Below are 144,179 nucleotides of genomic sequence, written 5' to 3' on the forward strand. Positions count from 1 at the left end.
TTTTTAAATTTATGCTTTAAATCTTCAAGCAAAAAAAAGCCTTTATGTACGTTTGATACAAGTCAGACATATACAAACTCTCTGCCTAGCTCAAACCCACATTATTTCAAGATGTGAGATGATGTGATGAAGTGACAGGGTTTCTGCATTCGCAGCAGCCCCACTGGTGCCAGAGTTCTTTTTCTATGTAGTCATTATTCTTGAATAGCACTTTTTTTTCTTTAAATAGTCATTCACATATTCACCATACATAGGAAAAGGGTGGGGGAAGAGCTGAAAATGTGTACTTTTTACTCCTTGTATAGGTAAATAAAGTCCTAAACCCTTCAGATTCGCCAAAATAGTCTTGTTAACAGTAGCATGATCTTCACACAGAATCCTCACTACTACTAGCATTAAAGAAACATGGAGATTAACCACAAAGAACAGTTGAGCTGGGTACTACATGCCTCGTGTTTTGCATACATAAACATTCCTCCAACTGTTAAGAATGTGAGAAATCAAGGGAAAGCTAGTGTAAGTATGAGCAAACTCTGTAAGAAAGCATTTGAGTAAGAAAGATCTTTAATACTGATATAAAACTTCATGTCTGCCAGTCAACTGCTCTTTCAAATAATAACATTTTGAAGAAAAGCTATTCAAATCGTTCCAGTGGAAAGATAGTTCTTCACTGCTGCAGGGAGATGGCTAGCTGCTCCACAGAAATAGAGCATAAAACAGTCCTAGACACACACGAGCGTTCATTACAAAGAAAAAAAAAAAAAAGAAAGAAAAAAGCAGTTTTCAGATTCCAGGTAGTGCTATGAGCCTCTGCCCTGCGAGCACTGGTAGTGACAACACTGAAGAGCTGGAAGACCAGTACCCCGAAATTCACTTGCCCAGTTTGATTGAGCTCTGTTACTGTGATCATGCTGAGCACCCGCTGAGACTTTTCATAAAAAGCAGCAACAGGCTGAGAAATGGGCTGTATCAACCACAAATTCACACTGAATCAGCTCACTCCACTCTGTACAACCTCCAATATAAGTACATTCACTCTCCGTATCAGGAATTCAGATTTTAAAACATGAAAAAAAATTTTAATGAGCTGCTTGACGTTCACAGTTCTTCCATATAAAGTCCTCTTCAGGTTATCACTTACAAGATTTTACCTAGGTTAACTTATGTCCAGAAAATTTTAAAGATTGGCTAATAAATATCTAGAGCCATTGTACATTTTCAGTTTTTCCGTCAGCAACTGTTTAACTGAGCAGAACCCATCCATAGAACAGACATCCATCCAACAGACACACACAATAAGAGCAGAGCAGTACAGAGATACAGCCGTGTCTGTAAATTCTGGCCCCGGTCCTTGCCAACCTTGACCTGGACTTTTTGGCAAGGGTCTCACAAAGCTGTATGCACTGTCTTTAATAAAAGGCATTCCATTAATTCTATCTGAAAATTTACTTTAAACCCTGAGGACCGTCAGATGGCATTCTAGCAAAGTACTAAGACTTTACTATTTTTATAGGCTACTTACTTCAAAAGCATAAGCATGAAGTTAACACCACACTAACGTACCATAGTGTACTTACTCAAAGTTTCATTTGCTTCCCAGCCTGCAACTATGAGAGCTGACAGTGCTTTTGACTTGACCTAAACCTTTAAGTGATCCTTAGCACTAATTAGTGATTTCAGTTAAGAGTTCAGATTCTAATATTGCCACAGTGAAATACATTTTAGTTATTTAGAAGTGGAAACTTACTTGTGCCTTCTCTGCACTCTAAATGTGGTCATCTTTTCTCCTGTTAAAAGTTTCTCTAAAAGAAGTTCTTAAAAAATGAAATCTTAGGTAGTTTAAAAAGCAGTATTCTCAATCTAGAAAATTATATCTACAAACTAGACTGACTCTAAAACTATATACACTTTCCATAAGATATCCCACACATAAGACTCCCACATATTGGAATAATAGTTTTGATTCCAGTTATTCAGTTCCATACATCTTGGTGTTCAAGTTCCCAGCCTAATAGCTGTTATTCCGGACTACAACTAACCGAGAAGGGGAAAAAAGGAAAGGTAAAATTCCTGACCAATAATGTTCATTAAATGTGAAGACACCGCTAAAGCTTAATAAATTATGATTGAGGATAAATAGCTAAGTAGTCAATAGTTTTTGCAACAGCTGCAGGAGACAATGTGCAATCACAATCTCTAAAGCTTAAACACATTAAAAGGTTTTCCAGTTCATAGGTTTTTATTTTAACCTCACTTCACTCTATCATCATTATGAGAAAAAAAAACCTACCAGCTCAATCACCCAGTGTTTAAATGACAGAGAAAACAAAGTGGTGTCACAGCTGTTTCTGTAACAAACCTCTGCCTCACCACAGCAGCAAAGCTAGTCCCTAATTATTTGCAAATAAGCAGATTCTTTATACTTAGATACCCGAGTAACTGACTGATAATGATAAAAACCTCAGTGGTCAGCGCAACTCTGACTTGTGCTATAGAGAGGTGTACAGCATAACCATTCACTATAAGGAAGTGGTACGGAGCAGCTGAGGAAAGTGTTTGCTATGACAAACATCCAGAGCCATTTGCGTTTTCCTCCTTTCAAAGTCATCATTTTGCTACAATGTTTTTCATCTGGTGAGGGCAGAAAGGCTCAGCCACACCAACCATTTTTTCTTTCTTGAAGACACAGTTTCCACTTTCCCCATACTGCAGTATTCCCCAGAGAATGGTCTTACTGCAGATAATCAACAATCCCAGCTCTCTTCACTCCAGGGGAGCTGTGACAGTTTACACCTACTCAAGACCTACCTCCCTATGTTTCCATGTTGAGGCTGACGTAAGATTGCTGCGCAGCATCGCTAACTGTTCAGAAGTCAGCACCAACCACACAATAAATCCATTCATCTGCTTCTAAGTGGGAGTTTAAACCTTTTGGATGGATTAAATCTCACATGTAGATGGCAAAATTGAAATTCTTGTTTCAGAATTAAGTAACATATGAATTGGATTTGAGATACCCCAGGAGTATCATAAAATGGCAGTTTCCTCATCTTTTGCATTCTTCTCTAAGCAGTGCCTAATATGCACATGGGGACCATTTCTTAGGTTCACTATTCTTCTTGCTTTCTTCAGCTCCCCACAAATTAATACAAAACTTGTCTTTACAGTAAGGACTCTACTGGACATTCCATCTCATGGAGTGACCAATCCTCCTTTGACCAAACAGGTTTGAAGAAAACAGGAGTAGATCAAACATAAATCCAGTTTGTCTTCAGTGCAAAGCCACTGATTCACCATTTGTTTTAATTAAGGCTTCACCAAAAAGAAATATATAGTACCGTCTTTAATAGCTGAAAATTAGCACACTCCTTTCAGAACAAAAGGTCCGGGAGTGACTTTTGTGTCTCTACCATCAATTGTTTTCCTGAACAAAGTAGTATCTCACTGGCGGCCCTGGCAAGTCTTCCTCTCCATCAGTCTCTGGAGCAAATGATACTGTCAAATCCACATACTTCTTATCAGCTGATGGTTTCACAAGCTTTTGCATCCTACAAGGAAATGAAGGACAGTTTGTTAACATACCACAAGGAGGACTGGCAGTGGGAGTTCAGGGGCAGACTAAGATGAATTTCATTGCCAGAAATGAAGCTGAACATACCAGAAACCAGATTAAAATGGAGAATGAGATGCCTTTTAATTTTGACACAAAAATGGTATTCCATTTTCTTGACAGACTTAGCCCATTAGTGAGCTATTACATTGTTCACTGACAAGTGCTCAGTACAAAAGAGAAGAGAAAATGGCCAGTTTCGGATGGGATTCCTCACTGATGTAATTCCTCTTCGGCATCCTACTCAGGCGCCGGGCAAAGTTGGCTTTCTGTGGCTGTAGATTCACATCTTAGTAAGCCAGGCGCTCTGAAGTGTGCACCAACTAAAGGCGCACCAACTAAAGGCACACCAACTCAGAGGCTCTTCTCTCCCTGCAAGTTTGAAGTAGCTTGCCCATACCATATACTACTTTGCCTGACGTCACCTACTGGCAGACCTTTGAAACTACACTGATCAATGCATCTACTTGGTCTAGCAAAGCCTGTGAGCACTGACCAGCGTACACTTCATAGGAGCTGTGAGGAACAAATTTTGAGCTAAAGAAGTTCAGCCAACATATAAAGTAGAACCAAACCTGCGTGAGATCTGGCTGTTACTTTGCAAAGGCCTGTCAGTCAAAAACCAATGCCCTGCCCTCACACCCTCCCAAACTTGCAGTTTGTTACACCCCAATTTCCTGCCAGTGAGCGGCACTGCAAAGCCTTGTGAATGTCTTCATTTTTGAAAGGGCTAAAGTGAGAAAGAATCTCAAGGGATTACTATGAACTGAAGAGACTTCCAGAAATCTCCATCAGCAACCAATACACTAACTCCTTCCCAAATAAATGTTCTCATTCTTTCAGAGCTAAGTTGATAAATCTCACCATTAGTTTTAAGCCAATTTAAAAAGGTTCAATTAGTCTTGTTCTGCTTGAACCATTCTTTCCCAAGAAACCCCAAAACCTTACTGTCAGACTTCTTTGGGTTTCTCATTCTGGCATTCATCTGCTAGAGCAGCATTTTGCAAGTCTCCTGTCCTCACCACAGAAGTTAATTAGCTTTTTTTTCCCCCCCCCTTTTTTTTTTTAACAAAAGGAAGAAATTACCTTTTTTCTTTCCCAAATATTAATGACTAGCAACCACTTTGAGAGAAAACACTGCCGTCAGACACATGTCCTTATGATGCAACCAGTGAACATAATTTGTACATGCACTTGCATCCCTCAACCCATTTTCCAGTTATACTTACGTCAGCTTTAATCTTTTAACATGACCTGGCATCACAGGAACATACAGCATTTTGACTCCCTGTACAACCATAGTTGGTTCAATTCCATATTTCTCCTGGAATTCACAAATTAAAACTTATTAAAGGACTAGGACAGCTGCACAAGCCAACAGGTACTACTACTGCTAATACTACAACTAATTATTTGAAACCATAGGATCCCAACCAGAAAGCTTGCTAATGCACGGACATTGACAGAAGTTTTATTAAGATACATTTGAGCCAATCAAATTAACAACGAATTTGAAAATAGGCTTGGACATATTTACTTAGAAACACTCCTATTGACCTTAATTCTCTCTAGAATTACTCTGGCTTAAACAATAACTCAATCAAAGAAAAATGAAAACAAACACCCCCCCCCCCCCAACCCCCACACCCAAACCAAGAAAACGCTTTCCTCTCATCTTATATTAACCCAGTACAGTAGGTAACTTACCCTGACAGCATTTATGAAGTCCAACAGAGTAAAATCCTCTTTCCCATAAATTGTCCACCTGTCCCAGATTGTAAATGATAGCCCATTTCTGTTTTAAAGAGAGATGGGTTGTTTGTTACTTTTCAATCTGAACTCAGGCACTTCCTTTAAACATGTATTGAAAAACTGCTATGTCTTCTAGTGACTTGTTGTTTTATCTAAAGCAAAAATCTCTTCCCTCTCCACTGCCATGTCTCCATCCCTTTGACCTGGCCAAGCACAAGACATAGTAAGGACTCTAAGTAAACATCGTATCTGGCAATGAACTTACTGAGTTTTCCGACCTACCGAAAAATAGCTCTTGCATTGACTAAAATGCAGAAGTGTATGCAGTCTGTGCAGACGGGATGTTTATTAATAACCACACCACACATCTAACTCATCTAGATTTTTAAAGCCTCACTAGCAACAGCTTTCACTGAAAACCAAAATAAGCCCTTAAAACCACTATTTTTAAAATTAGGACAGAAGAGTATATGCTGCATTTTCCAAACAGGAAGTTCTTGAGCAATGCTTTATGGGACACCCTTGGCAGTACTAAGAATATCACTCACATTTTTAGCAGTACGTAGTAAACGGATAATAGAGTTTGATAGCAAGTACCAAGTGATTCATGATCTTCCAAGCTTAAAGTACAACAGAAAAATAAGCTTGAATATCTGTAACATTTAACTGGAGTATGACCGTGAACTGTGGTTCCATCATAGTTCTGCTATGCGAGCACGTAATGCCTTAATCTGGTTAACTGGATTTAATAACTGTACAAACTTCACATTCTTGTAATGGTTCACCAAGTTCTAATCATCAATTACCAGGTTTCCAAATACCACCCCTCTGCCATTGTCCTTCCTACCTGATTTCCGTTCTTCTCACTTCAGCAGTTTCTGTAAAGACCATTATGGGAATGGCTAGGTTCAGAAAACAGTTCTTGTATGCATCAGCTGGGTAGCCACCCACAACTTTAATGAGTTCCAGCGCAACCTGCAGTAAATAGGAATCCCATACTTCCATGAGCCCAAACACAGGTTTTAGGTACTGTGTTACCAACACTAGTTCAGTTACGAGGCCAGCAACTACAGAGTAAGTTGTTAATGAGATCAGCCTTTGTCCAATCAGTAGAGTAAATCACATCTGGAATATGCAACACAATATGCCACAGAAATAAATTCTGTTTTTACTAAAGGAAATATTTAAAATGGTCAAAAGTGTTCCTGAATGTAGGACTCTTCCAAAATTGTTTAATTCAAGACACCTCCACAAAGTATGCAGTTCTGTTTAGGTGCGTAGATGTTAACAACTACAGAGCAGATCCTTTGCACTCTTGGGAGTGGCACTCTGATGGCAGTTAGTATTAATTGCAGAAAACAAACCAAAATCCTGATCTCCAACTCCTCTTTCTGGTCAGCAAATCATAAATAAAAGCACAAAGAGCTTACCACATCTAGAACCGAGCACGACCTTTTGTACTGGTGCACGAGAAAAAATGATTATTAAGTTTGAAATAAACCTATTTCTTTAAAGAGGCTCTGCCAGGGTAGTGTTAATCAATATCCAGACAACAGTGGTTTTAGGCAAGGAACAGTAAGAGAAAGAAATATGCATCTTAAGCATTTTAAGAAGCATACTCACCAGCCCTGATACTGCAGCAGTAGCTGTCGCAATTGCAGGAATAATCTTTCCAGCAATGCGCTTTGTTTTGAACCGATCTGCTGGCTCAATGTTGTACATCTTGGCTCTCAGGTTTGATGCTGCTGTTATGAAATCTATATGCCCATTACTATCATCATCTTTTTCAAAGGAGATGGGCTTCATTTGCAAGTCATCTGCTCATGAAAAAAAATTTAAAAGAGCAAAAATTATTATTAGAAAACTGAAGATGTCCTAAACATAAGTTATAGAGAACTAGAACCTTAGCAAATTAAAAATGTCACATTCTTGAGCTTGGTGCCTTACTTACAACTTGCTTTCCCATGCTAGAAGCAGAAATGCCCCTATCAGTACCAGCTGTTAAAAGTGAGTAATAAAAGAAATTATCAAGAGCTCCATAATTTTATTTTCCTTGCAACACCAAGAATATATTTTGGACAGTCCTGTGGATGTTTCTTATACACCCCACCTCACTACAGCTTGATCCTGTGAGAATTGCCTCTATAAGCTTTGTTTATCTGCAATCATTTCACTATGGACTCACCAGCATGGGAGAGAGGGGTTAGGACTGACACTCCATGGGATGGGTTAGAGCTAAGCTCATCTTGCTCCCCTGTGTTCACATGCTAAAAATACATGCATGTAGTTGTTGTCCAATGACCTCTTCATGTGGCCAGGCACAAAAATGAGATTCGAGCATCCTCATTTTAACATATCTAGAAGATGCTGAAGCAGTAGCTGTTGCAATTGCAGGAATAATCTTTCCAGCAATGTGTTTTGTTTTGAACTGATCTGCTGGCTCAGTGCTGGCCAAGATGCTCTAACAGTCTTCACAACCTAGGGTAATTTCATATTGATTCCTGTAAGCAGTAACTCTCAACCTTCTCATACCAGAATCACTTTTGGTCCATCTGGGTCTAGCCAGCACCCTTTCCCTCCTTAGGGTTCAATTCCCTGCTGCCTGCTCGCCATCATCAGTGTTGTACTTACATGCAAGTATAACAGAGAACCCTACAACTTGCAGGAATCTCAGAAATACAGAAGCACAAGGTAACATCAAGCAATAAGGGCAGTTACCTGCATGGCACTGCAGAAAGCTTTAGATATCAGCTATCTGCTTCTCACAGAATTACAGAACTGCTTTATCCCAAGACCTGAATGTCATACTACTGGCAGTGCAATTGCAAGATGTTACTAAACTATGAAGCTAGTTTGTTTGCACTACTCACTTTCCAGAGCTTCATTGGATAGTATAGACTTCTCCAGCTGGAAAATAGCATTTCTTTCATCCTCGCTGCTGACTGGAATATGATCTGGTTTTCTTGCAGTTTCATCAGTCTGTACAACCTGCAAGTGTGTGCAGTGCTTGAGTAATAAAATACATGAACTTTGTACAGCACAAGTGTGAAATGTACTAGATTTCCTGTCTTCCCTACAGTCCTCCCAAGTTCAAGAGAGACATAGACTTACTGGAGCAAGTCCAGCCAAGGGCCACAAAGATCATTAAAGGACTGGAGCATCTCTCATACAAGAAGCAGCTGAGAGAGCTGGGACACTTCAGCCTGGAGAAGAGAAGGGTCAGTGGGATCTCATCAGTGTCTCTAAATATCTGATGGGGGAAAAGTATAGAAGGCAGAGCCAGACTCTTTCCACTGTGCCCAGTGACAAGACAAGGGGGTGTGGGGGCACAACTTGAAGCATATAAAATTCCGTAAGAAACATAAGAAAATACTTGAAAGAAAAAAACAAAAAATCCAACCAAAACCGTGAGAGTGTTTGAACAGTAGCACAGGTAGCAGAGAGAGGCTGTAGAGTCTCCACCCTCGGAGATACTCAAAACCTGATGGGACACAGCCCTTGATGACCTTCTCTAGCTGCCCCTGCTTGAGCAAGGGATTAGACTAGGGTGGTCTCCAGAGGTCCCTTCCAACCTCAACCATTCTGTGATTCCGAGTCAAAGTATTGGTTTTGTCTCAAGGCAAGCATTCACGAGACAAATGTTAACACTGGGCAAGAAAATATGGAAACATCCTGGAATCTGCTGGTTTTCAATGATGACAAATGCTAGCCACTGCACAATAACGCTTAAGCTGTTCTGAAGTTAACACTTCAAAAATAAACATAAAAGTAATGACAATTCCTTTATATTACCTAGAAAGAAACAACAAATTGGCACTAGTCTTGGATTGCTTTGAAGTTGCTTACGAGTAAAATTTTACTACTTTTAATAAAATAGTATAGACTCCTATAAACTTTAAAAAAGCTTGCAAACTTACAATCACAGTCATGCACGGAAAATTATGCTACAACAAAGCATTTGCAAACAGCAAAAAAACCCCCACACCTTGCATTTAGCATCTGGTACATGGATACCTTAGCTATACCAAGTTAAAACAGTCCTCTATACTACATTCTTGTTTCCCCAAAACACATTTTAATTTGTGTTTATTTCTCATCAGCATCAATGCAAGAAGTAGTTTGAGATGTGGGACATTGGTTGTGGATATCACTTACTTTGTTTGAAGGTCTGAACTCTGGTACCTTCATAGCTGAAATAATCTTCAAAATAATCTCCTCTGACAAATCCTGTTGTAGTTTTGAACAATGGAAACATCAACTCAAAAGGTCCCCACAAAAAGACTGTATATCCAGTAGCATTTCAAAGAATAGCAAAACCACAAAATCCCACAAATATACAATGATGCTTTAGTGAAACATCATAATTGAAACACCAAATGACATTTCAGTTGCCACAGTGAACCAGAGTGGCATGAAGTGCTTAGCACTTGAAAACTGAACAGAACTGAAGTGTAAACATCACTTACAGAAAGATCCAATTAGAAAAGAAAAAGGGTAACAAGAAAAACAAAGGGTAAGCAAAACAAAGGCTGTGAGTAGTGAAAATATAGAACTCCCAGACCATAGCTAAGACAATTAAAAAAATGCCTTAAAAGGGTCTTCTTTCAGTTTGGTTATTATATTGCACAGGAAATAGGTCCATCAAAATACGAATTCCCAAGTTCAGTGCTTACTGAAAATACCTAATACACTACTCACTTCTCCAGGTTAGGGATTTAAGACTAAATGTTAAGCAGTTGCTGAACAGCCAGTGCTGAAAGATAGATTACTTTAAGAATTACTTTAATCAGTTCTTGGGAAGAATTGACAACTGGCCATTAGGCCAAAACTGAACATGTACATCCAAATTATGCAATGGGAACACTGTTGCAGTATGGATTACCTTTTCTGTGAAAGGAACACAGTAGACTGTTGCGAAGAGTTTTGCTGCGCTCACAATGAAACCATAGTGCCTGAAGAAAAGGGGAAGATAATTATTTTTGTTTGGTTGGGTTTTTACTTCAGTTGCCCAAAGGTTTACAATCATGTTCAAAGAGGTCTTGAAAACACACACAGAGAAACAGAATTTCCACCCTTCCGTGCACGCAGTACAAAACAGATGACAGATTTTGAAGGACACAGAAGTCCTCCTCAAAACTAAGCAAACTTTGATAAATGAAGAGTTATCTAATGAAAGCCGTATTTCTTTAACCTCTGCAGTCAAGAAAACAACTCAAATGCTCACATGACACCAATATGACAATAAAAAAATATATACTTTGATATTTGCCATGATCTCAGTTTTCACCCAAACTAAAAATGGCAATCTGGACAGTTTCTCAGTGCAGCTAGAGATATGCAGCAGATAAAGGCTTTTCAATCCTTCAACCACATCAATTTTTTAAATTATTTGTAATTCCCAAGACATCTAGATCAGACCCAAATTGTGATGAAGAAGAAAAGGGGTCCCTCCACGAGGTCATTTTAGGTAGTCAATTTAATTTGGCACACCCTCTATTTCGTGAGGTAGGCCGACATGGGCAGGGGGGTACTACAGCAACAACTCAGTAATTCTGTAGTCACACGATACATGAAATGGGTTGGTCTAAGCAAATTCACATTAGATGTTGTCAGAAATTCCCACAGCACCCTCCAATCCCACGTCAGTGAAAGTTAAATTGCCTGCAGTGGAAGTATGAGACAGCTCACCGAATCCGCCACAGTGTACGACTACGCACTAGTACCTACCAAGTACCAGGCCAACTGCTCATGCTACAAAGCCATTGCCTTGCACTTTCTGCTGTAGGGTGAGTTCTATAGGATGCTACAAAACACATCAGTGGAAGTACCATACTTACAAAGGATCATTAAATTCAAACTTCACTGGGAAAGGTGGCCTCTTTGGTGATTGCCAAAACAAACCTGGTAAGAAGACAGAGTTAAGATGAAATACTAAGGAATCAGGAATAGCAACGCATGACATACGCCATGAATTCACAACAGGCACAAAGGGGCATTTGTACTTACTTCCGTCTTTTAACCGTGTATCAAGGGGAAATGAATGAAGGAGCTGAAGAGCCTAGAAGAAAAGCCAGAGTAGCTTTAGTAATTTGTCATAGGCAGATTGACAAGACCACACTAAATCAAGCCTTCTTTTTAGCAATAATGTGAAATCTTGATACAGCTTTTAAGACACTCCAATACTTACTTGAAGTGATTTAAAGAGTTAAGAAATTCCAAGATGCCTGTGTCAAGATGAAGAGCTTAAAGACACAAATACTACTGCCCAGTGACTTGCCCATTCATTCACAGGACACAAATGACAATGTCACCTCATCTCTCCAAAGTCCAAGCAAGACACTTAATCCAACAAGCAAAGCATTCCTGCACCCTGTTGTCACTTCAGGATTCTTGCATACCAATTCGCAATTGGGAATGCAATGTTTTCTCAATGTGACAACTACCACCAGGGCCTCCATATGCACAGATATGTTTATTAATACACAACATCATGACCACATCTTTCCTAGATAATTACACACACACACTTTAAGCAACAGTGTGGACCAGATTCTCAGAATGACTGGCTCTTATTTCAGCCAACCATCCTGTGACATCTTTGAGAAAGTCAAGAATATGAAGGTGAGTTCAGTCATAAAATTTTAGTGGGAGAAACAAAGAGCCACTGTCCTTTAGTAAAAGACATCTGATAATCCTGCTGCTCTGGAAAAACACAATACCTAGTCAACTGGAAAAATGCCATGAAAACCACATGGAGACTACTGAACAGGGCCACTAGGAGTGAGTTAATAAACCAGACTTAAAAGCACTACAAAAAGTAGAAAGAGGAAGGGATGCAGTATTTTTAAGTTTCAAGTACAGTTCGTTATTTATGAAGACATGGAAGTGAGTGCAAAGACTCGGAGACCTAGTTATTAGGGCTACCAAGTTTTCTGAAATTCTTATCAGTCCTAGTGTCACCTCATTTCCAGGTCTTAACCTACCTTATGGCTAAAATACTTCTCAAATTTTACTCTTGCTAGTTCCACACATTGAGTCCAGCTTCGGGGTCTTCTACTGAGTGTTTTAATAACATGAAAACAGCCTTCTAAGCTCTCCCCTGATTTTATTCTCTAGATAGAGAAGGAAATATGAAAATATTAAAACAGAAAAGATTCCTCTCAATCCAGTCAAAAAGTAGGTATCTTTTTAGTAAGTTATAGGCAAAAGGAAACAGAGGATCACTTTCACTTGTGAAGTACTATCCTTTATAAGATCCTCTCCACTGGGTTTCTCCCCAGGTGCTGCGATCTACTTGATTTATTTCCACCCAGCACTACAGATCATAGGTCATTATAGACTCGCAAGATAAGATATTAAGCAATTGAGTCTAATTTATTACATAGTTGAATTCACTTGAAACTAAGTCTTCCCTTCATTTTTCCCAGCTGGTTGCACATCAGTGTGACATCTCCTATACACTCACTAGCAGTGCCTCAGTATTTCTGATATTTCTACATCACGTACAGAGCACACATGAGCTAGAGAAGCAGCCCATGCATGAGACTCTAGCTCTTAATCATGAGACACACCAGAAATACTGTTCCCATGAAAGATCAACTAATGACTTGGCCAAATAAGTCTTCAGGTTTTCTGAATAAAGTCAGAAAATAACCCAAATCTCTGAACTTAAATAGAAACAAAATCCATAAGGCATTAGTTTAAACCCTGTATTTTACCCTGGCAACATTCCCCTACCTGTAAAACTTCTTCAGCAGATGGATAGGTTTGCCAGAATTTGTTAAACAATGAAGGCTTGTGAGAAAATGAACTTTCAAACTAGAAAATAAAAAGAATAAATATGGCATTTTGCAGGAAGTATATCAGATCCCCCACCTTTCCAAATACACATTAAGTTATGCTGAATGTCAGTAAGCTTATTCCCTTACCTTATCTCTTGCCCACTGTATCGTATGCTCAATGGCAGCTGGGAAAGACTTCAAAGTGCAAAAAGGTATTTCTTCTTCTGGTGGATCCCGCTGTAATTAAGGAGAGTTGCATGTAAATGCAGGGTTATTAAAGTTTATTGCCAATAATAGGACCAAGAATTTCTAGACTATAAAAGTTTAAAACTCCACTGTTATGAAATACAAGGTGGCTTATTTATGCTTAGAACAAAATTTGTGTTAGGAACACTAACATGTCACTTCCTGTTTATGAGCAACAGTCTAAAGGCAACATTGGAAAGCAAAACTGAACTCTGAAACACAACCAAAAGAAGAAACTGCCAGCCAGCTTTTCCAAGATATGCAGTTTGCATTCACATACACTCTCAACATGAGATACGCCCTTTCACTCAAGGCCAGAAAGTTATCTTTCTTTGTGGACCCTAGCAAGACCACTAGGATGCTCAAATTCCTGTCTGTGTGTCCACTGGTGTTCTCAACCAGTGAATTTCTACCTTGTAAAGGCTGTTTCACAAGAACTGAAACAGAGAGTTACTGAAAGCATTTGAAGGTTCATTTCCCCCTTCCCCATTCAAACAGAACTGTTATGTATGTTTGTAGAAACTGGCTGACTAACTCCTACTTACAGAGGCTTGTGTTTCTTGTACCTGCCTGCAGAAGCGATATTCACCAAGAACAGAATGTGCAGGCAGAAAGTAGTTCTAAGAAAGAAACCCTCAATTACAAAACCAGTTTGCCATGCTATTGTGGGATTAGATTCTTATTTAGAAGGGACGGTTCAGGGAAAAAAAAGTCAGTTCCTTGGAAATGCTTCAGAATTAGGACTTTTACCAAAGCTTGTGTTTCATGATTCATACAGTAGTTGCTTTTAATTATTGGCCTATGTGTAATCATCAGCTACGTAGCAGACATGATATCTCCAGTCTGCTCAAATTTTACTTCCTGTGAGCTTTTCTTTGGAAACCAAGGAAGTAATTATTTCCTAATAGTATGATCCTCAGCAACTCAAACAGGCCTCTTATTTTAGACAGATACATAAACGATTAAAGAATCTGAGGGCATTATGGGATCAGCTACAGAAGGTAAATGATGGTCTTAAAACACTTACGTGACTATTATAGGATTCAGTCAGATGGGGCACAATAACCTCCGTGTGTCCTTTCGTTCCCATAGTTCCAGAGTCTATAAGAGGACGCAGGTTTGCTACGGAACGACTGACATGGAAAGACACAGACTATCAGAATACAGCACAATCACTACACTCTTGCCTTGCAGACATTACCGGAGTGTAACCAGAATTGACTCTAGGCACTTTCAGAAGAGTGGAAAGCTTACACCACTCAGGAAAAGAATAGATTAAATAAGAGGAGCTCTTTTAAATTACATCAGGATACCGTAAATCTGAGCCTACCTGGATTAGGAGCATTAGTAATTCTTTTCAAATGTAAACATCCCTACTTATAAATTTAAATACATATTCTTATGCATAAATAATTCAACCTTAAGACTGCCACAGTATTCTCTCCATCATCAGACCCTGACAGCTATTCATTTCCAAGAACTCACTCCAAGGTCTCTGCCATGGGAACAGTGGAAGCCACATAATAGCAGAGTTGGCTTCCACCATGAGTATAACCCCCTTCCTCCCTGCAGCCAGCATCCCTATAAAGGCGCAAGATAAATCTGAGCAATTTGCTATCAGATCTTATAAGCAGTTGCAGATCAGGAAGATTAAGAATAGAAAAGCAGAGTTCACATGAGAAGGTGAAAAGCAGCCCTTGCTTCCTTTCCACAACCTACCTATCAATGTATCTCCTTGCCTCAACATTGTCCAAAGCAGTCACAATCACATCTTGCTTGGTGTAGAATTCATCACTGTAAGTGTTCTCAGTGGCCGGACAAACTTTATTAATATATGAATCAATCTTTAAGTAAGGATTAATGTTCAGAGTTGCTTCTGCTGCAGTATAGCTTTTAGGTTTCTGAAAGTATGAACACATACATGTATGTCTCAACAATACTCAGATAAAGAACATCTGAGACACAGAATTATCAACTTCATTTGCTGATCAGACAACAATTCACTGCAGAAATGTTAGTATGCAAAACACAGGAAATTGTTTAATCATATACCTCCCTCACTAATAAATATCTTACTAAATAAAAGTAAAAATAAAGCTAAAGTGATGCATCAGAGACCACAAGGTGAAAGTGCTTAAATGGTGCAGCAGAAGTGTATCAAGTAACTGAAACTGATGCCACGTACTGCCTCTCATGCTCCCAAAATGTCATAAGAAAGGAGCAGTTCATGACTGTCAGAGGATAAACCCATTAGTTATTGTGACTATGTCTATGCAGCACAGACATCAAACACCTGTGAATAATCACATTGCTGCAAGGCATTCCACACAAAGCCAATTTCAGAAGCTAAACTGAAATGGAGTTCTTAACCTACCTGGCACTTCTAGCCATAATACATTCAATTATCTAGGGATCAGCACTTAGAACAGTGGAACTCAAGACAGTGTGGCTTCTGAAAGCTTGCAGAGTTCACCTTCCATTTATCTATCCATCCAAAATGCAATCTGTTCCCAGATTTACTAGACATAAACAGGAGGCAGAAAATTCAGCTGCTGGGTTTTCGGCAGGGGAATCCTTTTCCCCCATTGCTGTCAAGATCTGAGCCACATTTTTTATTTTGTGCTGTGTTTGCAAGTACAGGAATATGCACTCTGCTTCTAACGAATCACCAGTTTCTGTATCACGCATTTACTGAATGCACGTTTTTTTGCCAAGCTGTTTACCAGCTTAATGAAGACTGAATTAAGTCAGAAGATAGCAACTTTGGTCAAGTTCCATTAGCAGTAGTTCTTCTATTTAGAACACTTCTGTCAGTGCTGTCTATTTTTTGTTGTTTCATTTTATTCTCCCCCAAATTCAATGGTATAGTTAAGCATTTCTGGCATATTAACCCATGACAGCTTCTGATGCAACACAGCATTCCTCATCTGAGTCTCCAGTTCGAGAGATTTCATTAGTCAAGACACCAGTACAAATGAAGATCAGACCAGTCAATTTTACTCAACTGACACTAGTGATAAGTGGGATGCCAACGTAGTTCTAGGTATTATTTTAAAAGACACTGTATTTCATTACAGTCTAAGTCTTTTCTGGACAGAATGACATATATTCACTCTTGGTGGGGACACAGAACAGGGAAACAGAACAATAGTTGAGAAAGGTTTTTGAACAAGAAAGCCTACCTGTATGTGATGAGGTCGAAAAAGAAACTGCCTGTTAAGGTTGGATTTCTCTATCAAGTCTGGATCTGTAATTGTAACCTAAGTCAGAAGGGGCAAAAGCAACAGCTGAAGTTACAATTTAAGTGTAGCACTGAGCAACAGTCTTGATGAAATCTCTACAGAAACTTGTCAAAACAAAGCACTCATGTTGGCATGCACTGTGGCTAACAGCTCTGCCTATACTGACTGATTAAGTTTTGTTTTAAAATCAAAATACAGCAAGACTGCTCCAAATATGTTCTGCTTCTAATGGCACACTACTTCCACTCTATGCTGAGGTCGTTTCATCCTCTGCACAGAGATCAACTTGAAATAAGGCTCAGACTTTCAACATTTTTAAGTAGTCTAATTATTTAATTATTCCATGTCACATTACTTTTTAAGAAGGAAAGTGAGGTTAACAGGTGACTTACCAATCCTTTGTCTTGCCCAGTACCGACACCAAGAAGTGCGAAGTTTTTTAGCATTTCACAACCTATCGCTCCACAGCCAACCTAAAGAAAAGGACATTTTTAGAGTCAGAAACATAAGTGAAAACCATGAAGACAAGTATAATAGACAAGTCCCATTACAATTTTGGACCATTTATTCTGCAGTGGCACACAGCATCAGGGTTGCTCTCATTATTTTGAAGACAGTGAACGTTAGCTATATTGACAAAGCATTAGCACAAAGTGTAACAGTGTCACTCATACTCACCAAGAAAACATTCAAATCATGCAGCTTCTGGCACAGACAGTCTCCAATACAAGCCCTTAAGGCATCATACCTATCACCCCTTTGCAGGCATAGGGGACAAAAATACAAGACTAGTAAATTGCCATTTATCATGGTAGTATCATAGATGCCAAACTGCACTTTGACATGAATTAAGAAAATCAGACTGAGTCCCCCATAGTTCCTATTCCTCCCATGCTCGAACAGGACACATATCCTCAACCCCAAACCTGTCCCTCCACCAAATGGCACTGAAATAACTTTGCAAAAAGACATCTTCTGTGCCTGCTTGAGACTCAGATGTGAGCAGTACATAAAACAGCAGATTGTAATTATATTTACCGTGGCAGAAATTCTTCAGAGCCCATCTTTTCTAGAGGTGTTACAATGTCTAACATGTCTATATATAGCTGTAAAAAAAAAAAAAAAAAACCCACACAAAAAAATGAAAAGCATTCATGTTATTTTTGGTTAAAAAACAAAGTAAATATTTCCTATGTACAACATAGTCTAGAAATGTGGAAGCACTAAGTTTTTATTGTCAGTGGAAGACTATACAGCATTCAGTTTCCTACAGTTCACTTCACAATTTTAGTGGACAGGAAAAAGTACCTGGACACAGAGGGGAAAGAAAGCTCACTGAAACTTGAGCTGCAAGCTTTTGACTTCTGACAGGCATGTTTCCCCCCGCAAAGTAGGCTGTAAAGTTTTTAAATCTAACTTTATTCTGACACTTATCCTGAGAGTCTGAAAGCACTGCTCTTGTGCTCTTGTACAGTAGCCTAAGCTGGCATCTGGACTGTATCACACCTTTGCAGCCATGCACTGACAGGCCAATGCTCTCCTTGCTTGGCGGAAAAAAGAATGTGATGTCTGAACCCCAAATACGAAAATTTTAACTAAAACTGGCTGCACTTTTATTGTACACATAAAAATACTATATTTTTTCCTAAATTCAGTCTCAAGTCTTCCCCCCTCCTTGTAGAAGTTGTTCAGGCTATCTTGATCATACAGCATTTACACACAACCATACATTTGTAACATCACTGTCAAAATAAAGATACAAAACCAGACAGCCTTACCCACTGCTGCAATGGAGAAAATTTTCCTGTTACTGCTTTCAAGACTTCCTGGCTAGCAACACCACCCACTGCTGCAGCCAGAGGGGCTAGAAATCCCTGAGCAGTCCTAGACAGCCATTTCACTACATCTCCATTCACCTGAGGCTGAAAAAAAGACATAACAACAGCAGATTCATCCTGTCAGTGGAGCAAGTCAGCGCTTGACAGTTTCATAGATTATTGTTCTTCAAGTAAAAGACAGACAAATTATTTCACTCTGACTAGCAAAATGGTTTCCAGCCAAGACAGATCCTCTGTATACCCTGTACTTAGATATGCATTTATCTAAAAACTGGATTCACGTAGCCACAGGATTCAACCTTCATGTCAGGTGAATGTTTGGTTGAACCCATGCTGAAACACCAGTCCGTTTCCTTTCGTGGCCTTCAGAAAGCCAGCCAATCCATCTAAAGATGGATACAAAGACCAGAACAAGGACCAACAACTAAAGCATGGCTTTTAGGAAAGTAAGTAAGTGCATAAAAAATGACTCATAATGACAAGGATTCCTTACTCACTTTGTTTTCCAGTGTTTCACTTATAGACATGGCTATTTTCAGCATTTCCTCGGCATCTTGAAGGCATCTAGACACCAGGGTAGAAACAATAATGATCACTTAAATACTCCAGAGTCCCTCTAGAAGCACAATCAACAGAGAAAAAAGCACTGGAAACAGTAGGAAGAGTTTGGAAATTTATATTAGCTTTAACAGTGAGCATTAAAGATACACTTTTAAATGTTACGGTTAGCTCAAGAACAGGGGTCTCAGTGGAGAAGCCCATGTGCAAGTCCAGTCTTAAGATTTATACTTTGTGAGTAGTTTTGCCTCGTTTAACTCAAAATTATGCACATCAAGAAATACAGCTTAAAAAAAATACTGAAAATGAAAAACAAATCTTTCAGGGTTTTGGGTTTTTTTTTTTTTTTTTTAAATCTATAAGCCACAGGATAATTAAGGGATCACTGAAACAGCTTTTCCATATTAACACCACACTGTGAAAAAACTGGAACAGAGAAGGACCTCCTCCAGAAGAATTTTCTATCTACCTGGGCCCAGGAAGTGCCATTGCTATATTATGAAAGCCCTGTTACAAACCCAGACATGCATTAGGTAACATTTTTCACCTAGATTTGAACTTTTCATTTCTATGTCATCCATTAAGTACTAGACAGACAAGGTACCCTGCTGCACATCAAGCCAGTAACTACAATAAAAGGAGAGATCTGTCTGATTCAAGGCTTAGGAAACACAGGACTGCTGCATTACCCGATGTTTGGTCCTCTACCAAAGTTCTCCTGGAAGTGGTTCAAGGCAAGCATGGCAACATGGATCTGCAAAGGTGCCTGTTAAGACGACAATAGCTGTTTATCAGTTACAAACTCAAGAAAACTGACAGAAACAAAAGCAACTATTTGAACTCTTCTGTTATCATTTCACTTCCTTGTCTCTTAACTGCATCACTCCAAAAAAGTTTTTAAATAGCATTAAAGTGAATTTACACTAATGTTTTTACAAACTGGGATTATAAAGTATTACTCAATAGTAATGCAATACCCTTCGCACACATTCAGCACTCACTTCAACTAAGCCCAAATAAAGAGTCCCAAAAAGGATTTAGTGCTGAAATTGGAAACTGCGGTAATCTTCTTTTAACTGGACATTAGAATGCATTGCATTTTGCCGAAGATCAATACCAAAGCCCAGCATTAAGGGTCAAATGTAGAAAATCTGAACACGCAAGTTAGACCTTACATTATCAAACAAACAAAAAAAATCATTAGATTGACATTTTTTAGTTTAAGATTTTAATGAGCCCAAGATTTACATGCCTTGCATGTCCATAATACTTAACTAAAACTGTGTTGAGGCAAATACTGCTAGCATCCTGTCAGATTTTAAAAATACCTCTGAATCACTTTTTCAATGAAAAAAAAAATTATTCTTACACTGTTAACTCCAGTTTCCAACCAATCTTTGATCACTTTTTTTCTGATTATTCCAGCTTTGATGCCAGTGTGATTTTTATCAACCAAACATCATTAAATACAGGAAAAATCATCGTGTCACTTGCAAAATTTATACTCCCAGGAATTAAAGACTTACCAAAACCTGAGATTTTAAACAGCAGAGGTGGCTGAGCTATGCATTTACAATATAATTGCCTCTATGGTGATCTAAGCCATAACGTGTATATTCTGTGTGACCACACAAACTGATACCTCCCTCTTATTTCACACTGTAAACTCATATTTAACTACTACAGAATGGAGTTAGAAATTACATTGTTTTACATATAAAGCTGCAGATTACATTCCATGTAGTTTTAACATTAAAGCACTTATGCCAAAATCTCCATATGCTAATTACCTCAGGCTTGCTAAAATCCGCAACAAGGCATAACGGATTTGTTATCTGCTTCTCCAACCGTTCCTGGAAAAATAGAATTCATGATAACAACACACCCACTTAAGGACAAGTCACTGCTACCTGACAAAACAATACTCTTCCTGGAGAGACTAAGAACCAAATACCCTTTCATACTAGCATTGCTATTACTTTCTCCATTATTAATGCCACAAAAGATGCATAAAATAATCATCTACTGCAAGTTTTGTCAATCAAAAATGGTCAGAGAGATGTTTCACATCCTAGTGGCAAGACCCTTCTCTTAAACTGCTCTGAGGTCGGCTATCAGAGATTTCATAGGAAACTGGCTGTTTGCTTGTAGAATGTCCCCACTCAGGAAGAACAGGAAGCTACTGCTTCACAGAGACAAGATACTGAGCTGTGCATTCTCCTATCAGAAGCAGCTGGTCCTTGCTCTCAACCTTCTAGAATAATGTTTGAGGGCAGTCAGGATCTACTTTCTGTAGGCCCAAAAAGGCACACAGCACCATGCAGCCTTGCAATCCCTCTTTACACAAACTCATCCCACTGTCTCTTCTTCTCAGAAGGCTGCTAAGAAACCATATATTCATAGACCTTCATGGAGTCCCCAGCAGTACAGGGATAGGCTGCCCATACTTTTTTTTTTTTTTCTCTACACTGGCAGTGTAGAGAAAGCATTTCCTATTATCTATGGTTTAGTAAATCAGTATCACTATTCTCATCCAATAAAATTAGGGTAAACCCAAATTGCAGGTAACCAAATCGTGTATCTGCTGAACTCTGCTTCCAGTGCTCAGACCTTTAACACTCAAGAACCTGGTTATGTTATGCACACACTTACAAAGTAAAATGTCTTGGGCGTCTTCACTTGGACAGCTATGCCTCCATGTAAGTAAGGCTCCATATCTGACGTATCACCAATGCTGAAGGAATAAGGTGATACCACTGAAAAAAGAAGAGAATAAACAGTGACTGATAAGTAAAGGTGTCATTGGATACTACAATTTTCTATACAATAAAGTGGGGTTTTGCCAACGCTTTTTATGCTGTGATTTTGTAGTGTGCAACCTTGCTTTGAAAGCATAAACACAGATGATCCTCCTAACAAACACCATTGTCCCTCTCTGCCTGTTTCTGGGCTAAAGTATTAGTTTCACATGATCTGTTAATGAAATAAGCTTTTTAAAGTGGCAGCAGATTTACCAAGAATTCTGATGACCACAGCTCTGTAACAAAAATGAAATCACTCAGTTTTATTGAGACTGTGCACAGCAGTGCCGAGTATACTGCTCAGAGTAGGATTTCAGCCCCATGACTAAAACATCAGGCAGTCAAAACGGGCAGTCACATCATTCCATTCCTCTTATGAGAGAAGCATCATTCAGATAAAGCAAGACGACACAAAAATTGTTAATTCATGGAAAACTGAAAACAAAAGCTAGGCCACGATTAAGAGGGAGGAACTGAACACAGCATCAGCACTAGCAGAACAAAAGGGTCCAGGGAAAACAGACTCAACCACGTGTTTCAAGGGGTTTTGTCTCAGACCACAAAACAGTTAAAAACAAACAACCCCCACCCACCCACTCTCTTTTCTGCTCCACACAAAGGCATTCAGATCTGGGAATTGGGCAATTCCCCAGTATCCAAAAGGAACAAAGTAATATGCCTTGAGAGATGCATGATGCAGATCAAAGCAGTGTAAACATAAATCATGAGAATCACTTCATAAGCATGCTTAGAAACAGTGATGTCAATGCATCCCTGTACGCTTAAATTGTCATCCAAAAAACTACAAGGCAAACAGTGACACACAAAGTGGTATTAATTTAGTACAAAACGATGAGAGAAGCACAGGCATTACAGGACCCTCCAAAAAACAGAACAGTTTCTCAGCAAACTAATGGCAGTAACCTCGGAGGCTGCTAACTAGTTTTCACTTAGCTGAGAGTTTCCACTGCTCCTTAAGCAGCAAGATGAGTTTGGCAAGACTTTACTAAATCGAAATGGAGTCAAGACAACACTAGGAAGACCTTTGCACCAGAAAGTAATTTTTTTGTGCAACCTCACTGGAGGTCTGCACAACCCAGCACTCCTCTGGCTACAGTAACTAACACAACAGTGAGCTAAAACAGGCCAGAACTATAAATACTTTGCAAATGAGTGAGCAAGTTTACCTGTTATTTGGTGTGTGGATCCATTTAAGCATGACATTCCATTAACTTCGCGAAAGGTTAAGAACTGTCCTGTTTCAAGCCTGTGTGGATGATTTTCAAGGCAAGTGACAATACCAGGATTTGACTGAAAGTGAAAATGGCAAAGTTAGCAAGGAGGAAAGTGTCTTGTGTAACGGAGTCACACTTTATCGTAGACACATACCTTTCTGCCTATTGCAACTGCAGCCTCTAATACTTTAAGCACCTCAGTTCTGCCATAACAAAGGAGTTACCTATGATAACTTTTTCAGTCCTGTTATTTTCAGTTTACCAGTGTTTTCCTAACACAGACTTTCTCATTTTTACCTTTTACAGTCCTCAGCATGTTAGCAAACTAAGTTATTTCTTAGCAGTCAAATTCATTGTTCTCTTCTGAAGTAGTATCAATTTTTTCCTCCTTTTTCCAAACAAAAAATAGACTATACATACAAAGAAATTTTCACAGACATTAAGAAATAAAGTCTTGTGAATGGTCCTTAATACTCCATGCTTCCTTTCCGTCTGATGTCCTTAAAAAGGACACACGAAACTCATTCTTGAAAGGTAAGACGCTTACAAAGCTGGGCATCCTTAAATACAGGAAAGCCACAGCCTCGGGTGGATCACAAACAAACAAGCTTACACTTGCAGGAATCTCGGACATCCGATCCTGTTACAGGATGCCATGCCAACCTCCCATGTACACAGAGACCCCTCTGCAGTCTGAGGACAGCTCATCAAAACCTTGTGGTGCAGCCCAGGCTGTAGCATAGTGAATCTGCAAGCAAGCCTGGCCTATAAAGTCTCCTGCCATCCCTTCCTGAGCTCTCAATATTACAAAGATTTCAGTTAAGTATCATAAAAGTTAATTACAGTGGACTACATTCTCTGTGGCATGGAGAATGGCAAATGAGTTGAGCAGAGAAAATTCTCCTCCGATTTGGGGACAGAACGCCACCTCGACCCTCTCCACAGGACTAGAAAGAACATCCACTTGATGGTGGTTTTGGTATTGAGTTGCAATTCTGGTCAATTTTACACTTCAGAGAGTAGAAGCAAGATACAACTAAACTCAAGTATCAGCTGATGTATCGCAGTACATATATACACAGATATATATTAATTCCTTGACTTGGCAGGTAATCAGCACAAGCTACGAAACATAACTGCGTACTCTTTATGTAATTAATGAGAACAATCAAGTCATCCATTCCCTTTTAAAGATACCAAAGAACAGTCTACCCAAATCATCATATCGTAAGCTTTAATTCAGATCAAACCCAACTTGCTAAACAACCCCTTCTAGTTTGGTTATTATTACATCTAGACTGGAGATATGACAAAAGACTTGCTACGGGATGAGTGAGGTTATAGTCTGGACCTCCAGAGTTGGGAGGAGCTAAAATAATTTCCATTTATAAAACAGTAATACAAGATCAAATGGGCACGCTCTCTAACATTCTGCACTGGAAGTATTAGCAATAATATCCTCTTCTCATCACCTCTGCTTTGGTAGGTTAAAACAAACCCTTAAATTTCTTTTCAAAACAGGCTCTCAATCCCCTTGATTATTCCAGTAGTCCTCCCCTATATGTGCTCTATTTTCTCATTAAAAAGGGCTATTTTCATGCCTATTTCAGGGCCTCCTTAGAAGACTTAACCTATTCCCACACCAAGGCTATGTCCTCTTCTCTCTAAATGTCCTAATTTCTTTTGCTTTCACTGAAAACAAAAACAAAAACAAAAAAACCTCAATATCGTGATGTTACATTGTAAGTAATGACCAGGAGGCATCAGTATGCTCTACAGTGTTAGCATGTTATCACTGTTTTTGATCCAGACACAAGAACAAAGTAACTCTGCCTCTATTATACTGCCAATTTTCAACTGCTTAGCAAGCTGCTGAAGTGAAATGCAGGTCACACAGCCTATAACAAGTCATTATTCAAAAAAATGAAAGCAGCACAATGACTTCTATCCCTTACTTGCGTTATATTTGAAATGAAGATCTCCTTTGGCTCCTCTCCCGTTGTATCCAGCACTTCAAATTCATCACCAAAGTCACAAAACAAACGTGAACATATTCCATATATATCTGCACTGATGAACTACAACAGAAAGTAAAAATCATGAGCATCCCTAAAACAGCATAGGCCAAAGGAATAAATTCTCACATTCAGCCTTGCTCAAGGATAGCAGATTTATCTCCTACAGTGGAAACCTGTCATGTGCTCCCAGGCCACTGACTATATAGTACAGCATTCATGACAGACTTTGAACCTGCATGAGTATTTCAGGACACCTGCACAAAGAACAAGAATCACACCAATACGCAGCGAAATATTGCCATTTCTACTACTGTTACATTCGGTCTCAGCATGTTCTTTCAGCACAGTTATGAGTTAACAGAGAGAACTATTTCTTTAACAGAACTTTTTTTTTTTCCTCTCTCCTCAAGAACCAAGCTGTCATTCTCTGGGTTGGTATCCAGGTAACACCAGATACATGTACAGAGTGGCAGCATCATACTCCCAAAACTCATACTGCTCCATCAACATGCTATCTGCATACAACTATATACCTCATAACCAGCTTTCTCCATTTCTGGATATAACATGTTGGAGGTCCAGAATGCTCACTGTATAGATTATTCATGCGTTTAATTTTTTCTATTACCTTAATAGGTGGCTGCTGAGCATGACAGAAGTCATTAATCTTCTTCTGCAGCAACAAACTTACTTCAGTCAATATGACACACTATGAACAAGAACAGAAATAAATCTAAGACACCAAAAGCAATCAACATTTTCAGGCTATGGAGAAAGTAGTACTAACAGTAAGTTACTCGTGTGTCCTGATTCCTTTCCCCCACACATAACAAAGGAAGCCGTCTTGAGTCAGTTTTCCCATTACACATTAGAACACATGGGTTACTGCTCCACAAGTTCTTGGAAACAAGATGAGTAAGAGCAGGAGTAGCAAATTCTCACTCTTCTTTTTTTACTGCAGCTGTGAAACTCAAAACCTAATTAGAATACTTATGAAAATAGTTATGGATAATCTCAAAGAAAATGTAGACATTGATTTTTAAGATTAAAGTTAGCAAAACAAACACAAATGATACTCATCAGTGTGTACCAAGAAGTCTGAACAAGCTTCAAGTACTGGTGCACATCAAATTGCAGATACACAATTCATGCAAGCATTCTTTTAAAGTTTAGGATAGTATTGGGTTACAAAGCATATGCACTTTGTCCTATTCAGTTATACATGGCTTATTATAGCTGGGACATTCAGAAACTTGGTGATCTTGGGTATAACCCATAGCCACACAGTAGAAGTTCCCAACTCGGACTGAGCCATGCACACAGGCAGGAGACAGCTGAGGGAACAACTGAAAACATCCTCATTCCACCACAGAGGAGCTTACGTTTCATTAGATACGTACACACATAAATGATCTTTCTAATTATATAGCCTAAATTTCTACTGCCTGGAATACAGCACACAAAATGTATGTAGAACATCTGTGCTATGTAGCTAAAAAAAAAAAAGTCAGTTTCACTTCAACACAAACAAAAAAAATTATATGGCAATCTCACTTAGATATTTATTGTCATTGTAAATTCCATAGTAAGTGTAGTAAGAAAGTGCTAGTAACACAAAACCACTGTTTCAGCATTGAAAAAACTAAGCACAACCACTTAATTAGTCCAAATACAAGACCTACTTCTTTCTACATCATCTCAAAATGTACTTTAAAGTTTGTTTTTATTTTATTTACTCATCTAAAGAAATTCAAGTTGTTTGCTCTGAGCAAAATACCATATACAAATACTTTAAGAGTGACATACCTGGTACTGCTTTAGAAAAGACAGATTTGTGGTTTCATCTAGTGGCACAGTTGAAGCTGCTACACAGACATATGGATTGAGTTCTGCTACACGATGAAGTGTGGCCTCAGCCCTGAAAGAACATCAACTTTCAAGTTTCTTACACATCTACAGAATTGTATTTTCAATACAGAATTTCATACCACACATGACCTAAAAGAGTCCCTCAGGAAGTCTCCCGGCAACAATCACCAACTCATTTATTCACACTTAAATTCCTAGCAGCTCTGAGGAAAACAGCTCTGCCCAATATACAACAGCACTCACTGATGGTCTGGTGTCATGGCTGTTGTCTAGTCTTGCACAGGTGTCCGAGAAAGCCCAAGGAAGAAATTCCCCCTGGCCCCCACTATTAAATTTACATTACAAGCTCCCAACTGCAGGAAGTGAGATGTTTGACTCGGGAAGAACTCCAGTCCCAATCTAGACTTCCGCTAATACCTACCTGGGCACTGTACTAAAAGCCAGTTAACTCCAGAGAAAGGGTTTAACAAGTATTTAATATGTATTAGCAGCTCTTGGACAATGAACTGTTATTTTTGCTGCTGATGAAACGGTTACTCCTACTCAAGTTCAGTCCTCCCTCACTCCAAAGGCTTCACCAACCTGTTCCTTTGACTGGTAATGTCATCTTCATGGATGAAGAAGTTGATCCCCAAATCCCATTTCGTGCACTGCTTGGTGTCATGAATGGTAAGAGCCTAAGAAAGTTCAGCAAAAAGCATTTACTGGAAGAAGTGTACATGCTCACAGCACCCAAAAGGATGGATTAAACCCCACGTAAAATGCTGGAGGACTAGCACTGCAGAAGATTTAGTCATACCACGTGTAAGAACAAGCTCCTCCAACCTCTTTTCCAAGAACACTCTTACTGTTTGAGACAGAAACACATCTGCAATATGTGTTTCATTAAGCATTTTCCTCCTAGCTTGCAGTGATGAGAGCATTTAAATACCTAGGTTGATTTTTGCCACACTGTGATTGAGGGGCAATTGTGATCTGTAAATTAATGGACTCCCAAAATTATAAACAAGTTTTTTTTGATTGAAAGAGTTTTAAAAGGCTTGTCTCTAATAAAATTAATCCCAGCAGCACAAAAGCAGTTGTTGGATTAAAACATCCAACCATTCTAATGTCTACACAAAAGGATTCTAATGGATGGCAGAATAGGATAACATATTTTGAATAGTTTGGCTTTTGAGTTTATACCATTCCGTTTAGGAGAGGCCACTTTGTACAAAAGGATTCAATGTCTGATCAGCAGCTGGCTGAAATATTACATAAGGTATTTCGGAGTGCAGCAGACATTAACGCGAGACTCAAACCATACCACTAGAACATCTAGATTATTAGAAGTTTTCGCCCCCAGGTCCTCAAATGTTTTGCAATCTTTCTACTGAAAGACAATTTCAGAAACTTAAGATTAGGTAGCTAGTAGTGTTGTCCCTTTTTCTCCTGCTCACCCAAGAATACCCAACAACAGAACTGTTTTACATACCTTTACCCCAGCCAGAGTTATATTTTTGGCTGAAAAAAACAAAAAAGATAGAGGGACTGTTGCACATTTCTTGCAAAGCTGTAAGTGAACAGTTATGTGGGTGGACATACAACACTATGTCATTGCTAAGAACTTCACAGCTTAAGGGTTTGTTCTCTTTTACATTTGGCTCAAGCATTCTACAGCACCACTGAAAGCAGAGTAACATGAGCAAGGTTAAAAAGGCTCTCTACATTTGTCATTTGTCAGCTGTTCATCCCACAAGCGTGATTACAGAGGCACTGATGACAATAAACTGCAAAGCCCCATGACTCTGTTCTGGCATCTGGTACAGAGTACCATTAAAGCCAACTGAAAGGGTAATAGCCCAGGTAAGAACCAGCCAAGACAAGTCTTGCTCATAAAAAGACTAAGGGAAATTGTTAAGGAGTCTCTTGCACCAGGGCAGTTATGCATTTTTCACTAAATTGTACCTGTTCTCCTACCACTCACGCCCCCATTTCCTATATGGGGATAATTCGGCCTATAGCTGTTCCTGTATTACATTCATTGATACTGATGCTTAAAGGAATAACTTGGATTATCCACCCTCAACCTTCACCCCAGACACAAGATTTTGGGTAAAGCGATATGGCTCCTGGAAGCACATTTTAAACTAAATTTTGAAATTTTGTTTCAGTAAAAAGCTTACTAGAGAAAAGTCCAGGAGCTTTCCTGCATCTGCAATGTTACTCACACATATCATGCACATAAAAATTCACTCAGATACTGCAGACATGCTTATTACTCTAAAATAAGCTTTACAAGTATTCTGGGTTAGTACGTTTACATACACTTGTGTCTGCTTAAACAAATGTTACCTAACTTACCAATCTCCACACCAAGACCACCTATACCACTCAGGAATACATGAGACTGAGCCATCTTCTGCATTGCCGTGTCTCCAAGAACATACCTCTGGCGACTACAGCAAAGATAAATTCAGATCAAAACAAGATAACAATAAAGTCAAGAGCATATGAAAGCAAGTCAAGAATCCCCAGTAATTTCGAAAAAAGTTCAAATATTTTCAGTTATTCCATCATCCCAATCAGTTTCTAATCTGCAATACCAAGTCCTGCAGATGAGCATGTGTCACTAGTGACACGTGCACAGTTCTGTCTAGCAGCCCTCCATTCAACAGGCAACTGAGGACATAACATGTGTGTATCTGAACTGCATGCTGGTTTAGGAAATAAATGTGTATCAAATGTAGTATTTGCACTCACAATTCAAATAGTATTTTCTGCATTTAGTACAGACCTTTTCAGTGTCAGGTTTTAGAGAAGAGAAATAACTTTTACTTTTAAAGCAGTGTAAAACTTATTCAGGGTAGTAGGTTTTTGGAATTAACTATTGAAGACACAAGCAAGCCAAAGAATTTCTTTGTTATCAGAAATCTTCAAACCAGAGGGTGCAGCAGCTTTTGTAGTCAGACCCTGAGCTCTGCAAGACTCTTAGTTTCCGACTATATAATCAAACTTAAAGCTTTCTAAATGCCACCTTTCCCACCAAGGAAAAGTATGACTTTCATAAGACTAGTGCCAAAAAGTAAAATGACACATGCAACACAGGAAGCATTGTGCTAAATAAGAAGAAGCCTCATTTGGTCAGCATACAGTTGGAGTTTTTTTAATTTTTTTTTTTTTTTAAGACATTAAAAAAATTTTTAATCCCACCACCGTTTTCCAGGGATACCATTTGTTCCAGTACAGGCTCTCTGAACTATTGCCATGGCAAGTGATCTCAAGCCACTCCCAGCTAACAAAACAAAACAAAACTAGTAATAAAAAAATAATTCTTTTTTTTTAATCTACCCCAAAAAACCCAAAACCCAACACCCTGTAGCCTGGAGGATAACAGAGATACTGATGATGCTCATGAGGACAGAGAAGTATAGCAAAGACTGAAGAATAAATGAAATTATGAAGGAGATAAATTACATAATGTCAAAAAGGAAGGCGAAAATAAGGTAGCGAAAGAAGGTGAGGAACAAGAAAGAGAGGAATATCTAGTCTGTCAAAGGGAGGAATATCTAGTCTGTCAAAGGGGAAACAAGTTAAAGGCAGAAAGAAAATCATTACAAATAGAAGTATTATTCCTGTCTTCCAAAAAGCACACATTATTGAACTATTGGAACTTTGTAAAACTTCATAGTATTTACCTATGCTTTTCACTGGTCAAATACTAATAATGGCCAGAAAACACCTGTTATGAGACCAATAAAGGAACAGTTTTACAGAAAGATGACTGCATCTTCAATTCAACCAGTTCTCACTGCTAACTTTGCAAGAACTGGGTTCTACTTCACTTGCGAACGCTTTGGGGTTTTGCCTTACAATAGGAGGGACACAGCAGCACAAGTACAGATTGTACACAAGTACATCTTTACCTAACTGGCAGTAGACACTGTTTTCAAGCCTTGTCTTTCACATTGCTGCATGTAAACCTAAGTCTTGCTGAAAAGTCAAGAACAATGTCTTACCTATACAAGGCATCATCAATTTCCATGGAGTCTGCCGCCATGATGCAATGAGATTTATTTACACTAAAAGGCTTACAAAAAGAAATAATCTGGTTACATTGGATGCAATTTCACAGATGGCCCTCCCTCCCCATCCCACTCAATTCTTCAGTAGAAGAACTGAAAAACACAAATGTGATGTTATATAGGAATCACTTTGCCATAAGAAGCCTATAGAACACCACAGTAGCTAGGTGACAGATGTTACATCTAGATAACACACAGAAGCCAGAAGACAAGAACCCCCAAACCTTCAATAAATTATGTCAAAATACAGACATATTAATTTCCCCATGGAGGAGGCGCAAGACTTACTTCTTGTATTTGCCACAGTTAGATTTACTAAAGGTACAATTTCATTTTATATTGACAGCTCTAAGCTGTTTAACTTGCATCTACATGATTGGTGAGGGTTTTCTTTTTCAGATAAGATAGGACAGCCCCCAATGACTAGGAACAGTTATTTATGCTGCATTATTTTCATGTTAATTGAAAATCCTTAGGAAACAAGTTACTGTTTTAGCTAACTGAAGAAATCAATACCCAAAGATCTGAATTAATGCAACATTTAACTAAGACATCAAGTTAAACAGTTCAATAGGATTTCAAGAAAAAACATAATTTGTGCTTTTAAGGCCTTCAGTCACTAGCAAAGACTTTTTCATTGTTAAGCTACCTTAGTGATAACTAAGCACTAGGATTAAGAACAAACTACCACTAGGCAGCTTGTTTCTTAGTTATGCAGGTTGGGAATTGGTGCTTCCCAGACCTGGCAGGTAACTGCCACCAACTACAGGACAAGCGAAACAGACCCCATGTTTGACCCAGAACACCAGTTCCCATCACTGCTAGGAAGATATGCATCTTATTTGAACTCCCTACAAACTGCCTTGGAAACTAGACGTGGCTGACAACCCCTACTCCTAAGAGATTGAAAAGTAAAGGTCCAGACATACTAAGGAGTTCTTTCTCTGAGAGCACAGATACACCCTAAAACAGCTTTCAAGGCAATCCTGCCCAAAGGTTAACTCCTATTTACTGTTCAGATGGGTTTGGCAAACACCTGATGCCTGTCACAACTTGGAGATCACCACATTCTGACCTGAAATTTCTTTCAGGCTAAGTCAGAAAGCACTGAAGTAGCGCAGCAAGGGACACAGTTAGACTGAAAGCAGGCCACAAATCTCACCAGCTAAGCTTTTCCACAGTGCAGATACTAACTCCTACACATCAGCAGGCACACAAGACAGTCAACGCGAGGCACCTCCATCGCAATCTACACCACCAGTCATACCACTGCAGTCCCATGCCCTTGCACAAGCCCTGAAGACAAGTAGTGCCAGTGTTGCTACATCATCCTAGGATCCCAGCTCTCAAGCCAGAGAGCAACACACCTCATCTGAGAGATATGGGCTTCAGTCCCTGCTTAGGTAAAAGCCTTCATTTCAGCCACTGCTTGGAACACAAGACTGGATGTTCCCCTCAGAGCAAGCCAGCACCATCTCATAACGGCCCAGAGCAACCATCCCCAAGCTGTTCTTCTCCTCCACGATCACCCTCCACAAAGGACAGACACTGTGGGATTGCCCAACATAAACAGATTGTGGTACTAAGGTGGGGAAGGTGATGCACCCCTGGATAAAAACATCCACCTTCCTCTGCTGTGGTTGCTGACAGCCATCTCAATCAGTATGCCCTCCCAAACAGCCTTGTGTAAACAACAAGAATGTGTGATCAACCCACATGAGAACCTTCTCCAGCTGTATCACACAGACTCATTTGACAGTGGCTCTTCCAATATATTTATCAATTCCCAGTTCTCCTGCTTTCTCCATTACAGCACTGAGCTGCTGCCAATGTACCTGTCAGGTACAGAAAAACACCTCCTTCCAAAAGAGGACTTAGTGGTACAATTGTCAGGTAGCTCTAGGATGAAGTTCTGTTAATGTATTCCTGCATTCATGCTGTATTTATCATTTCAGTTCAACTGGTATTGAATCTGTCTCAAAGCAAGGCATGTAATATTGGGGGGAGAAGCCTTTCTAACATTATGTCCCAGTTCTTATCTGATGCTCAACATGTATACACTCACCTGTTTTCTTTTAAAAGCCAACACTATCAGTTTTAATGCCAGGCTTCTACTTAAATGTATTAGTATTGTCCCTCATTTTTTAAAGCCTCAGCTGCTTGTGGGACATAACCCAGGGACAAACAAGAAGCTACATGTTACCATGAAGGACCAAGATGCTCTGAAGAGCAGCAAAGGCACAGGAACTGTAGCAGTGGGCCCATTTCACTGTGTTTCTTACCTCCAAGTCAGCGCAGGCTGAAGCAGTATTAATTACTTGCTGTTCAGCAGGCTGGGATGGCGGGGAGGCCTGGATTCATCCCACCTACCCACGGTTTCCAGAGGCGGATCCCAGTCGACGCAGGCTCCCTGTTCAGTCAGCGGAGAAGAGAGAGGACGCTCAGACCCACTGTTAACTGCCCAGCCGGGCTAATGGGGGAAAAACGACACCTCCGACCTACAGCGGGGAACCGAGACGGAGCCGACCGGCGTCGAAACCAACCCGACCCGAGTCCCAGCAGAACCAGACCGGCTGCAGCCCCCCAACCTCGTCGCCCCGGTTCTCGCGGCGCTCCTGAGGCGCTGAGAACCGGCAGGCCGGCCTAGCCCGGACTCGCCGCCTCCCCGGCCGCTCGCCTCAGGGGTTCCCCTCCTCGGCCCCGCCGCCGCCCGCCCTCACCACCGCGGCGGCCTGGTGTCGCGATCAAGGCCTAAGCGCTGCCGGCGGCGAAGGGAGAAAAAGGAGGAAGGGGGGGGTGGTGGAGGGGGAAACGGCAGCGCCGGTGCGGCGGCGCTTCCCCGCCTGCGCCGACCTGAGGGGCCGGGCTGAGGCCGCCCGCCGCGGCCCGCCTCGGAGGCGGGCCGCGGCGGGCGGCCTCAGCCCGGCCCCTCAGGTCGGCGCAGGCAGCGTCCCCTTCGCTAGTGCCCAGAGGGAGACGCGTAAGCCGTTAAAAAACCCACCACTTTCTGCCCAAAAAGTAACACACCGTGTTGTTTAAAAATAAAATAAAGTAAAATAATCCCCGTTAGTTTCAAGCGTTACCAGTTTAGACGATCAAGAGCGCGTCTGAGCCCTGCTCCTCAGGGTAACCGTCTCCACATCTCGCAGGAGAGCGCCAGCAAGATGTCGCCTACCACAAAAACAGACAAAATTTCATTAAAAGGTGCTAGGGAGCAAAGCTGCGAAATGCTAGAGAGCATCCAAGGCCGTAGAGGAGCAGAAATTTGGGAAAAAGTAGGCAAAACCAACATACCTCCCATGCCATATAGGCTTGTGGAAACGTTTTCCCCTTTTTTTTTTGGGTGGCATTTTACCAGGAGAAAGCAAGTAGCAGCAAACCGTCGCTCTGCCTCCACCACCAGCTCAGCATCACCTCCTATAAATATTTTCTCTACCATTTCCCAAATTCTGATTAAGATTCCAGCGCTGCCTGCCTTCCTATCAGGCCGTTTAATCTCCCTTCAACTTAAACCCTGCCTTCCCTTTCGTTACCCCTAATCATTGGGGAGTTTAAATCTTTCTTGATACCATTAGCACATCTGAGCTAGAATGGGAGGGATTTATGCTACTGCACGAGCAACAACTTAAAAATGTCATTGCATACAGTGTATACAGAACAGTCACCTTATATTTTAAAAATATTTGTAACTTTGGGAAGAAAAAACAAACCACCCAACTATCTGCATCCCACAGTACACCAAAAAAAAAAAACAACCACAACAAAAAAAAAATCAAAACCAAACAACAAGCCTTTTTTCTGTCTTGATTGGGTTTTGAGGAACTTCTAGGGGCAAGACGACACACATTTTGTCCTCTTTGTGAGCATCCCATGCATTATTTTAGCATTTATCTCTCACTAATGAACAAGAGCTCTACCAACCCTCCATGTCTTACTCAAGATTTATACCTCAGTCCAACACCACACATCGCTTTTGTACTGAATTAGTAACAAAGACTAAGAGCAGCTGGACAACACTATGCTCACTCAAACATAGGCTACGCTTTGGCAGGATCAGGGTGAAAGTACTTCTCTGCTACACAGCTTTTTGGTGACACAAATAATTGAAGAAAGATGTGGGCAAATTTGAAGGAACCACTAGAGGCCACTAGAAGTCTGAAATGCTAGACTGAAAGATGGAATCAAGGGAGAAAGCAGTTCAGTTCTTCAGGATGATGAATGCAATCCTTATCAGCAAAGGAATTGATATTTAGGACTGGTATTTGCTTTTTTAAGTTTTTCACATAATACATAAAAATCGGAAAATAAAAGAATAAAATTACTTCCATTACTTCCATAAAGTAATTTCAAAGAGTAGTACATATACCTGATGAACAGAATTAGCAGGAGTCCCAGCTATAAAGGGTGCAAAAAAGTGAAGGACAGTTTAAAGACAGCAAAAATGTCAGCTTCGTTTTTGCCACTTTGCTAATTTTTAATTGTCAGTGATTTTGACCTTTAATTTTGTGGTTTCTTTCCTGAAAAATGACCCTGTTTCTATTTTTTTTTTTAAGGTTAAACTAACAATTCTTATTTTTAAGAACTTACCAATCAAATGTGTCATGAAAAATAAAAATTAAAAAAAAATCTGCTACCTACCATCTTTCTGTCCTGGTCATTGTAATTTTTTAAGATACCAGTCACTTTGATATGCAGCCATCTCATATGAAACAGATTTTGCATAGTAACAGTGAATACTGACAAGCCTTTTGCGTAAATGGAGAAACAGCAACATCTAGTTAATTCTCGCCCAACAGTTTAGCGGTAATTCAGTGAAAATTAACCATCAGTGGAACCACAAATGTGGGCAACATATTGCCAAATAAATTGATTTGGCAAGATTCTGTTTACCCCAGAAGCCAAAGAAACTGTTTCCCAAATGCATCAATTAGTAGGTGTACTCAGGAGTCCTCTAGGTTGATGGTACCAAATAAAAAAAAACCCTATGTTTTTCACTTGTTTTCCAAGACTGCAAAATTTGAAATATCAGGAGCCATTTGAGTTTTCTTTCTGCCCCATAGCCTTCTCTTTTAAAAATACATATAATCATAAAATCTTAAGAAATTTTGTTAAATAAATTAATTTCAAAGGAAATCCCAACTACATATTTGTACCATGTTGAAGTCAGCTATAGCTTTTGAGATTGGCAAAAGGTAGGAAGCAAGGCTGTCAGTTTACTGACTTGCTGAAGCAATGAGTGGTACATGGCTGTGGTCAGGAGAATACCACCACCTCCAGACTCGAACCTATTCATGCCCAGAATCTCTGACGTCAGTTTATGTGCACTACCGTAGATTCATTCTGCACACAGGTATTGAATACATATTTAGAGTCAGTATTTTCAAAAGGAGTTGAAGCTGAAATAGCTGTAAATCTCCTTTTTACCTGCTGCAGAAATCTCAGGCAGTGGTATTTTGGGTTTTTTTTTTTTTCAGTCTTTTAATTTCCTGATTTCCAGACATGATTTCACATTCTTAATGGGACTCCAAGGTGGGGATTTGGGGAAGGTTGCATTTGTTTCCAAGATTCATGTAGTTATTAAGAAAATTAGCAGACAAAACTCTACGTAGTTTTCTCCCTAAAAATGTGTAACTTGAAAGTACTAAGGCTAACAATGTTCAGTTTAGCACACAGACCAGTGCAGAAATGACCATAAACCCACATCAACATCCTTTAGTGGGTTTCCAAACATCCTGCCATAGGCTATGGCTTGCCACCAGCTCTTGCAAAAGCAAGGTGCTGACTGGCAAGGCTTTGTCTCCTCTTTGTGGCACAAAGTGCAGTGTAGGAGTGCTTTGCTGGCATGTTTAGGACTCCAGCTTCCCAATGGGGTGGGCAAAGGATCTTGTCACTTAAGGCTGCTCTAGCAAGTGACACCTTCCTAGAAACGATGTTAACAATGTTGTTAAAATCCTGATCCAGATAAACAAGGGCACCAATTACCTAAGCTGATGCCACGCTGACATGTGTATGAATGCATTTCCAAAAGCAAGAGCCAGCTTTTCCATGCACGTGCATCTCTAACGCAAGGCTGAGAGTTGCCAGATAAATATACATTGGGTTAAATAATAACTTTTGGCTCTCAGCTCTTCTAATTTCTTAACAGGAACAGCAGATATGGAATTGGAGTTTCTACAAGCTTACTTACATAAGGGATTCCGGTGACAGATTGATGTCATTCAACCAGACCTACTCACGTGATCAGATCTTGTGCAATCAGCCTCTTATTTCTTTCCTACTTGTGCTCCAGGCTGAAAATTAGCATTGGGCAAGCCTCAAACAATCCAATTTGAATAACCAGAAGTTTGGAACACATTTCTTGATGCTCTAAATCTGCCTGGGAAATCTCAGGAGAATTGGTACGTCAGCTGCGTAGACCTCCCTACAGCCAATTTCCAGGAATGTCGTGTTACAAGAATAAGTCTTTCCAAGGCCAGAAGCAAGGTGGTGGAGTCTTGGATGAAGCCTCAGATCCATTCTCAAATTTGCACAGTGCTAGCTTAGCTGAAATTCACCCTGGAGTATTTTAGAAAAGCAGATGTCCCACCTTGTCTTTGCTGAAACATCTGTAAAGCTCCAATCACTGTTAAAGACAAACAATTCCTAGGATGGGGAATGAACAGAGCGTGCTGCAGTTTTAGAATAGTCTTATAACAAAATAAGGAACGTTAGTCTATTTTGCATGATATACAATTTTTAGCTTGGTTATTATTAGGCAAAAAAAAGGACCAAAAAAAGGAACAATTATTTTTAAATACATTTAATGTTATGAAACATATTACCTTTATATCATTTAAATCCTTGCTAAATCTTATCATCAACAATAATAAAAGTTTTTTAAAAATCTTTTCTTTAATCACACAATATTCTCTTGGTTTTATTCTAGAGCAGAAAATAAACAGAGTTTTCATAAATAAAACACTGACGTGGAGTATAAGACAAACCCAGGCCAGACAGTTTGCTAAAAAATTTGTGAAAAGTGCATCTGGCTGGCTCAGGACTCCCTGAGTAAGGTAGACATTCTCCCACACATCTCTTGGCTGTTTGGCCTCTCGCAAGAAAATCTGAAAGGCTGCCTTTCTAACTTTAAAGGTATTATATATACATGTCACTTGCAGAGTGAGGTAGGAACCAGTTTACAGGGGTTGTATCTAATCTTAGGCCTCATGTCCTTATTGTTGCCCCTCCATTTGCTAGGCAAAAAGATAGGTTTAAGTGCAAAACAAAGCCTTAGCTATCTGTGAATGCAAGCTACTGTTTGCTTTCAATTGCAATTCATCAGCTGATTATAAGGAAGGACACTTGTCATGATTTTCACCTTCAATGCAATAAGAGGCACAAAAAACTAGATGTAATTTTTTTCCAAAGGATGCCTTTGAAAAAAGGGAACCCAAACACTAGAAGAAAACAGTGTTTCCAGGTGACCTAATCCAAAACTCCATGAAGTTTCTATTTTGTAACTGAACCCAGCCCAGAATAAATTCTTGGTTGAAAAATAGCAGCAACTCAAAAGTGCATAAATTACAAGCTTCATCAATAAATTAAGGAAACAGATTTGCTGCATCCAACTATCCTCCTAACTGTCCCAAGATCCTTTTAATTTTATAATGGGCATGGAAAATCAGAATAAAGATACTACTATTTCAAAACCAAAACTAATCTAAAACCTTCAGTAGATTTCTTTCTGAAATAAGGCATCTTGTCTTTTACTGAAATTCAAAAAATATATAGAAAGACTGGAAGGAGCCTAATAATAATATAACCCCCTCCTCCAGCACCAATGTGTAAACATAAGCTTTTCCATCCATACGTAGACTTGTAATTCAGGGTGCAAGTTTTCAAGAAACGCCAAGCATCTCATTCCCAGGGGTGCTGATTGTTGGAGAACATGCACAGAAGGAAGGCTGAGGAGAGACCCAGTCCTGAGCAGAAGGGGAGACAGGATGCTTTGGAGAAATTTTCAGCTGTAGTAGGTTCAGCTGTAGGGCTTGCAGCTTCTTTCATGTCTCATACAGACTCCTGTGAGTCCTGCATTCACAGCCGAAGCAGTCTGGTGGCCAACGACTGCAGGAGACCATACTGGAGTGGCATTTTGGATCCTCATATTGAAGGCTTGGACTCAAGGGGACAGTAATAGTCACATCACTGGACTCCCTTCCACCAGCAATCCATTAGATGTCATGCACAGAGGTAGGAAAAGTGCTTTAAACAGTGTACAAGGATAGCATTTACTCTGAAGTTCTTAACAGGACTGTTCTTTAATATGAAATTTCTCTTCAGCCTCATAAGACAGGATCATATTAATTCATGGCAGAGATGGATCCATCAGTGAAGCAAGAGGCTGGCATGCCCTTAGAAAAGCACACTTCCTTGAACGAAAAGGGTAGTTCCCAGTTATTTGTGGTGAATAATTATTTTTCCCTTAGCATAAATTTAAATGCTGGGTTTCCTTCCAGGGAGGTTCTTCATGGAGACACACTTAGTAGAAATAAATTTGTGTAGAGTTTGTGTTTCTGTATCTTAAGCATATTGTGAGTGGAACAAAGTAGACCTAGAAGGCAATTGGTACAGACGTAGCAGCACAGTATTGTGATAAAGCACTTCCACAATAGCACTTTCAAGTACCTTGAACTTCACAGAATCCACAAAAAATTTCCTGTTAAAATCTTCTTTAAAAAGAAGAACATTAAGCTTTGCTCTTTTCCCTTCCAACTTACTGCAAGCATAGAAATACTTCTTTTCCTTAGCTAGGACCTACCCTCAGTCCTTGCTGATCCACTGTTAGCTATCAATCAAGGCCACTGAGCAGAGTGAGTATCCAGGGTCTCAGCTGCAGTCTGTGCAGATCACAGTCTCTAACAAGAATAATAATCATGGGTTCGCTTTGCTAGAAACACAGCTGTGACAGCATTTGCTTCACTGGAGGAAGGAGGTTCAGCTTCAGACCTTGGCCGTGGCTGAAGAAAAAAAATTTTTTTTCCGGCAAAATGTTTGGGTTTACAAAGCAGGTAAATTGGTAGCTTTAAAATGGTAGTTTAATGACATCAGTTCATAATTTCTGATAAGTGAGAATGTTTCAAGGCTCAGAAATGAGGCAGGCAATCTCATGTATTTAGCATAAATTCACAAGGGTTAGGATCTCTGACAGCAAAAATAGCACTTGCTGCGGCCATAGGTTGCTTCAAACAAAACTACATAGGAATATATATACTAAAAAAATAACCTTTCAGAATTATAGACAAATATGAGTTACATGTAGTCTATGTAGTTAAATCCATTTTTGATTTTGGAATTAGATGCCAGTTTTTGAGGTAATCCAGTCACGGAAATAAGTCACTCGTGTGTAAACTCCAGGTTTATTTGGTTTGGCACATTCATCTCCCCAGCTCACTATTCCCACGAGGTACCACATCAGTCTAGAGTCTGGAGTAACCAGTGGTCCCCCAGAGTCCCCCTAGAGAAAGAGGAGGGGAAAAAAAAAGATTTAATTGATCAGAAGGGAAAATAATTCTCTCCGTACACAGGAGGGTGTATCCAATAAGAGAAGCAAGCAAGCAGTATTTCAAGAGCTGCCATTTGTGAAGAATCCAGGTTGTTTCTGAAACTGAAGTTGGAAGTCTGTGGCTTTTTCTTGTTTGCCTTGGAACCTCCTGACCTGCCTCTGTGGTTTTACAGTAAAAAAAAAAACCCAAACAACTTCTCTTCTGTTTTGTGAAACACTGTTTCCCACCTGCCTTGTCTTCCTCCCCATACAAAGTAGGGAAACACAAAGTAGGTCCTGCTTGACCAACCCAATCTCCTTCTATGACAAGGTAACCGAGGCTAGAGGATGAGGGAAAGGCTGTGGATGTTGTCTACCTGGACTTTAGTAAAGCCTTTGACACCGTCTCCCACAGCATTCTCCTGGAGAAACTGGCTGCTCATGGCTTAGACAGGTGTACTCTTCGCTGGCTTAAAAACTGTCTGGATGGCCAGGCCCAACGAGCTGTGGCAAATGGTGTTAAATCCAGTTAGCGACCAGTCATAAATGGTGTTCCCCAAGGCTCAGTACTGGGGCCAGTTCTGTTTAATATCTTTATCAATGATCTGGATGAAGGGATCGAGTGCACCCTTAGTAAGTTTGCAGCCGACACCAAGCTGGGCTGTGAGTGTTGATCTGCTTGAGGGCAGGAAGGCTCTGCAGAGGGATCTGGACAAGCTGGATCGATGGGCCGAGGCTACAATGGGTTAAGTGCTGGGTCCTGCACTTTGGTCAAAACCCCATGCAACAATGCAGGCTTGGGGAAGAGTGGCTGGAGAGCTGCCTGGCAGAAAGGGACCCGGGGGTGCTGGTAGACAGCCGGCTGAACATGAACCAGCAATGTGCCCAGGTGGCCAAGAAGGCCAACAGCATCCTGGCCTATATCAGAAACAGTGTGGCCAGCAGGAGTAGGGAAGTGATTGTGCCCCTGTACTCGGCACTGGTGAGGCCGCACCTTGAATCCTGTGTTCAGTTTTGGGCCCCTCACTACAAGAAGGATGTTGAGGTGCTGGAGCATGTCCAGAGAAGGGCAACAAAGCTGGTGAAGGGCACAAGACTTATGAAGAGCAGCTGAGGGAACTGAGGTTGTTTAGTCTGGAGAAGAGGAGGCTGAGAGGAGACCTTATCGCTCTCTACAACTACCTGAAAGGGGGTTGTAGTGAGGTGAGTGTTGGTCTCTTCTCCCAAGTAACTAGCGATAGGACGAGAGAAAATGGCCTCAAGTTGCACCAGGGGAGGTTTAGACTGGATATCAGGAAAAAATTCTTCACAGAGAGTGGTCAAGCATTGGAACAGGCTGCCCAGGGAGGTGGTTGAGTCACCATCCATGGAGGTATTTAAAAGATGTATAGATGTGGTGCTTAGGGACATGGTTTTTTTAGTTGTGGACTTGTCAGTGTGAGGTTAGTGGCTGGTCTTTTCCAACCTAAACAATTCTATAATTCTACATATATACAGCAATCTAAGCCAACAGGAACTTTTTTTTTTCTTATGGTAATCACTATCCTTTCAACAAATTCTTTTAGACACTTGCAGCAATAACATTTCAAAAAGGATTTCATCAGGATCTTGGTCTTCTAATTAGAAGATATCGCCTTAAGATGTTAGCCACTTTCACAGGCTGAATTCAGATACTGTTAATAACATGACATGGTAATAATAGTTAAACTGGAAACCTTACAGGCTGAAAGGCAATCTTCACATAACAGAACAAATTCCGCATCTTCCACCAAAATGCTTTACTGAAATAAACAGCACTTGCACCCTTCTGTTCAGGTCTTTTCAGTGCTGAGCCACACAGGAACAGAGGAGTTGAGCCTCTCAGACTTACTATGCAGGGAGTTTTTCTTTGGGCATAAATACGTAGGACTGGGATTCTGGAAAGGGTCTGTTTTGAACCAGCACTTAGGAGTACATTCTTTGTAAATAACATAAATAGAAATTACCTTTTAAAAAGTTATCATTATGGAATTATTTTTGTTTGAACATAAGCATTTCCTTGCAACATTTGCAAACCTGCACCCCACATGGATCCTTACCATTCCATTTACACCTAGATTCCTTATAGTTATCTTTGTTTCAGACAGTTTTTCTTCCACTGATCCAAGACTGTTACCAAAGATCATAACAGCTCTGTTATGAGATCATCCAGTACAGAATTTAATTTCTATAAGTGACAGTGCATTTTTTCTGGCAACTTAACTGCTACATTCTTAAATTTCTTCCTTCCCAACCATACAGATGTCTGATCTCGGCTACTCAAGACTTTTAATTTTTAGCTCAAATTTAGTATTTCAGCATTTAGTATCTCTGCCAATGTCTTGTTATATCACTTTGCAAGCAAATTGTTAGTTAGATTTCACACATAAGAAATTATGAGAAGCAAATGGCCTTGTAGCAGCTATTCTGAGTTACATAAGAATTTAATTTCATGCTATGAAATATTTAAGTTCTGAATATTATACTAATTTGTGTTTCTTAGTATGGGTTTCATGTGCTAAATTATGTGTCCTAAATGTTATTTCATTTTACAGCTTAATTCCTGTTTGAATGGAACCTATTTAAAGGACTAATACACTGTCAGTTAAGATTTGGTCAACTAGATACTGGAGCCAGCATTAAAATAGTTTTTCTTTCTACTTTTCTGCTACAGTTACCTGGCAAGCATCTACTCCTCCTTCCAAGTATCCAGCACACAACATCCTGGGTGTTATGTCCCCATCATACACTTCTTTTCTGTTGCAAGTGTTTGAGTCAATAAGTTTCACTGTTGCTTCCTGAAGAGCATTTGGAGTTGGACCTGAGGGAAAATATAGTTTGGGTATTTATCAACAGAATTACTTTGCAGTAGTTAAGATACAAGAAGAGCATTAAATGTTCTCTTATGGAGGACCAGCTTGACTTGGTTTAATGTGGAGGTTTTACTTGTTGGTCTAAGTTAGGCCCTTAAGGGAAATGTACATAATCATAGTCTCACTTAGGAACTGTACCATTAAGGCAGAAGTAGTGATCGCATGGCACATAGTGCCTTAAGTGTAAAGCCATATATTTTATACATGTTCCATATAATACTATGGAACACAAATTACCTAGCAATTTGGGATGATGTTATGAAGTGAAGACATCTTGGTTCCATTGCTAAATCTACTACTTCGCGTGGCCTGGTAAAAGTGCGAGTTTGGGTAAGTCACCATCTGCAGCTCACTCTGCACATTTACCTGCAAGCCCACAGAGTTATCTGTAGCTTTTGGCTAGGGCTTGGAGAATATTTTTTTAGGTACTATATAAATACATGCATGGCTGGACTACCTGTCTTACGAATTTACAGTATGAAATGGAAAGGCTGGAAAAAAGAGAACAGCCGTCTTCCTGTTTTCTGCTTCAGTGGATTGTAGCTTTGTTTTTGTCCAGTCTAATTTTAGAACAAGAAACTGCTGCTTATGATTAAACAAAAACCCATTGCTTATAGACAAAGCATGAGGCTTGCTGCCATAAAACATATGGCTACAGAAGTGGTATCAATTCAGTAGTAGATTAGAGCCACTGTTTATGTAACATATAGGTCACCTGGTAGACTCGTGACTCACCATCATTGGTGAGTGCTCCCCAGCCTGTGATGACAGCATAAATATTGTACAGAAAAGTCTGAGATGGCTCAGGCAGACAAACGCGGTGTATGCTACTTGTAAACTCAACTCGTTTAGAGAGCTGCACAAGTGCAATGTCATAATCATGTTCTGGGTAGCGATACTTTTCATGAATAATAATAGTCTTGACTGATCGTTTCAAACTTGGTGGCTTCAAAAGAGCTCCAAAAGTAGCAGTCCACTTCTGAGGGTGACTCATGCTGAAAAAGGTAAGAGTAAGTAAGTATTTAGCAGTAAACACAAGCGTTTGGGACTTTAAACTTGGTGGGCGCCTTTATTGTAAAGCTCCTTCAAGCCAGCTCCCTACTAGATTCTTAAGGTGTCCATCATGTTCCATAACACCGTCCCACATAATTGTGGGCTGCTGCTAGAAGAGGGCAATCCTGCATTCCCTCCTCAACCATGGTCTCATACTCCTCCCCTGCTCCTTGTTCCTGGCCTAGCCATTGTGTGGCCACAGGGTGTAATCAAATCAAAAAGCTCTTCTGCTAGCATACCCTTCATCAACAATACTCTTTTTGCATGTTAATAATCTGTTTAATCAGCTGTTCCATTTTACATGCCCTGCAGCTTTACAATTGCTATGCTTGAAACAAAAAAGTGCTGGGAGTTCATGGCTGAATGGAGGGGTAGGAATGTGGGATTATAACTTCTGGTAGCAGCCTGCAGCAGCAGCAACCTAGTTGTAACACGAAGGAGCACCTTTAGAAACATTTAGTGCAACAGGAGACAAATACTCTATTTCAGTCACATTACCTTTTCCGCACTGCTTTGCTCAATATGCTAAATGACTATAGATTTCCACTCATACAATTGCTGGTTCTGCTCCAAAGAGTCAGTCTTTAATTTTTCACTGAAATATTCAAGTGATGGGTCTGCTTAACCCTGACTTTCCTCCTCCAAGGCAGAAAATTGTTCCCCTGGAAAGAGGATGTGGAGGAAAGGGGTGTGGTGCAAATCTGGAATGCCACACAACTTCGTACACAATGGGGCACATTCAGCTGCAGATTTTCTCTAAGAAGGAACTTACTCTCTGAAGCAGTGAGCTGCAGATACAAGCCATGTATTGCTGATGAGTGTTGCACCACAGCGATGGATATTACCGTACTGCAAACTAGCTTGCCATGGCCAGTCCCCAGTCTCTGCAGAAGACAATCCGCCGACTATTCGCAATGATGATGATTTTGCCATTGACTTGACTGATCTATTCTGCCGTAACCCACAGACTGTCAAAAAGGAGAAAGAGTGTATTAGCTATTCTTCCGTTTAGAAAATATGCCTGCCAATGGCTGTGGTAAACGTATGTAAAATTACACACCACCTAGGTTTTCTAACAGTATTAATGTCAACAAGAAAACATACCTTCCACCAGCCCCGCAAATCAGAGATCGTCATGCACAACCCATTCTGTTAGAAGCCTGAATGAACAACTGACTATTATGGAAAGCCATGATGGTCAACCATTCAGGCTTAGCTGCATGAACAGCCCAAATCAGTAATCAAAACCTTCACCACACACCCAGGACAATTCCCAAATACAGGGATTGCCAACTTTCATGTCCCAGGTAATTTGTCATTAGGATAAAACATGAACAAGGCAAAATCTAAGATGGGAATGATCCAAGCCATGGGTTTTTACCACGCATGCACACAGATTATATCAGCAAGATGTCATCTGGAAACGGGCAACTGCACATTGCACAAATGGCAGTCTGCAAGTGGACCTGGAGAGGCACTTCAGGCAAAGAGCATCATGCTAACTGAAGCCAGAGATGACAAAGGCATGGATACCTCCATCACGGTGTGCATCCATGACAAAAAGTATTATCCTCCAAACCCAGACAGAAATTAAAATACCCGTGATTTCAGCCACTAAACTCAGGATATTCAGGAGCAGCTGAAGCTCCCCCGTAGCTTTAGAAACTTCCTCAATGGACAGAGCTGCTTCAGCTGTCTTCTCCCATCCAAACAGCATCAAATCCATCTTACCTGGACCAAGACCCACTAGTTTTCATCCAGGCCCCGATTTCAGCTAGACATTAGGAAAGTTGACAGACAGGACTATCCCAAATTCATTGAAAAAGAGACAGAGCTAAGAATTATTTCCATAACAACACAATCCAAACCATTGCACTGCCTGTCTTCTGCAGACAGCAACCCAGAGGGGGACAAAGCAGAAATCGGTAGTACATCACTGGAGAGCTGCCAGCCCCAGGGCCCTTGAAGTCCTCAGAAGCGAAACACTGGAGCCACACAGAGTGTAACCTCTGCCCCTTCCTGCTAGGATCTGCACAAGGTTATGTTAACAGTACCTTACAGTCAAAAGCAGCAGCAATAATACAGCAGATTGAAAGCTGTTCATAAATTTTAAAGAAAAAAAAGAAAAAAGTCATCATACAATATTGAGACACTCACCTGCTCAGTGTAGAACCTGCCCTGTTCTGAGATTTAAAACCACAATGAAGGAAATCAGTGAAATCTAAATTTACTTGTCCAAAACTTGCCATGTGAAAGGAAAACTGGAGAATATACCATAACTGATAAGACTGCACTAGCATGTTTCCCTCCTGAAAGCTATTGGTAATTCTCAGTTACTGGTCCTAAAACCACACAACCCTATCAACCACCTGAGCAGTCAATGTTCAAAACACAGGGAAAACCTCACAGGTCCATCAGTGCCCCAGAACACCAGTACCTAAAACAGACCCAAAAAGTAATGTTATTTAATCTTCCATTACTTAGCAGCCTGCTGCTAAGGAACTGGTCAAACCTTCCCAGAGCTAGAAGAAACCCAACTTGTAAGCAAAGATGGCTTTTTATGACTATTAAATCTCAAAACAAGCCAACTTCCTTCTCTGAAAGCTTAAAAACATCTCTGAAACAAACTACCTCAACTTAATCCCTACAGCAATACCTTAAGACGACCAATCATATTGCTTTATATTTCCATAAGGAACAATTTTCTGCTACTAGCCAAATCCAAAATCCGGAACACCTTCACTATAATCACAGGCTGATGTAACTTCCATACATTTCCTTATGGTTCTTCCTTCCTTCCAATGCATGCTAAAGACAATTACATATTCCCAATTTCTGAGAGCACACAGAAAGTCATTATTCCAAACTCTTCTGCACGTGCCCAATCCTACCGGCTTTTGGGGCACTTCTCACTTGCAGGCTGTGTTAGAGGTCTCTGCTAGGCTGCCATCCTTAAAGCACCAGTTGAATAACATGCTGGTACATATCCAGGTGTAAATCTCATCACTTAATGTGCATACAGGAAAACAACAGGTAGCAAAGTGGAGACAAATTCTTATGCCACAGCATCCAAGACAGGTGTATATGAAACAGATTCTGCAGTCACTGCTGCAAGAGGCAGTTCTAGTACTTTACATCAGGGACACAGAGGATGGGGTGTCTGCCCTGTGCAGGCAGGATTAGACTTGAAGTATTCTATTTAAGTACATGTTTTAATCAATTTATAATAGAGATTGCTTCTAATTATAATCTGTTCAAATATAAAATGCACTCAAATCCATGATAAGGGTTCTCCTGTCTTTACCACATTATAGTACACCTTTCAGCTAGCTGCTGTGCCTGACATTAAAGCAATCAACTAGCCCAAGCAATTAATTTCCTTTATTGGAAGTCCTCCTCACTCACTCAATTTTACTACATACACATAGGAGTCATCTGAAATATCTTCGCTTTCATGTAGAAACACAGCTTAGTCTCTGCATGTCCAAATACACAATTAAGCAGACACAGCGTAAAAGCTCTCACTGGTACCAACAGTACCAACTGGACCAGGCTAGTAAATAAACAAGTGTCTGAACATTACAGTGCTCAGCCCTCACTGGCTAAGTGCTCTGTTTCCTAGATGGCAGGGCTTACATTTAAGATGCACCCTCCACCTTCCACACCAGCATCACTGGAGGCAGAAGCGTGCCATAGGCTCATGCAGCAGAACCTGCGTGTCTCCTCTCTCCCCAACACTGGGGATTTCTATAGAGCCCTCAGCACTTGCTCTTTTCTTGTCATTTGCTCTTTTCTCACAGAATTGCTGATAATTTTTAACAGAAGGAACACCTCACTGAAAAAAAACTGACCAGGGAACTCGGCATTGGTGTAGACTTTTTGTAGAAGGGATTATTACCCCATCACCACTATTTTCAAGCCAGTCTTCTTAAGTATCCCAGAAGACACTAATAAAAAAAAGCTTCCTCATGACTGAGATGGATTTCTATCTGTGTGAAGTACAAGGTCACATTTATTAGACAGGAGGATGAGAAAAGGCTTTTAAGGGCCAGGAAAAGTGCTCAGAGACTATTAATGCTAATTAAAACAACCAGAGATTTCCCAGGCTTAAAAAGCCCTCACTTACTGTCATTGAAGAGGGCTTCTGCTCTTTTCGCCTCCATACCTGAAACAAACAAACAGTCAGGGTAAGGCAAGGACAGCACAGACAAGGTTTCCCATGTACGTGGTTCATTCCCACCCGACAGCTATTTGAGTACAGAGCACCGCAGGGGGTATGGCTGAGGGGGGCTGCTAGAGAAACCACTGTAGCTCATAAGTGGTCACGTTCTTGCACTGGCTATTCCACTCCTCTCTGTGGTGCTGCTTGCAGTTCTCCAGCCAGCCAATATCCTCTGAGGACCAGGCGCAGGGTCTCCCCCATCCTGCTGGACCCTGATGTTTCTGGAGGGGAGTACAGACAAAACAAGCCCTGTATTATTCAAGATCCACAATTTTGTTGGGGAGAAATTTTTTTACAGTGGAAGTTTTGAAGTCCCTTTTGTGTAAAAAATCAACTGGCAGCATTTTACACCAGTGAGGGCCAGAGGAGATCTGGTACTCACTCTGTGCTCTCTTTGAGACTGGAAGGCACTGACTTTACTGCAGCGATGCCAGCTGACAATAGCAGTGGCTCACCCTCCTTTCCCCAATCTTATCGAGCAACAGGGTGTCTGGTACACTATTAATACTAAAAGAGATAGTTAATATCAATTTATTGCATGGCACAGCAGGTTCTGGCAATATATTCCTTCCTTTAACATCCATGCTGCATGTTTATGGACAATACATGCTCATGCTGACAATAGCAAGCACTGGCTCAAGGTATAAGGCCGTTCGCCTTCTTCCAGAATGCTGTTTTTACTAGAGCTACCATTTTAGTTGCCAGCAGTCAAAGCAAATTTAAAAAATAAAAAAATCATACTTGCAATACAATTTTTAAATTGTATAGAGATTCTTGTAGAGTATCCACAACCTCACGTTATGCAGCTGGATAGTCTTTCTCAGCAGATCCCTGTCCTTATCCACTTACTTAATTTCTCTTTTCTCTTTGCAGCTACACAGAATAATATCCTAGTTTTAATCCAAAATCACACCAAGCAGGAGGAGTCACTTTTGCATGCAAAGGGCTCTGGCTCATCCTTGTCACCTACTGTGCTTGGATCACTTGTGTTTTGTTCATGGGCTTGACACTTCTCCTGGTATGCAGAGTGAATTGCATGTTTGCAATCCACCATTACTAGATGTGTACTGATTCATTTCTTAATATGGTATTAAGCGGATTATGATAGCAAAAGGAAACAAACAGAACTCCAGTGCATGTACAGCTTGACTGTGGGGAATGTTACAGAGCAAAGGCAGTGCTAGGGCTGCCGTATGTGAATGCAGCCGCTGCTTTATTTTGTAAGAATGGGAGATGAATTACAATTGGACATTTATATAGCAACACAGTCTTATTCATTATAAACAGGAACTGTTCAAATAATAAAGATAATTAAGTTTTACTGTTGTGCAAGCAACAATTTGCAAGGTCCCCTTTAGTAAAAATGCTCTCTTGTACTTTCTCAATTCCTATGAAAGAAGGAGGAAACCCTAAAGTACAGGTACTTCTGCATTTCAGGAATGTCAGTTGTACTCCATGAATTTCCATGGATGATATGGTTGGTTGTTGCCAAGATCCGTTACATCAAAACATAGTAACACCAGAGAGTAAAAGCTGTGCCACCAGAGGGATTCAGCGGTGGTGTAAACATTACTGTTTGGTAAGTTACAAAGTGAGGGGAAAAAAATGGATGCTGAGCTGTGCTAAGGATTTGGCTACTTCACCTATATGTTTATATTGGCAAGAAGTGCTTTGAAATACCTGGCCCTACTTATTTATTTCAACTATGATGAGCATCTAATGTTTTTCTAGAAATTCATACAACCTTCAGAACTAGCTCATTGTTTGGGTCACTAACATTTTATAGCTGGAAACTGGTAAGAAACCAACAAATGTAATCATCAATGAAAGAGCACCTTTTGCCTTCAAGTGCAATATTGATAATAATGTCTTTTTTGCTCCTCTCTGGGTGGAGAGACATTTACCTCATAACGCCTAATTATAAAGCCTGTAGTCGATTATTAACACTTACATTATGTTGCAAAGCTCATCGAGAAGACAAAAGGAGCAACCAGCTTGTTCAAGCGCAGTGCCGGAAGCAATTCAATTGGCATGTTCTCACTGCACTGAGTTTTGCTGTGAGTCATGCAGCTGTTCTGCAAGGCACCTGTCTATACCTCTGTTTGCCTTTTTATGAGGCACCTAGAAAAAAGTACAAACCTCACGGGGGCAAAATTTTACCCATTGCTCCCAGTTAGACCGACTTGTGTGTAATTGGAGAAACAAGTCTTATACACATAGACTGCAAGTCTTAAGTAGCATGTCTGTACAGCTTTGAATTTTTGTATATTTTATAATGTATCACAACTATGCAGCTGATGTACTCTCCCACCCACCCACCGCTGAAGGAAAAAGGCCAGCGACACCTGTCAATAAATTCACCAGGGTAGGGGCACAGCTTTGCTTTAGAGATCTGCCCGATACAGTGCCCTGTCCATGTATCTCACACTGGGAGCTGGAACACAAGTACTGAAGAAACCACCACAGCAATGGAGAAAACCTCAAAATAAAGGGAATTTTTAAGAGGTGAAAGTAGATCTGTCTGGCAACAGACCCAGGAACCCATTGTGCAGATCAGGACAGGTGAAATTAAGGGCACAATACCCAGGACTCAAAACCAAGATCCCAAACCCAGAGCACACATATGTGTTTGGAAACCTGAGCTAACTGACGCTATTTTTCAGGTAAGTCCACAGTAGATCCCATCAAAAGCAGGGAGCACTTTGGGTTACACGATACTACTGAAAATCAGGTTGCTTACTGGCTTACCTCATTAGGGCCTTGCCTTCATTTGTTACTAGCTTGACATTTTTGGCCTGGTCAACAGCATAGCTGTTTGCATTGTGCCAGCCAGCATGTTGCAAGCCCTGCCTTGAAGCACTCACTTGTAAGGCACGAGAGAATTTCGCTGCCCTGCTCGTTTACTAGTTGCCCTAGTTGTTTGCACTACCAAGAAAAAGCATCAATTAGTAACAATTAAAGCGTCATATCTTGTCCCAACCACATACAGCTGCAAAAATAGTTGTTTGTGCCACATTTAGGAAAACAGTGTTCAGGCTTCCACTGTAAACAAGAACAAGTTCAACTTGAACACGCATTGCCTACCTGTAAAATGGAACTTGCTATTTAATTAAAGCTTGCCTAACTTAAAAGAGAAAACTAATGCTTAAATTAAAATCACAGCAAGCTATTGAAACACGGCTCAGGGATTCCATCTTGCAGAAGAGGGCTGTGTTCTCCAACTGGACATGGAATTTTGTTAATACGGTTAATTTGCATATTTGGTAAATGGGATAACCTTAAAACACACTTAAATTATTGGTCTTAATTTTTGACTAATGAGAATAGTGACTTGCAGTTGCTATTTTAGAATAACAACTTATCAGTAAATAACTTCATTTTGCGCCTTAATATATGCGTTTGAACAAACACGGAAAGAAAAAGGAAGGTAGCAAGAAAGCATCTTTATTTTGGTAATTGTTTATATGCAGTAGCCAGTTAAGGCCAGGATTTCTAAGGCAGTTCAGTGCCCAAAGCCCATGGATATATTTGGCAGCCATCTAAACGTTTGCAGGTTTATAGTTAACTGCAGAGTGAATATGACCACGTGAGGGATTCAGAAATTCATACAGAAAAATGTGCTTGCTTTGTCCCATCTCTAAGTAATATCAGTGTTGCTGCATCAGAAGAATTAATCTTGTGTCCACTACCTCATTTCATTTTAGCCACAGAGATCAGTGTTTATATTAAAAAGAAAATAACAGGCAGAATTCTCAGTGGCATCAATGGACCAGACTACTGAAGTTCAAGCAAAGCAAGCAAATGCATTATTAGGGGATATTATGCGTTTTCAGTGTGGAAAAGGTCAGAGATGGCTGCAGGATTAAAGATGAGAAATCTGTTTTAAAAATCTGATAGAGCTTTACCCAATTACATCATTTTTCATAGACCTTGATTTCCACAAGAAACTTGATTTTCTTTAAAAGTTTCCACCCGTGATTTTCTATTTCATAATATAACCGCTAGCTGCAAATGCAAACAGCATGTTCCATCCTCTATTGTATCAAGTTCCCACATCTTGCTTGTGTAAGTTGTTTTTTCACACAGAGAAGGCAAGGTAGAGATTATCTTAAATGGGGTATGAAGCAAGGAGAGGATTGTAAACATTAAAAAAAAGTTAAGAAAATGTATGTGCTTGACATGGTTTAGTGGGCATGGTGGTGTTGGGTTGATGGTTCGTTGGACTTGATTTTAAAGGTCTTTTCCAACCTTAACGATTCTGTGATTCTGCTTCAGTACTTATAACAGATTCTTGGACATGCATTTGAAGCACAGCTTTGTGAAATGCACCAAGGAACAGAAGAAACATTTTCCCCACTGCCCTTTGTCACATTTTAATAACAACTTCCTTGAAAAAAAAGAGAGATAATTACAAAATTCTCAGCTGCATCAGAAACAGGGAGCTCACCTAGTTCAGTGTTATTTAGGGTAACAACAGTGCGTGCAGGAGAAAAAAGGGGTCTCTGCCAAGTTTCAGTAGGTCACCAACCTGGGCAGCTGAGAGGAATGTCACGGAGTGCATCTGTCCTGCCGTGCAGACAGGTGGGGATAACAGCTCTACTCTAATACTCTTTAGTTACGTTACAGACCATGAAGGCCCAGGGTACTGGGGTGAAATGGGAATGAGAGCAGTGAGCAGCAGATTCAGTCAAGTTCCAAAAACTGTACCCAAAAGGAAATGCAGGAGTTTCCTGAAGATGGCAAAACATGAGCTTTGGGCTCAGCAGGAAAGTCGTGCTCTTGTGCGGTTGCATGGTGCATACAGCCTAAAACGCCTCCCCACTAACCTTCCAATATTCTCACCGCTCTCTCAACATGAATTACCTCCCTAGCATTATGCACCCTTGTAGAAGTAGCAAAACATGGCGTAGATAAGGGTGATGCAATTCTCATTCCTTCAACAGTGGAGAGTAACATGGCAGAGACAAGACAAAGGCTTTGTACCTCTAATTGTCCCTTTCACCCAGCCCTTCCCTCCCTCCTTATGTCCACTGGACCTGTCCTCACATCCATGACACCCCCCCTACCCATCAACCACATCTCCATGAGGACAGAGGTCCACACCTCACAGCATACTTAAAACAACTCCATCAGGGCATCCTGCAGCCTGAGGAGGGATCTGCATGAGGAACTATGTACCAGTTCTGTAGCATATATCCAAGCTGATACAGTTTTTAGCGTTATTTTTCCTCCTGACCTACACTTATGCCCCAGCTGCCATCGAGGTCTCCCTACAGCAGGGGCAGCCCAAATCACTTGCAACCTCCACAGGCAAGGCAGAAAAAGGGAAAAACAAGAATTGAACAAGAAAATTAATTAAATCAACTTATCTGAATCATCTAAGAAGTCAGGCCAGGTTGATTTCCTGTCTAATTCCTTCATCACAAGCATGTCCTTGCAAAATATAATTTTAAAATACATGTCTGTCCCTCCCATTTCAGTCAGCCTCTGGACTGTTGCAAACACTGAAATTTACCACCTTGTGCCAAACTAACGGCATCAAAGTGGAGGAATGTCAGATCTCCACTGTATTTCCCAATGTACAGATGCATGTCCTGTTCCACTCCTCCATGCTGCTGTTGTGGCTGGTAAAGTACAACAAAACCAGACTGCTATATACATTATTTGAGATTAAACATTCCTCAGTCATCCAGGTCAGACACTGATCTACAAGTCTCCCACAGAAGACTCGATAAAGAAATGATTATCTGTCTCCCAGGTTCTGTACTTTGTATTTGTAAGGAGCTTTAGCAAGCTTTGATGCCAGATAAATAGAAACAATAACAGTTGACTTGTTGATCAAAACCAATTTATGACTCATTGTTCATGGTCAAAACCCTTGGCTGTGCAACAGATGGGAATACTTCCAGCTCACTTTGAACAGTGCCAGTGATCTTGCAACCAGTTTCTTTTTGACGTCAGAAGTACATTCCCAAAAATACATTTTGGGAGACTTCCAACCTACCTGATAAAGGGAAACAGTCTGGCAAGCTGCTCTACATTTTGCTTAATAGGGATCCAGGCTGCGAGGTTACTCTACTTCTAACCAAGAAACCCCAGGGGAAAAAATTCAGCCTTGTAGGAGATCTCATTGGTGCCAGAACTATACAGAGAACAAAATGCAACACCACCTTCTTTCAGCACCAGTGGAAGAGCGAGTCCTAATGTGGGTGTTTCCAAGTCACCCGAATTTGATAACTCATTTTGCTGGCCCCTGCACTGCTATTCAGAGAAGATAAGACTTAGTTTGCTTGATTCTCCAATGAAAAATATTTGGGCTTCCAGTGGGGTTTGTACAGAAGTGCAGAAATCTCTTATCACCTCCTATTTTCTATCAGAGCTATAGTGGATATCTGGAGATACCACCGTCCTTGACCAGGGGACTATGAAGTCTAGCTAAATAAGCAAGCAGGGACTTCAGTAATAACACGTCTGAAGATACTTCAATACAAATGCATTTTTGCAAGCCTGTGTAAAGCACATATGCTGTTCACCGATGACACAAAACAGAGATAATATAATTTTGTTTTCCTTTAAACTTTGCACACTTGCTATTTTTTCACACCTGTATGATCAAGCTTCTCTCTCTTTTTCAAAATAACTGAACTAATAAAACATTGTCAGTTTAGATTTTATCCCCTCTTCATTCCCAGTCCTCAGGAACAAAGAGGCAGAATGAAGAGGCAAAGCAAGTTCTAGCCCTGGTCTGGCAGTACTTAGTTTTGTACTGCTGCCCTGAGCTGCAGCTGAAGATCCCAAGTGTTGTGCCCAATTTGCATGAGTTTGTTGGAGCTGATTCTCAAAGCAAATACTTTTGAATGAAGTGCAAGTTGAGACATGGTGTTGAACAACAAGATGATCAGATGTGGGGAGGAAGACTTAAGGAAGTTCTCCTTATCAGACCCTCCTAGCATGCAATGTAAATAAGTGCCTGACCTGGCTTTGTTCAACTAGTTAGCTACACCTAGCTAAACTAAGCTATATCTCATGGCCCCCAAATTAGAGTAGTTTGATAAGGTGATTACAATGAACAGGTTAATTATTTTTTTACAAGCCATTATGAAAATGTTCTGAGAATGCCTCCAGATAAATAAGGATTCCAGTTGGCAAAGCCATCAAAGCTACAATGAAGCAAGATTTAGAAAGGTGCTGCAGAGCATGGAAAAAATCTAGGGCTTCTTAGCTTTTCTTTGTTTAAATACTACTGTTGGACAGGATATTTCAGGAGGCGAGAGAGAAGTGGGAAATGCAAAATCTAGACCCTTCTCTGGAATTCCAGGATTTGTTCAAAATTGTCACTTTTCCCAGGTGTGAGGAAGAAGACAATGAGCTTTATAAATTGAGACCTGTACCTATTCTAAAAGCACAGGAGGACTCCATTCTATAGTCTTCACTCGAGTCAACCTGGTTTTCTTAAACAGCAGCACTAACAGGAGCTTGTCTAAGCCTCATAGCACTGCTGAAATCCCAAGAAAGACCCAAATGGAACCTTTTATTGTCATCTCATAGAAACGGCAAGGTATTGTTTATGTTCCTTTGTGTCATGTGTAATGGTTGCACAATGCTAGTCCTGTAGTGAGTAGTAGACCTATGTAGTCAGTGTTTCATGGTTAGGCTGGGAGTGCCAAGAAAAGCAACACGAAGTTTATCATACAACTTTATCAAAGTAACACAGAGATGCCATCTTTTACTGAGACCAAATATTTAATGAAAACATTGGGATTCAATTATACCAGCTAGTTTTTTTAACTAGCAACTAGTCCATTACTGTAACAGCCCTGGTGCAATTCAAGGTCAACTAAAACAGAGTTTTGAGTCATTTCCCACATTTACGTGACTGAATAAAAGCAGCTAATCAGATAACTCGATGAGAAGATCACAGTCCTTTTCTAACACGCATTTTTGTACTCCTTCCAATTTTAACCTTTATGTAAGGTACCAAATTAAATTGAAGCTTCAAAATTCACTATATCATGTCTTAAAAAAAAAAAAACAACAAAAAAACCCACCAAACCCACCAAAAAACTCTTTGAATCTCTCTAGTTAATGCCCACACGCTCTTTCTATCTGGGAGAAATTACACGTGCACTTTCCTGAACGGGAACTACTGGCATATAAACAACACTGCAGAGAAATGGTGATTCATTGTGCAAAGGGATGTCACCTATCATCCTGAGCCATTCCAATGGGGAAGACTGGTTGGCCCATCAAGAAACAATGGGTGTGTGACAATTCATATTTGTGTTTCACTGCATTGCTGCAATGCAATGTGCCCGGTTCAAGCACCAAGAGGCAGAACAAGAGGTTGCTCCTGGTTATTTCTGAGTGGGAGGAAGTCTGGATCCATCCAGCATGGAATCTGGCCCAGGCTTCCTGTTCTTTCAACACAGCCATCTGGCCTCTGCAGATCTCTGCTGGTTTATGCAGTCTAGTAGTGTGGAAAAGCAAGCAGAAAGTACCCACCCATGTGCTGAACTGTCACCCTTACGCTAGGAGAAAGCGGAAGATCTTCAAAAACAAATGGAGCAAGTATTTGCCCCTTCCTTTCAACCAGCAACTCATTCTTGAAAAGCCTGACACCCAGAAAATGTGCTGACTATATATAACTGAAGCCAAGTCAGAAACAAGAGTCTAAGCCTGCACAAAAATTCTCTAAGAGATCAGAAGTGTAGAGATGGAGGGAAACCCACCCTCCTGTTTGGTAATTCACTAAATCAAAAAGATAGTGCTGTTAATTTTCATATCCTGCAGATGCAGGTCCACTTGGCAAAGAAGGGGCTAGATGCCCAGCTCAGAAGTCACAAAGATAAGAACATTTTCCCTTTGTTTCCTTTTCCCCTGGGGAATTTGCAAGGATTTTGATCATCCCACCAAATATTATTTTTTCAGTGCATTGGCTGTTTCCCCACTGTCATCCAAGCAGTTTCTGCACTTTCAGGGTCCTCAGAGAAGCAAAGACCTAGGGAGCATGTTTGTTATTGCTGTGTACCGAAGAACTGTGGTGATGATCCTACTCTTTACCCTGACAGTAGCATAAGGCTGGTGCTGCAGTTTGGAGGGCGGCTAAGGCTGTACTGCAAGGCTACAAAGCAACTGCTCCTGTTTATCCATATTTAGCCACATTTAAGACATAGGTGGGGTTTATACGTTGCCACCGATTTTGTTCTGACTTAATGAGCAGGAAAGACCGTCATTCAGACTCAGTAACAGCCATCATCAGAAAGGAAAAATCAAGTCACATCAATCAGAAAAAGGCAAGAACTACCTTTAAGAGAGGTGTAATATACTTACTTGAGATGGTAGAAGATCTGACATTTATTCGCAGGGGCCCTGTGTATTTTTTCAGGCCCCTCCGTAAGATCCTTTCAACTCTTTCTCTCAATGCTTCTCTAGAATCCGTGGCGGAGAACCAGAATGTGAGCAGAGCCTCTGCCATCACACCATCAGCATCTGGGCTACAAACCAATGAAACAGTCTGGTTACCTTCAGCCCATTTCTGCATTTCTTAGTTTTTAATCTTAGCTCCTCTAGAAATGGCAATGTAACATAAAGGATTAGATACAGTTTTGAACATTTTATATATTTTTGAAAGAAGGAATTGCCAAAAGAAATCCAAGGAAATGCTGAATGGTCAAATGCATCTTAGGCTAGAAGGCGGCTTTCTGTGAACAAAAGGCCAGACCAATTTTATAATGGAGTCTAAAAAGTAGTCACTGACTACATGCTTGGGACACAAGAGCAGGAGGGAATTAACTGATTTGATTGCAATGAAAACCTGGATACACAGCACTTCAGAAACATCAGGTACATCATTAGGGATATCTAGACAGACATTGCCAGGGCCCTGTACATACACAGAATAGAAGTTTCCAGTCATCACCGAAACAGTACTTGAGCAAAGGGGAGAGACCACACAACCCAAATCCACCACTGCAACCCCTTGGGAGAATGTGACTAATAACCTCACATTATGCAGCAATAAATGAAACTCAGCAGCATATCCACAATCTAGTTAGGATAGTACAAGAGATGGACCCACAAAAGGGACCTTTAACTTCTCACTGAAAAGTACAAGCGGCACCCACAATTCCACAGTTCTGATGTAAGGTCAGAGACAAGAAAAGGAAGAAAAATCTTCTAACAGACTGGATTCACCCAGTAGCAGTATTTATTTTTCGTTAAAGCAACAGATACTGCAAGAGACTGAATGCTAGACTACAAACACTGAAGTGCCTAATGTGGCATAGTAAATCTTGCCCTGTTCTTGTAGATGGCTTATCCTGGGTCATTACATATGGAAGATAAGAGCATGCACTAAGAACCTTCTCTCCTGTGCCTCCTCCTACCTGAGCCAAGAAGCAAGGGCACGACCCACAACAGGTGGAATCAGTTACTTCATACAGGGGGCAAGCCAAAAGCAGGTTGCTCTGTCTTAAGCATCACTCAGAGAGGAAAGGAAAAGAGAAAGCCTTCCAGTTATATCTCACTATCTTGGAAATTTGTAATTATATAAATGAAAAATAAGAAAATTAAAAATAGAAGGCAAGTAGGTTATACAGAAGTCATGCAATCAGGCTACGATCTTCGAAAGGGACATACACCAAAATGAAACAGACATTCCTGCTATTGCCAGTGAAGGGCAAATGAAAGGACACGTGTTATGAGCACATCAAGGCACGCTGAGTGTTTCATAGTTGAGCAGAAAGACACGTTCCTTGCCTCAAGGATCTCATAATTGAGACTGAGTAGCTATACGTGAACTTTCCAACAGGCTGTTTTCTCCCTTTGTGCCAACTTCAGCATGATTGCCACTCCATTTATTTTCCAGATATTATCTGATCCAACTGTAGGTGTTGCTCTGCATTTCTGAGGTGTTCCCTCACCTCTCTCCCCACTCCTCTTCCTGTGCTGTGCCATGCTGGAATTACCATATCAACTCTTCCAAGCACACCACACCTCTCGAAACCCTCAGGTAAGTACAGCCCGCCTTGAATCACTCACTATATAGCAAAGATCCAGAGCCAAAGACACCAAGTCAAGATTTGTTTTGCCTTTCTCAGTGAGCATTGGGCACTATTACTAATGCATTGTTTATACTGAGCAAAAAAAAAATATGCACTGTACTTTCCAAGCAAATTCACAACAATGACCCTGCTTAAAAGAGCTTGCAGTCTGAGCACTTAAAGAGGCATAAAGCTTGTACGTTTGAAAAAGCAGACAAGCTTTGGCACATACAAGTCTTGCATCCAACACATCAAACATCACAGCAAATACTTCAGTCTGTCCTTGGGAACAAGTAGTAATGAAAAATATTACTTCTCTCTACAGATTTGCCTCTCAGATCCTTAAATCACTTTGTCTCCACTTATAACACTCTAGTCAGTATTGAAAATTATTCCTAAAGCTACATTCAGATAATGACTTGTGTGATTTGCCTAACTGTGGATTAAGCTAAAGTGAAGCAGGAGGCAAGATGTCACAAACCATAGAAGAACAAGGAGAAATACATTCACAAGAATAAGATCTTGAGGCTCCTATCATTAGTCTTGCCGCTTTAGCACGTGGTTAATACTTGCAAAACGTTGGGCACTCACTCAGGAACAAGACCTCAGTATTACAATAGACAGTTTGATAAAAAAAGGTCAATTGCAGCATTCAACGATGGTCAAAAAATCAAATCAAACATTAGGTATTATTGGCAAAGAGAGAGAGAATAAAAGAGAGGAAGAAACCCAAGCATTGCTCAATGATAATCCCAACCACAGGTCTGACCCCTTCATCTCAAAAAGCAGGGACAGCAGACCTGAAAGAGATACAGAGCAGGGTGACAAGGTGACAAGGAACAGTTCCTGCAAAGAATGTCTGAGCAGGCTGAGACTTCCAACTGAAAAAAAGAGGAGAGCTCAAGGGGTACAGGACAGAAAAGGGATATGATGGGAGTGTCCGATACCACTAATTACATGGAGAGGAGGGATGGAGATAAACTTTTCATCACCTCTTCCAGCACAAGAACTAGGGACAATTGAATGATCCAAAGAAGGTGGCTCTTCATAAGTAACTCCTTACCAAAGGATTGAGGTGCACCTACTTCAAGAGTCTAGGGGTGACTGGACAAGTCCTTGGAACATAACTCCACCGGGGCTGCTAAACAAACCACAACCACTTCAGGAAATCCCAAGTGGTAAACAGCTGGAGATAGGGAGCATACCAAGAAGCATTTACCATACAAGTCTGTTGTGCTGCTGCTGTTACCTAGGCACCTGCTTATGCCCATTCTTAGAGATGCAACAGTGACGAGTGAAACCTTCTGAACCAGCACAGTCATGCTTGGCTTTTTACTTGACAAGCCCAGCACAGTAGCAATACTAGAAGTAAAAAAACACCTGCATTATAGCGAAGGAAAGAGTTTTGAAAAATGCTTTTTATTTTTACTGCTTTATTAGCTAAAGCTTGCTCAAGATCTGAACACAAACTTGCATAGAATTTGGACTGACTGAAGTTTATCCTCTGCATCAAGATCCACAGGAGGGCATGGTTCAGAATAAGATTATGCTCAATTAGGGGTTATGCTCCAGTCTTACATAAAATACATTTTACTGAGTCAGATCAAATGGCTCTTTAGCTGGGCTTAGTGTACATTTCATTTTATCTCAGCTGCGTGCATTTATTATAATCTCACATACCTCACTCTGATTAAGCGTGAACGGATGTATTTTTTCCTTAAAATGGAATTGTAAAATGTCTTGTCGATCTGTTGAAAAAAGAAAAATATAAGATAACAACAAAAAAGGAGGGAAACAGACATATTGCTGGAAGGAGCATTCAGAAAACAGCATTCAGTTACAAACTCACCGCTTACAGAGCCAAGAAACATGATCCAGCCCAACCTCTAGATAGCATTTGCCACAGACTTTTCCTAACTTTCCCATTTGGCCTAAGGCACATCATAAAAACTTAACTAATTTTTCTAAATATCCCATGACTACATCAGTGTGCCACTATAGTGCTGTCCCATCCACTCCCACGCATAATGAGGGATATTTATAAACATCCTTGAAACACACTGCTGCAATCTCCCAAATCACAGCCTCTTAAAGATGGCTTACAGAAGGGAATACAGCATGCTGTGCTCTGCACTGCACTGAGCCTCTCTTGTAGGGGTCCTTTCTGATACAGCACTTATACTTGGTCCTATAGAAATTTATAGCAAAACTACCAGCAATCTCAAATTATACCCCGCAAACACCCTTGTGATTTGCCACATGCTAGGGAATTGTCAAGCAATTCTCATCAGAAATCTAGGACTCATGAGGAATCAATCCCCAAATGACTGGTGCCTGCTTAACCACATCCTGCTTTAGGCTGAATGTTGTCTCGAGATTGCGTGATCAGCCTGAGACAGCACAGTGTGATATAACATGGCATGAAATTCTGCCAGGAATGGCTCAGGATCACTGAAGTATTGAGAAATAGCAAAATCACTAGCGAGTTATGCAGTTCATCCTATCAGCAAGACCCAGTAAATTGAATGTATCCTGTAAACGTCAAATGCATCACAGGAAAAACTATGTAGAAATGCTTTACAAACTCATGCAAGTTGTTGTCTTTGTAGTTTTTGGCCCCCAAAGGGTGTCTGATTTAGCCAAGTTTCCATATTTTCTGTCTTCCAAAGGAAAGAAAAAAGTAATGGTTCTCAAACTTCTAGTATGTTGAAATCCTTCAAATACAGAAACAAGCATGTAAGGAAACCTGGGGGTGATTCCTCCCAAAGAACACAAAGGCCCTCTTTCCAGCCTTGGCTGTCAGAAGGTGAAACCTCATGTCATTACACAGTGATACTGAAGCAGGATAATTTCAAGATGAAGACTGCATATTTTATTACTTTAAGGTGATTTTAACCTTACATTAGTAAGGAAAAAAAGAAAAGTTCTTAATGGTCATGCATTGAGCTGATCTTTTATCTTGCTGGCAGTTATCTGGAATTACTTCAGCATCTGGCACAGACAAAATTCTATGGAAAAATTATATCAACTGTGAAAAGCTACTGTATATATGCAGGATGTGCTTTATCCTGTCACTTCACAGACTGCCAGCTGCTACCACTGCATTTTATGAGGCATACAGTTAGAAATCAAGAATAAAGTGTTTTGTTTCTCTGCAGCCTGTTTCACCTCCTCCCCACCTTGGTTATTGGAAGTATTTGCCCTCAGACAAAAAGTTATTTTTATTTTATTTTTTAATGATAACATTTGCTTATCATTTCCATCACAGTTTAACTGCTTCACTGATGATTGTGTAAGCAGAAGCATGTAGTTAAGCAGCACTGCCAGCTTTGTAGTATGCAACAGCATGTGCTGTCTTTGGCTGCACTGCCTCTGAGAACTTTTGAGATCTTTGAGACAGGGACTTCTTTGCAGAGTGCTTTGCAAACAAAAGAGAGCCTTGAGTTGGGCTGAGGTACACCTCAAGCTTCTACATTGCTAAAGAGTAAAGCGAAAGCAAGTTGACTTTGAACTTGGGACTGAAGAGGGCAAGAATTCACAATCCCTTGCAAAACAGGGTTAAGTCAATATGACATTCCTGAATCTTTTACCTCCTCCTGGCAATTGTGTTTTCAAGCTATCTGTACTGTCTCATCTCAGAGATTGAAAGTGTTTTTTCTAACTTTCCACCTGCATTTCTGCAGCAGATACAGGGTTCCTCACTTCTGTCACCCATTCTCTTACGTATCTTTGCTACAGGCTGAGCAGCTCATGTGATTGTGTTTTTTCTGCTGCCAGCATGTTCAGTTTTCTCCTTTTCTCCTCACCCTGGACCACTTCCTAGATGTTCTATACAGTCTGATCAGGAACAACATGTGCTGCAGCAAAGACAAAGATTTCCAGTGGCATCTGACAAAACACAATTACACACAGTGCTTTTTACAAAAAGAATCTAAGGAGTCCAAATGCAACTGAACTAACAACAACAGACATTGCTTTCAGCAAATTCAATCCAAAAGGAATGTTAGTTATTTTTATGGAGAGAACAGTAAACATGTGATTTAAAATTATACCAAAATTACTGGAATTGCGTTACTTCCATTCTCTTTCACAATTTCATATCTGAATGAGAAATTAGCCACTTTGCCCATTACATACTGTCACTAACTTTCCCCTCCTTAAGACTTGCCTTGGTAATACATCACCAAGAGATAAAAAAAAAAACTGGAGAGTGGTTTTGTTTCCAGTGATCCTTGTAGGGCCTTTAACACCTTCAAACTTGACCTGGTATTTTTTTTATTTTTATATCAACTGTATCTTATCAGGAAAGACATGCTAGCCAAACCTCTACACTGTGGCCCTTATCTCACCTGCTGATGAATTTTTTTGACAGATATGAATCCATCCCAAATCTTCTCTTTCCTTCAGCGATGATTTTGGTAACCTGAGTTATTAACAGTAATCTTTGTATTCATACAGAGTTTATATAAAAGATGTAGCAAGATGCCTTCAGATAATAACTTTCAAAGATTATGTTCTGTCTTATGTTTTTACTGTTCATCTTCTGGTAAAACCTTTCACAACCATATCAAACAGTAAACATTTCTCTCCAGCCTGCTTATAGCTTTCTTTTCAGCTTGAGTCACAACCCTAGAAGCAAAACCAACTAGAACTTTCTCCAGTAAGTAGGTGGGACCCAGTCCTGCCTGGGAGAAGCATCTACACTCACTTTAAGCATTTTGTTTTGGTTACAGCCACTCAAAAGTGATGCTGTCATGACCAGATGCCTTAAATTCACCACTGGCGAAGTGCATCTCATTTGCTTTCCTGGCCCTTGTCTAGCAACTGCTCAATGGTGACAGTTGCTGCTGCAGGCAAGGTCTATAAGTATTCTTAACCAAGCGCCAAGTCCTGCTCCTTTCAAGTGACCGGCATCTTCCTGACAGCCTTTATTTTAGCATTTGTCCAAACAAGGTTTTCTTTAAGTTAATGTCTGCTGCATCGTTTAGCTTAATGCCATCTGGTATTTCCTCAATTTAATTTCATATCTGCTATCCTCTTTACAAAACTTCTCTCCATGCAGTATAATTTAAGACAAACTGGACTTCATTCCTGAACACTGGTTCATCTATGCCAATACAGTAACTAACAGTGGGTAGTACCAAAGATGCAATAAGAGGGTGAAACATTCCCACCTGTAGAAACCCAGCCACAAAGGAAATTCTTCCTTGTTCCTTTCAGCCAGAAGTTGTTTTACACCTTGATGAACAAGACTTGTTTTCATCTCCTATCTTGAATAATTCTAGATCTCATCATTATCCTTTTTCTTGTGTCGCACCATGGCCAACCCTCTGAGGTCTGTGAGCAACCTACTAAAATCTTCATGATTTCAGAGTCACCCAATATGCCCTTCCTCCCTGGGACCCAAAAAGACCCCAAGCTCTGCAAGTAGGTCACATGCGACAGGGGTCCCGTTGCTCCAGTGTATGATGGGGCTGACATGAGTTGGGCTTGCCCAGATGTGTAGCTGGGTCAGGAAGAGACCCAGCAAGGTTGGCTGTGTCAGCCCTTGCTTTCTCCCACCACACACTGCTCTGCCACTGCACGCAGGGTAACAGGATTTATCAAAAAGGTTATCTTACATCTAGTTTGACACAGAACTTTCCTCTGGAGTATTTGCTGAACCCACTGAATTACTTCCGTGGGATATTCAAAAGCATTCAGTAGGTTTGGGAGCACAAATCCTCTCGTTGCTCAGTATTATTGCTTTTTTGCCTGATGCCAGTTTAGTCCTTCAACAGCTATCCTCACGCTAGATTCTTCCTCTTGCCTCACTAGCTCTTTAGGACATAAAGCCTATTATTAGTGACTTCTAAAGCTTTTTGACCATAAATATTCATTGGAACACACCACCTGGTTCAGTGACTCTCTCCAGTTTTGTGGCAATCATACAATACAAATTACTACTAATCAGCACCGAACTTGCTGGCCAATTGGCATCCAATTTACAGCTCAACTTGCTGAGACCCCCAGAGCTGACCATAATGCAAATCTAGTAGCAGCTCCCTTGAGAACCTGAACATGTAGGTAGGAGGGCTCTGCAGAGGGATCTGGACAGGCTGGATCAATGGGCAGAGGTCAACTGTATGAGGTTCAACAAGGCCAAGTGCCGGGTCCTGCACTTCAGTCACAACAACCCCATGCAACGCTACAGGCTTGGGGAGGAGTGGCTGGAGAGCTGCCCGGCAGAAAGAGACCTGGGGGTGCTGATTGGCAGCTGGCTGAACATGAGCCGGCAGTGTGCCCAGGTGGCCAAGAAGGCCAGCAGCATCCTGGCCTGTATCAGGAATAGTGTGGCCAGCAGGAGCAGGGAAGTGACTGTGCCCCCGTGCTCAGCACTGGTGAGGCCGCAGCTTGAATCCTGTGTTCAGTTTTGGGCCCCTCATTACAAGAAGGATGTTGAGGTGCTGGAGCATGTCCAGAGAAGGGCAACAAAGCTGGTGACGGGGCTGGAGCACAAGTCTTATGAGGAGTGGCTGAGGGAACTGGGGTTGTTCAGTCTGGAGAAGAGGAGGCTGAGGGGAGACCTTATCACTCTCTACAGCTACCTGAAAGGGTGGCAACATGGGTGTTGGTCTCTTCTGCCAAGTAACTAGCGATAGGACAAGAGGAAATGGCCTCAAGTTGCAACAGGGGAGGTTTAGATTGGATATTAGGAAAAATTTCTTCACCAAGAGAGTGGTCAAGTATTGGAACAGGCTGTCCAGGGAGGTGGTGGAGTCGCCATCACTGGAAATATTCAAAAAACGTGTGGATGTGGTGCTTCGGGACATGGTTTAGGGGGCATGGTGGTGTTGGGTTAATGGTTGGACTTGATGATCTTGAAGGTCCTTTCCAACCTTAATGATTCTGTGATTGTGACACCTCCTGCCCAGGTTTCAACTGAGGGGTTAGTTGGGTACCCTACCAGAGAGAGGGCAGGAAGAAACAGACAGACAGGGACAGGAAAAACTGAACCTGGCACTGTCCCAAACCAGGATGGAGACATCACACTCCCCTTAGAAATACAGATATCAATTACTTGCAGCAGCAACAGACCTACAGCCACAGTGCTTGCTTGAGGTGAAGAATATGGACTTGAAGGAGAGCAAGTGTAATGATCCACAGGCCTCCAAACCAGAAGATCAGAAACTTTCCCATCAGAAACCACATATACACAAAGACAGCATGTGTCACAGCGGGCAAGAGCAGTGTGATCCCATACATCTGCAAATGGTATCACAAACTCTTCACAGACTGGACATAACTGGACTCACTTAACTCACTCTTAACTGAACTGCTAAAGCTGGGAGGTGAGTAAGCACTCTCTGACTGCAGTAAAATAAGGAGGTCAGATGGATGGTTCTTGGAGGCATCAGCTGCAAAAGAGAAATAACTGACCTTGTACAGCAGTTCCTAAAAAGATCAGTCTTTCAGATATAAGAAGTTAAGAGGACTAATACACAGGATGTCAGGATTTAAAGTACCATGCGTATGCCTAGTGCAACCAATTTCAAAGGCATGCAATGGCATGAGAGTTTCATTATAGCCATGTAACAGTGACAGCTGGAATTAAGGTCACCTAAGTATTCCCATTCCTACTCCCTGCTTTCAATTGTCCATAATTAGCTGCCTAAAACTTTCACACTGCCATTGAAATTCTGTCCGCTTAGGAAGGAGATTTTCCAACTTTTGGAGAGAAAAGTTTGGAGAGAAAACCATCTGGGCCAATATCCAGAGAAGGGCTTTTGTGTGTTTTGGGGTTTTTCTTCCCAAAAAGTATGCTTTTCCCAGGAAAATTATTCTGCACCCTCAGTTTTTATAAGCAATACTTAGAGGCAAGGAGCTGAAATACAGGAGCGAATAGCTCTTAGGAAAATCTAAGGAAGATCAGTAGTGATGTATTCAGGTTACAAATGCCCAAATACCATCAGTCACACAAGTTCAGTACTGAATTTGGATTCCCTCTTTTGACAACAGCATGTTCTAAACAACCACTCTCTAGATCGGCCGGATTTTGATATCAGTGACACCGGTTCACATCTTGAATCACTTCATTGATTTAATTACCTGTTAACAATGCAGTAATTCTGGATTGTGGGTCTATAATTAAGATAAGATTCTACCCTTAATCATACACATTATCAATAACTGCCCTTTATTTAATTTTGAATTCCTTTTTCCAGCTCAGGTGCACATCCATTTTCCTTGTGCACATTTTATAGCTTTTCTATACATACTGGATCTGAATTAGAGCTACTTGGGGGGGGTGTCATCTTATGATTTTTCTGACTTTCTACATGCTTATTAGACCTTCTGCCTTGAAGAACCAAGAAAAAAAATGAAAAAGAAAAATCAGGTTGTATGCCTATTACTTGAGAAAGTTACATTGTATTAATAAGTCAAAGAATCAATGAAGTTGAAGGATCGTTGAATTTAAGTTAGAGAAAGAGATGGATATTAGGCACATTGTTGATAATTAACCATTTCATCCTGAAAATTCATGCTGTTCAGATAGAGTACACTGATGGTTTCAGATCTTTACAGGTGAGGAAAAACACTAAGCTACCGCTTCTTGCACTACACTGGATCAACTCACACTAGCATTTAAGTGTACTTTGTATTTTCCTCAGTATTTTGAGTTCCCTGTGCTACTGTGACCTGTAGAAACAGGAAAAGCTGGAAGCAAATTTAAAGCAAGAAATAATCTCAGTTTTTAAATCAATATAGTACAAGCCTATGCCAGTGGTCTTTTTCTTATTTTGATTTCAATAGGAATTTCTGAAAAAAGCGTCACAAGTGAGATGAAAATGCTTTCTGGGAGTTATTTCCTCTCTCAGTGCACAGCATTTCACCTATACCTTTAAGGCCACACCTGTATCTATACATAGTTATAGTCGAGTGTGCCATCAACCTCTAATTCCAGAGCTAAATAAACAAGTAATCTTGGCCACTGTTACATTGCCGTGTTTCCCAGTTGGCTGAATTACCGTGGAAAGATGCTTTCTGCTTTGTTTCTAGCCCCAGTCACCCATAGAGGGCACCCTTATTGTACCATGCTAATCCAAGGACCATGCTTCCTATTCGCAAGGACCATGCTTCCTATTCGCAAGGACCATTCCCTTAAAGTAAAGCTTTTAAAGCAGAAGTTGTCAAATGCACTATATTTATTTGAGGTTTTTTTCTCAAAATGCTCCTTAACCTTAAAGATCATTTTTACATAGATAAAAGATGGCTTTTTTCCATTTTTCAACATTATTTTGCAGAACAAGAAGAAAGGGAGAATATTATTAAAAATTCTTTTAAAAGCTTAATTTTTCTGGCTTTTGTACAATAGATGCACTTCTAAATAAAATTGCCTTCAGTGAAGAACAAGAAAAACTTTCACTAAAAGTTCCATTCTTTTCACCTCATATCAGTACTAAGCAAGTACTTGAGGGAGCACGTACAGAGCCTAGGATGCTTGGGTTTAAGGACTTAGGTTTTAAATTTTGGAATCTGTATCCAAAAACACTACCAAATGTCTTTTCAAACTTATTACAACCAGGAACTCAGTTTCATCTGGGTGCTGCAAGACTCTGAAAAGTCCTTGGAAAGATTTGGCTGCTGCAGCTACAATAATTTCTCTTTCTGTGCTCTGTTCAACTTGTCTTAAAATTTCTTTTGTTTCAGGGACTGAGAGGGGAAAAGAAGCATTTTATGGAGGGTGAGGGAGAACAGCACACATACAGCAAGCGAAGCTACACAATACTGGTAGATACTTGTACTTTTCAACTTGCTGTAAAAAAGAGGGTCACGTTAGACTCCCTTGAACTTCAGCACACTTCCTTTTCTTGGGGCACGTTCAGTTGTCACCTCTACATTAGTCCTCACAGTCTGGTCTCCCAGAGCAAATGGTCTTTAGGTGTGTTGCAAAAACCTGCTGCCTTGGTGATCTGCTCATACTGAATTAACCTCCTGACCCAAGGACCGTAAGGTACTGATCGAGCAAGCCACATGCTTCTGAGCTTTACCTGAACACCCACATGGAAGATGTAACAAACACACCTCATGTACAGTTTCAGCCAGCTTTGCAGCTAGCTCTTGGCTCTGAATTGATTTGTATTTCACCTCCCTCTTTCTCCCAAATACACACATGCACACTTCTGCTCCCCAGGAAGACTTGAGTTACGTCGGACCCTAAAAAGGCCAAGTGTCATAAAACAGTGGTCTCATCTACTCACTTGCTGCTGCCGGTCTTTTCAGCTAGGCTTCCTTTGAGTTCAACTCAGATGCAAACCTTAGCCAGTACTTCAGGCTTTGGCCTGCAGATGTGACAGTAAGCTATTCACAACTCAAATTATACGAGGTACTTCCTGATATCGGGATGACTGCAAGCTTATCACTGGGTATGAAGCAGAGAGTCTTTCAGTTACAAGCATCCCGTTGAAGGCTAATCCATCCACCAAACAAGGTTATCAGGTGATAAAACTCTGCTTTCCATGGAAGCATAAGTATCTACATGGGAGTTAAGAGAGAACAAACACAAAGAAACTCAAGTACTGTGATGAGGGTGAATAAAACCTGAGTGTGCCAACGGAACTAGGTGGGTCTTTTCCTGATTACCCATAGGTTCTTGAAAAATTCTTTCCTGAGGATCTCTTCTCAGGTGCTGAAGTGGCTTTATGGATTTGGCCTTTCAACTCTCTCCAACTTAGTTCCCTAGTTAGATGCACACAGTCAGTCTCCAGGGGCTGGGAAACTGTGGGCGTCCTTTTGTTGTAAGTGAATTGTGCTGAAGCAGCTGAGAATCTGCACTACTGAGGATGCAGAGGACAAAGTGAGCTCCCATTACACCCACTGGTGTCCTTTGCAGTGGTGGCCCAGTGGGCAGCTAAGCAGAGGCATTGGATGCAGCTAACAAGCCCTGTTTGTGAGCCACAAAGCAGCAGGGACAGTGCAGAGCTGCAGAGAACTACCGAGTACCAAATGCTGCACCTGACAGTCTGTGGCATCCTCACCCACCTTAGTAGCACAGAGAACAGGAGGGGTGTGTGTGGGGAGGGAGATGCACGGCACCTGCCTGCCTCTCTGCTTCTCCCCCCTCATAGTGAGAGAAATGCGTTAACAACCTCTAAAATCGTCACCTCCCAGGAAAGAAAACTGCCTCCTTCCTTACCAGCTCTAGTACAGGGACACATCAGCGAGTCCTTAAACCAACCAAGAACAGGCATGGTCATCAGAACTATTTTGCAGCATTTTCCTGTGGTATCGCAAGTGCCTCTGCAATACCCAGTAGAGAGACTATTTCTAAATTAAACCCACACCAATTCTATCAGACATGAGAAACTTCAAGAGCTGTATTAAAAACTTACCCCAACATCTGTACCTAAGGACACAGAAGATTCTCTCATCACTTGAAGTCATTGAAACAAGATGTCTGTTTCTAAAATAAACATCCTGACACACAATACTGAGGCAAGAATTACTTGATGAAAATTCATTACTTCAGTAGAAATATTGGGATAGGCAGTCGTTTCCCAGGGGAAGTACCCAGGTATCTTCTTAATACAATCCCCAACCACTCTGCCTAGATACAGACAGTTAGTTCTATGTTGGTTTCAGATGGTGGAAGGACAGAGGAGAGCCCAGGTGCCTTGCAGAGGATGAGATGACAGGGAAAATCCATGCCAGTCATGGCTCAATGCACAGAGAGAAAACAAACACCTCACCTCTCCCCCAGCCACCCAATTAGCCAAGGAGGGAGCCACACTACACTCATACCTGAGGAGCATCCATCCACCCAAACCACAGCCTGGCTTATCATCACATGGGAGCAGGAGAGAGTAGGGGATAATGGACAGGGCATAGCCCCAGAAACAGGGGAGGGTACAGCACCTAACACAAGAATCCACAAAGACACATGGACTAGGACAGGGAGTAGCAGCCTGACAGCAGGGCTGCAAATAGCTCTGGCCAGAGAAGGCGACAAGGAGATACTAAGTGTCTGGGAAAGGAGAAGGGTGGCATAGGTTGTCCTCGAAGAGGGGAAAGCCCACAACATCTTGGAGAAAGTATCAGAAAGTTATTGTAGTGGTAAAAAGAGCAGACCATTTGCAAGTTGCTGGTGGGCAGGGTAAAGGCTGGTGTCCATTTCTACTGAGCAACCAGCCATGTACTGAAGGGGTCACATGCTGTGGCTGCTTGGTATCCACTACTCTCTCCCAGCTAGATACTTGCTAGCCTTCAGCTGAGACAAGTCTCATTAAGATGGGCTTGATCAGGTACTCATTTCAAGCTCTCCTGAATGCACACCTCCTTCCCTTGGGGTCAGAGATGACCTTCCACACTAGACACAAAGGTGAAGTCCCTCCACCTCCTCCCTGCACACAGGGCAGTTAGTGCTGCTGCCTGGAGTAGGCAACTGGCATCATCCCAGTCACCCAGGTCTATCTAGAGCTGGCTGTCTCAGCTCCCTCCACACTTCAGAGTGTCAGAGGGGCAGAAGAAGCAAAGCTTAGAGCAGTGCCTTGGAAATCTCCCTCGGAACGCTGTCAGTAAGAGGGTAGTTAGGGCTTCCAAGGCATTCTTGGGAAATCCAAGAGAGTTAATAGATTTTGTGGGAGAATTAAAAAAAAAATCCAAGTCTGCTGCAGGAGTTGGAGAAAACCAGTGGGTAAAAGTTGTGCAGATCAGCCAAGCTTCAAGTGAACCTACTATAAAATAGAGGCTCCTTGGGAAGGGACCATTAAGGCTGTGACTGTGCCCTTTTTGTTCAGTACAAGAGGGGACAGTCTGGCACAGTGCATTTTAGCTGGGCCAGGCAAGAATGACTGGTCCAGCTAGAAAAACAAGGAGGCTCTGGTGAGCTGGAACATCTTTCCATAGTGGCATTCAGTCAGGTCTGCTTTTTCAAGAGAGCACAAAGGGAACCCTCACAGCCACTTTCAGGAAGCCAGACAAGGAGCAAAGACCTTTCATCATCTGTTCCTCAGTCCCCCCAGCTCCACCCCACAAGACATTTTCCAGACTTTCCAGTCAGCCCCGAGATGTTGACTGGTGCACCAGCTTCATCAGCTCTCTGGCATGATCTCGCTGCATTCCCTCCCACCTTCAATGAGATAAGAGTCGGGAATGTCTCACACAATGGGTGTTACTACTCAACTCTGGAAACCAAAGAAAACATCAGGACATTTTTACTGCCAGTCCCAAGGAAGGCATGGGATGACTTCCCTATGGGAGCAAAAACATTTTTCCTGGTGAAATACCAACTCTGAAAATAGCTCCTTTCAGGGTTGATCTGGGGACAAAAGAAGGAGGCTTCATCAGGGAGGGATCAGAGAAGGGAGCACCTGGCAGAGAGTTGCATCAACTCAGGTAATTTGAATGCTTCTGATTATCAGAGATGATTCACTTCTGTTCACTTTGCACTGAGTATTATGAAAGAAATTGCATTTATCTGCATTGACTCACTGTTTCACAACATGAGGTTAAGGTATCGTTACTACTATGACAATGGGAAGCCTTGGACATCCAAAACCCTGACACCAGCCAGGGAAAGACTGCAAAAGATTTTGGTAAATCCAGACAAATCAGGAAATGTGATTAAAAAAACTCAACTTCCTCCTCCTCTATTAAAGAGATGGTGTGAAAACCCTGAAAATAAAAATGCAGATGTTCTGAGAGAGCTGTCTGTCAAGAAGTCAGGAGAATATTTCTGTCTCTGGAAAGATTTCTGCTTTGATTTTTATCACTGCAAGCTGAGTTTTACTTGTGGAGAATCAGACTTACAAGGAACATACTGCTATTCATTAGTGTACAGAGTCACTTTAAATAAGCTTATGGACAATTCTCAATCTCATACATCCTTGTTAGATGGGACACCTGGAGCTGAGAATACAAAAAGTCAAAGTTTATGGCAGGGATGATTTAATCAGCTGACCTAAAATTACAGCAAAGAACTTGCCAAATTTGAGAGGGAGGTAGAAGTTAATGGGTGAATCAAAGACAGCTCTTAAGAGAAGTCACAGGAATGAAAGAAAGGCAACACAGTTCTCTGTATGTTTGTTATGGTGTTACTTATCAGGTACAATTCATATGCTCTGAAATAATGGTTCTCACTGCTCAACCAGCACTGGTATTTGCTCTCTCTACTGTCAGAAGTGCTCAACACCCATAGAGGAGATAGGGTTTCCAAAGCATTGGCTTCCACTGAAGCATCTACATTGATAACCATGTTCAGAGGAAATCTGACTGCAGTGGACACAGTCTGAAAGACTTCTTAGCCAAAGTAAGTTTTTGTTTGCCAAAGGAGCCACATTTTTTATAAAACAAAGAGGGAATGGAGTGGGAAAGGGATACAACTTTACTCAATGAAGCGTTATTCCTCAGACTTCTCCCCAGCCCTTGCCTTCCTTCTGCCTCAGCAAAACACAATGTCTTCTTGGTCAGGGATAACATCCCCTCTCCAAGGTCCTATAGCACCAGGTTAAAAGCCTGCAATTATTAGGCAATAGTTGTAAAGTGGTAGCACCTAAGTAAATGCAGCTTATGTAAGACTCTGTACATACGGATATGCACCAGGAGCAGATCTTAGGAAATATGGTACGGTCCCCGGTAGGCAAAGAGTGCAGAAAGGAAAAAAGTACAGAAAAGAGGACAACTTGACTAAGAACTCCGAGGCCCTCAGCAGTAGAGCTGGGAAGAGATGCTAGCATTGCTGAATCCCTATTTAGCACCCTACTTCTCCAGAAGAATATTCACCACAGCTCACATTTTGTTCTGGACAAGTGGCATGGCCCTAAATTAAATGACAGTGAGGTGCAAAGCATTGATTGTCCTATTAACTGAGTATCTGTGCAAGGTTGCCAAACAGGAGGTAAGAGATACACATCGGACTCTGATGAATGAAACACAAAAAGATACAAGTACAATCACATTCTTATTGCTGTAAAGAGCTGAACTCTGTAATTATCATCGGTGGGGAAGTGTCTCAAAGAGAAAACAAGAAAGGAAATTACGATGTGTCTATTTATTTCCATAGCTACTGTATGACTGAGAGACACTCAGCAGCCTCTGCTATTTGTAGGAGGGTTTCCCAACAAAACATACCAAAGGCGCAGGAAAAGGGCTTATGTATTGTTTTCTCAACACACAGCAACAGCCTGACAGGTAAAGTTCTCCACCCCGTAAAGCAGAGGATGTAAAAGCATGCTTTCCTTTAGAGACAGTGGGGCATAAATCACAAAGCCAGGCTCAGGGCAGGGAAAGAGAAGACACACACAAATGACCAGTGATAAGAGGAGGAAGAATGTCTACTTCACCACTGCAGGGACAAAGGGAGGTGACGTGCTAGAACAAGCAGACTGACAAGGGCCTGGTCTGCCAGGTATGATCAAGACTTTCATGCTGCCCATTTCCCAGGTCTGCTAACCACAGGGGCTCAGACCAGACACCTGTGGTCTAAGAGTGTGCTGTTCACATTAATGACTCCTGTATTGTCACACAGTCCTTAATAGCAGAAAGGTACAAAGGTCCAAACTTACCAGTCTCTCAACCCTCTCACTCAGGTCTCTAAACCTTCCTGAGGACTGTCTGGATAATTCATTATTGTACCGGATGTTGGTGATTTTTATGTTGCCACTGTAATAGAACAGCTTCTGATCTGTAAGGGAAAGAAGAGGAACAGGCAATACTCAAAGCACTAAGACAAATGAACTTTAGAAAGGGGCTGACTGATATCCAGACATCTAGGGGGTGGATGAGCCTTCATTTGCATCCAACCCATTCAAATACAGCTTCCAAAAGCAAGGAGCCCAGGAGTGAGAACTCAGTTGAGTTAGGTGATCTAAGCCAAGTTGTGACAAAAAGCCCAGTTCCCCCAGCAGTTTTATTTGCGGCCAACCAACAGCACTTTGGGCTCGCACAGGATCACAAGCTGCATCTTGCTGCTCAGCTACCTTCCTTCCTTGGCCTGTATGCCCTCGCAATGCCAAGCCCTGTCAGATGGCTGCTGGTGATCAGGGCAAGGGAACAGAGGAACACCACAGGTAGAAGACAAGGAGAAGGCTCTGTTTGTCACTCACATAAGGGAGACTAGAAGACTTGTGTGTTGACCTCATCACAGAAGTAGATCATGAGGAAGATGTGAAAGCAAGTGAAAGCCAACAGAAACCACAGCCCTAAACCACCTTGCACAGCAGGAAATGTTCTTAAGAGATCTGCAAAGATGCTAAACGAGGAAGGAAAGAGAGTTCTAGGGAAGCTGGTGGTTTTTCCCCAAATGAGCTTTAAACAGACTGATGAAAAGCAAACTCCCAGCATTGTGTGGCACAAGTACAAAGAAAATGCATTAAACACAGGAACAGTGATACGTTATGTAAAACTTACCATATGCCAGAAAATAAACTAGGAGACCAATGGTGATAGCTGCTGCCACTGCTGTTCCAATAACAATTAGAGCAATTTTCCAGGGCTCAAGATGTCTTATTTTGATGGCTGGCTGATGAATTCTGGGGAAAATAAGAAGAACAAAGGAAGAAGGTTAATAAGAGATCCTTTTCTATTTAGAAGTCCCCCAAAATGAAGCTAAAGTTTTCTCCCTTAGCATCATCTGATTCTTTCCAGCAGTATTAATTGAATTCTCACCCAACACCCTTGAAAATGAAACCATGACTCAAGACTATTTTGAAATAGATGTTGGGATATGCAAAAAAATCACTGAACAGACAGGGTTTGACTTGCCTTTTTTTTTTTATTAGGGCCAAATAAAATAGGAGTCCCACTAAGCACTTTCTTATGTGACCCCCAACTGGAAATTTGCAAGAATAAAACTTATTTCTCAACTAGGTGAACTTTTATACAGAAACGTAGGCAGTTTTCAATCGGTTAAATAAATCAGTTATCACGGTCACACTGGCACCTTTGCTCCTAAAACTGCTTTGTGCAATAAAATTGGTAAAAAGCATCCCATGCTTTGTGTAGTATATCTCTATGCATTATCCAAGCTGCTCAGTCCATTTCAGCCTCCAAAGCAGGGCTAGACAAAAAAAAAAGAAAGATATTTCAGAGGGCTAGCCTGTGCTTCCTGTTTTACTCAGACTAAATCTAAAAGCAAAAAGGCAAACACTGCTTTTAGCAGCATTTGCTGAAGTGATGGAATGAGAGGGAAGGGCAAAAGCCTGTGAGCAGACCAGGGAACATAGGTAGGAAGCCTCACCAGATACTTCCTCTGCCATGCTCTTAGTTACACAGGTGCTAATCCAAATTAAGTCCAGGAATGTCAACAGTCAGCTGGTCAGTATTATAGTTAGAAAAAAAAAAAAAAAGCCTGACAAAGGTTACTCTCAGCAATTCTGCCTTTGGCTATAAACCCAAAGACATCTGAAGATCCTTAAAGCCATTTTTCTATCATGTTATCAGCCATTACAAAATACAGAAGAGGAAGCCACAATTTTTGGCAAAGAGTCCTTCATTCTAGAGCCAGCTACCTCACTCATGCAAACACATACCCCGTCAAGTTAAGGTACAGCTTCCCCAAGGAAAGCAGGCTGCAGGGATCCCTCCTGAGGGTATAAGGCATCTCAGTGAGTTTCCACATTCATAACACAGTACATATAGCTCACATCCAGAACACATACCTCATGAGCCAAAAGCTGAAATACATTAAAATAAGTTGAAACTAATTGCAACTGACCACTACAGGAATAAGACAGCAAGCACACTGTGCACTGTACATAAATATCGAAGCAGGTTCTGATAGTTCGTTCTAATCTCATTGTAAAGCCTTACAATTACAGCGTTGTTGCTTCGGCTTGGAAAACAACTGACTTAGGCTAAATATCATGACATTTGATTGACTGAAAATGGGAATACTCATTTGTCACTCATATCTGTTCTGACTTGTCCTGGATCTCCTAGCTACTGTTTTCTTCACTCCTGCTATCCTCTAAAACAGCTATTAATTAACCTCTCATCTCATCTGGTTTGCTTCAAAATGCATCTGTGAGTCTGTAACAAAACAAACAAAAACAATCAAGACAGAAGTTAAAACAGTCCTGTTAAGAGTTTGGAGGTGAACAGCCTCAAAGTTATTTCTGAGACTACTGTATGGAAGTTGCCTTAAAACTTTAACTGGAGAAATGAAAAATATGCAGGTATAAATAGGACTCTACCTCATTAAGAAGAATATTTCTAAATAGTAGCTCTCAGGTGAAACCATAAAGTCAGTGGCAAGTTCAGCTTTAATTTGTCATGTGGATTTATTGGGGGGGGGTTCTGCCACTCCAGCTAGTAGTCCATTGCATGGCTTATATACTTTGCAAATGTTTGAAGTGAGACTAAATTACAAGAAAAGTCAACAACAACAAAAAAAAAAAAACCACATTTAACTTGACACAACCTACTCACATTCATTCTTGTAGATACTCTCATTTGTCAAGTTGTCTTGATTAAGCTGCACGGAAGGAAAAACACGTAGAAGGTCTTTCAGCTATAATGATCCTGGCATAGCCCCAAACCAAAATGCTGGGTTTGAGAAGCCCGTTTGAAAGGCTGAATGCCACCTCTACACCACAGCAGGCGAGTGTGAAGAAATTGCTGCCTATCACATCAGTGAAAGAGCGGTTTCAGACAAGAAGTAAGACAGCTGGGACACAGTTAAATATAGAGTACTATACAATTTGAAAGCTTTTCAGCATTCTTTTGTACACAGTATGACTTTTTTTTTTTAATATAACTCCTATTCTTTATTTCTTCCCTTTCAAGTTCCATGTTATCATTCAGCAAACAAACCCCAGTCCATAACAGTTACTCACACGTGTAATTTTACTCACACACATGACTTTCACTTAATTCATGAAACCTGTTTGAGAGCATCATTTCAAAGAGGTGCAAAGGGGACTCAGCATCAGCTTCTAAATGGAATTTCCTCAGACAAGCAGCTGGTTGATGAGTACATCTTAGAAAGTCACTTAATAGAGGGGGGGGGCTTTTGTGGGACTTAGGACATCTTGTTTGTCTTCCTAAATAAACTTTCCCCCTTCCTTTTAAATAACAACACGAAACAACTGTTAAGGTTTACTCGCCACTCCTAATTTGTTTTAAAACAAAAATTGGTGTTAAAAACAACAGGTATTTTTGAGTAAAATGTCCTTGGTTAGGCTGTACCATCTGGATACTTCCCCATTTGAACAGAGGTTCAGACTGAGCCACCAGGAGGATTTCAAATCCAGATTTTCAAAGATTGTGAGACAAAACCACAAAGATTCCTGGGCTGATACTTTTCCATTCCCATTAACTTTGAACTTCATTGCTGCTTTGCTCTGTCTCCCGAGGATCATTCCTCAAAGATGAGGAATTATTTCATCTGACAACATGTCCCATTGTGTAAAGTTGGACAGTAGTTACAGTGATTCAAAACACATAAGAGAAGTAACTATCCCAGAACTGAAACAGCTTCGATCCACATGATGACCCATCAGAGCTTGAATACTCTGCAGAGAGCTGATAAAAGTTCAACAGTGGGAATTTATTTTCTCAAACCAAAAGTCACAGAATTACTAAGGTTGAAAAGGGCCTTCGAGATCATCAAGTCCAACCATTAATCCAGCACCACCGTGTCCCCTAAACCATGTCCTGAAGCACCACATCCACACGTTTTTTGGACACTTCCAGAGATGGTGACTCCACCACCTCCCTAGGCAGCCTATTCCAATGCTTGACCACTCTCTCCGTAAAGATATTTTTCCTAATATCCAGTCTAAACCTCCCCTGGCGCAACTTGAGGCCATTTCCTCTCATCCTATCACTAGTTACTTGGTAGAAGAGACCAACACCCACCTCACCGCAACACCCTCTCAGGTAGTTGTAGAGAGTGATAAGGTCTCCCCTCAGCCTCCTCTTCTCCAGACTGAACAACTCCAGTTCCCTCAGACGCTCCTCATAAAACTTGTGCTCCAGACCCCTCACCAGCTTCGTTGCCCTTTGGATATGCAAAGTAAAGCAATCCCTGCTGACTCCTTGGAAACTATCTGCTCAACAAAGGGGGAACAGGGAGCATAACCTAGAAGTGCACAGCAGGATTAAAAACACTCCAGGTGAGAAGGTCACTGAAATCCTCCAGAGTCAAAAGAGAGTTTTTAAATCTGAACCAAATACCAGCTGAAAGCCTTCCATTGACCTCAGTGGGCTTTCTGTCAGGATCCCTTCTGCCTGCAGCCTACATAGTCCTCCCCTCTACCCCAGAGACTCTGCTCTTTCCCAGACAACCATGCCCGCACAGTAATCTCAAATACACTGCAATCAGGGACTGGATTTCATCTCTCAGCAGAAGATTGCAAAATGGCAGCTTAAGATTTGTCTGATTAGCAAGAGAAGTGAAGTATTTGCTTACAAAAAGAAACAACAAAAACTGATATAAAATTGCCCACACTGACATAACAATTTTACTTTGTTGTCCTCTCTTTGTTTCCTAATAATGCCTAACTGCCTTGGCTTTTTCAACCGGCATTCAGCTGGCATTTTCCTAGAAATACCCACTTAGACCTTTCCTGAGTGGTGGTAGGTGATTTGGAGCCCTGCATTCTGTACTTGGGTTCTTCCCATAACGAGGACAAAAGCAGCGCCCCCAGAACCCTTTCCTCAACAAGCAGGACACACCAATAAACACAGCGCCAGAGGGATACCTCCCTTTATGCATTTTACAAGGCAGATGTAACAAGGACACAGCTAATTACGTCTGCCAACTTTTAGTAACAGAGAAGTATCACAGGGAAAAAAAAAGTCAGTCTCAAAGAAAAATTAAAGATCTTACCTAATATCCTAACTTGTTTAAGGGTGCTATTCAATAAACCCATCATAAACATCGCATTAAATAAATCATGCATGCACTTGCCTCACTGCAGCCTGAAACCCTTAGTTTACAAAATAAATTAATGTCTTCTACCCATTGGAATTTAGATTCACTTCTTGCAAAGAAACAGAATTAAAACTGCCTTCTACAAGTCAAACCGCCTGCTTCAGAGGAAAAGCCTCAAAGGCCTTCCTCGCCAGGGCAGAAAGCACGCTCTGACAACTGTGGGAACCCCTCCATTACCTGCAGTGAGCTTCATATCAGAGAGTGTCCAGCTAAGTCAGCATGACCCGTGAAAGAGAACGCAGGCTCTGCTTTGGCATGCACGCACTGACAGTGTCTGCTCAAGAAAGGTGCTGACACCACAGCCTAACAGCCAAACCCAAAACAGTCACCTCAAGATGATGTTGTGGGCTATTACATGTCTTTTGTTTTCAGTCCTATAGGAGAGGCATGCTTAGACAGACAAATTTTCTCCACAATTTTAGAGTATGTGCGGTACTTCTCTCTTATTTAGGTGCTTTGAAAAAAAAAATTGATAAAAAAAAACTATCAGCCTTAGCAATAATTGTAATATATAGATACACACATAATAGTACAGTGATGGTGTTTAAATCTGTTTACTGGTATATGAAACATCACTGTAAAACAACTATACTTACATCACTCCTGAAGAGTTCTGCAAATCTGATACAACAGATCAGCCCTTCTGCCTTCGTGATAGTTTGTGTGCATCCATGACAGTGTATATCCACCAAGAATCTGGCCAAAAGTATCCAGCTTTTCCTGTAGTTTGGAAGCCTACATTTCTGGCTGAATAATAAGTTTTTCCATATTTTATACTTTATATATAATAAACAATTGCTCAGCTGGGTAGATAAACAATGAGATGCTGTAATCTAACAATGTATTTTCACTGAACAGAGATGGACACATTTCTTCATGGGAGAAATGCTGCTGAAATTAGAGAAGGCTCCCTAGACAAGAGGTTCAGCTGAGACTCTGAAACCCCAGGCAATTTTCCAGTGGCAGAGAAACTGGACAATTCCCATGTTCTGTATGAAATCTGTCCCCCTGTTATCACCAAACCTGTCCACAGACCACATTAAGTTTTCAGATTGTCTTATATCAGAAGCATGTCAAGTTAAGCCATCCCAAGCTTTGTGTTAGGTCAACTTCAGAATGAAGATCTCTGTGTAACCAGAAATATGGAGACGGAAGGAATATGTGATGGAAGCAGAGTGTCTTGATTTTAAAAGCTTATGCTGACCCAAAATGCCCAATCATAAAGCTGTCTGTGAAAAAAAAAATATTGAAATAAAGTGAGGCACTTCTGCAACACCCTCTAACACGAACAGCAGAGGCCAGAAAAGCTGCTGGATTTACACTGGGGCTTGCTCAGTTAACAAGGATGACTAGATTTTAAGGCTCAGGAGGAGGTCCTTTCTCATTCTGTTTTTTCTGTCTAAAACGGTGAGAAACTGAGTGAATGTGGCAAGGAAACACAAACGGTACTGACTCCATACGAGTCAAATCAGGTGTGGTGTGTACCAGAATCAAAAATATTTCGCTAGGGTTTCCTGGAATTGGGATCCACTCTTGGGCAAACTGAGCAGAATAGGTTTCTGTTTAGTACCATGCAGGAACTACCATGCAAGTACCATCGGCCTCCTGCAATAATCAACATTAACTCCCACTAATGCCAATGGGACATGAGTGTCCTTGCACCAGGGCTGGTCTCCATTTCCTGCTACACCTCAGCAGTCTGTAATTTACACTCATTTTGCCCACCTACTGCATGACAAATTGGTGCAAGTGGCACTGCATTTCCACCTCCATATTCACTTTTAGACTACCTTATACAACACCAGCTACTCTGTACCTCACCCTGCCAGGGCACAAGATCTTCACAAGGAAGTTGCAGGTAGGACACTGTGTTTGCTCCCGAGGCTGCAGGACACAGCACAACAGAGGAGGGATAAGACCAGCACGGCTGTCTGCTCCACCCTATTTTCCTTAGCAGCTTTGCTTCCTGAAGGATTTTACAGAGCACACGTGCCAACTTAGCTTGAAATGTTGTGAAAAAGAGGCATCTTTGAGCTGGATCAAGCTAACAGTGAAGCACTGTTCTTTTAAGAGACTCAGGCACAGCGTGAGGAGCTCAAACAGCACAGCTTACAGCTCCACGCTCAGACATGCATCCCTGCCCAGAAAAGAACTCTGGGCATGTAACAGGCTATACAGGGTCTTCGATTAAGACTGAGCAGTCTCCATCCCTTCCGAAGTGTGTAAATATTTAAGTATGCAACACAGGTTTCCCCTAACATACTTTAGATTTTATAATAATCTAAACAAGTATTTAAACAACTAAATCCTTTCTTCAACTAGGAGGCAACCAAACTGGACTCCGATGTTGTTTAACTACCTTCTAGCACACTATTATTAAAATCATTTACACCATTGTTGATACCAACAAGACATGGCAACTAGATTTACATCTAACTAGAAAAAGTAATGGCTTTTCAATTCTGCTATGTAGAGAACGCACACTTAGTTTTCCCCTCTTTATGTAACGCACACAAACTGGTATTGACAACTGATCGGATTTCTTCCACACCTGACAGTTAGGGCAGCATAGCTTTTAAGGTACGGACAGTAAACAAGGCAGTGGATCTTTAGGTACTGAGCAGAGTGCCACTAAGGAGCACAGAATGAAAAGCTGAACTCAAGTCTTCTCCTGGCAAAGTCAACACTGTATTGACTAAAATGATATTGTTCTCACAAAATAAGAAAAACATTTAAGTGGGCATAAGGAGTAAGTTCTGTCGATCCAGAAACAATGTTTCTATTTCAGCATGTCCAGAAATTACTACAAAACCCGAATTTTTAAAAAATACTTAGGATGGAAAAAATAAGTAGTGTCTTGCAATCATCCACAGCTATTTGCCCAAAGAAATGCCAGAGACGACACTAATATTGTAGTCTTTAGCAATCACACACAAATTCAGCCATTCAGCCAAATTAGTGTGTTAAAAAAAATAATTCATATTCTTTTGGGTTTTGTTTCTGAGCTCATACTTTTAAGCTTCACCAATTGCTGATGCAGCAATAAAAAAAACAAACTCAAGGGAGACTGAGCATCTCTTATTGCCACATGAATCCAGGAGCCAGAGTGTTAAACAGAAACAACAAATTCCAGGAGGCCCGCTGTACATTTATGACCAGATCCCTGCTCTGACCTAAGAGAGCATAGTAGAGTGTCACAGCTGGGAGACTTATTTTTGTAAAAATACTCTGAACTTTCCGGCACTGTCTTAAATATTGTTACAGTAAAACAAAACTAAGGATATAGTTGAAGATGTCCCTGCTCGCTGCAGGGGAGTTGGACTTATACGACCTTTAAAGGTCCCTTCCAACCCAAAGATTTTATGATATTCAGCATCTCTGACTGCACAAAATAATTTCAGACACAAAAACCCTTATCATTACTCCCTAGAAATCATGGCTTCTTCCTTAAAAGTACTAGGGTCAAAACTGAAATGATGAATACTTACAGTGTTCTCCTTATGTATTTCTGCTGCCATCACTGATTTAACTGGGACCTTTTGCAGGGTTTGGGGGAAATACTATTGCACCTAGACCTGACCAAAACCCATGGTTTCCCAAAATCATGTTATAAACGTTTGATTTTGACTCAAGGAGCTTCCTGGATTCTGCATTGCTGCAATAAAAGCTGCTGAAGGGCAGGATAAGACAATCACAGAGAGGAAAAGTAAGTGTCAACTTAAGCCATCACATCATCATTCTAAACAGAAGGCACGTCTTTGTGCTCCTGGCCATACTAAGGAAGGACTTCCCTCTACGTTTCTCACGCCAGCCGTATGTTATTCTTTTCATGCAGACCACAACCTCCAAAACCTCCCTTTCAGCCTGCAACTTACTGTTTAGCTTTCCCTCCATCTATCACCCCTTCTCAGGCTGCAAATTTTAGGTAGATCCACAAAGTTCCCTAGATCTAAAAGGATGAAAGGGGCAGAGATAGAGCAATGAGGTCCAAGGTCAGGCAAGAGAACAAACAGATTTCTTTTCTGGATCTATATATGTCCTCGAAGTCCCAAAGCTGTCCCATAGACAGTATCCTCTACCACCATTACACCTCCAAATCAGACTTGCTGAGTTAAAACACACCACCTACTTTTGAAGATCCCATGGTAGGTCCCGGTAGGTCTGGTAGCCTTTCTGACCGCCAACCAAGGCTTGACTAAAGTCTGGACTGCGTAGTGAATGCTGCTGGAAAATGCAGGAGTCGCATTGACTGGTGTGACGGGAAGGGAAAGGTGTTGAATGAAGATCCTTCATGGAGGCACGGCTGGCGCAACACCCAGCACCCTGTGGGTTATTGCAAAATGAAGGAGCGAACTTCAGAATAAAAACAAACAGCGGTAAGCATGGAGTTGATAAGGAGACTGTAACCTTCGGATCAGCTCCACATCAAAGAGCTCCCCAGGCAGAGATGGACAGAGCAGATAAACCAGCCCAGGCAAGAAGACTTGTTCTTCACCACAGCAGAACAGGAAGTGCGTGAGATTTCCCTTTTCCAGCACTCCCTTTCTGTCCAACTTGTATCCCTACAGTAGGCCTTCTCCTGAGCGGCAGCACCTTCTACTGTATACTCACTGTAAAACCCACATGGGAGAAACACCACACTGTCCACAACGCTAAGTCACTTGCCTCCTGAGATAGCCCACACAAAGGCCAAACACAAAAACAAATAGAGACATAAATGGCTTGGTCAGCCAAGCCTGACCTCCCTTGGTGCTCACTCCTCCACAGCTGTCCTGGACTCCCCTGGCATCAGGGACATGACAACTATAAGTATCCAGCCTCCTAATTACATGTTAGTCATTTAATGGTTGGCATAACCCCGCCTGTGGAAAATGCTTACTCTGTGAAAAGGGCCACCAGTCTCCTTGGAATTCTCTTCTCCCAGCACAAACGTGATCCTTCAGAACCAGCTGGAAATGGGAAAAATGGATATTCTCTAATGAGAAATTCTGCACTTGCATCTAAAATCCCAAACCAAAAAGGGAAATTACCAGAAACCAAACTTCTGGTTTCTAGTCTTCGATGCGCTTGGTTTTGTGCCAAAAAGTTTGAAGCATTTGGTTTTCCAATGAAATCTCAAGATTTCACAGTCATTTTTACGGGAACACTTATTATCTTCCATAAAGAACCTCAGCAACAGAGGGTTAAAAAAAACAGCAAGAGGAAAATGTCATCTAATCATACCAAGTCCTTTTCCATTTTTCCCCAAAGATGCCCATTCATAGGCACTTTAATGCAATTATAGAAGAAAGTGTCTGGACAGCCCATTTTTAGGACGGTGGTAAAAGCTGAGCACTGCTGCACACCATCTCCTATTCCTCTAACATTGATTTCTTCCTGTGCTTTGATCAAATCAATTGCTTTTTTTGGCTTCTCCTAGCTCCCTGTAGAAAGGGCGTTGTTGCAGTTACCTAACTTACGTGGGGCTTTACTGACTGAATACAGAGTTACCTGTCAAGTACCAATATACTCCCTGGGCATTCCTTTCCCCTTCCCTCCACCAGCCCTGTTATTTTCTTTTTCAAGACTACTAAAACTCAAAAAAGTTTGTGCACAAAGGAAATTCCTGCTCCACCCAGAAACACACGCACACCCACAGGAACTCCAGCACTCAATGGAGTGGTGGTGATCTATTACAAACCAATTCAATCAAAGAGTCAAGGAAATACCTTAGAATTTCTTAGTTTAATTTTATTTTTTCTTCTTTAATATTGTGATCACAAAACCTGTCATCCTTACAAAACACACTCCTAGAACAGAAAAAGCTTAATTAAGTTTGGGATGTAATGCAAAGAAGCAGATAGCAACTTCTGCCCAGAATGGTCAGACTGAGGCTGTGCATAGTGGTCTTCTCACAGAGATAAAAGTTGGCAGCATTGTTACTGGGTTACTAACATTAATTTCTTCATTAGTATTTAGGGACTACTAATCAGGTGCCCTGAGTACCCAGGCCAAGCACAGTGGGAAAAGGTGATCCTTGAAGCGTTTACCCTGCGAGATGCACAGAATTTTCCCTGGTGTGCCCAAAAGTTCAAAGGCTAGCTCTACCCACTTGGGTCAGGTAAAAAACATATTCCAGCAGACGTAAATTTTAGCAAATAGCTAGAGTTTGAGACAAAAGTTACCTGAGGCTCTGCAACAAGATTTCATGGAGACAAACATTTATTAGAAGAATACCACACTGCAAAGGGTCTCAGGAGGTAGCGCTAGATGAAGGCTCTAGAGGAAGAGGTCTTGGACAACAGACGAATGAACTTCTGATAACTTTCAGAGCACACTAGGACAGACCTTCCTGTTGTCACTCCAGAGCATGAACAACAGAGATATTCCAAAAATGTGATTTGATTTCCTTATAATCAAGAATTTTTTGCAATCTGGCTAATAAAAATTGAAGTAGGTTGCTTTTGTTTTCCAATTAATTAACCATTAAAATGAACTGGAAAACAGTGGAAAATAAGGAAATACATTTGCCTGTGTCAGATTATGCAAAAATCAATTTACACATACTTGTCCCCCAGAAACAATGGTACAGACAGGCCAAGAAAAGACAATCATTAAGGAAAAGTTTTCCTCACAATAAACTAGCAAATTGAAAAGTGCTTGGTATTACAGGGTTATTCAGTAAGCTAAGGCAGTTACTAACCTTTTTGGTTAATACTAGGGAAGCGGTACAGAAACTAGATGTCAAAGCGTGGGGTAGAAATCCAAGAATGTGGGTGCACAGGATTTTGTGAATGAAAGTGTAAAAAGATGTAATGACCATTCTGCCCGTTTAACCCTGCAAAGTCAGCCCAGCCAGTCAGACAGAGTGCTTGCCTAAGAATGGTAATAATAGGCTACCTGGTTTATGTTTGCATACTTATATAGGCTCCCTGGCTGTAGAGACAAAGAACACCTTTAAAGAAGACCATGGGCCAGCCCCACAGCAATAACATCTTCGGAATTTACAGGCAAAGATTTTTTACATAATTGTCTGCCAGTTACTCAACCCGGGCCATGAATTTTAGACCAAAGAGAGGGGTCAGTCATTACTTTTAAACCAAGAAGTGAATGTTCTTGCCAGTGATATTTAACAGAACTGACAGAAGCACTGTTAAACAGCATGGCCTTAAATAACCTGAACTAATTAAATCTGTTTTGAGCAGGGGGTTCGACGAGGTGACCTCTGTACTTCCCTCTCAAACTAAATTACTCTGTGATTCTCTGAATATCTGATAAGACCAAACTGGTACACTGTGAGGAAATCCTTCCCTAGGACAAGTCCACTCATTTTCCAGCAGCACACCTTGACAGTTCAGTTACGGCTTCATGCCTCCTGCTCCTGAAAAATATAAAGGCATCTTGCATTTGGCCTTCAAAATTCAGGTGAAGCTCTAAATGAGCTGCATTTCTTTACACTTTTTAACTTCAGCTGGAGACATGCTACACCACTTCACTATTTTGACAAAAAATGCTCACCAGTTTATTACCCCATGCTTTCCTTTGCCACATGACATTCCCAGCTGTGGCTTTTAATAACTGATAAGTAGAAAAACAAAACCAGAAAATCCACTAAAAGGATAGAATGATTCTCCAAAGCCAATGTCAGGGCTGGGAGAGAAGCCAGGCCCTTTATCTTGAGACTTGAAAAGTCACTTGAGGCCAGATTTTATTACATGCCCATGCAGCTTTGAGATACTGAACGTGCAGAGGCTCTCAGATGCTGTAGCAATTGGCCTCAAGTTCTGAAGTAACTAGAACCTGCCCTGGTTGGTTTCCAAATAGTCCCTCTTTCCAGGTCCTTATAACAGAAACTGCTACACCCGTCTGAGTGGCAGCCAGATAGGCCAGCCCAGAATACTGACAACGCCCTTAGACAACAGAAGTCCCCCACTGCCACACTCATCAAAAAAGAATTCAAAGCCCATCACCCCATTCAAGGCAAAAAGGTAGCACACATGTACCTGTCCTCTGCAGCTGCTCAGCCAGAGATGCTACTTGGTACAGTGAAACAGCCCAGCCTGCAGTTTCTTCCAGGTGTTGCCCAGTGATCAGGCTCACAAGCCACACTCTACATCCACTGCACAAGTCCTCTGCTCCCAGTCAAGATACTCAGCATCTCCAAAAAGAGAGGAAATCTTTATATAGATTGGACTAGGTCTACAAAGAAATAAGGCACATTAAGATAAAAATAAATCCTTTACAGGCATAGCTCAAACTAAACAAAAGAGCAGCAGCATTGTTTCACACATCAGAAGTGCTAGAGGGACTTATTGGGAGAACTAACACAGAGCTCTGCGGAAGACAACACACTCAAAACAAGACTTTCCCTACATCTTTATGTCCCCATATGGTTAGCTTGGATTTGATTTCATATTATTTGTCAGCAGCTAACTTGCCTGGTGGAAGCCAAATGCAGTCTGGCTCTTTGAGATGCTTTCTGCCACAGCTATTATCTGTTCCAGTTTGCTCTGCAGCAGCATGCAAGATCCTAAATGTGATTTTTGTGAGCAATTGCCTGATTTATCATACACTGCATTAGCCTTCGAGGCTTCATAGACTGAAGTTGACATGATGAAAATCAAGCCCATCCTGCAGATGTTTCAGCTCCGGCTGTCCTTTCAGACACAGTTCAGGAGCTGAGTCATTCTGATGGAAAAATGCAGCATGCTTCAGGCAGGACTGCTCGGTACCAAATGAGGGTCCTACATGGTTTGCTGCCTCCCTGTGAGACCTTCTGGCTGGGCTCACTCTTGAGTAACCTGCTTTCTACCTAGGTGGCACAGAATGGATTGTTTTCCCTTCCGTGCCCTGCTATTTTCATTGATTACTCAATCAATGTTAACAGGGCCAAACAAGTTGGGGACAGCAGTGCTGGGTACTGCATATAAGGGTCTAGTATGAAGATGACCTGCTGTCAGTCTTCTTTAGGTTGTCTACCAGAGTATTCACCTGTCTCAGCTCATCTGAGACAGTACCCGCCACTTAGCTGTGGCCATGTGCCTTTTCTCTGAAGCTCCTAGGCACTTTAGAACAGAATCACAGTATAGCTGAAGTGGGAAGGGAAGTCTGGAGATGGTCTAGCCCAAAATCCCTGCTCAAAACAAGGGCAGCTGGACTGGGATCATGTCCAATGGGGCTCTGCCTATCTCCAAGAACAGACACTCCATAACCTCTCCTGACAACCTGTTTCAATGTTCAACCACTCTCACAGTAGAGAAGGTTTTTTTTTATGTTCTCACCACCTCCTAGCATGGGAGACATTATTTCCTAGTACAGTCCCTCCATCTAGTCTGTCCACTGGGGAAGGAATAATCCCAGTAACAGCTTCCCCTTGGTATGCAGGTCATCTCCGCTGGCCTGGAGAAAAATGCCAGACTGTCTGGGTCAGGACTCCAAAGGTTGCAGACTACAGGTGATCCCAAGAGTCTGGGGAAGGTCAGAGATGTGTGAAAATTGCAGGCAGCTGACTGTTTGTATTGACTTTCAAAGAACACTCTCTGGTTAAAACAGGCTCTGGATGCTAGGCTGATGGCAAGTCCTTCCTCAAGGAAGGGATTGCACTGTGGCACAACTGGAAGATGAAAAGCACAGGAGCTAAGGGAACAAACATCACATAGCAAGCACAACCTTTCAAGTTTACTGGAAGGAGGACGGAATTCAGTAGCTAATCAAGTGAATCATGAGACATGCCATGTATTTCTTGGACCTATTCAAGCTTGCATAAGAAAAAAATTACATTTTTGGATAACAAGTTCTCAAAAGTCTTTTCTCTGTCTTAATGGAAAGAATTTATTTGCACTTGAGAAAAAGCCACCAACAATGAATGGCAATCAAAATAGTCTTCAAAGGAAGTGTCATTTAAGAATGGGCTCAATTAAAAATAAAACTTTACCCTAAGATAAAGCAGATTAACTGTCATTTGTTGTATTTGTTTCTGAACTATTCTAACCAGATGAGTTTTGAAGTCTTCTTTGCAGCAATAATGGATCAAAGACCCCAAGCAAGCTGAAATATTGACAGTTATGTTTTATAGAAGGATCCTGGTTCAACCACACATACAGAAGAACATTGGTGCTATTCTTCTGTTCAGTTCTTCAGTTCAAACCCTTTGACAGAAACTCCACCCGCATAACTCCCCCAGCTAGGTATGACCACACCATCTGAACATATCCTAGAGTCATGGCACAGTTACCAGCTACTGAATGCTCATAAATGCTTTGAGTGTCACATATACAGCATGTGCTGTCAGAAATTCAGCACATAGCAGTTTTCTCTAAGCCATTAAAAAAAAAACAGAAATAAAAAAAATAAGATTTGTTAAAATTATGTCCTTTAAGAAGTCTGTCTAAGACTCCCTTTATTGCACAGTTAAATGTGACAAAAGGGCTACTGTTCTTCCAGACGAACAGCTACCTTCCAAATGAACATCACCTATTGATGAATAGCCAAGCCACCATGTCCTGTAATACTGCAATAAAGCTGTTGCACTCCTTTTTACCGTCTTAGATAATCTCAAATTCCAAGACCATCCCTTCAGCTGCTACGTATTAGAGACCAGGATCAACAAACTCCAGCATGTTTCATTCATCAAGAGCTTGCTCTTCTAGCTCAGAATATGGTACAATTTGAACCAAGTTTCCCATCCTCATGGGAAAGGGACAAGAAATCTGATAAATGTCTTCAATCTACAAGAATCATCAAGAGTTGTCAAAATGGGAGGTCAAAGCAAAAAGCAGCTGTACTGACACCGCAAACTTCCCATCCTATCAGATTGTCAAAATTACTGATGCTCTTTGCCATCTTGTTTGCAAGAAGGCTGAGGAGCTCAGAAAATAGACCCATGATACCAACAATACCTGACAATGTGCCTTTCCAGTCTACTTTTCCACAGGGCAAAGGTCTGGCGATGGTGTGCCAGAGAAGCAGGCAAAACATGCTCAGCCCCTTGCTCACAGCCATAGCACACTGTACTTAACATACCTAAAGGGGAGCATTTGACACCAGCTTTCTGATGGGGGAAAAGACTAACTCACCCAGTGCTGCAGAGGCCTACGCTAAAAGCTGAACGGCTGTAGTCTCCTCTAACTTTGCAAGACAATCGTGTAGCGTCTTTGCATCTTCAAGTCAACATGGACACAGTACCTTGTCTTCCAGATCCTCTCTACTGAGCTGAATTAGAGCACCACCAGCAGTCAAGAGCTTCAGGGTCTTATATGATACAATTCACCCTCTAGTGGCTGACACAAGACTTGTTTGCTGGCACACAAATTTGGACAACCTCTGGCCACGTAGGTAAATTCTGTCCAAATCTGGATGGCGTTCTGCTCTTATAACAGTTATGCTCTTCTTCCAGATATGCTCTTCTAACAAGTCAGTAAAACCAGATGGTTAAGACTACATAAAAGCCAGTACATAAATAGATGGTATAGGATCAGTGTAACACGTTCTAAAACAGGAGTCCCCATCTTACAGTTGCTTACTGTGACACAGGAAATTCACAAGTACATGAAACAGAAAGCAATTTTTTAACAGGTTTTATTAAATTTGCATATAAATTACATTCCTGTGTGTCATGCAGGATCGTATAGTTAGACACATCCCATTCTGTCTTGAGTGAAGATGTTAATTCCTATGAAAACATGGCTGAGAGAAGATGAACCTTGTGGCTTCATAAATGGGTGAGACTGCAGCTTAAAAGAAATACAAATCTGCTACGCCACCTAAACCAAATAAAATGTTTTGGCTGCCTACATTGCTTCAGGTTTTCACAACTTCCCTCAGAAAAAGCCAGACAGTGCTGACACCAGCATAGTTTTGCCACAAGTAAAGGATTCAGACCCATCACGCCCATCTGCACCAACATTCCCAGTGGATGAGGGGTGTTCTTTCAAGCGCTCTTCTTGACAGTCCCCATTTATACTGCTTTGCATCACCAAGAGGTCTCAGAGCACATAAACTACCTTGCTTCCAGAAGAAACTGGATCAGAAGACTTGTTCCAGCTGCTGTCAGGAAAACTCCACAAGGCAGTCCAAAATAAAGGCTCCCAAACCATACACCATGTAGATGTCAGGTCCTCTTCAGTTCCCCTCCTCCTGATTGCACTGTGCTGGCACTCAGCATTAAGGTGAGTCAGGTATTGTATCTCTCCAAGTAGATGGCAGCTCCTTAAGAAAATGTTGAGTTCACTTTTTCAGCCTTGTGTATGCCACTTGGGAGAATGATATTTACTGCAGCCCTTGATAGATGGCAAAATGCTTAAGGCTTTCTGATTTTGTACCCAAAATAAGCACAACTGAAAAGTTAACAGGTGCAAAATAAATTTTTTTGACATCTACTTACCTGGTTTGTGGAACCAGTGAGATAGTTGGGACTTGCAAATCTAAAAGATAGTAAGTTTCCAAGTTACAATGAAATCCAGCAGGCTGGGGAACTCATTATGCCCTTCGAAAATCTAAGCCTAAAATGCTTTGGGAACTGGAAATCCATGGCATCTTGTAATGATGCTTTTCTTCCTGAAGATCAAATTTTATTCACTGTCCTGGTAAAACAATTGCTACCAGCAAGAAAAAAAAAATTGTATATACTTGTCATACATAATTTTTAAGCTTCCTTCTACAAGCCATGTTCTGCTTAAGGGACTAAAATGAGATTTGCTGGGCTCAACAGACCTACAGAACCAAGCCAACACTTTTTACTCCCTATGTAGAAATTAAGCCACCAAGTTTTGTTTCTGAAGGTCATAACATTCCACAAGAAAAGTTCCCTGAGAAAAAAAAATTAAGTGCCAGGTTTCCTGATATACACAAGTTCAGAACACATAACAGCTGCAGTCCCTTGTCTTTCATGCAGACCTTCTCTGGGCATCCAAATATTCCCATACTTCCAGTGAGGATCTAGAAAAGCATGGTCCTCTGTACTAGCAAGCAGCCAGATCACAGGATGCGTAATCAAAATACTTGTGTTAACTTGATAGATTGCTGCTCTGTTTGGCAGCATTTGCAGCAAGCTGCATAGTCCAGAGGGGATCCCCTGAACTGCCGCTGACTGTGTCAACTGACTTGTACTTAATTTGGACACCACTTTGATCCTAAGACTGTAATCACTGAGGGCCTGTTTCCCCCAGATCTTCTACCTACGAGCATGCCAAAAGCCTGCTGTTTGCCTTTTCTAGACTGGCATAAGATTTTTGCTTGCTTGCCACGCTGGACCAGCTCCAAGTCTTGTCAGTGTGGCTGGCATCTCCTTTGCTGAGTTCTCTCTTTTCCTTCTATGGTCAGAAGAGAAAGCAATTATGGCTCATTATCTAGCAATTAAGACCACAGCACTTGCTGTTGTCAGGATCAGCATCCAAACAAAGGGTTGGAAAGACACACCAAGGAAAGCATCCTTACCAGGAACAAGTGTGTTCTGCTGCTGGGATGTAGAAAGTGTTTGAGATCTACCTGGCAGATGGAAACATGGGCTCCTGAAAACATGAAGTCAGAGAGCATATGAAGCTTGTGTGGTTGAGATCAAATGAGTTAGCTATGGTCTGGCAATGAGACACAGGAAATTCTTAGTTCCTGAGAGAAGTGAGAGACCTTTACATAAGATTACTGGGTCAGTCAGAATTTCTGCCCTGCTCTGAAAGACACAGGTATTTCCACCGTAACACAAAAGCTTTTTTTTTTTTAGGATGCAGTTGAAGATGCACATATTAAATTATAAAGACTTGAGAACACCATTCACAAGAATAAGCAGTTTGAGAGGGGTTTTTTTGGCAGTGGTCATACTGAGATTGTTACAATCCTCCATTCTGCACAAAAAGCCAAGGACTTTTATTCAGAACAACACAATCTGGAAAGTTAAAAATGGAAATTAATTCAGCCAAATACTCCAATATGACAACAGACTGGTATGAACGTAAAGTGGTTTTTGGTCTTAAGTCCAGCAATCATTCTCACAGCAAACGCTGTGGTAGGGGCTGTTCATATGAAGCTTGTTCAAAGAAGGTGGACAGAAACTGGTGTTTTCGACTGATTCCTTTTTCAGGACAACACAGCAAGGAAAAATTCTCTATTCACCTAGAGTAACAGTCTGACGTGATATTAGGAACCAGGACTTGTCTAAGCCATCTTCTGTTCTTCATTAGAGTATCCTCCTGGAACAATGCAGGAAAAAGCTCAAGAAGAATTCAGAACCACAGCAGCCTTGGAGTCAGGAACTGGATTGTAGCTGGTCTACAGACAGATGGGGCCTTGGGAGCACACAGCAAATGGGCAGGCCACATTTTAGTTATAATTTGTCCTGGATGCTGGCAAATGATTGTTTGGGCTCAAATGCTTTGCCTGGGTATAAAAGTAGGGGCCACGGAGAAAAAAAAAAAGAGTCAGTATAGACCAAGGCATATAGACCAAGGCAGTTGTTCCTTTGACAGAGTATTTCCTGAACAAAGCTGTCACATGGATCAAGTCTGTTCCTGTCTGGCTGTAGGCCAAACCAATTTCAAGGCCTAGACTACTCCAAGCTTGCTGGCACCTGATACATGACCACAAACTAAGCCAGCAGCTATTTAGAGGGTAACCACAGAGCAGAATGTGTCAGAGGAATAGCCATACACAGCCCACAAAACATAACCCTCTGCAGGTTTCAGATGCCCGTTTTGGAATGGATCCAGTTTCGATAGTAAGTCACTCGTGTGTACACTCCTGGTTTATTTGGCTTGCCACATTCATCTCCCCAGCTCACTATTCCCACAAGATACCAGATTCCTCTGGAGTTCGCATGTACCAGTGGCCCACCAGAGTCACCCTAAGGAGAAAAAAGTCAACAAGCAAAAACAAAGTAAACAGTGTTCACCTCACTAATGCAGCAAGCCTCAAATTGTTCTGTTACAACTAGGGACAAATACTTGTCTCTAGACCACAGCTATAATTCAACCTCCACACAGTTTACTGACAAGACAGAGGCTGACAGCCTATGTCTAATTCAGTCTCTCCCATCCTCACATCAGTATTCTCTCACATGTGCATTATATATAAACCCCAAGCACCTAAGTACAGACTTCAACCCATGAGCCATGAAGCTCTTCATTTACAACTGTCAAGATATTGAACCCCATAAACTTAAACAAGATTCCCCAAAATATATTTTATTTTTAGGAAACATCACCTCCCACCCCACCTATTTCCTTTTTACTATTACCTGTGAAGAGACTTACCTGGCAGGCATCCACTTGCCCCTCCAAGTATCCAGCACACAACATTCCAGGTGTTATGGCACCACCATATACTTGTCTTCTATTACACGTCGCAGTGCTTATAATTTTCACTTCTGCTTGTCGAAGCTGATTAACACTATAGCCTAGAAGGAGAAGTGGCATTAGAATTTGCAGACAGGGTATGCAACCTAAAACACTCAAGGAATAGGAGTAGCCAGATTTTCTCACAGCTTTTCTGCCACTACAAGCAATGAAGGGAGCTACCCAAACAATGTCTTGGGAAGAAGTTTTCCAACCACCCCAGAGTCTTTGTTCCCAAACATAACCCTTCTCCATCTTTCATCCTTACCAGATGCTCTTTAGCATAATGGGCAAAGGGATTTTTGTACATGTTTCAGTGTTCAATTCAACTGTAGGCTACAAGACATATCCTTGATGTCATTGTAAAGACCCATTTGGTTAACTGCAATGTAGCTTTGGACAATTACTACACACCCCAAGAGTCTACCATGAAACACACCCTATACAGATCAACAGCTCTCATAAGCAGATTTATAGTCCCATCATCTCTAACCTCACTGACATGGACTAATTTGAATGAAGCTCACTCAAGCCTTTGGAAGAACTGAAGCCTGATTTATGACCAAAGAGAGAATAACTGATGAAAACCATCATGATACATCTATGACAAAGCTGAATAGCAAAAGAACTCATGTCAGAGCTAAACCCGGAGGGACTGGGCTAGTGGGAACGGAGAACAGAATGTATTCAACCAGCACAATGCACACAGCAATCAAAGAAACCTGCTCTTACTCCTGTAAAGCTAACCTGTAGGGTCTTTGTTCCATATTCCAATCCACTGACCAAGCCAGAAAAAAAAAAGCAGCAAACTAAGTTCACAAGTGTATCATTAGGACATGCACCGATCAAACACCAAGTCTAAGGAACCCAAAGTAAACAAAAACCCCATAAAACAGCAGTGTTCTCAGATACATGTGTGACAGGGCACGGGAAGGCAAGAGACACTCACCATCATTCTCCAAAGCTCCCCAACCTGTGACAAAACAGGAAGTGTTCTCTGGGAAAACGTGAGATGCTTCAGGAAGACAGACACTGTGCACATCACTTGTGAACTCAATAGCAGAGGCAAGCTCCACAACAGCCACATCATATTCATGATCAAGGACATAGTCACTGTATCTTTCATGAACGATAATTCTTCGGACAAATTTTTTCTGTTTTGGAGGTCTCAGCAGTATTCCAAAGCTGGCAGTCCACCTCCAAGGATCTCTTCTCCTGTAAGATATTAGAGGTTATGTCACAGCCACACAAAACAAGATCCCCAAATGGGCTTAGCTCTCCATTTAAGAGCAGTGTGGCCAGGTTTGCCTAACAGGACAAAGAGACAAATTTCATTATCTTTCAGGAGATACAGATGTTAGTGGGCCACGAAAGGTCAGAGCACCCAAGAGTCCTCAGACCTGTAGGACCAGAAAGGTGCTGATGACTTACCCTCTAAAGCAGTGGGCTGCAGTCACTAGCCATGTATTACTGATCACTGATGCACCACAGCGATGGGTCCCATCAAGCTGAATACTAGCCTGCCACGGCCACTCCCCATCCCGTGCACGCTGCCCACCAACTATTCTCTCCACTCCTGAGAAGCCGAATGTCTGTCTTCGTATTCCACAGCCTGTCAAAGAAAAGGCAGCTCCGCTTTAGCCAATTGAGGGAAATAAGGGTGTTACTTGGGGAAAGGTCCACATGGCTGCCGGCACAGGCATAACAGGGCAGGGATCTCAAGAGACAGCCTTCACCTAAAGCAGTGCCTCCAAAGAAAGGAAAACCAAGTGTCATGGTTACAAGCATTTCAAGATAGATGTGGGCTAAACAAAGAAGTTTGGTGGAAGGGTCACTATTTCATTAAGGCAGTTCTCAGATACACAAGCCCGTATGTACCCCCATGGGAACTGAAGGCTGTATATCTGAGACAGTGTTTATTTTCCCCAGTTGTAACTGTTTGCCTACTTAAAAAAAATATTGCTTCTACAAACCTTGCTTTGTTTGATATTTGACCAGAGCTGCACAGAGGGAAATGTAACATACATAGCCATTACTGTCTCTGTGCACACACACGCACAGATTATTAGGCACAAAGACACACACTGGTAATTAACCTAAGCATTGTTTACATTCATATAGCTTTTGTAATAATGGCATGTACGTTTCATCTAAAGAATAAAACTCTTTTGGTATTGCATGAAAAAAAGAACATCCTTAGTTTGCTTTTGTTTTTTTTTTTTTTTTAAAAACTTCTTAAAAATTGAGTATGAAAATACTGAGGAATCCCCACATAAACAACCACCACACCAGCACAGCTCTAAGCCGTAATACACACATCACTGCCAAAATATGCACAAGCCAAACACTGCACATCACTTGTGAACTCAGTGGAGGCAATCTTTCCATTGTTTGTAACATCCTACTTGTACAGCAAAGACAAGCATAGCTTTAAGTGTCACAGAACTGCTGAAGACTAGTTCACAAAAAAAAAAAAAATCATCACAAAACCAAACAAAAAAAGCCACCCACAAACTAAGCAAACAAATAAAGGATTTTGTCAGGTCACCTCCAGGTCAGCCTTGACAACAGCAACAAAAAATAGTGTCCACTTCCTCCAACAGTTTACTTATAGCCACTGTGCCAACAGCAGAGTCATTACTCAGATGAAAAAAGTTAGATCTAAACCTCAGGTGCCATTTAAAGATGGAAAGCTAATGTGCAAAGGCTCCAACATCATGCAGGGGACTGCTGTAGTCCCCAGGAGGGGACTTGTGTTGTCTCCCTGTTTCCAGAGGAGTTTTAAGACCTCGCAGGGGAGCACAGAACAGGAGAGGGACTAAAAACCTGCTTCTCTTCAGGGCTGTGCCACTGCCTTGCTCTCACTGTGGATAGCTCTTCTCCCTCTCCCACCATCTGGCCTTTCCCCTTATATTGCAAGGTTTAGCTCAAATCTGACAGACAAGTATTGACAAATCTTTCTGCAAGGAGGAGGGGGCAGGAGGGAAAATGTTTTTGGAAGGATTCCAGCAAGAATCTTGACCCACAGCAACTGCAGTTCTTGTGCAAAGCTCACTAAAAGCAGCTCACCGACATGCCCCTACTTCCCATAATCAACATTAAAGCAAGTGCTTCCCACCACCAAGTCAGAATGTCTGATCCTGTAAACACTACAGAGCCAGTCTGACTGCAAGAAAATGAGCTGAAGTCTTCCCTGGCTCATGAACTGTTTACTGCTCTAGTATCTTTGACAAGCTATTTTTTCAAGCTGCATCTCAAAAGCATAAGCATCTTGTAAGCACAAAACCTATAGCACCATGTCCCTGGACCTTTTCTATAAAGCATTTGTACTTACAGTTGTTTAAAAGGTTATCACCCTTTTCCTTATTCAACTCTGAAATGAAAAGCAAACACCACAGTAAGTATACGTCATACTGCTACGTGACCTAGCACAGACTCCCTCCCTGTACCCAGCAAACACAAATTAAATGTCTTGCATTGCTGCATGGAGTGACAGTACGGTAAAAGGAGTAATTTACTCTGTTGGAGTTCAGTTAAGCCTTTGTTCCTCACTGAAAGGCCAGAGGATACATTTTTCTTGCCTTAGCTCAAAGCTAACAAAAGCAGCAGATGACTGCAAATAGGTCCAAGTAACCTCTACATGTGCTGGTGGCTGTGTACAATATAAACGCCTACGTGCATTTGTTCATGGCAAGGTGGTCAAAACAGTCTTCACAAATGCTCAGTGTTGGGATTGACTGGAGCTAAACTGTAACATTACTGATTTCTTCCCTACAAAAAACCCTCTGCCAGATTCTGATGGTAACCAGCAACAGATTCATGGGAGAGGATTACTGCCTAGGGAACCTCAGGGTTTTGTTATGAACACTTGCTACAGCAATCTGTCAAATAAGCAAAGGAAATGGTAGGGGGTGGAAAAGGGAATCATCTCAGCCTTGTATTTTTTTAATAGCTTGAGGACTCTGCATTTCAGTACCTGGTGATACAAGTTCTGGTCCAATTCACTGTGTGGCATAACAAAGTAATCTGTGAACCCACAGTCACAAAGTTGGGCCTTTTTTTTTTTTTTTTAAATGAATTGCAGGGGGACTATCTCATTCAACAGAGCTAGGTCACACAGAGAGAGCCTCTCATGCACAGAGGAGAGCTCACATTCATAAATCAGTGCCAGTATGCTTTAGTTCTTTTCATGTCACTACTTCCAAGTTCCCCGGGCTGTCACCTGTAACACAATTTTGAGAAAGCAAAGGAAGAAAATAAGAATAGCCCATATTTGCATACCAAGGTGAAACATTACACTAAGAACAGTGAAGTATGAGGAACAAATTCCAAGCTAAAAACACAAACCTAAGGCACTTGCCTGTGAGTCTAAGGGTAGACTGGTCAACATTCAAGAACGTGGAGCTTGTTTTCAGCCTTCTGTGTAACACATGGTTGACGTGACCCCAGCTTGTTGCCTTACTGTCAGCTGAGGCAAATCTAAATACCAGAACAACAGATGCAAGCACTCCACCAGGATCTGGGCTGCAAACCAACAAAAACAAAGTGGTGTCATTCTCTTTGCCCACTAATCCTCTTTGTTCTGCTTTGCACCATCTGCCTTCTTTATACAAGAACAGGTCTGGTCTGCACAGATGTATAGAACGAATAGCATAGCTGTGTACAAGTAAAGGAAGGTGATGACATGTCAGCAGGCAGCAAGAGGCTTGGTTTTCACTATAACAATGATCAGGGGGAATGTTCTGGGAAGTGTTATAAGCAGTACAGCTGAGAAGGAGAGGAAGGATCACTCTGGCCTCTACGCAGCTCCAGACACAGATGGCAGCAGGAACAATACAGCAAGTTAAAACCTTTCAACAGATGCCTAACAGGCCGTTCCCAACAGCCATTCGAAAGACACAGTTTAGAAGACCCACAGAAGCTAGAAAGATCTTTTGGCATTTCTTTTCATTTAAATCGCCCATTTGCTGGCCAGTTAGCTCCACCATATCTAGAGACAAAAATCTCAATAGTTTGAGTTATCAGAGCAAGACATGATCATTTACTGTCAGTATAAAATATTGGGCCCAACATTTTAGATTAACAGTCTAAAGGAAAACTGAAGCCTAGAGGGAAAGACAGCAGAGATGTAGCTAAGCTGGTTCAGTGCCTAGTTGCACAACAAGATATTCGTAGTGAAAACAAGCTTGGAAGAGATACACTGTTTGGTCAACCTAAAAGGTGTAAAGAGGTTGCTCGAAGTCTACCTCCCAAGGTCTGTAATTTCAGTTGATATACAGCATTGGAGGCTTGTGGAAGAAACCAGCAGCAGAAAACAACATAGAACAGTTTAAGGAAATTACTCATTCCACCTAGAGGCAGGTAAAGGCAAGAAAGCCCAAAGTGCTGTGAAGAAGGACATTTGTGGGAAATCTGGCATTCTTTGCTGTCCAGGTACAAATATTCCACAGCAGAATTGAGCCTTATAGAAACACAACTCCAAACCAAAGTAATGTGAAGGAGAGGGAAGCAATGGCTCTTATGGCTGACTGTGATACATAATTACAGCAGAGAGAAGAAAGACTTAAAAGTTCTCACACAGGACCTTTAAACCTGTATGTCCCATTTCACTCAGTGAAGACTGGGATCATCTAGTAATTCAGTTACTGTGTCACAGCCACAAACAACTGATGTTCAGGTAATCAATCTGCAGAAGTATAAGGCCAAATTTCTCTTCCTTGTTGACCTCTGAAGGTAGCTTAGTCCTCAGTGTTGTGAGCACTGAAGGAGAGCGACAACCAGCCAAGACTTAGTCATCCTGCTGGTGTAATCCAAGCATAAACAACCAGGAATGCTCCATATGGTCAAGGGGCAGGAAGAAAATATATTTATCACATCCCCATTTATTCCTGACCTTCACATTACTTACCTTAGACTGACAACATGGGACCTGATGTACCTTTTACTTAGAAAGGACCCCCTGAATACTGCAGATATCTGTTAAAGGAAAAGAGTGTGTTAAAATACATCTGTAATATGCACATGCTTTCAACATAGAACAGTCCCGTGAGCCTCTAAAAAACAAGAAAATGCCTTCAGATCTCCACCTTTACAGCAATGCTGCTGCTAAATTTCCATCAGAGGATGCAGAACCAAAATAAACAGCTGAGTTGGCCAATTTTCCTGTCCCTTCTGCTCTGTGGGTGCCTGTTCCACCATAGGACTGCTGGAACAGACGGCACCTGTGCTTACCATCTGCTTGTGCACAGTCAGCAATGCATCTTTAACCCACTACAGCAAGGTTTGAGAGAGTCCCAGCTACATAAGGATGAGGCACAATCACCTCTGAGTCTTTATTTCCAATCACACAATCACAGGATTCTTCACCATAGGCCAGGCAGAAACAGAGAAACAGCTTAGCTTACCATGGTTTCAATCTCTTGGCTCAGGTGCCTGAACTCTTCTGTGGTTTGCCTTTCATACTGAGGATTGTACTTAACATTGGTGATTAGGAAAGATGCATTGTAATATCGGTCCTGATCTACAAAGAAGAAAGGAAAGGTGGCTGATCTCCTTCAGTACAATTCAGACATGCATAGCACCTCACAGAGCACGCCACAAGTAAGGCTCCTAGGCACTGGCTGTGACCATGTGACCGTGCCAGCTGTGGAATTACAGCTTTAGCAGTACTTTGGGAAAAAGGGGCTCTGGACCATCTTGTTGCTCCATGGACCAGCAAGGGGCTCATTTCTTCTTTGAAGACCATCCCAAATAGCTCTAAATTATACCCACTACAACATTTCTCTGGGGACCATCTTCTCAACAGCCCGAGATGAGCACAGCACAAGACACACTGGCCCGTATGTCCCTTCTGATTCAGTAGACACACTCACTCCTTCCTAGCTGGCATGTCTCTGCCCCTCTGAGAGGCAGGTGGCCCAGAGCTGTTTGCATCCATTCAGCAGTCAAGTTAAATTTAAAATCTCACTCTGAGGGCTGCCAAGGGCAACCAGGACTGAGTCCTGGGCTCAAAAAAGCCTAAACCTCTGTCTTCTCTCTTTCTGGAATATCCTCAGCTAGAGGTGCCAAGTTCAGTTTCTGAAAAAACCCTCTTCAGGACCAAGCTTAGTATGTACAGCCTGAGTAGTAGACACACCTGTGGCTTACACAGAAGACTGCTAGGCTTTGGTTAACCATGGATACCAGTGGAGGTACCAGGGCAAGACCAAAAACAAAGAGAGGAACAAAATTTAAATCCCTGTGTCAAGTAAATGATATTTTAAGTATTCTTGCAGGCTTTCTAATGAATTCAGATCTTGAATAGGGTCTAGTAGGTTCTCATGCAGATTATATAGCTGGGGTGAACTGTATACCTACATCATCAGGTGAGACCACAGCAGCAAGTGAAATAACATACTCCTGAAGACTTGTGACAACAAGAGAGTGGTGCACTTACCATGGCACAAAAGAATTGTAATCAAGCCAATGATGAGGGCTAATCCTACTATCACTGACACAACAATGATCGCTATCTTCCACGGCTCTATACGCTTCGTTGGTCTGTCCATCTGTATCACTATCTGCATTAAGGAAAACAACACAGAGAAATTCAACTCTATTACAAAGACAATAGACGTCCTGAACCAAATCATATCTGGCACAGCTTAGCTCAGCTGACAAACCTCACAGAACGAGGTAGTTTGGGAAGGACCTCTGGACCCTGCGGGTCTGACCTTCTGCTCAAACCAGGTCCCACTGCGACAGGTTGCTTCAGACTTTGTGCAGTCAATGTTTTAAGTATTTGCAAGGACAGAGATACCTCAGTTTCTCAGAAGTCCCAGTCCAGTCTCTGACCACCATCATGGCAAAAGCTTTTTCTTTATATTTAGTCAGAATTTCCTGTGTTCTAACTTGCCTCCGTTGCCTCACAAGCACCTCTGAGAAAAGCCTAGAGTTGTGCAGGTATTGCTAGTAGAAACAATTTCCCATAAAGAAATATTACACGGGTTTTAAGTGCAGCAGGTGCTTTAACTGAACATAAAATGTAACATTTAACAACTGACTGAATAAGTTCTGCACCAAGGACACACTAGGCTACCAGAGATGTCAAATAACATACAGCTTTGAGTTATTTTAATTGGTATGAGTCGTAACATTTATTAATCCCCTGCAAGGTTTGGGGTTTATTGCACCTAAAACACACATACATTGTAAGAGACCGCATCCCGTCTCCTGCCAGACAGTTTGTCAGAGAGAAGAGAAGTGGCTACTTATGTGTAAATGTGATACAGCAACAAGCCCTAGACTTAGTGACTCGCTGAAAGCCAACAGCAGACCTGTAAAAGGGTTGGGAGCTTGACTCACACATGGACAAAGGCACATAAGCTTTTCTCCTCCACTTACGTCCTCCTGTGCAGCATTAAGCAAGGGAACATTAGGAAAACTGTATTTTTGCACATGTCCTCAGTAGCTTTGTTGTAGGATGATGCAAAGCCTTAAGCATAATTATTTCAGATCCCCAGTAATTCCACAGTACACTATGTAGTAATTGTTGTCATGCCACGCACTGAGTCTCTACATCATGGTCAGCATTAGCACAGGGTATCAGAAGAACATGTGGGATAATCTCTCAAAGGTGCCTGGACTGACAGATGGCAGCAGCTAGCTTGGGGGAGGAGGGACTCAGCTGGCTATTCGCCATGCTGTTTTACACCCACTGATCCATGCTTGTATTGCTGTGGACCAGATATACTAAATGCTATTTTCCCCTTTTCAGGCCTAACACACAGCCATTTCTGAGCAACATCCGAGAAAATAGGGACAGGAAGGGGCAGAAAGGCAAGCAGAGAGAGTAAGTCTTTTGCAGGTTTTCTGACTACAAGGTGGCAAAGAAGAAATCACAGTGAAAGCAGAAGCAGGATACCAGCAGAGGCTCATCTCAGGAAATGAGCTGAGAGGGTAGGTGAGCAGTGAAGGTGGGAGAGCAAAAAGGGGTTATACACTCTGCTCTGAGGGCAAGAAAGTTAAGCAAAGCTACAAGGAAGAGATGGTAAGCTAGGCAAACCAGAAAAAAAGAAAGGATAGAGCCACAGAGGAAGCAGCTGAGAGGTCTGCACAAGAGTGAGGGTGTGCTCAGCAAGTGACAGGGAAGTTAAAAGCAACTCAGAGTTTAATTTCCTCACATAAAAGCTTGGTTTTGGCTAGTAAGAGTCCTGGCAGGTATCCCAGTCCATTGCTTAAGAAGGGAAGCACACAAGTTTTTACCCACTCAAAACAGGTGGCATACTAGAAAGAAAAAGTTAAACACAGTAGCTTCAGTGAGCACCACAACTGCAGGTGGTCGCAAGCAGCAGCTTAGTGTCACCAAAATACACAAGACAGGTGACCAGGATGAAGCCTTCTGCTTCAGTCACATGCTACAGAGAAGCCTAGTACCTCTCCTGCTGTGCCAGCTTTACTGGAGGAAAGTTATGTTCTGGCAATGCACAGTTCAAGTTTTCCCCAAATCTAGCTGCCTCCCCACTAGACTGGCTCAATTCCCCGACAGTAAGGCTCTGCAAAACAGACTACAGGGCAGCTGATAGGAGTCTGAAAGCCCAGACTGGCCAAGATTACTTTCTCTGGAAACTGTATATTGCAGTAAACACATAAGATACTAGTACTAGAGCTCAACTGGTTCCATGGAGGCCTTGACTTCTCACCATCTAGACCTTCACTGCATACACTATCCATTATCCCTGAGGGTTTAACAGATGCAGAGATTCAGATAAAAACCTAAGACCAGTGGGACAGTCCTGCCTCAGTTTCTTTAACATGCTGCAGCCTTCCAGGGAGAAATCCCATCCTCACCTCAGAGCTCATGGTCTTTCACAGTACCAGCTCACGGAATTGCAGCATACCTCATGGGCAGCCAGTTACTGCCCTTGAGGGTAAGCCCCTTGGGTAACCAGAACAGCCTACTCTGCCAATATGCCTCCTCCCCTCCCTAGCTAGCCACCTCTCATGTTTAGCGTCTGACTTTGCTCACCTCACTGGAGTGCTCCGGCCTCCAGCCTGAGCCCCCGCCAGTCTCGATCAGAACTGGTTCCCTGTGCTTCAGCTGTCCCCACCCCAGGGTGCTTCCACCTGAACAGCAATCAGAGCAACATCCCTCCATTGCTCTTGACACAGAGAAGACACGGCACAGCCCTGTTGGCGTATGGCTGACTGCAGATACTGAGGCAACAGTACTCTTGTGTCATAACCACCAGCTTTCTTGAACTGTATACAGATTTCCTCAAGACATGGCCTTATGCCGAGGCTACAAAAACTTAAGGCTCACGCTTGAGAAACGAGCATCTCTCTGCCTGTGGCACTTGTGCTCTGACAGGCAGCACTGTCCTCCATTTCAGTCTATCTCTATTTCCTTTTCTTGCAAATACCAGCTCCACTGACAAACACTGGCAGCACAGACCACCTTCTCCCCCAACATTTCAGAACGGCTTGCTCTCCACAGGTCACGCAGACTTGCAAGGGGAAACAGATACCTTATAACTGCTGCAGTGCTGGGGGAAATGGAAACATGGGAGATGAGGAATAAAAATCTCTGCCACTTCTGATACTGATTTCCCTTTAATTTTTTTAAGAAAACAGTTTAAAGGAAGCACTTCCATATATTTCTACATATAGGTAATTAATTTGTATGTAAGACATACAAATTAAAGTGGAAATACCTCTTCAAACCCAAAACAGTTTCCTCCCTTTAGCAGGACGCTCTCAACTTCCATCTTGCTAAGATAAGTGCCAGAACAGGGGAAAAAAAAAAAATCTTCTGTGCAATGGAAAAAAAAAAAATCTTCTGTGCAATGGAAGCACCAAGTCTCATCACCTCCCAGTGTACAAAGTATGTATCCTTCAACTGCGATGCCTGTGTGCAGGACCCAGCTCAACAGCCCCCTTTTTTTTTTTGGTCTATTTTATCAGCAGACATGCTAGGCACCAGTTCTGCAGAAGGGCTGGGAAAGAAAAACTCTCCTGTCTTTACCTTTTTTGGAAATACTTAATCTTTTGCCATCCATTTCAGGAATCAGCATGAATGCAGGCAACAGATGGTCTTATTTGGCCCAAAATCATTTATCTTTTACTCTTTGAAGACCAGCTCAAGTGCAGAGAACACCCAATGTGTATTGCTTGTATTAGAGCAGCATATACTACTGGTAGCGCCCAGGAGTTCTAGCCTTTGATGCTGTCAAGCTAGAGTCTGTATTCATAAGACACACTCACAGCAAGGTCTGGTTTTGAGCCTGCCTCTGCTGAGACCTACTAGGATGTTTAGTGAAAGACAATTCTTGTTCAGGTTATGTCCACTCAATGCATCCAGTCATTAATCACACACATTACACCTCCTTCTAGCTCCTAGCCTAGCTCCTTCGCCCCCCTAGCCTTTTTGCTGGTATGCCCATGGAGGGCAGGATTGTCATGCTCTACCAGAATAATCACCTGACCACAGCAACCTAATTCCTGTGCCTGCGACATCCATCTCTGTAGTTAAAGAGTTCAGTAGCAGATGGATCCCCCTGTTTAGGAATCAGACTTCTGCATGGTGTTCTCTGCACTCTAATAACCAAGAAAACTCTGCTCCCCCCAGCAATACTCACTGGCCAGAGAAACACTGATCCTCTGCAGTGCTGATGAATGCAGAGGCAGAGACGATCTCATTGCCTTCAACCATAGATGCATCCTTTCTTTCCTCTTGTGGCAAAGAGGCACTGCTTAGTAGATAGGCATTCTCCTCAGAAGACCCCCCCCAATACCACAGCTGTCTGTGCAGACGCCTTCCAGAGTCAGGTATTTTGTACTCCTTCCTTATACAACATGCTTTGATTCTTTTACTGCCCAAACTCCAGTAAAGCTGCAAATTAAGTCTCAGGGGGGCAGACAGGGGAATTCAGGTAACACCAATGCATTCATCCTCCAGCATGGGTGAGGATAACTTTCATTCCTCAAGAGCAAACCTTAACAAGAGCTCAGAAGCCAGACTCCACCAGGAGAGCTCAAAGGCCATGTCCTCTCTGCTCTGAAAACTGCCTCCTCACAATCTGTGTCTGGCAGCTTTCAGTCTGCAGTGAGTTAGCAAAAAAGTTTCAAACCCAAGATCTTTTAGTTCAGTAAAAAACTGCTTGTCTTGGCAATACTATGGATGAACATAAGCCCTCCTGCAGCAATTCCTGTTCTCATTTAAAACACACTTCATTCCCAAGCAGCCCAAGACAATCCATGGAAACAGCAGCATCTGGCAGTTTCGTTAACAGTTCATTTGGGTCTGGAAATGCAAATTATTAAGACTCCCAGTTTACACAGCTCAGCTCTGAGCCAAAGAATGTGTTTTGATCACAAAAAAGTTATTCCATACTTAAAAATATTAATCTGAATGAACTATTTTTGAAATAGCTATGTTTAAAATAACTTAATTCTATATAAACACAGTAAAGTTGTGTTTAGAGAGAGATATATTAAATGAAGCCTCAATACAGAATATTTTAACAAGTGAAATACAGCAGAAATAATGCTACATTAATAGTTATGGGCACATTAGAAAGAAAAGTTGTACTGAAATTTTCAGACCTAAAATTGTCTGGTCTTCCTTGTGAAACCAAGGAGAAAACAGATAATATTTCAGGTCAGATTTCCTATCAACCCCAAATGAATTCTTTACTTTCCAATCTGGAATATTTACCCAAAAGCAAAAGACAAGCACCATACACAGGTGACAAGCTGTTTTTCCTCTCTCATCCTGTATGAAACTCTGTAAAAGGTTGCTATGTTCGTTCACAATGGAAGTGATGAAAGTTCAGCTCCCACCTCTGCCTGACAGGATTTGATTCACTATTGAGCTTATCCATCTCTTCCGGTTGATCTACTGTGTGTTATCAAAAGCCTCAGTAAGAACAATACCAGAAAATTGATCAGCAAATGTCTGTTCAGGCAAGAAAAGGAAGTGTAGCTTTATCGTCTGTGTCCTAAGAAAAAGTCCTAGACACTGAACTGCTGGATAAGCAAGGAACAGCTTCCCTGTTCTGTTTTACAGATCTGCCCTTGACATTTTTTGACTTCTTAGCCTAAGCCCCCATAGCACCCTGACGTAGATTTGCTTTTAGATTAATCTAAACCATTTTTTCTGGCACCAGCTCTTTACTGAAGATGTTTTGCCATTCAATGAATAGAAGAAAACATGAAACCTCTTCTATTGGATCTACTGCTGTCTTCCTATAAAAAAATATAACAATAAATTTCTTACTATACCCTTGCTTACTGATATTCCAATACTCTCAGAAGAGCCAGTGGCAGAGCTTGGGTGGCATAGCTGCTGATAAGGGTGTCTCCAGATTTATAGCCATGACCAGTTTTTCCATTCAAAGATGGACATCCCTACAATCACTCTTAGAAATGGGACCTTTCATAAGACAACTGAACAGACTACTCTGCTGACCTGGTGAGTGCAATTTGAAAATCCAGACTAGGTACCTGACGCTATCTACCTCAGCAGGGTGGTTGGGAATGGCAGCAATTGAAATACATCAGGCTTAGTCCAGAAGTCCTGTAGCAAAAGCACAGGGCCACAAAGGAAGACATGCTAATTCCGTTCCCACCTTTGCCACAAGCAATTAGACCAACCAAGCACTTGCCCTCTGCTCGTGGGATACGCAGGACACACACTTCTAAGAGAATAGGACAACCACCTCCACTACTTTGGGCATTGAAACAGAAGCATCTAGTGCCTGCTAGTACTGCAAGACCCTTGTTTGGATAAGGTCAGTTACCTACCAGCCTCAATCACTCAATGTTTGATATCTCCCAAAGGAATTCTGATGAAATGGCAGATTTCCAAACATTAAAGGGATCTGCTGAGGGAAACAAAATGTGCTCTTCTATGCGTCACACTGAATCAGCTTGATTTCCCCACACCCTTGAACATCCCACAAAAACAGTGGATGCTGCATGCCACCCCTCTGCAGTGAGAAAAAGCAACACTAATGTATTTGCCACTTACTAATTGAGCTTCTCCCCTTAACCATCCAATTCTACCAAGGTCTTACTGCTTCCCAGAAGCACACTTCAGCTGGACAAAGGCAACAGCTCCAAATACTGTTCTTGTCACTTACATCAAGATTCAAGGGCAGCATTCCGTCTTTGGGATGTAACTCAGAGCTTACCAGTAACTATATTCATGATGCCAAAATGCTGCTTATACAGGCTACCCTGATTGTTTGTTCACCTTTGCAGTCAGCACAAAAGGTTTGTTGTTCCTTACCCTCTCATCCATTTTGCATACACCTTTTTGGAGGTTATGAGCTCTTTAATTTTTGGGTTAGACCTAGCCTCCCATACTACTACAGCAGTCTGTGGGACATAACTGTAATTACAACAACTGAAATATCCTTGATCGATAACATGTCTTTCTACAGTTGGCTGCCACAGCCAACACCTTGAGAAAGACTCCCATAAAGACTCAAAAAAGCTTTAGTAGAACTAGGAGGGCTACTCACTACATAAAGACTCTACAATCTGCATGAACATGTGAGACGCCATCACAGCGTAAAGGAAATATTAAGCACATGACCACTGCAATCAGTTTAGGATAAGGTTCTGTGACTTCTACATCATCTTTACCTCTCAGATTTCCACTTCCAGCTACATTGGACATAGACAAGTATCTTATTCTGTGGTTTGGCGGTCCCAGAATATAGCAGTAGATCTCTGTGGTTTGGCCGTTGAAAATAGCTCTGCCTGTCTCCCTCATTAAAGTCTACTCCAGAATTAAGATACCAAACAAGCACTTAGAATCTTTGTGCGTTTTCAGTCTCGTTTTCATTCCGAGGCGGGGTGGGTGAAAAGTTCTGGTGCCAGATTTGGTGTGTTTCCAAGCTGATTCTGCACAGACTAACACATTTAACTGGATGCATACAAAGCCCATGAAAATAAACAAGAGCACAAGAAGTTATTTTTACCTACTTCACTCTGCTCACCCTCTTGTACCATGCTATTAGCTCAGAGGTTGTGACTGCAACACATTCTAACTGCCCTAGCACAAACGGCAGGCAGATCAGTCGGGGTGCAGTGAGATGAATCTCACCTGCTCCCCTGCCACAACCTTCAGTGGCCATAGGCCACCTTGATTTGTCACCACACCATACTGTAGAGGAGCTGGGGAATTCTCGGAAGACAAATGCATTTTGGGTGGAGAGAAAGGGTGAAATATCAGAAGGATTATTGATGCATGGAAGGCATCTCAAATCAGAAGTAAGCGCAGAGCTAGTGCCATCCTCCCCACACCCTTGGTCAAAGCTCAAACTGCCCTATAAATCTATGCATTACATAGCCATGCTGCCCAAACTACCAAGGACCAAGTTGGAAGGCTGTGGCACTCACCTCTAGGTACTACTGAGAGGTCAGCAAGAAGCTCTTCTGCCTGGGAGATGCACTGTCCTGAACACCACAATGTACTGTGCAGCATCTCAGCGTAGACTTGAGGCTTTATCTCCTGAATTAGGAAAGAAAGGAGTCATAGGCAAGTCAGAACAAACAAGTCCAGCAAGTCTCAGTGACAGAGGCTTACCCAGTAGCATGATTCCTCCCCTAAAACAAAACAATACACTTCTTTCATCACACCTTTCATCCAGGAATCCTGAAGCCTTTTCAGAACATTAACTACACCCTGCAACACCCCGAATCAGAAGAGCCATGAAAATTTTGCAAGGACGCAGAGTTTATTTCCTTCTTTGGTATAATTAAAAACAAACCAGAAATTATAGGCAGGACCAATGCAGAAAATTTGCATGTTCTAAAGAGCCAATGTTCAGTCCCAGGCCAGATACGGGGCTGACATAAATTGATATAGATTCTGTAGCACGTGCCTCAACTCCTTTGAGCTTCCTCAAAATTGGTCATTTGGTTAGGCAAGAACTTGCCCTCATAAAAACAGCTACATTTGAGTTTGTTGTCATTCTTTAACTCCTTAGACTTTAATTTTAATTGTGGCCACCTAGCCACACACCTGGAAAACGACTTCTAGGTCCTAAACATTTGTGATATAAATATTTGCAGGTTGTCTGCATAAGCATTTCTGCTTGTGCTAGTTACAGCAAGTTAACTGGCAAGTCAATTAACACAAGCACACACTGTAACCTAAAGTAGCATTTCTCAAACTTTTCTTGGGAACTCTTTTTTCAGTTTTAAGTTTTCTCACTTCCTCCAAACTTACTAGAAGATATTTATGCCCACTAGAAGATAGATAGATAGATAAGACAGAAAAAACTTAACATACGGATTTCTTTTCGAAATAAAGACAACAGAACATCACAACAACATACATGTGTGGCACATATTTTCATTGCTTTGCTGCAATAAAGTTTCTAACATCTAGGGACTCTTTTCCTCTACCTTAATGACATTCATTTAACCCCTCTAAGCTGGTAATCCTGAGCTGTAGTAACACATTGATGCAAATACATACTACATGGCTGGAGCTCTTCTTCCATCTTATATCATGTCCATAGCCAAGTAACAGGAAGACTGCCTTTCTGGGAAGGCCAGCTTCTTTTGAATGAAACATAGGCTAAAGATAAGCCTCCACTTCTCATAATTTGGATTCAGTCAATGTCTCAGCATAATCTGTTACGAAACACAATGAATACAGTTGCTAATGATGCACATAACATAACTGCTTCTCAATACCTTAACTGGAAGCTGCATTGCCATCCCATATAGGTACACTTTTATTGAGTCAGTCCAGATGTGCAAGACAAATGCAGTCAGAAGCCTAGCTTGAGGGTGACAATTTCCAAGTGTAAAGTATCAAGTGTCAAATGATTACCTGACCCATGTGTAGGTGGTGCGAAGACACATTCATTCCAGGCAGCCCACGATCCTCAGAGATAAAGCCCTTTCTTGTGACTTGACTGTGGCATCGGTGGAAGAATGTATGACACACAGGCTTCATGGCAATCTCTGAACAGTCTCACCTGCAGGCAAAGAATGTATTATTGCTTAAGGAAAGAGGTTAAACTGAGGAGGCTTTTTAGGGCCCTGAAAAGCTCTTCCAGCTCTAGTTTCATGGCAGGAAGGCACCAAAGAGATTAAGGATGTAACAATCCTGGTCAACGGTTCCTTCTCTGTACAAGGTGTCTGTGTATCTTCTTGTACTGATAATACTTCCCTGGGGCAGAAACCCCAGCTGAGAAAAAGGGACAGGCAACAACCATCAGTGGTTCAGTTACCAGGTACCTAACAGGTTTGGCTCCTGACTTGAGAGACAGTGTACTGATGTGCCTGCTGATGCTACACTGACAAACTTCAAAGAAAGCCTGGACAAATTGGGAAATGCTGGGAAAGAGGCAGGGGTTGTGGTCCACCTGGGTACCACATAAAAGAAAGAAGAGGGATTCTAGATGCAGAACATAGGATGCCAAAGACCAGGACCCCCATCATAACGCAGCTGGTGAGGAGGCAAAGTCTCAATGCGAGACTAAACCAATAGAATAAGGAAGAGAAGCTCAGGTTCATCAGAGACTGGGGAACCTTCTAGAGTAGATTAAGCCTAGCAAAGGATGACCGGATTTCCACCTGAACTGAGAGGGAAATGGGATCTGCACTTTACATCAGGAAGATCATACAGAAATTTCAAACTGACAACTAGAAGAAAGCAGACTGGTGCACACAGGATGCACTGTTCTGAATCCTATGGTAGACAATGCAACATCAAGTAAAGAATAGGATAGAAGTTGACAAAAGTAAAATAGTAAACAAAGGTAGTAAAAAAAAGTCTGATATGAACCAGATGCAGTGACAGAAAGCCAAAACAATGCTTTCCATGTTTCACAGAATTCTCTAAGAAGATAATGATGGCACGGATCCAGAATGCTTACTTTAAAAAAGGACATGAACACAGCAGGTATAAAGGAAACATGGTGACAGGAAGGCAATGGAATGTGGAAATCCCAGGGAACTATTATTTCCAACTATTTTAATTACCCTGAGGTAAAATCTGAAATCTTTACATGGACCACTCAGCTAATACTAGATTTCTAGACACTGTTAATAACTGTTTCAGGAACAAGCAGCTAGGAAACACACAAAATGGGAAGCAAGTCTTGATTCAGTCCTGACCAGTACACACAATTGGTTTATCATATTTCTGCCATGTACCTGAATTATATCAGGATCAGATTCAGGATTTCTACAGGCCCCCAAGGCCAGAAGATCAACTACTGTCATGCTCGATTTCAAAGACAGGAACCACACAGAAGTAGAAAAATCAATGAAACTAAAAGGGGAACCTTAAAGAACTGTACATTTTCTGGAGACAGAGAGACTATTTCAAGACATCATGTTAGTCTCAGAGCAAATACATCCTGCCTGTCAAAGAAAAAGAAGCCTTGAGGAAGCCTAAAGCTAAGCATAATAGTATTTTTTAAAAACTTAAACAAAAATAAAACAAAACAAAAAAAACACAAAACCAAAACCATTGGGAGCAAGAAAGCATACTTCAGAAAAGCTGAAAAAAATTAAAGGGTTATAAAGTCAGGCACAAACTGAAAAAAGCCCAAACTCAAACAACCAAAAGTTAGGCAGAAACATACCAGAACCATCTAGCTGGTATTTCTTGGGAGCAAAGAATCACTATAAGAAACTGGGGGAAAAGCCAACAAAATAGCCAAGATCAGGTAGCACTCAACCAGGTTGAAGGATGGAAAAACTGCATTATCAGTGATGGTATGCAGCCACTCACCCAACGCTACTTTATTGCCAGAATAATTGCCCCCAACCAAGCGTGGGGAATCTTTGACAATGTAGTATGATATACAAAATGGCCACATTGGCACAAGCCACTAAGTAATAAAAATAGCGGGTATACCCCAAATATGTGTTATGGGGTAGAATCATCACAGCTTTTGTAAAGCAAAGTGCTGCCTTGCAAACCTACCTCAATTCCTAAGCAGGTCAACAACTGGTGCGTGTGGCAGATCTGATTTGGAAATCCAAGCAGACATGATCAAAGAGATGAAATAAGATCTCTCACAAAAGCCTCTTAAAAGATTTGAGCTCCCATGGGATATGAAGGCTTGAGATGGAAAACCACTTAAAAGAAGAAACACAGGAAATAAATGATAAAGCTTTTTGTGAAGCCAGGTCACCATTGCACAGAAATCTCTGCTATATTCATAAATGGTCTAGAAAAAAGAAATATTGAGATGGCTGTCATCCAATGATAAGTATCTACTCATGACAGTAAAGAGAAAAACTACAGCATGCTGCAGAAACATCTCATAATATTGAGATACTATGTAATAAAATATAAAGTGACACACATACAGAAAAAACATTCCTAACCTTACCTACTGTGTGTCACGTGTTGAGTTGGTTATTCTTTTCAGGAATAAGATTCAGGCAGAGACTCCTATGAGAATATCAACTCAGGAGCAGTCAAAAACCAAGAGGAACACTAGAAATTACTTGTAAAGAGAACAGAAAAGCAAAAAGGGAACAAACTTATTTCACAACATTAATCCACTTTACACCTGTATCCTGAATACCGTGTTAAACTCTGGTCTGTTTGCCCATCTCAAAGCCAATACCAAGGAACTGTAAAAGGTCCCAAAAGAAGCAGCACAGCTGATCAAAGGAAAAATGCAGCTTCTATGCATGGGATGCCTGGATAGACCAGGATTCTGCAACCTGAAAAAGGTATGGAGGAAGGGATAGGGGCCTCAACAGTAATGAGTGGAGCAGTGAAAGTGAACTGGAAAATGCTGTTCACTGTTTCTTCTCATGCAGTAACTAGGGGACTTCAAACGAGAGTGGCAGGTTTAAAACAAGCACAAGAAGATACTCTCATATAATATACAGGTAAGGTATGTGACTCCTTGCTGCAAGGTATGTAAAACGTCAAATATTTTGCATGTTTAAAGGGAATAATCACTTTTCTGGATTATTAGCTCTTAAATATGATTATTTCACCTTTGTGATCCAAAAATTTCCTGACTCAAATCACTGTAAATTTAAAAAGCACCCTCAAGAAGCACCATAATCTCTCTGCTGTGTTCTCATCTTCCCTATGTGTCCTCCATTGACTACTCCACAAGTCTTCAGTTCATTTAGCTGTCAGGCATTCCCTAGTAACAATAATGAAGTATGATTAATCCTGCGATAGAACAACTGCGAGCTTTGGATCAATGTTTCCCCATCTGTCTCCTAAGCAAAATGTGGTCTGACCTGCCTAGCTAGATCAGTAGCCACAGGAAGGATGTCTTTGCTCTGAGACAGTTAAGGAACCATGGCAGCCCTCTCATCAGAATAGTGCAGTTGGAAGGGTCCTACAATAATCATCTAGTCCAACTGCTAAGAAACTATACGCACTGTGTTTCTCAGCACTCAACAGTGCATTCATCTCAGGTTACAGAGGAAGCTTGTGCTTTGCCACAACATGCATTCCTGGCTACTGATCACTCTATCTGTATGATACCTCTACCCGATGACACATCAGACTCCAGAAAGGGCCTGGGGTCCCCCAGGTGAGATGAATAGTGTTCCTCTGATCTAAGAGTGCCTAAGGAGGTGTCGCAAAAGCAACAGCACCTCATGTCTTGCACATGACGGAAATATGCCACTGTCTTTTTGGCAATTAATTTCAGACACACACTGTCATTTTCCTAGATTCCCCCAAAGCTTGGCAAGTGAGGTATGGTATATAACAGGCACTTACCTGAAGCCAAGGCAGAAAATTACTTTCTTTCACATGTGGACACTGGGATGACATCAGATCATCAGTGACTGATGAGCCAAGCTTGTTCACCTTTTCTCCTCCAAAGGTGTCCAGTTACCAAGGCACCTGCCAAGGAAACAAAAACGACTTTACTCCTAACAATCCTAACTTAATATTAGGACAGAAAACTCCTTAGACGATATTTGCATTTACAAAGGTTCTTGCCAGACAAATTGCTTAGCTCTTTTGTTGGCACAATATATCTTCCTTCAAGAAAAAGTCAATACTGATCTGATGCTGCCACCCCAAATACACCTCTTGAGGCAGGCAGCTACCAGACAGCCTTCCTGAATAGAAAAGCTGAAGGAAACTCAGGCTACACCTTTGTAGCCACAAGTTTAAGAGCATCCAGTCCCCAATGCAGGACACTGTGACTCTTTCACAGTTGTGATCTGCAGACACATTTGGGAAACAAAGGAAGGCTGCCTAGGGGCTATGCAAGTTGGAATGGAAAAGCCTAGGCCTGTGTAATTAAAGTCACAAAGAAGTTTGCAACCTCAAAGTTACCCATTACAAACACAAGTCCAAATTTCATAGCTTATGCATCTCCTCACAGATACACACAAGTATCTTCTAATATATTATATTTTAAATATTTGTCACAAATATATGTTAAAATAGTTTTTTTGAAGTATTCAGGAAAGGCATATTCAAACTTCTGTATGAGGAAAAAGCACAATATACACCCAACACACCTTTACAACTTGGCTTGTCCCTAAGTTTGAGTGTCCTTTCCCACGAGATGCATGTGGTTCAAATGTTATCTGCCACTGGATTTAAGTCATATTCATTTGCCTTTACAAACACCAATTATTAGACTGCACAAACTGGTACACAAAGCTTATCTTGGCTCATCTCTGTACAAGTGGATGTCGGAAGAGAAAATCTGCATATTCAAATAAGGCCAAAATTTCCTAACAAAGGACTGAAAACCAGGGTTCCAGGCCATGATTCTTTAAACCAGATATTTAGGGGCAGGAAACTTTTAAAGATGTGGAATTTCCTGGGATAAACTCTAGTTAGACAAAATGCACTAACACAAAGTGGCAGCCAAGAACACATTGTGCCTGCAGCCTCACACACTGACCAGCACTCAGGTTCCTCTGCCCAGGCTAGCAGTGATGCATGTGAGCACAATTCCTTTGCACGGCAGGTGCCAAACTATTCCAGTACAGACCTGCCCGTGCTTCTCTGAAGACCTAGCTCCAAATCCTCCTCTAGTAGTTAAAATAAAGCTCCTGAAAAACAAAATCAAGTCACTTTTCCAGAAGCCATCAGCATCCTTTATCAGGCCCACACAAACAATAACTACCAAACCTTTGCCTTCCTTTCTGGTTTTATTGAGGGACTATCTTTCATTATGAAACTTCATGGAACAAGAGAAGCTTTCAATACACAAAGACTTTCATCTACTTTTTGCTTTTTTTCTTGGTAGTGCCACTGCAGGTGTGACTGTCATAGGGCTATTTGATTACAGTTGCTAGAAGATTTGCCGCCAGGTTTATTTTATTAATAGTCTGTTTAATTAAAGACAAAATATGCTTGGAACTTGAAGCTTTCAGTCCAACTTTGGAGCCTGCTCTAGCCTGACACTTGGTCTACCTGATATGTTCAAACTGGATCATCTTGCTGATGTCAGGTCCCACTGAACATGAGAATCAAAGTAATACTCAGGCACAATAGCTGCAGGAACTGAAGCTGGAAGAAATTTGACACAAAACTAGGCTATTATTTTTTTTATGGTGTCTGAACAGACACCCCCTATGGCAGCAAGGCATGTATATCATTTAATTAACCATAGTTCTGTTATTAAAGAGAAAGAAAAAAATCCGTGAAGGGGTAGACATGTAGCTGACTCCCAGAGTAGGTTCACAGCTTCATCTTAAGCACCAAAGTTTCCTACATGGCATGCACAGAGGGTGGAGTTTCCCCACAAAGAGCTCACCATCCGTCTGGTCCTCAAATGCTCTGGTACCTTCAGTGTCACCCAATAATCCCAACATCCTGTGACTTCAGTCTCATTCCTTGCATAAAGGATACAGTAAGAAAGTCATACGCAAACAAAGGTTAAGTGCCATTTCAGCCTTTGGAAAGGTATCTGCTAACCACCTCCTTTTAGCACACGGCTTTGATTTGTCAGTAACAAAACACTAATGGGATTAGGCTGTTCTGCTAGAATTGTATCTGCACAAACTAAAGATTATCCAGGATTGTGTTCAGCAGCAACCAGTCTAAATAGCTTCTGTAGAAGCTTGAAATTACTTGAAGCAGAGCTTACTGCACAAGCAAACTTAAGTCTTCAGCTGTCCTTTTTTAGTTGCTGTACTACCAACTTAATTGAATTCATTACATATTGCAAGCAGATGGGGGAGAGATCCAAAACCAGTGGATACAGAAGTAATTTTTTATGCCTGTGACCACTCCACCTTTTTTTTTTTCCCATCTTGTTTTGCTTCCTGTGCCCTTAAGAGCAAACTCTATAGTTTCACCTAGGGCTCTGAGTCAAGCAGCATTTACTCAGTCTCTCATTTAGGATAATCCTAAAAAACCTCCTCCTTATCAAACTACTGTGAAGTAATTTTCTGGTTGGAGCCTCCTGCTGCCTTGTCAATCTCTTCCCTAATTGAGAAGCGTACATTATCCAGAACTGCCCTGACTTGCAGAATGCTGAAGAATTGTCTTAAACACTAAGCCATTAACAAGACCTTGCTATGCTAATGTGTCATCAGAATTGCTTCAACAACCCCTGTGACTCCTCCCTGTCATGTTTGCCATAACCGCTCTCGTTTTCTTCCTTAAATGATAGAGACATATACATGGCTACAGTACATGCCATCACCATAGTATTTAACCCTTCCTTGGGCAGTTCTTTTTGAAGCAAGAACAATCATCTGCTGTTGTAATGAATTGCCCATGTAGAAGTTAGTGCAAAAATAGAAACTGATATGCAGGCACAGGTCTACAGCAGATTCAAATCACCTTCACTGGGTTACCCGATATTGAGCTGTGCTGATAGCCACTAGCCAAGGATTTCTTCCCTTAACTTCAGGAATGGCTATTCAGGTACAGGCAATGATGAATGTGCTTGGAGACTAAGCTACAAGTCGTGTTAAAGGCAAAGTGAAAAAGGGGAGAAGGAACAGAAATTAAGAAAAAAATATTTCTCCTTATAATTTGTTTTTGTATTTATGTTCATCTCTAGGGGATGAAAGACAACTCCAAAGAGTAAAGCAATTTTATATTTATGTTATCTGTTTAACACAATTGTTCAACAAAGCTAATATTAAGATGAAGGGAAATTTAATTAACTGATTCCTATTGGGAAGAATGAAATTAACATGTCCATGACAGTACAAAATATTTCCAGATTATCATTAGTCTGTATGAAGAAAGAGACTCAAGGAAATGGAACTGGACATAATCTTGAGCACAGCTCAGGTTTCTGAGGAAATCAGGAAAGGGAAGGTGATGGTGAGGAATAGTAAGATGAGAATCAAAAATACTGCAAATTAGACCTTGGAGTATCTGCCCATGAAGGCTGAGGCTGCCATAAATTAAAAGGATCTAAACTCAGCTATGTAGAGGGTAAAAAACCCAAAACATTAAGAAATTTGTGTCATTCTCATGCCTACTTTTAGCCTCCAGAAAGGAGTCAGGAAAATTTGAGGCTACAGCAACAAATAAAGGAATAGGAATGGTTGAACTGCTAGACAGCAAAAAAGAACAGCTCTTCAATACTGGCCCAGTGGACCCTGCAGTCTCACAGATGCAGAAATCTTCCTACAACACTGAGGGTCATGTCACAGTCGCACTACAGAAATACCAGGCTCAGGGAATACAGAGCAAAGACACCATACAAGTAGCTACCAGCATGGTAGGGAGGGTCACCACCCGTGACCCGTTGCATTTCATCACTCTTGTCCATGCTGTGCAAAGGTGCACTAGACCATCACCACTAAGAACACAGTGCTGCCCCTGGCTGTACACAACTGCCTGTGCCTCCCAGTTCCAGCACTCAGAGAAGGCTTATTCTTGCCAACTGATCCAAATTCCCTCTTGCTTGCAAAGTGTCCCAGCAGTAAAGATGAGCAGCAACCACAGGTGACTTCTCTAGTCAGCCTGGAGCTTCATCCCCTACAGGAAACGGAGCAAGGTACAGACCATGCTTAGGGTACCATGCAACACTCAATACTACTGATAGATAGTGCACACAGCAGCGGGAGACAATCTTTCTATAACCAGCAACCTTCCATTGCAAACATTGAGTCACAGTGCTTCAAGATTTGTACTACCTGGAACACAGCATTTTAAGGATTTTTTTTTCTTTCTTTCTTTTAAATATAAGAGGACCACCCCCACCCTGGTGCCAGTACTTTCACATATTTATACTAATACTGAAGGATACATACGTATGGACATATGGAATGCTTAGCTATAACAGGGCTGCAATAATAACACTGCAAATCTTTGTGCTGAGCATATAGGTGATCTCCCTGCAGGCAGGCAGGGTTCTTGGGATGTTCCACCCTTCCTGCCTGCTGAAACTGGGTGGGCCAACCTCTGGTCTGGGTTGCTAAAAAAGAAAAAGAGAAGGCTGGTGCAGGGAGCCAGGCTTACAAAGCATTTGGGTGGGGAGATGGAATCAAACAGTGCTGGTGACAACTGAGTTTCTCAGACTGTGTCTGCATACTACAAACAGTCTGGGTACCTCCCTTAGTTGTGGAGAGATGAGGTTCTCAGACTTAAGTAGAAGGAACCTCCATCCTTCCCAGATCATCTCTGTTCTGCATAGACACTGCCAGGCAGCATGCGCTCAGGGAGCCAGGTCAGCGCATTCCAGCACAGAGCAGCTAAAGTTTTGGCACTGATAGGCCAGCTCCTGTGTTGTACCAGTGCAGGGACAAGTCAGCAAGATCATTTCCAAGACCATCTAGATAAGGTGGGATACCTTGGTGAAATAGTACTTTGACATTTGCAAGGGGTGGCACTTCAGGACATGGTTTAGAGGGCATGGTGGTGTTGGGTTGATGGTTGGACTTGATGATCTTAGAGGTCTTTTCCAACCTTAATGATTCTATGATTCTATGACAACAGCTCTGAGCCAAATGGACAGAAGTCATTCCTCGCTTCTGCTCCAGGTTGACAGAGGAGCAGAGCTGGACTGAGTGGATAGTCAAGAGCCTGCTGAAGGGTGTGTTGCGGCTGCAGTCATTAACCCATGTCCTCCACTGACCATGAGCAAAGACAGTATGCACAGTGTGAGAAACACTGAACCCACCCACCCTCCCCTTCTGGAGGCACAGCCCTCAGTCATCTGCTTGTAAGCCAGCATCCTAAAGATCTTAAAAGGGTGATACACCTAACTGTATGGCCTCATCAAAATAGTTACTACAAGTAAGGACAGAGGAGAAAAAAAAAGTCAGCTCTGAAAGCTGTCACAGACTAATGTGAGAGTACACCAAGACTGAAGGGGATCCTAAGTATTTGGAAACAAATCAGGGTTTAATTCAGAAGTAAATCAAGTAACAAATACAATAGTATGCAATAGGGTGAAGCACAAGATCAAACACTTGTAGACTAAACAACTCAAATTCTGAAAGATCATCCACTGAAAAAGGGGAAATACTTGACCATGCTGTAGGCAATCCAGAAATGGCTTGTAGCCAAAATTGTGATTCAGCCATCAAAAAGGAAAATACAAGTCTAGTCAGTATTACAGATGAGCTACTCTGAGACAGAAGTAGTATGCCATGCACAGCAACACAGACTCCCTCTGGAGCATCATGTACAATTCTGCTTAGATTAACTACAGATTAACTGATTAACAGTTAATTTTGCCACAAATTAACTACACCTAGAGCAGACATGAAGAGGGTTGTCAAGCGAATGAAAGCAACGGAAAGCTATTTTTACAAGAGGAGGGTAAAAACTAGGTAAGACAGAGCTCAAAGACTATTTTAAAAGGACATGGGGGACAAGAGATAGACAATCAAAATCTGCTTGGGTTGTTATTCCACTATGAGACTTTGGCTGGAATTAGAAACAGCTGCAGCGTTGTAAACATCAAGCCACCCAGTGGAACAACAGCCACAAACTACATGGCAAGACATGCATTTTTCCTGGAAACAGCCATACTTTGATATTGCACCTGATGCAATAATTTTGTTTATGACACTTTAAGTGCTCTTTTGCCTGGCATTACGCACATTCTGAAATACAAAAGTCTTCAATGTCAGGGGGAAAACACTCCTTGGCTGGTTCCAGGGGATTAGAGGGAGGAGATTATCTTACTGGCCTCCCTGGATGGTAGCTCATCCTTAAGCAGTCAGCTCCCTCTTGACTAGCCGTTTTTTCCCCAAACTCTCTGGACTTGAGTGGAGAGAGCAGAGGAAGCAGAGGAAAAGAACTACATCTGGAACGGAACAAAAATGGATGCCTGATGTTTAAAGAAAGCTGACTGCATGATTTCTAATTATGTAATATGTAAACTATTTTTCAGCACACAACTGATAGCTTGAAGCCACAAGACAGAAAGAAATCACTTCATAGAAACCTGTGTCAGCTCATCCAGCAGTTTTTAATCACTGGGACACAGACAGAAGTGCTCTGAGCTTTGCCAGACTAACTACAGTGCTTTTCAGGAGAAAAAAAAAAACATGTACAAAGAGTGATTTTTCACCCTTCATCTGTAGGCTGCCTGTCCAAAAGGCTGAGAATGAGTCAATTGCCTTACAAGGTGAGCTCAGGCCATCACATGGCCTCACAGTCAGCTGATCAACAGGAACATCTGTGAAGCCCTCTCTCAAAAGCTTGTACACACTGAGTTAGCATTTCAAGCTGAACATAAAGGATTTGTAAGGGTCAGTGCATAATATTCATTAAAAACTACTTTTGCACCCATTCTAGAAAAAAATGCTTTGTAAGAACAAGTGTTGCAAGACACATGTTCCAGCCAAGAGCATTCATGACTGTACGACTTAGTTGCTAATATAAACAGGAAACCTCTTCCTCTCCACACTGAATGGTGTTTAGTAAATGATATTGTTACAACTTGAAGGTATGCAAATGCCCTCTGTGCTTGACCCAAAGTTCATCTAACACAGGTGCTAACACTAGCAGAATGCAAAAGTCCAGAAGTTTGCATGGTTTTTAATTCAGGAAGTCAGTAAGCCTCAATCGCACTAAAATAGTCCACAAAACAAACACTTTTCAATAATGGTGACTCTACAAGGGTTTGGCAGTTGACTTCGCACAGACTAGTGCTTATCCACTGTAGACACTGTTTTAGTTCCAGTACTCAAGAACTTCCCCAGGCCAAACCCTTGGAAAGTGCTTCACAACCCTAAATCTTATGCTAGATATGAGGAACATGTATTCAAGCCATACATGACATTCCCCCAGGAGTCAGCAAGACGTGGGTTTTGGAGAAAAAAAAATTGTTCAACTAAAAGTCTTCAATTAAAAAAATTACAACTTTTCAAAGATATCTTAACTCAAGTTGTCTCTGCCACCAGCAAGACCATAATGAGTGATAATCTGTTTGAAAAGGAAAACTGAAATTTCCAACATCTCCTGCCACCAAGGGAGGGAAAAAACTCTCTTACTACTTGCCATACTTCAAACATTGACATATATCTATGGTAAAAGTACTAGTAGTTGACAGTCACAAGTATCAACTCCTCCCACCCCCCACCCCCTTTAGCCTAGCAGTCAGGTGCTGCTGGACTGGCTCTTCTGCCTCTTTCTTCAAGACAAAGGAGCCACTTAGCGTGTAGCTCTACGCCTGTGCTGACATCTGTATCACGCAAAGGCTCCAAATGCCGCTCAGGAAGGGTGAGGGTCTGCCCAAGTCCTACGTGCCAGACCCACAAGGACATCTCAGATACCCCAAGGTGTCTCAGTGTTAGAAGCCAATATGATGACAACTAAATCAAACTAAATCAATAAAAGGGGACACTGCTCTTTCCAGGGATGGGGATCTCCATTACACTGGCAGTATAACAGACTTCAAGTATTCTCCCTGAAAGTTCAGCACTGCTGGAGGAAAATGAATTCCCAGACATTATCAGATAGGAAAGTGCTGTTTATACCTTCAATAATCCAGGACCCTTACATTGAGAGCAACCTGTGAGGGAGACTGCTAAAGTCATTCAGGCTTAAATTTGCACCAAAACCAGAAGCTTTTACCTGGTAGGCATTTAAGTACACGTTTCTATTTATCTACACAAACAGCTCCAAGGATTTTTGAACGAAATGGCTAGCTCTATGCCTAGCACCTTTGAGTCCTATGTTTGAACCCACAAGTTTGCCTTTCAGGGACAAGTGTTGTGAGGTAGTCCTGTAAGGAGCTGAGGCTAAGCAGAGATGACTGCTAACAGTCAAGTTACCACATGTTAGCTAGCTACCAATTATCTGCTAAACTGTATTAACTAGTCAACTGCCAATTGCAGGGTAACCTGAACTTACTTCCACCTGATTTATAACATGTTAAGCTAATATAATCTTGCTTTGTGCTGTGATGGGATAGAAACAAGCATGCAGTCAACATGACTCAGCTGAGCCATACCGTATTTGAACAAAAGCAATCCAAAGGTCACCCCTTTTTCTGGCGTCCCCAACAATCCTTCCTGTAACACTGGGGTGCGGCACCTTCACAGTATTACCAGTAGTTCACTATTAAACTCTTCCTCTATCCTGAAGGAAAATACATTAAAAAAAATAGAAGATAACCTAAGAAACCTGTTAATGATTAATCTTTTTTTCCCCTCCCTCTCCCCTCCACGTCCTGTACCTTTGTGGTCATCCTCACAAATAGCCCCAGGACTAGCTTACCTAAATTGTATTTAATGTCTCCTAATTAATGCTGGAAAGAGGTGGAGCTGCTGTTGTAACAGCAAGAGGCAGTCTGTCACTAGCCACAAGATTTAAGATAAAAACCTAACAGGCAGAATTCTCCCACACACTCTACCAAGGTCTGACAAAAATCTAAATACAATCAGATCAAGGAAATGGAGTAGAGTAACACAAGCTTACAAGTGTAATGTTTACCAATAACATGGAAAACTTAATTGTGTGAGGAGTGAAGACTCATTCATATCATTTAAGCTACTGGTCTTCATTAGACATTCCTACCCGTTAAGTAAAGCAGCCTGCTTTGTTCTAACCATAACCCATGGCCGGAATAGCATACATTATACTGTTTTATATTCCAGATAAAGGTCTTCACCTTTCTGTCTTGAAGACCAGTCTTCCTTGACCTTCCCCATACCTCCAAATCTGGTGACAACCACACTTCTTTCCTCTGTAGATCGCATGTTTTAAAATGACAGCTTGACTACCAGCTACATTCAGCTGCACCTCCATGATGGAGAAAACTAACTGCTACTGCCTGAATATACATATAACACAGGGGTCAAGAAAAAGCCTGCTGAAAATGAAATGGAAGATCAAAATAAGCTTCAGTTGAAAGGTACTCCACTAGAACCTAGATTCTGACCACCTAAAGCTTTAATCAACTTCTATATGAAAAGGAAAACTAAAATCATGCTGCTTGCAATGGCATGTTACTAAGGCAGGCTATGTGTTATATCTATACATATTTAATAACAAAGGGCATTTTATTTCTTTTTCATTCTTTGTTCTCTTTCAAGAAAGCCAAGACAAACAATGCAGTTATGAACAAGAAGCCACTTGGCTCCAGCTGGGAACACACCAGGGCTTACTGTTGCTACAGCATATAACACCTGAACTGCTTTTTGAGTGGAAGGGGTTCTGACTGCCAGCCTCCTCCCAGGACCCTGTGTACTGACTCAACATTTGGAACAGGGAGATGATCTGTCTGGAGTTTACAGATTTATACTGCAGATAACTAGGCAATTCACATTCAGCTGTTACATCCCATCAAGAACCTAAGGTTTTTACAGCTGCTGGTTTCCCCTATCATTTGCATGCTCTGCTTCCTGGGATAAATCTACTTAGTGCTCTACTACTGCTCTCCAGTACCTCCGTCCACAATACCCAGAATTTAACAGGGACAGTTTCAACTTTGAGCCCCTTCCTGTGACAGCTTACAGACATTAGCCAGGTCTGTCACTGCTGAGCATGTGCCAAGCATTAGCCAACTACTTCCCAGCTCTGCAGGGGGGGAGAAAGGACAGCAAGAGCAAGCACAATACCCGCATCCCCTGCTTTACCTTGTAGTCTTGCTTCCACTACATACCTGTTTAATGACCTACCTCTCCCCAATGCACAAGAGAAACCAGAAATGGCGAGGCCTAGCATGGGAACACAGGCAAGCTTTGCTTATTCTTTATGGCTTCCACCTGTGCTTACCTGTCCTCAGCCACTCTAGCTGAGTACGTAAACCCTGAACCCACACATTAGCCCTGCAAAGGATTAAGAAAAACCACATTTGCTACTTACACAGCTAACACCCACTGTTGTCCACCCACAGCCTATAGTAGGAAGAACTATTCTTCCTCCTTGGTCCGAGCATTTTATGCATAAGGTAGAGATGCTTTTGCATGAGCAAAAAAACAGTTTATACATATTGTCAGTCTCATCTGCACCTAAATTAATATATTAACTTTTTCCTTCCCAACACAATAGACATAAGGCAGTTTCCTTGCTCAAATTCTCAAGTGCCACACCAGCCATGCTCTTTGTGTTACCTCAAAGAGTCACCCCTGCCTCTTGCACCTGGGATACCATCAGTCATTCCTTCCACATGCTTATGAAGCAACCAAGGTTGTCCATGGCCATCTTTTGCAGTAGTTTTCCACAGCAAGGATGCTGCAAAACTGGCTGAGAGGCTAAATCAACCTTTGATTCTTCCTGACAAAGGAGGAAACAGTAAAGAAACAACAAAAAGTCAGTGCTGGAGGCAAACCCCTCCACCCCTGTGAAGACTTTTCCAGGTATGAAACAGTGACTGTTCAGACAGAGCACGTACCCATATGCATGCAGAACTTTCTCTAGGTAGCTACTGGCACCTAAACCAAACCATCTTAAAACCTGCCACTGTGGCTCAACCCAAACAAGAAGAGAAGCAGATATGTAGCACCATTGCAGGTTAACTGCTCAATTTATTCCCACAGCCTCTCAAGCAGCTCTGGCAGCCTCTACTGAGCTTAGCTGGTCAGACACCTTCCAGAATGCAATTTAGCCAATTTAATCCTACCTGCAGGATGTCTGCCACACATCCGGTCCCGTGAGACAGCAGCGTGGACCTATCCTTAGTCTCTCCCATCAGGTCTCGACAACTAAATGGGTTAAGCATTTGTAAGAAATATGAAAGTTGTTAAAGGTCACCACGCTGGAAGCCCAGAGCAAGCTCACTCTTTTGTGACAAAAAATGCTTTAGAAACAAGGGAAGAATGAGACAACACAGAGTAGAGGAAAGGAGTCTATTAAGAAGATGCCCTTCAAGAAGATGGAGATATGTCCAAATGCAAATGACAAAAATAACAAACTCTGGTTCATAAAATGCCAACACAACATAAAAAAGGCTCAGGTAAAGATATAAAGAACAGTGTGATCAAGACAATGTGACTAATAAATCCTCTTCCAGCATGTCAGAGCAGGAAGTCCATAGGATCAACAGACTATCAAACTAGTCAACGAGTGTTGACAGAAGATGCATTCAAAACAAAAAGTTAAGGAAGCTCTTCAGGCCCACCTGAGGAAGTTTGCATTCTGGAACCTCTCTTTAGAAACATTATGATCTGGACAGGCTGGATCAATGGGCAGAGGTCAACTGTAAGAGGTTTAATAAGGCCAAGTGCCAGGTCCTGCACTTGGGTCACAACAACCCCATGCAAAACTACAGGCTTGGGGAAGAGTGGCTGGAAAGCTGCCCGGCAGAAAGGGACCTGGGAGTGCTGGCTGACAGCCGGCTGAACATGAACCAGCAGTGTGCCCAGGTGGCCAAGGCAGCCAACAGCTTCCTGTCCTGTATCAGAAATGGTGTGGCCAGCAGGAGTAGGGAAGTGATTGTGCTCTTGTACTCGGCACTGGTGAGGTCACACCTTGAATCCTGTGTTCAGTTTTGGGCCCCTCACTACAAGAAGGACATTGAGGTGCTGGAGCGTGTCCAAAGAAGGGCAATGAAGCTGGTGAGGGGTCTAGAGCACAAGTCTTATGAGGAGCAGCTGAGGGAACTGGGGTTGTTCAGTCTGGAGAAGAGGAGGCTGAGGGGAGACCTTATCGCTCTCTACAACTACCTGAAAGGGGGTTGTGGTGAGGTGGGTGTTGGTCTCTTCTCCCAAGTAACTAGCCACAGGACGAGAGGAAATGGCCTCAAGTTGCACCAGGGGAGGTTTAGACTGGGTATTAGGAAAACCTTGTTTACTGAGAGAGTGGTCAAGCATTGGAACAGGCTGCCCAGATAGATGGTGGAGTCACCATCACTGGAAGTGTTCAAAAAAAGGTGTGGACATGGCACTTCAGGACATGGTTTAGTGGGCATGGAGGTGTTGGGTTGATGGTTGGACTTGATGATCTTAAAGGTCTTTTCCAACCTTAATAATTCTGTGATTATTTCCTATGTTCTCCCCAAAGTAAGTTTCAACAAAAGAGAATTTGATTTTATTCATTCTTCCATCACCACTTGCTAGGGTCAGGTAATATTCACCCAAACATTCAAAGAGAACTCCTTCAAAGGAGAGCAGGAAGAATGGGAGAACAGGAGCTTGCCCTCCTGAAGAATGAGGCTTTGTGAGAGCAGCTAGGAAGGAGAGTTACTATATTAAAACTTGAGCTGGTTCTCAAGATGTTACTTCCATGCATATAGGGTAGCTGGCAAATCAGAGACCAACAGCATATGGCAATAAACACAAGAGCAGAAGTGGGACAGGCATCAAGATTTCTGTCAGCTTCTTAGCTAAACCTCAAAAGGGAACAGGCTGAAAAAACAGAGGCCTGAAAACCTCAGCAGTCCACTTAGCAAGGTGGAAAGCAACCAAACATGCCTCCGAAACAGCAGGGGACCATGCAGTATATTAGTTTTAAATCATTCTATATTTTCTGATATCTCTACCAACACTTCTAAGCAAGTGTTAGTCAGAACAAGCCTCACCCTTTCTCAAGAAGAAAGGAAGTACCTCCTCTCAGATTTTTCTCCTTAAGGTAGCATGACACACAGACAGAGATATCACACTGGAGAGGAGCTGGGGGAAATCCACACTAACTCCACTAGGTCAGAATCTGCACTGACCTAGGCAAGAGTGTACAGCATCTGGCCTTTCCCAAGACCACTGAAGAGCCTGCTTCAACCTATCGCAGCATTTACAGCCACAGACTTGCCTTGTCCAGGATAGGCCTGGGATTCCCACATGGATGTCAGAATCTCAGAACAACGTCAGCATGGAAACACTGTCAACTTTGTACACAGCGCAACAATCCTACTCCTAGCATGATTCAGAAGAGCTAGTAATGACTGAAGGATTGTTACTGTCATTCTTATTTTTAACTCTTATGCCCCAAAATGAACAGAGCCAATATGAATTCTCACTGTAATTCTAGCTGTGTGGAAAAGAGGAAAACAGCTCACCCACTCTTTTATGTCCTTTAATCTTCCTAGAAAATTATTACAGAGCTGCAGTGTGACAAAATCACACTCTCTCTCTGTAAGTGGCTGAACTGTTTAGACTGAGTTTACCTCAAACGTATTACTGGTATTAAAAGCAGACACGGAAATAAATCACATCCAAAACTGGAAAACAAGGAACTCAATACAGACGTTTACAATATAAAATTATAAAGTACCTTTATCTAAAACACTAAACACTCTGCTTCATCTCCACATACCAGCAAGAGACAGGACTTGAGGACCTACAGACCAGGTTTAAGTTCCAGCACTTGGAAAATTATGAGACAATGCAAATGCTACAGGCATTTAGTTAAATTAAAAGTAATGGGTTTTTACACATTATAGAATTACTACCATACTGCAAGATATGAATGTGACCAACAGCTTTGTAATATTAATATAAAGCAGTGGACTATCCAGCTTCAAATGACAGGCCAGTTATGGGCTGGCATCACTCTTACTTGTAACTGGAGGGAATTTGTCCCCTGCTGTGGTAACACCACAGCAGTCCTCACTTAGCATGTTGAAAAGCAATCAGCAAATGAGTCATAAAAACAAGGACGTCCCAAAGACATAACCTCCTGCACAGCTGGCATTGGCCACTGAGACACAAGCTACCATGTTAGTCAAATCTGGATCACTGTAAGGCACAACTGTTCTGGTCTACCCAACTTGCACTTAGACGACTGCATTGCAAAGCTGTAGAGGAAAAGAGAAAGAACAAGCAACAAGCATATCCTTACAGTATCTCCCACAGCATTACTCCCAAAATGACCTGTAGATCATTGAACTATATCCACTTCTAGTATTTCCATTTTTCTTTTGAACTACAAGTGAGGTAGCAGATCAGGTTTTGAATCTGTACCAGACTGGTATCATACCCATCCTATTTGTATCCTGGGCTGCATCCAAAGCAGTGCATCCAGCAGGTTGAGAGGTTATTCTGCCCCTCTACTCCGCTCTGGTGAGACTCCACCTGGAGTCCTGCATCCAGCTCTGGAGCCCTTAGCACAGGAAAGACATGGACCTGTTGGAGCAGTTCCAGAGGGGGGCCGCAAAAACGATCAGAGGGATGGAACACCTCTCCTATGAGGACAGGCTGAGTTGGCGTTGTTCAGCCTGGAGAAGGCTCTGGGGAGACCTTATTGCAGCCTGTCAGTACTTAAAGGGGTCTTATAAGAAAGATGGGGACAGACTTCTTAGCAGGGCCTGTTGCGACAGGACAAGGGGTAATCATTTTAAACTAAAAGAGGGCAGATTCAGAATAGACAAGAGGAAGACGTTTTTCACTATGAGGGTCATGAAACCCTGGTACAGGTTGCCCAGAGAGGTGGTAGATGCCCCATCCCTGGAACCGTTCAAGGTCATGTTGGATGGGGCTCTGAGCAACCTGATCTAGTGGAAGATGTCCCTGCTCATTGCAGGCGTGTTGGACTAGATGACCTTTAAAAGGTCCCTTCCAACCCAAACTATTCTATGATTCTATGGTATGGGAAGAAAAAAATACCACAGCCTGGTTTCTTACAGGAAGAAGTCTTCTGCAATCACACTTCCTCTGTATTCACCCTCAATAGTTTGATGCCACCACATGTTAATGAAAGGGAGATATTTACACCCCTACTGAGCGAAAGGTTGGAGTTTGAACTATGGTCTTCTAGACACCAGGAAACCCTCATGAGCAAGGTAATCAATGACACAGCCAACACCACTGACCAAAAGCCAGTTGGATAAAGGTCCATACAAACCCAACTTCCTCAGTCCCACTTGACACAGCTGGTGTTTTGAGAAGGCAGCAAAAATGATGACCTTGGCTCTCTGAGGAGTGCTAGCCATCTGGACAGGCAGACAGCAGGAGCTAGGACAGGCATGGAAGTATTGCTTACCGGCTAAAGTCTCTGATCCAAGAATTAAGCAAAAGCCCCTAGTCTGTTAATCCACTAACAGTGCCTAGTTTCTAATGTGGAAAAAAGCCAAGTCCTACTCTCCTGTACAATAGCAGAAGGGAAAGCCATCACAATACACTATTACTTGCCAGCAGGTTCACAAGAAGCCAGCATCTATGCACCCCAGGCTAGCTGGGGCTGCCAACCAGCCTGTGGCACTCTGTCTGCTTCCGCCTGTAATGGGTTTCACCTGGTAAGATGGTCTCCCTAGCTGCATCTGTCTAGACATCTCTTGAGTATCAAGCTCTACAGAAATTTAAGAGACTTTTCAACCCAAAAAGACAAGTCTTACTAGAACCTAAATTACCTTTTTAAGCAGGAAAAGCAAAGTGCCTATGCAAAGCACAACAGAAATAAAACAGGTTGATAGACAGGTCTCTCCTAGGAGACTTCTCCCCTTTTGCAGGTTTGATTCTGGTCACCCTAGTGGGTTTCCGGATTGCATCAAACCCTATACAGTCCCTCCCCCCAGGAAGTTGCTCCTTCCATCACAAGAGGTCTGGCCACCTGCTCCCCAACTCTATAGCATCTCCCCATCAGTGGCAGGCTCCCAGGGCTCTGGCATCCCTTTTGCCACTTATCAATCAAGCAGAGATTATGCCCTAAGCCTTAGGATTCATGACTTAGTACTGTTTCCCTCTTTCTTTTGGGAAAACCAAACTTCATGTCGTCCTGGTTGCTTTGACACTGCCTGTGTACACAATCTAACTCCATCCATTTAAAAGTTTTTCATTCACTGCCCAAATTAAACTACCTGGACGTGATGGGATCTGCTTGATAACACAGGAACTGAAACCAGTCCCTCTCACCAACAATCCCATAAAAACTGTAAGATGCATGAGACACAAAACAGGGCCCACAGGCTCTCCAGCAGAAAAAGGGCAGCTGAGAACCAAGGGGTCCCCAAAAACTAGGAATGTCTATTCCAAGGAGGGACAGCCATCATCCAGCCTTCCAAGATGTGGCAACAACATTGATCAGGAACCAAGTCTGAAAGTTCCTGGCTTCCTCAGTGTCACTGCCTCCTTGTCAGAATTCAGACTAGGAGTTAGTTGCTTAAGTTACAAAATATCCTGCGGCCATATGTCAAAATTATAGGCATTACAAGCAGAATAAGTAGAATTGATAAAGTTGGAGTAGCTCAGAATACTGAATTTTAAATGCTTTTACCCTATAGAACAGCTTAAAAAAAACCCTTAAAGCAAATTTTATTTTTTTCAAGAAAAAATTTAGAAGCCTTAAAACTGAAGTAATCTAGCATTGTCAGAATGACAGTGAGCAAAAAAACCCCACCACACCACAAACTTTTTTCCCTTTTTTGCTGTTCTTTGGATTGTCAAGTTTTTATCTAATATAGCCACATTTAAAGCAACTATAATACCCAAGGAAGCCATAATTAAGATAATTAACCTAACACATAATTAATATTTCTACTTCAATACTGTGAGAAAGAACTAACATGTTATTACATGATACACATTTAAAGAGAACTTCAAAAGTAGCAGCTAGTAGTCTATAAAATAAAATAGAAGGCAATTAAAAGAGTTTAACTCATTGCAGAGACTACTATCACAGCAGAGAATACTGGTCTAGTTGAGATGGACTTAATTTTCTTCACAGCAGCCCATATGGCGCTGTGTTTTGGATTTGTGACCAAAGCAGTGTAGATAAAACACCAATATTTTAGCTATTGCTGAACAGTGCCTACACAGCAACAAAGCCTTCTCTGTTTCTCACTCTACTCTTCCCCTCCCTGCCAGCCAGTAGGCTAAAGGTAGGCAAAAGATTGGGAGGGGTCACAGACAGGCCAGCTGACCCAAACTCATCAAAGGAATATTCCACACCACATAACACCATGCTTGGCAAAACAATTCGGGGGTAGTATTTTCTAAAGTAGTCATTGCTCAAAGACTGGCTGGGCACCCCACTGCTTCTGGAAGACAGTGAGTTACTGCCTTTGCATTGCTTGCTGTCCTCCCTCGCACACCTCATCCTTCATTTAAACTGTTTTGATCTTGACCCATGAATTTTTCTTACTTTTGCTCTTCTGATTCTCTCCCTCATCCCACTGGGTGGGCCTGAGCCATCAGCTGGTGGATGATTAGTTGCTAGCCAGGGTCAGCTCCTCTCAGAGTCACACAAGACAGTTACCCAGACCAAGCAAGGAACTAGGAGTCACGCAGGTCAGACTGAAGAAAATTTAGGATGACTTAGGGCACTGGAAAGAAAAACTACAGGTGAATTGAAAATTTATTGTAATAGCTAGGGATTTCAAGAGCAGAGAACAAAAAGAACACGTAGTTTTTCCATTACCTCAGAAGCCAGCTAGCTGAATGGTTTCTAAACTACCAGGACAAGGATAAAACAGATAAAGTTAGTGCAGTGACACTACATATTTCTGCATCTGCTTTCACTTTAGGACATGTGGAACAGAAGTTCCTCAGGGTTGTGTTAACTTTTCAGGAATATCCTGGTTTCAGCTGGGATAGAGTTAATTTTCTTCATAGAAGCTAGTGTGAGGCTATGTTTTGGATTTGGGATTAGAAAATGTTGATAATGTGAAGTGTTTTCAGTTGTTGCTAAGCAGTCAAGGACTGTTCAGCTTTTCATGCTGGCCTGCCAATGAGAAGGCTGGGGGTGCACGGGAAGCTGGGAGGGGACACAGACAGGACAGCTGACCCAGGCTGGCCAAAGGGATATTCCATACTATATGACATCATGCTCAGTATATAGAGCTGGGGTGAAGAAGGAGGAAGGGGTGGCAGTACGTTTGGAGTAATGGCATTTTGTCTTCCCAAGTAACCATCACACGTGACAGAGCCCTGCTTTCCTGGAGATGGCTGAACAATGGGAAGTGGTGAATCAATTCCATTTTGCTTTGCTTCTGTGCACAGCTTTTGCTTTACCTATTAAACTGTCTCTATCTCAACCCACAAGTTTTCTCATTTTTACCCTTTTGATTCTTTCCCCCATCTCACTGGCAGGGAGTGAGCAAGCAGCTGCATGGTGCTTAGTTGCTGGCTGGGGTGAAACCACAAGAAGGAAATGCAGCGTACTTCTGGCAAAAGGAAAAAAAAAGCCAAAACTCAAAGTACCAAACCCCACAAATATGCTCATTTGCATTCCACAGTCCATGTCTGAGGTGTCCAAGACCAGTAAAAGTGCCCTAAAAATTAAACATTAAATCCTACATCAGAAACAAGCAGACAAGTGGAGCTTGTGACCCAATGGTGCTGATAAACTCAAAAAAACCCCTGCAGATTAAATTAGACCTATGTATTATGACTCACCTGAATAATTACCCAGCAAGCTGTGCCTGAAAAAAACATCTCAGCATGCAAGGATTTCTACACCTGGGACAGCATCAACACAGAGCTGTATGAAGAAGTTTGATGAGTAGATGCTCCCAGAAATCATCTGAGATGCCAAGTAAAATTCTTAAGCTTTTCTGGAGTGAACTACCATTGCCTGCATCTCAAATCTATTTCATTACATCACCTGCTCCCACAATAACTCCTCTCTGGGGCAAACACTATGAAAATACAGGAGCTGCCTAAGGCCCCTCCTGCTACCTCTGACACATGTGCTGTCTCCCTGAAAATCACTGCTTTTCAGCAAGGCTTATCAAGCCCCACAGGAAGCCTTGCCACCCAGCTGCCACCACAGCTTCCAGCAGCAGGACTCAGTCATTAAGAGTTAGCTCACATACATTATCCAGACAAAGCACTGTGCCACAAACACACACCATACAAGGAGAGGGGGTCATCCACATTGTATTCCTGGTTTACAGTGGTGCATAATTGGGGGAAACTTAAAGGCTCCAAATATGCAGAAGCCCTTCAGGACATAATTTAAAATACTATTAGTTTGAATTATTCTAGAGGGACATACACACAGTCTGAGAGGTGCTGTCTCAAATAAGAGAGATTTACTGAATCCAATTAACGGACAATTTCCTGAGAAGGATGAACAAATTCTTTGAGCTTCAACTTTTTCAATGCTATACTAAAACCTACTCTATGAGATTAAGGCTTCAAACACATGCAATCCTGTCAAATACTGATTCTGATCACTGATTCAGTCTCTAACATTTTCCTTTCACCATTCCACCTCTTCCCACTTGTCTGCTGTAGACAAGATACTTCCTGGTAATTTAGTTTCATTCCTTTAACATTCATGGTGAGGCAAAGCACTAAAGTATGAATCCTACTTCTAAAACTCAAAGGTAATAGAATACCCACCCTTATGGTATCTGAGCACTTAATAATTGTCCAAGCTGTTCTTCCAAGCTTCAGTTACAGATTTTCTGAAGCTTCTGTAAACAATCGGGAGCACCTAAACTGTAGTTGATCATGCCTGTAGTGGAGGAGGAATTAGAAGACCCACCAATATGTTTTCAGCCCCAGCTTCTGTAATAGCTTGATTGTTTACCTATGAAACCTCATAGCTTTGCTATCTGACTCATGATTCTAAGCATCCAATGAGGGCAACACAGGTAACCATTTGATAAACAGGCAAAACTCATATGGAAAAAAACAAAACAAAACTTAAAATAATTGAAACAGGATACAGAATGAACAAGTTTAAACTCCAATTCTATGAAGCACAAGTATCCCAGTGGCCCTAGAAACAGAAAAGCACTGTGATTTAAAAATAGGGTGTGATACCAGATAACAGCAGTGATTCACCTGGAAGACAAGGAGAGTACAAAAGCAAGAGACAAGCCAAAACCTGCGCTGTAATGACAACACAGAGTCACAGCCTTAACAGGTCCTTCGGTGCTGGAATGAGAGGTTAAGAACAGGGCAACCTGTCTTTCATGAGAACAAATCATAGGAAAAACTGTATCTATCACAGAAGCAAAAGCCACGACAAACACAAATAGCTATTACCAGCTTATCTACTAATAGTGATGCACACTGCAGCTATCCGCAATCAAATATAGCAAGCCACTTTTTAAATCAGCACAGATTTTGTAATTTGAACCAAGACATTTATTCACAACCAAGAGTCTTACCATAAAGACTGCAGATGCACAGAGGGAACAATATTGGGAGCAAAGGAATTTCCTGCCACAGTAGAACATGTATATATGTCTCAACTTTGACCATTATCCACATGCTTATACGTGCAGAATGAGACAGTAACTCCTTATGCAATTGCTAATGTTTATTTGCATACTGCCCCTTTTTTATGAACGACATACCATTTGGTCCCATTCTGCTGGGGCTCATGGTTTGGGGTCAAGAGATGAATACATGCATAACCTCTACCCAAAACCCAGACATGCATGCTAAACAAGCATTTCGACAATTATAAGATGGATCACATTTTTTCTTAGCTGCTTCCTGCCCTTCAATTCCCCTCAGATATTGCTGCTAATAGACTAATCCTCTGACCAACTGCTACTTTGAACCTGGTTTCTTAAAGAAAGACCATTAATGCCACCAAACTGAACACGCTCTGAAATTTTAAGAGTTTAAAGGGGTTGGGGGGGATAGGGGGAGTAGAGTAGGAAAAGAGGCTACTGCCCCTATTGAAAGGTATTTATGCTTACACCTTGTTAGACACAAGAAACTCCACTAAAGACAGGTAACTGGGTTTTGCTTTGGTTAGGCGTCCCAAAGAACTACTTATTAACAGAAAACCCTCTACAAACTCACCAAACACAAGCTTCCTTCTTTCTCTAAAGATGACTTCGCAGCAACATTATTCCAATGTCTATATTCAGTCTTTAATCAGACCTCCAACCCTGAACAGCTCTCTGAGCCAGAATCTAAGCAGGAGATGTTCAGAACTGTCAGCATGCTGAAGGCCTCGCTGTACTTGGCTCCAACAGCAAGAGCTGGAAAAGGTGACCTTTACAGTCTGGTACCCAAGCAGCACATGGTGCTGCCTCTCTTGCAATTATTGTTTGAAAATCTGTACTATCAGAAAGGAAAACCCTCTGCATCTCTTCCTCAGACAGGACAGAATGGAGGAAAAATACACCGGCACAAGACAAGGAAACTTGACATGGGTTCTCTCCATTATGCTATTAAAAGCTCTCTGTACAGCTTTAAACTATGATGCTGCCAATGGGTGTGAATACTTACTGTTTGCAGAGCACTGGACACTATTTTTGTGACCAAAAAAATTCCTTGGTTTGCATCAGGGTGCTATTCATCTATTTCAGGATAAGTCAAGTTAGGGCTATCTAGCTAATGATAGGGTCTATCATAGTACCATGTAGACACCTAGTCTTGTCAAGCCTGTTCTTTAAACCCCTGTCTAATTGGGCTAGACAGTTTGTACCACACACTAATTGTTCATACACTTCCAGTGAGATGACAACTAAGAAGAGAACTGTACTTTTCAGCAACTATAAATCACAGCAGACAGAGGGGAGTGAGTAGAGAATACCAAATACATTCCTCATCCCTTCAGTGCAGCATAGCACATAAGCTGAGCTCCTATTACAGCTCTTTATTGCCCATGAGCCCTAGCTGTAATACCATTCTGCAAGGAGTATAAGGCCATGCTTAAATTCAAGTATCTGGTTAGGACCTCATGGCTTCCATAAAGCTCAGGCAGGAGCTCTCATAGTTCTGCAGATGCCCAGCTGTACTCAGGCCAAGTAAATGCAAATGTCAAAAACAGATCTGAGGGATACATCTCAGGGATGACCTTACATGCTCTTGTGTTTCCCAGGAAAACAGACACAGCACAAGGAGCAAAAATTTACCAGTTAAAATATCACCCAGAACAAATCCTGCCATCTCCAGACAAGGTCTAGCTAAGTCAAGCTGCACTTTCATGCCAGTGATCTAGAGCGGACCCTGTATTTCCTTTCCTCTAGCCATAACCACTGTCGAGCACTTTCCTGCAGCAAAGAAAATAAAACTGCTCACCTTGGTCTGGGATCAAAATATGCACCAAACACAAGATGCTGCCACCTCCTGATACAGTAGGGGACTGACCTAGAAAACCCACAAAGCTGTACCGAGTTGCAGCTGGACTGAGTGCATCTAAACACTACTCACTGCTGCCAGAAGGGTACAGTCGCTTTTTCTCTATGTTGAAAAGTCATTTCAACTTACGTTCTGGAAAGTTATCCAGGAAAGAAAAATGAAACTGTTTTCTTTCAGATTAGCAATTTAAATAAGGTCAGTGATGACTATGAGAACTGGGGGCAGCACAACTGAAAGCAAGGGACAGGAGAGATAGAAGAGAGGGTCACCACTTCCTGCAGAAGAAATACACTGACCTCTCCAGCTATATCATCTAACTCTACTTTAAGGGATTTGAAAAGGCACGTAATGGAAAAATAGCCTACTCTTTACAATGGAAGTATTCAAGCGAGGGAAAATTGCAGCAATGATTATGAAATGCAGATTGTTCAGGTCTGCAAAACCAGAATCAATGGGACCACCCAAACTCAGCTTCGTCCTAACTTGCTTGTCACTGAAGTGACAATTCAACTCTCCAGGGTCTGTCTGTCTCACAACAAGGACTTCCAAAAGCATTTCTCAGGTTTTATTTATTTATTCAGAAAAATCTCACTCTCCTTGAAACCCAGTGCAAACAAATAGCTATCACCCTTAACACTATCAGCATGAGAATCACATTACCTAAGGGGAGAAAGGGGAGGAGGAAGAAGCCTGAGGGAAAGAAAACAGCCAATGGACACAAACAGGAGCAACGATGGAAAAAAAGCAGCCTAACCCATATGTTTTGGGAGATGGGGAAAAAACTTGATGGCTTCCAAGAACTTAAGTTTCCCTTCTCCCCGCCCCCATCTTATTAACTTAGTAATTAAAAATATATTTTGGAGTAATACCTATAGGGAGTTTCCTGTTTATACAGCAGTAACTCTCTGAGCCAATAAACTCAGTGGCCTGGCAGTGTGTGTCAAAGCCAGATACTCGGTCCAGAATACAGTAATTACCTTGTAAACAGGAAGCACGCTACTGCCAATGCAGTGAGATGCAGGCACAAAAGGCACGCAGAAGTTATACTTCTGCACTAGCACCTCCTGCAGCTTACTTAAAACTGCAAATCAGAAATTAAATCAAATACAAATAATAATTTATGGCTATCTACACCAGCGTTTGCCAGCACTCTGTAGCTCTCTTTAAAAATAACTTTTTTTTTTTAATTGTAAACATCTTCCATGGGCTGACACAGCCAAAATACTTTCAGACATTGCATGGTAGCTCCAGAAAGGCTTCTAGGCATAAGCAGATTACAGCAAGGTAGAGGAAACTGTTATCACTTACACCTTACAAGTACAGGGTTGTACGCAGATGGCAAGGGTTAGTGTCCATACATTCTGAAAGGTATAAGACTTTATGGGAATCACGCACATGGTAACACCAGCCAAATGTACGGGTGTATCAGTACAGACTTGTATACCAGGATGCAGCCACATGAATGGATCCACACTGACTTGCATCATAAAAGTCTGCCTTTTGAGAAGAGCAGGAGCAGTAACAAGTCTTATCCTCTGATCTGGAAGACAAATTCTGAATCACTGGATTCTGCATTTTAATCTAACTTAGATAAACTAACCTACCTTAAAAAGGTGATATCCCTACCTCATCTTGGTTCTCCACAGTTCCAAGTTATGCAGGCTGCAACAGGCCTACAAAGAAATAATTTTAAAAAACATACCTCTTGAGCAGTCAGCAACCATCCCCACTCAGTCCCTTGGTAGACAGCAGAAGGGCTGGACATAAAAGCAGGCCCAAATCTCATCTCTAACCTAGGACACGATTATTCTCAACCACCCTAGTCACTCCTCAACAGTGTCCCTTCTCTAATACACAGTCTTCAGAGAATGCCCATCAGCAATCACTTGCACAAAAATACGGACAAATGGGCTAACACTAAGATATTATAAAGACCATTTTAAAGGGAGAGCTTCCCAGCAGCTGTCGTAAACTCATTCTGAAAGGCATTCTGCAGACACCAAGGGAATTCTTCAACACACCTTCTAAAACAGGTTTGGGCAAAGCAATTATCTGTCCCTTAAAATAAAAGTATATCTGTCAAATCTCTGGCACAGCAAGAACTAAAAGGAAACCCACTACCAATCTTAGCACCCGTTTTCCCCCCTCCTTTCCATTGGGATTTGCTGTATTGTAATCTATGTGGGAAGCCACAGCTACCAGCTCCTTTAGTGCACTAAGGAGTCTCTCTTACCCTGTAATTCTTGAACAAGAGACCATCAATAACAGCACAGAAGAATGGTTAAGGTTGGAAGGGATCTCTGGAGATGGTTTAGTCTACCTAGAGCCACTACACCCTTGAGAAAAGCATCAGCAGCTACCCTCACTTGCAGGCTCCCCCCCCCCCCGCCCCAAAACATACTACAGTAAAGGTGCCAGACTCATGCTACCAATATTTGAACTTTGTGCCACATGAAAAGTAGGAAACCCACCAAAAGGACCACACTTGGCTTTAAAGCACAGCCTTCTCCAAAAGCTGCCTTTGGCACACTTGCACATTCAAAGTACCGAAACTGACTGCAGCTCCGTTTAAGCGCCCTTCCATTTAACTCATGTTAACGACACCATCTAGTGGATTACACACAGATAGACTTTTTTTTTTTTTTCCCCCGGCTCGGTAACAAAACATCCAGTAAAGTAATACCACCGGGTAATTTCTAGTAAAATTACAAAATGCAGGTATCGCTTATAAACACTGAAAGGTCACCCCACAAGCGGCTTACCCAGCTGATGTGATAGGAACACAGCAACTTTGACTACAGAATCAAGAGGTTAAGCGCCAGTAAAACTACTAGTGTCAAGTACTGCATATTTAACAAAACACCAGAGAATGACTGAAGGCTCGTGGGATTAGCAAATGTTCAATCAGTTGTAGCAGTACAGCAATAATAATAAACTTTAATCAGATCAAGAAGCCAATACAAAGTTGAAGAACAGGTATCTTTATCTCTTTCTGTGAACTTCAGAATCACCTCATCATTTTCGTTTCTTCACATAATTCCAACTTCTATCATCTCTTTGCAAAAATATTTCAGTTTTTCAGGGGATGCTTTTATCTTCTTCTTGGGCTTTGCTTTCCCAGTTTTGAAGCAAGATGGACAAGACCAAGCTGTACTACAGAATGCCTTTTGCACTCCAGCCTTCACCACTGGAAAGGAAAGGTGCTTCCTCAAGCTAACCAACAGCTACTGTGCTGACCAGACATTTTGACTAACCTGTCCACTCTGCGAGCACAGGCAAACACACTGAAAATGATGAGTGCAGTTGCATTCTGGAGCTGCATTGTTCTGGAGCGAGGAGTTCAAGGCATGGAGTTGAATGGCTCCACCCATCAGGCTGCTCTAGCTAGTAACTGCAGCATTAAACAAGAATTATCATTTGTCTACAGCATTAACCTTGCTATACATCCACTCTTGTTAAGAAGAGAAAAAAAATGCAGTTAGAGCTTTTATAACAGTTGCATGCTAGCTCATAGGATTTAAAACACTATAGCAGGCAAAATAAGCTCTTACTTGATAATTGCCAAGTTACACACAGCACTAATAAACTACTGAAGGCCACTCAAGTAACCAGGCCTCTTCACAAGCTGCCTGAAAGGGTAACTAAAACAACGTGGTAAGTTTTCACCTAGGTTATGGTAGGAAAGAAAGCACACCCTAACCCAACTTCTTTACAAAGTAATTTGGCTTGGTAAAGCACACTATGATTATTTCATATTTGAGCAGATCTGAGCAATCCGATCTACTTGAAGATGTCCCTGCTCATTGCAGGGGGGTTGGACTAGATGCCCTTTAAAGGTCCCTTCCAACCTGAAGATTCTGTGTTTCTATGAAAACAAGCTGCACATCACCAGGAGTGAGAAAAAAGTTCCGCTTGGGAAACAAATTAAGAGACAAAAGAAACCCGAATACCTAACACTGGGGAAGGCCATGACTGCTTTGCCCCACAGAAGACCCATAGTGAGAACTCTAGCACATCACATAGCTGTCCCCACAGCACAGGAACCCCGAGAAATGGGGCCTTCCCCCACTTTGAGGGCAGGAACCTCTCTCCTTCCCTACAGTCTGAGCCGCACTCCGAGGCGAACCCACCCCACAGTAACACCTCACACCAGCAGACAAAAATGGCGGACTTGCCCCCGCGGGCCGGACAGCACGCACGCGCACCAGGGCGCCGCGCGGGCGGACTTTGCACTCGCGGCCCCGCCCCGCCCCGCCTTTCAACGCGCACGCGCCACCCGCCCTCTCTCCGCCCCCTCCGCCCGCGGCGCCCTGCGACGCGCGGAGCGTAAACAAAGTGGTGCATTCTGGGAAGAGGGAATCGTTACGTGCAGGAAGAGGGAGCCTCCATCTTAGGCGCTCGACGCGTCGCGGCGGCGGCGGGATGGCGGCTGATAGCCGGGAGGAAAAAGGTACCTGGTGGTAGGGGTGGGGGGGGCAACGGCTAGGTCTTGGGGAGGGGGGATGGCTTGGACGGCCCCCCCTCCCCCCTAGCTATTTCCCCCTCCCCCTTCCCGGGCTTTGCTTGGTTGCTGCTGCTGGGCCTTCACCCTGGGAGACGTCCGTGAGGAGAGCGGAGGGGTGGCGGGGCTGGGAGGCCCTTTTCGAGGACGATTTTCGTAGTCATTAGACGTGGCCTGTGGGAAAACGCTCCCTGTCGGGCGCTGAGGTGCTGGAAGTCGATGGGGCCATGGAGCCGTAATGTGGTGCCCCGGCGGCAGTGGGCTCAGGGCAAGGTGACTTAAGCAGCGGGAATAGGAACAAGTTCGTGGGCCATAAGTTTAACATCATTGGTAGCGAGTTACTGCTGGTTACCTTCTCGCAGAAAGTATCCGCTTTTCTTTATTTCTGCTTGGTTTCCTAGGCGTATTTTTTGAAGGATTTTCTGCCGACGGACGTAGTTACTTTAGCAAGCAGAAGCTG

The 144,179-nt window shown here is 41.8% G+C and overlaps 4 protein-coding genes across 7 annotated transcripts in view; 1 reads left to right on the forward strand and 3 right to left on the reverse strand.

Moving 5' to 3' along the window:
• Positions 1-3,412: 3,412 nt before the first annotated feature.
• On the reverse strand, positions 3,413-30,989 carry UBA6 (ubiquitin like modifier activating enzyme 6; the record flags this gene model as incomplete). Its single annotated transcript, XM_081998822.1, has 32 exons — positions 3,413-3,548; positions 4,840-4,934; positions 5,318-5,405; positions 6,210-6,337; positions 6,986-7,179; positions 8,233-8,350; positions 9,518-9,589; positions 10,245-10,314; positions 11,200-11,263; positions 11,369-11,420; positions 12,346-12,474; positions 13,100-13,180; positions 13,291-13,380; positions 14,417-14,522; positions 15,109-15,290; positions 16,572-16,649; positions 17,024-17,104; positions 17,310-17,388; positions 17,670-17,737; positions 18,410-18,553; positions 18,967-19,033; positions 19,717-19,793; positions 20,818-20,880; positions 21,680-21,783; positions 23,016-23,139; positions 25,019-25,141; positions 25,710-25,790; positions 26,888-26,999; positions 27,533-27,627; positions 28,425-28,453; positions 29,294-29,388; positions 30,949-30,989. 32 exons carry the CDS (start codon positions 30,987-30,989, stop codon positions 3,413-3,415), a joined length of 3,066 nt encoding a protein of 1,021 aa, XP_081854948.1.
• Positions 30,990-40,345: 9,356 nt separating this feature from the next.
• Positions 40,346-84,949, reverse strand: LOC309405070 (transmembrane protease serine 11E-like; the record flags this gene model as incomplete). The annotated part of the gene is made up of 10 exons (XM_081999754.1): positions 40,346-40,507; positions 43,231-43,373; positions 44,161-44,420; positions 45,251-45,446; positions 48,605-48,643; positions 58,031-58,194; positions 61,423-61,490; positions 75,285-75,403; positions 76,129-76,250; positions 84,786-84,949. 10 exons carry the CDS (start codon positions 84,947-84,949, stop codon positions 40,346-40,348), a joined length of 1,437 nt encoding a protein of 478 aa, XP_081855880.1.
• A 10,357-nt stretch (positions 84,950-95,306) lies between these two features.
• On the reverse strand, positions 95,307-114,189 carry LOC309404967 (transmembrane protease serine 11E-like; the record flags this gene model as incomplete). Its single annotated transcript, XM_081999624.1, is given in 12 exon segments — positions 95,307-95,468; positions 95,878-96,020; positions 96,908-97,173; positions 97,390-97,570; positions 99,293-99,331; positions 100,319-100,482; positions 101,867-101,934; positions 102,363-102,478; positions 103,394-103,517; positions 111,346-111,354; positions 111,358-111,441; positions 114,121-114,189. Coding segments are annotated over 12 exon segments (1,425 nt in total).
• Positions 114,190-143,640: 29,451 nt separating this feature from the next.
• YTHDC1 (YTH N6-methyladenosine RNA binding protein C1) overlaps positions 143,641-144,179 on the forward strand; it is a gene marked incomplete at its 5' end in the record, with an annotated part of 21,493 nt that continues 20,954 nt past the window's right edge. For all 4 annotated transcript variants that reach the window (XM_081998691.1, XM_081998692.1, XM_081998693.1 and 1 more), the window contains one exon: positions 143,641-143,668. In XM_081998691.1, coding sequence (XP_081854817.1) covers positions 143,641-143,668 — 28 coding nt within the window. The remainder of the gene's footprint in view (positions 143,669-144,179) is intronic.

Source organism: Phaethon aethereus, assembly GCF_964289735.1.
Source record: "Phaethon aethereus genome assembly, chromosome: 4".
NCBI lineage: Eukaryota > Metazoa > Chordata > Aves > Phaethontiformes > Phaethontidae > Phaethon > Phaethon aethereus.